The sequence below is a fragment of the Gallinula chloropus genome, assembly GCF_964237585.1.
Source record: "Gallinula chloropus genome assembly, chromosome: Z".
NCBI classification, from domain to species: domain Eukaryota; kingdom Metazoa; phylum Chordata; class Aves; order Gruiformes; family Rallidae; genus Gallinula; species Gallinula chloropus.
In genome coordinates this window covers 70018176-70140071 of record NC_140089.1, presented here as the reverse complement: position 1 = coordinate 70140071, position 121896 = coordinate 70018176, and the positions used below count along the sequence as shown (strand labels likewise).

At 41.6% G+C, this 121896-nt stretch overlaps 3 protein-coding genes across 3 annotated transcripts in view; 2 read left to right on the top strand and 1 right to left on the bottom strand.

The window, feature by feature from the left end:
- Positions 1-253: 253 nt before the first annotated feature.
- On the bottom strand, positions 254-49118 carry SLC38A9 (solute carrier family 38 member 9). The gene is made up of 16 exons (XM_084278965.1): positions 49099-49118; positions 42010-42062; positions 41415-41560; positions 33354-33486; positions 32871-32992; positions 32672-32735; positions 32469-32562; positions 31690-31860; positions 29016-29075; positions 26768-26965; positions 24960-25067; positions 20851-20957; positions 14969-15082; positions 13546-13694; positions 3539-3628; positions 254-1877 (listed from the first exon to the last, which is right to left on the bottom strand). The coding sequence occupies exons 3-16, from the start codon at positions 41516-41518 to the stop codon at positions 1712-1714; spliced, it is 1680 nt and encodes a 559-aa protein (XP_084135091.1). The 5' UTR covers positions 41519-41560; positions 42010-42062; positions 49099-49118; the 3' UTR covers positions 254-1711.
- A 345-nt stretch (positions 49119-49463) lies between these two features.
- Positions 49464-80007, top strand: DDX4 (DEAD-box helicase 4; the record flags this gene model as incomplete). Its single annotated transcript, XM_084278505.1, has 18 exons — positions 49464-49569; positions 52829-53065; positions 53245-53321; positions 56148-56208; positions 58361-58429; positions 60530-60604; positions 61446-61532; positions 62527-62610; positions 64940-65082; positions 66119-66271; positions 68050-68204; positions 70125-70254; positions 71297-71463; positions 73749-73894; positions 74628-74727; positions 76520-76790; positions 77497-77583; positions 79930-80007. 18 exons carry the CDS (start codon positions 49464-49466, stop codon positions 80005-80007), a joined length of 2226 nt encoding a protein of 741 aa, XP_084134631.1.
- Positions 80008-111541: 31534 nt separating this feature from the next.
- IL31RA (interleukin 31 receptor A) overlaps positions 111542-121896 on the top strand; it is a gene marked incomplete at both ends in the record, with an annotated part of 24044 nt that continues 13689 nt past the window's right edge. Inside the window, 8 exons of the mRNA XM_084278276.1 lie at positions 111542-111593; positions 113679-113975; positions 115489-115609; positions 117431-117597; positions 118990-119141; positions 120317-120482; positions 121056-121138; positions 121673-121889. Of these exons, the coding sequence (XP_084134402.1) occupies positions 111542-111593; positions 113679-113975; positions 115489-115609; positions 117431-117597; positions 118990-119141; positions 120317-120482; positions 121056-121138; positions 121673-121889 (1255 nt within the window). The remainder of the gene's footprint in view (positions 111594-113678; positions 113976-115488; positions 115610-117430; positions 117598-118989; positions 119142-120316; positions 120483-121055; positions 121139-121672; positions 121890-121896) is intronic.

Here is a 121896-nt window from a genome sequence, read left to right as displayed (position 1 = left end):
GTTGGCCAGTGCTAATGGTGTCAGCACTGCAAGATACATTGTGGGGCAGTGGAAAGGGTGCAGACAGACCCTAGAGAATAAGGGAACCAAGACATGGAAGACAGGAGTACACAAGGGGAAAATGACCAGGATGGGGCACATACTTCTAATATGGAACAGATGATGGATGTATTCTCCAATTCTGATTTAAAGGCACAAAAAGTTCCACAGGGAAAAAGTCTCAATATAATCTGAAGTCATAATTATATTCTACAGGTAACAGCCCAAACTTGTACGATCTTGTATTTCATACAAAGCACAGGTCATTTATTCATTTTGGTGTCCTTTACACAATTTCAAGAGCCTAAATCAAGCAATGGATTGCATCATTACTGAAAAAATTCCCACAATTTTACAGAGAAGCATGGTGGATTACCTACGTTATGTTTTTCATTGTCTTTCTGATGAAAATATGAACTCTTACTCTACAATGTAATTTTCTTTCCCAACTCAAGTCCTACTTCACAAATATTGCATTGCTACTGTATTTTTTTTCTCTTTTACTTTGGAATTTAGCATTGCTCGGAGTCTTCTTTCAATTATTATACATTTGTTGATTATTTTAATACACTGAAACCAGTACAAAGAGTTTTTACTCTTTTTCCAACAACACAGGATGACATTCCACTAGCATCTGGCAACTTAGTTTTCACATGTTTTGGTTTAAGACTCAGCCTTACAGACAGTAGGTGAAGGAAGGTTTCTGTGTGCCTACGCATGTACACTCAGTAAACAAGAAGTTAAAACTGAAAACCCCAAACCCACAACAAAACCCTTCCCAGATTCTTACAGCCTCTGTTAGGAATTATCTAAAACTTATTTAATTTAGTCCACAATTCTGAAAAGTGCTAGCTTTCCTGTGATGGAGATCATGTCCAACATGCATCCATAACACCACATGCAACTCCTGACAAGACAATTTCACAGCACACAATAGCCCAGTTAAAAGAGTTGAAGTGAGGTCACGCCTGGAATTCTAATTTTAATTGTTGTCTTCTCTTTTTTTTATCCTTCTGACTTTTTTCATTGTAACATCACAAATAACTTGTGTACATATTGGTTCTGAATAAAACACTGAGACATGAGTTTATTGTTTCTCTTAGTTGGAATTTCCTAGAGGAAAAATATTGCCAAAACAATTTAATAGCATATTCAAAATTAAGCGTGCATTTTGACCCAAATTACTATAAATTAACCTAAAAAGAAAGGGGGGGGGGGAAAGACAGTAATTTCTTCATTCTCCAAACAAAACAGGAAAATAGTTGCAACAAACAGGCATTCCGAAAGTCACAGAACAATACTGTGAAAACATGTTTACTAATAAAGGTAAGGACAGTTCCTGTGTAGGAAACAGGAGTCCTCCATCCAAGTCAAAAAGCTGTGTGTTTTGAGAAGTGTGCTGTAAAAAATGAAAATATATGAGCTTCAACAAAACCAGAACTACCTCACTCAAACATGAACCATTTCACTTCTCACAAACCTGTGGGTTTTTTAGAGGAGGGTTTCTTGCCAAGCACCTGAAAGATGTGTTTTGAATTTGTTTCAAAGGTGCAGCTTTTCTCCAGATCATCACACTGGGGACTGTTCCTTCTCATGTGTGACAGTGTTGCTCAAGGCTGTTGCCAAATGTCACAGTACCACTTGTGACAGCCACAGGGAGAAGGGGGAGTTTTCACAATAGGAATTGTGCAATCAGATTAGCCAGTCCAAGGAGGATTATAAAGATGTGAGTGATCAATGCTGGCCACGTCAGCTGCCCAGCACGATGCAGGGAGATCACGTAGATGAGAGACGGATACACAAATACAAAGGCCAGACCACATGTTGCTCCAGAGTATCTGAGGAAAGAGAAGGAGAAGACAAGGGAAAAGAAAAAAAAAGAATGCTTTCTGTTAACTCTAATTTCTTGTTGTCATTTCCCCCCCTCATACCAATGAACAGTCAGGGAACAATGACTAAACATCACTAAACATCAGTGTCTGTTCCTTCCAGTCCTTTACCTCCTGCAGCTAGTTAAGGGCACTCAGTTATCCAAGTCGCTCATCCCCCTATACCTTAAGTCTGACACGCCTCTGACGTTGCAGTGACATCCCCAGAAGCTTCTGGGGACTGACTCCCCTGCAACAGAGAAAGTCTGGACAGCACATCCTTTCTTCACTGCCAGAACTGCAAATCACATTGCGCCCCAGCCATGTGAGGGGAGATGTTACAGCTCGTAAGCACAGAAATGCTCCTGAAATGGCAACTTTTATTTTAACTTATTTAATGAGCTCCCAGCAAGGCATTCTCCAGACCTGAAAAGATCAACATGCCCTCCTGGTAACATGATCAACCACAGCAAGTGAAACATTCAACTACACTTTTTCTAACCACTCCCTGCTTACCAAAACCTTCTCACTATTTTCTCCTACTGTGAGTTTCCACCTACTAAGCTATACTGCAGCCAAATGTATGCTACTAACTAACAGCATACTTTATTTCAAATATTTGAACATTCCTTTTAGACAGAGGATACATCATAATGCAGAGTAACCATCTACATCATGAAAACAGCAAATACTTAAGTTACACTATTTATAGACAATTTATCAGGTGGAAATTCACTGTACAATATGTTTGGTTACTACATGCAATATATACACATCAACAGAGGTCAGGATCAGTTTGCAAATAGAGAAATGTATGGCAAGATATTTATCTGGAATTAATAACTAGACCATCTCTATTACTGAAATACAAAAATTTTCATTAAAAGGAGAGGTAGAAATAGAAGGAAATGGTAAAAACCTCAAAGATCAGCCACTGAGGGCAAGTAACTTATTTTGCTACTCTGGTCAGACCCAAGCCTGTCATTCTGGTTTTATAATTGCAGATTTCTATATTTTTAAACACCTCCCTCTCCTGGTTGCTGTAGAAAAGATGGAAACTAGGAATGAACAACAATGATTACAAATATGGTGGTGTAAACTGTAGAAAATAAAACCTCATTAGATTTTTTTTAATTACTTTCAGTTAGAGAGGACCTAGGTGTTTATTAACATGGTGAATTTAGGATATAATTTTGAAGTACAACTTTTATGTCACTTGTCCCTTTGAAGTCACTTGCTTTCTTGTACTTTCATTAAGGACCTTTAAAACGGCTTCAAACAGCCTTGACAAAAAAGCTTGAGAGAAGCCACTCAATAACCAAGGAACTTTTCTGCTGACACCACATTCTTTCATGTATATAGCTAGAAGGTCCTCAGATACAGCTCCAATGAATCTTGAGGAATCACCCCAATCACCTCATATACGGAGGCACAATTACAGACAGTAGCCTGTCAGAGCTTTGAAAGAGCTAATTGTTTATATTTCTAAATCATTATTTACAAGTTTAAAAGCTGTAAGCCTCACAAAATATAAAGACAGGATTACTTGCACTCAAACTGTTCCTTTTTAACATCAAGGGGTAGACATGCAACAACATCACAGGCAAGCTCACTGTGCGAGCAACACTCACCTTATGATACCTCCTATATTTGGATAAAATCTTGCCATTGCTACTCCAGCTCCTACAATTGCTATGTTCAGGGCAAGCACATGGAAAATGCTGCAGGAAAGTGAGGAAAGAGCGTTAAAATCTGTGCTGTATTTATTACAAAATGCCACCATTATTTTTCATTTACACTAGCATTTAACTGGTACTCGGATGGTGTTTCCATTTGCACAACTCACTCTATTCAAGCTAATTAATTTCACAGCAACGGTAACATCTACTGAATATTCAGAGTGCCAAACTCTAAATATCTAGTGTTTTGACTCAAAATATTCTTAAGGAGTAAGTATGTGTAATTTGGCAGTTGTTCTGAAAAACACCGTAAGTGGTACTCAGCACTCAAGTATTTCAGATGAGTATTCAAAGACCAAAGAAACAATACTGTGTAACTTAATTCCCACAAGAAAGAATTAGCTTGTTGGGAGAACGATCTGAATTGCTCACAGTGAACTAATGGAAACCAGAAGAAAGGAAAAGACTCATTGAGTGGAAAACTTTACATAGAATACTAGGGGGGAAATAACACCTTAGAACTTGAACTCTAATGCTTATTGATAGAGGGCTAACATTGAGAATGCCAATTAATACAGCCTGTGTATTACTTTGGCTGGAATTTTTTCTTGAACTTGTTTTTACAAATAATCTCCTGTTGCTTTCCTTTTTGCTTTGAGGATGAAAAAAAGGGGAGATTTTCTGTTCTGCAAAAGCAACTTTTAACGCATCTAACTCAGTTTAGTTCTGCACAGAGCTGACTCGGGAAAGTTTCACTTCAGAGAATATGACATGCTGGCACATTTTAACGCACAATAAAGTAAGGAAATACAACAAAAAATATGGTATTTTGGTCACATTCTCTGAAGGGAAAGTTGTCACACAGAGGAAGCATACATAAACTTAAAAGGTTTTGTTTATTCTTCTGAAGGGTATGATTTCTTAAAATAAAAAACCCCAACCAAACCTGTAAGCAAATGCCTATTCTTTCTAAACTGTAGAAAGTATCTGTATTATGGAGGATGTCACTAAATAACAAGCTTTATAAAAGACCACTTCCATAGCTGAAAGGTTGGCTGACAGTTTCCCGGTTAGGAAGAAAGATTAGATCCACAAAGTAGTCTCACTACAGTTTTGGGGAACAGGTAATTTAAGGACAAAGGAGTAATTTAAGATACAGATCATTTCTCATGTTCTTTCTTAAAAATCTGTTTCAAAAAGACAGAAACAATATGTTTAATTTTGTATATAACATTTTAATAGTGGTACAAGAGGTGTACTCAGACTGAAGACAGCAGTGGAAATATAAAGTTAATTGGATATAAACTTGGTAAAACCCAGAGAATAAAAATTAAAATCTAAGTAATTTATTAAGGATAGAAGGATCCAATGTTTACTGCTTGTCTAATATTAAGGAAAACCAGTGAACTAACTGTTCACAATAAAGTGTCTGCCATTAAAAATGACTTCCTCTCCCTACACACATGGCAGATTCTGAGTCTCACTCTCAGATAGCACAAACGAAAACAAAAGTTTCTGAACACAGAAAATGATTGGCATTTCTTCCATCTCCCCCTGCCCCAAGGTTATTTTTTAGCAAGAGGGATTAAATAAGTGCAGGCTCAGAAATTGAAAACAGTTTTGCAAATCTGGGTCAGTTCAGAGTATTTTAGCAGAACACCTGAAAAAGGTCTCATATATTTCATCCTGCCATGCTTTAGAACAGAAGTGATTTTGTAGTTCAAAGTTGTGCCTTTTAAAAAAATTAATTCTAGTTCCTTGTCACTTCAAAGTGGTGCATGAGTGTGTTTGGTGTGAAAAGAAATATTTTTCAGCTTCTTGGTCTGGGAAAAAATAATTGGTTTGGGGGTGGGAATGTGTTTTGGCTCAAGAGAAAACAATGGTCTCAAAATGCTAAAGCTTTCAAAACAATTCAGTACTTGCTGAGTAGAGCTTTGCAGTTTTAACTGTTACAATTAAGCAGGATCCTCAAGAACAATACCAAAATCAAAAAGTCTGAAAATAATTTGAATCCATCTGTTTGCACTTCCCCCTTGAACATCCTTATTTCTTCTAGGTTTCTGAAGCAGCCCAAGTTGTATCCATATTATCAGAAAACAGGTGTTTAACCTGCAAACCCTTTCTTTTACATAGGTAGATAGTTCATCTCAGCATAACAATGAGAAAAAGTGTCATTCTTACTGAAGAGAAAGGCATTACCATTTATAAAACAGCTGTCCTGGATAATGAAGAATCTGACATGTAGGGTACTAGCAGCTGTATTACTTGAGAAAGTATTTTTCATAAACCTCCAAGTTTCGTGCAGGTCTCCTCCAGAAAGGACAAGCATTTCTCACAGCCCATGATATTTTAACAAGTTCTAAACTCCTCAGTTTTATCTGAAACTGGCTTGGGGGACCAATTAAAGACCATCACACGTTGCAAAATGGCAGTCTGAAAGCCAGTATTTTTTTGGGGGGGAGGGCACAGCTGTAGCACCTCTACTTATTACAATTATAGGAAGAAAAGTATTTAGATGATAGAAGAGATCAGAAAAGAATTGGGTCCTTTTTACCACCACCCTGCTGGCACACAGCTGGTCTCTAAGCAGCACAATTTTCTTTCTCGTGGTCAATGGCAGCAGTTTTGGATGGCCCACTGTGCTGGTTTTGGCTGGGATAAAGTTATTTACTGACCCAAGGGATATTTCATACCATATGACGTCATGTTCAGCATGTGACGATGGGGACAGAAGGACAAAAGGGGGACATTCAGAGTCATTTGGCATTTGTCTTCCCAAGTCACCAATACATGTGACCGAGCGCTGCTTTCCTGGAGAAGGCTGAACACCTGCCTGCCCCTGGGAAGTGGGGAATGATTCCTTGTCCTGCTTTGGTTGTGCGTGTGGCTTTTGCTTTACCTATCGAACTGTCTTTACCTCAACCCAGGAGTTTTGTCACTCTCACTCTTTCAATTCTCGCCACCATCCCACTTTGGGGGAGTGAGTGAGCAGCTGGGTGGGGCTGAGCTGCTGGCTACAGCAAAACCATGACACCCATGCCAGGGCTGGATTGTCCATCTGGGCAGCCTGAAAAGGGTTGACTGCTCTGCGGCACAGGTTGGGTTGCCTCAAGGTGGCTGTAACTCACAGAAGAACTGTGTACAGTTCACCCCCAGCAGTCCAAGCATGGCACATGGAGCTCCATCCCTTCTGTCCTCAGTCTCAGTATTCTCAGTGGAAAAGACTCTAGCTCATTTCTATGAAGCAAGTCACATCTCACCTGCAAAAATGCCGCAAAAAGCAGGGGACGAGGGTGGAAATCAAACTTTTCCTTAAGTCTTGGGGGTTTTTCCCCATTGCAAGGTTAACCTTTCCGATTGACAATTGAGAAATAATCTGATATGCTAGAAAATCATCAGAGGGAGTGATCTATTAACTTCTCTCCTGTGAAACTGGTAGTTACAGTTACGCCACTGAACAACAGTGACTACAGCTATCTAATTAATCTCAGCATCCTCAAAGTAAGAATCATACTGAAAACTCTGAAACCAAACCCTAGGAAAGAGGACATTTAAAGAAAGAAATTGATCTTAAATCCGCTCAGGTCAGATGCAAGGAAATTATAAGTGGTGGACTCAGCATGGAGTCACAGGGTGAACTGCTGCAGTTTTGCACGGCTGGGTCCTGGTGGAGAAGTGGGGCAGGGTGACTCCTGCAAGAAGCAGCCACAAGCTCTCTGCAGGCCCCACAGAATAAACACCAGCTGTCTCAAAGCCGGACCAGCCACTGACCAAGGCCAAGCCCATCAGTGATGGTCACAGCGCCTCTGGGAATCACATTTAGGAGAAAAAAACCCCACAAAAGCAGCTGCATTTTGCCACCAGAGAAGGAAGTGAGAAGATAGAAGAAATTGTGCAGACACCAAGGCCATGGAAGAAGGAGAGGGTGGGATGAGGCACTCCAGGTGCCAGAGAGAGAGATTCCCCTGCAGCCCATGGAGACCATGGTGGAGCGGGTGTACCCCTGCAGCCCATGGAAATGACGGGGAGCAGAGACCGTCTACAGCCTGTGGGAAGACTGACCCAGGCTGCAGCAGGTTTGCTGGGGGGCGTGTGACTCTGTGGGGACCAGGCTGGAGGAATCTGGGCCTGAAGGTCAGTACCCCATGGAAGGGATCTGCGCTGAGGCAATTGGTGAGGGGATGACGCCCTGACAGAAAGGACTCATGTTGGAGAAGTTCGTGAAGGACTGTCTCCTGTGGGTGGGACCCCACGGTGCAGCAGGGGAAGGGTGTGAGGAATGAATGCCCCCCAGCCCACAGCTAAGAAGGAGAACAACTCGTGAGGAACTGACCAAACCCCCCATTCCCCCAGTCCCTGCCCCTCCCCATGCCACAATATGGGGGAAGAAGAAAGCCACATGACCACTCAAGTGAAGCCTGCTGAGAAGGGAGGAGTGGGGGGAGGTGCTTTAAATTCTGGTCACGCTTTTCATTACCCCACTCTGGTGTCACTGGGTGTGCAGTGCAGTGTAATGAATTAGAGAGTTTTCTTTCCTTTGTTCCCTGTTGAGTCTGTTCTGCCTGTGACACTGATTGCGGAATGATCTCTCCCTGTCCTTATCTCGACTCCTGAGCTTCTCAATATATATTTTCTCTCCTGTCCAGCTGAAAAGGGGAGTGACAGAGTGCCTTTGGTGGGCATCTGGCCTCCAGCCAGGGCCAAACCACCACATGAAGACACACAATAAGGAAGACAGGAAAGCAAGGAAAAAAGCAAACCAGGATCATTTAAGTAAGAGGTTTCGAAAGGTTACTGTATCTAAAAATGCATTTTCTTCCTGGAAATCTCACTCAAGTGACATTGGTCAAAAGACTATGAATCACAGCAGTTAAGAAGTGAGACAGAAGTTAGGTAAAGAGCAGTTAACTAACTATGCATGCAAACAGCAGTAATGTGTTTCATTGCATCAGAGGACACACATCTGTGGGAGAACTGGCAGGTCTGCTGGGCTACCATGGAGTAAAAGGAGGATAATCTTTACAGAAAGCCAAGTGGTTTCTGTCCGTCAGCTTATTTAACCTCTCAGAACAGAAAAGATGTTATAAAGTTTTAAAAACTGAGCAGATGACTGTACAAAGCATTTTATGTGCAGCATAAAATTAGTCAAGGGAATTATCTCTCACAAATGCCACTAGCAAAGAGCCAGTAACGATAATTAAAGAAATAGCTTTCTGTACATTTCAGAAGATCCAGAGTCATGTAAGAAACAGCAGATAGACCACATGCCTCTGGCCTTAAGTCATGCATTAAATGTGTTTGCACACTTGCAAACGTATCTCACTTTAGGAAAAAAAGCCATTTCCCAATACACAACATTTTGGCCTGTCTCTACAAAACCACTAAGAACGAACAGTTTCTTGGGTTTCCTCCCAGTACGTCACTTCTGTGTTGCAGTATGTACGCTAATACCATTCCACAAAATGAGAAAAGGCATTAAGATGCCTTGTCTTGTCTCTAAATCTTCTGTACCAAGCACAGAAAGGCTGACAGCTTTGTCATGACGCCTGTTAGAAGACTAGTGGGTCCAGCATTAAGATGGGCAGAGCCACAGGTGACTGATCCTGGCTCATGAGAGGAAGGCAAATCCCTCATCCTGGAAGCAGGAGGGCTTTTGCTTGTCTCCTGACTGGAGGAGGACGGACACAAGATGCTACTGTTTCCTATTTGTGGCAAGCAAGCTGCCACGGCTCAGCTGATTCATTATATGAAACCTGTGAGAAGAAAAAATTATGTATTATCTGCCTAAGCTATTAAGTTTGGAAAGAGTGAGCTGCTTCATCATGCAAAACTACAGTTCAGCAGAGTAAAGCATCCTGAGTAGAAAAAATAGCACTGCAAAGTATCTAAAAAGCATGGGACAGAAGTCATGGGGATTGGTCTTTAGATAAGAAAAGGTCATCAGAAACTGCATAAATGATTCTTCTTTGTAATCCAGCTATAATCCATGGTCTACCAGAAAAGGTCAGGATACAAAACATGCTGGTTTTGGTAGAAATCAGCTTGGATTAGACCAAACATCAAGACGAAGAACTACAAAAGAGCAAATTAATACCTTGATGCTTCATCATATCCAGTGACAGATAAATAGCAGGGGAAAGAAAATTGTAACTAAAGCAAAGAATAAAATTGACCTAACAAGTCAATGCTAGGAACTAAAAACTATCTGGCAGCCCTATAAGCATGTGTGGGATCACATTATTCTATCAACAGTCATCTTTAAGATGCATCCATCCAAAATGCCAAGTGCTCCAACTAATAACTTAATGGCTATCTGTTAAATCCACCCATTGCAGCAGCATGTATTCCACATCTGCAAACAACTATCTGTGTGAAGAGGCCTGTCATTTAAAATCAGAGAGCTTCCAGATCATATGAAACCTGCAGCACATCCACGTGGCTATACACAGGGCTTAATAATGAAGATAGTAAAATTTATCATGGGGACTTGGACCAGCATAGGAGGTGGTGTTTCTTTGGTGGCTTGGACTTGCTTTTTTTGCTAAAAAAGAAGTGACTGGGGTGCATTAAGAAGAGCAAGGCCAGCAGGATGGTGAGACCACATCTGGAATGCTGTTTCGGACTCCCCAGATCAAGAAAGACAGGGAACTACTGGACAGAGTCCAGCGGAGGGCTACAAAAATGATCACAGAATCACTAGGTTGGAAAAGACCTTTGAGATCATAGAGTCCAAAATGATGAGGGGACTGGAGCATCTTGTATGAGGAAAGGCTGAGAGATCTGGGTCTGTTTAGCCTGGAGAAGAAACAACTGAGGGGGGACCTCATTAACACTTATAAGTATCTAAAAGTTGGGTGTAAAGAAGCCAGGGCAGGCTCTCCTCAGTGTTACCCAGTGACAGGAGGGGCAACGAGCACAAACTGGAACACAGGAAGTTCTGTTGGAACAAGATGAAAAAATTCTTACCTATGAGGGTGACAGAGCACTGCCACAGGCTGGACAGAGAGGCTGTGGAGTCTCCTTCTCTGGAGAGATTCAAGACCTCCCTGGACACGATCCTTTGCAGCCTGCTCTAGGTGATCCTGCTCTGGCACAGGGGTTGGACTACATGATTTCCAGAGGTCCCTTCTAAACCCCACCATTCTGTGAATATGTGAACCCCCCTTACTGTTCTGCTTTTTTTCTCTTGCTTCACCCTTTTTGTTAGGTATTTACATGTAAATTTTCTCCAGTCATGTGACCAGGAATATTCCCCTCCACATATACACACTGTGCACGTATCACATATATGCACCTTATCTATCTTACACAAGTAAAAGCTAAAGCCCGAGTCTCTGCAGGTCATCCCTTTTACTGCCCATGAATTATTAGCCCTGAACATTAAACATTTCATTAAGAGAAGTGAAGTAGACACAACTACCAGCAGAGTGCCCATTTTCATGCACAAAAGGCGTGGAACATATTTCCAGGTAGGCTCAGAGTGTATCAACAAGTTCCCCGGAGAAACATTATCAGTTTATCTCAGTAAGAGCTACTTCTTTGTGGGCCAAATTTTTCCCAAAAAAGGCAGTTCTGGGAAAAATCCAGACTACTGAAATTCTACCTAGAAACATGATACAGGCACAGTGCTAAAAAAGGACCTTCATCAGCTTTAGCTACTGGTGAAAACCAATCAAAACACGTATTTTACAATCGGGTTCCTTACAATCTTCCCAGAGTCAGGTCCTGTGGTTGCTACCAGTCTTCAGTTAGTCCTCAAAAACTGAATGCTGACATTGTCAGTTGTAAATGCACAGAAGCCAGAACTTGGATGTCAGTTGAATGATTTTTGTGCTATGTTTGAGATACCAGGGATGCCAGAAGCAGACACAGCCAGCCAGCCAGCCAGGATATACTACCTTGTAAATCGGAGTAATTTAAGCCAATAGATTGAGAGCAGCCCCAAGGAGGAGGAGGACATGGGAATGTTGATTGATGTGAAGGTCAAGATGTCCACTGACAGCCCAGAAAGCTAACCAGGTCCTGGGCTGCATCAAAACCAGCATAACCAGAAGGTCCAGGGAGGTGATTCTGCCCCTCTGCTCTGCTCTGGTAAGGCCCCACCTGGAGTACTGTGTCCAGCTCTGGGGTCCCCAGTACAGGAAAGACATGGAGATGTCAGAGCGAGGTCAGAGGGCAGCCACAAAAATGAGGGGGCAGGAACACCTCTCCTGGGAAGACAGGCTGGGAGAGTTGGGTTTGTTCAGCCTGGAGAAGTTCCAGGGAGACTCTATAGCGGTCTTCCAGTACCTGAAGGGGTCTACAGGAAAGCTGCTGATGGACTGTTTGTCAGAAAGTGTAGTGACAGGAGAAGGGATAATGGGTGTAAACTGAAAGAGAATAGATTTAGATTAGACATTAGGAAGAATTTCTTCTCAGTGAGGCCAGTGAGGCCCTGCCACAGGCTGCTCAGAGAAGCTGTGGCTGCTCCCTCCCTGGCAGTGTTCAAGGCCAGGCTGGATGGGGCTTTGGGCAGCCTGGGCCAGTGGAGGGGATCTCTGCCCATGGCAGGGGGATTAGAACTGGGTGGTGTGTAATGTACCTTCCAACCCAAGCCAGTCTGTGAATCTGTGATTCTAAGGGACTTCTTAGAAACCATTTTTGAATTTAAGAAACTTGAAATATCTTTCTAGAAGGAGTCTTTTAAAAAAAAAAGTGAGTGAAGCTGCCCACAGTACATCCTGGAGACAAGAACTAATGAAGTATTTGCATCATCACATTCGTCATAACATGAAGGCTTAAAACAGCAAACTGGAATTAGCCTGAGAAGAGACTGGTATGAAACTGTAGGTTCTAGGGGAGGGCACAAGGGAAATGAAAACCATCCTGGTCAGGGAGTAACTGGAGGGAGAAGATAGGAACAGGCACATCCACATAATATAAAGGACATGGCTATTTCCCAGTGGCTGTGAAATCCAAGTTTAGCACTTAAATAAATGGCCTTGTTTCCAACAGTAACTTAGAGCAGTTCCTAAAAACTCCTCAACATTGAACTGCACACAATTTAGCATCACAAAAAGTAGGCATTTATTTCACTGACTAATTTTAGACATCCAATTTCTAGACTTTCTCATACCTATTTTAGTACCTAGAAGAAACCTGACACTTAGAACAACATTGTCCCAGACCGGTATGCCACTGCTGATGCCATGGAGGAAATAGACATTTCTTCCTGGGATATCATTTCCCCTTTCCTCCATCACCAGCAATTCACAATTTAAAATAAGAAACTTAGAAGATAAATGCTGACTTCAGCTGTGACAAATTCAGACAATCCTCCAAATATAAATGTCCTAGGTTTTATTTTAAAAAAACAACATACCTAAAACTGAAATTTGGATTAGCTCTTCCTGGAGTTCAGTGTGTGGTGTGTAAGTGCAGGGGTGTGGCTCGTCTCTGAAATTAGCATGTGAATAGCTATTTTTATAAGCATAGCAGCAGCCTCAATAACACAGCTAACAGCTCAGTTTAAAAACAGATAGATGATTACTAATTATGCATAATCAAAACACATATGGCACTCTGCAAGGTTAATATCTGGAGTGTGTGGCCTTCACAGCTTAAAGACTACTTGATAAAATGCTTCTGGACTGAATGACTTTTTTTTCCTATATAATTTTTCTTTTGCCACATAAATGTGTAACACAAAGAAACTGTGTTCCTCTGTTTATTGACAAAACAAAGAGCTAAACAAAAGAACAGCCCCATTCTGCTCTACCAAGCCGTAGTAGTCCTGATCTGCAGGCAAGAGTTTATTTTGCATGCCTATTCACCCCTGACTCTATAAACACTATGACATGAGCTTTTGAAATGTACCTAATGTAGCAAAGGAAATCCCAGAGAGCTCAGCCAAATTTCCGACAACTGAAGGCCAGTTAGGCAAAGTGTGCCAAGATCTTGACAAGGAGTAGACTTCCTACCTTGGATAAGGATTTTCAAAAAACTGCCTTAGCAGCTGAACTCGTGCCAGATAGCCCAACAGTGGGTATACAGTCATCATCTGGAACAGCAGGAAAATTCTTGCAACAAAAGACATGATGTCATCACTGGGAAAATTATCTAGAAAATTCTGAACACAGGAATAATGTTACACTTAGCAATGGTGACTTGATTACATACATCTGCTGATTTTTAATAGCTGTATACATGAAAGAAAGGGTTAATAGCCAAGCAACTACAATTGCTAATTGACACTATGACATGAAATACCCTCTCTCTCTTTTACAATTGCCTTGCCACCAAATACCAACTGATTTTTGAATATTAAAGGGCTGATGTCAGCTTTCAATTTACCATTGAAGATACATTTATCTTCCTATCTTCTGAACATCCTCAAATAATCAAGGCTGTGGAAGGGACACTTGATTTTTAAGGCAAATGGATTAATCTGCTCCTACTAGCTATTGTATCAAGATATTAAAATAAGTTATTTAATCAGCAAAACTGGTTCATACACTAAAAGTGGGAACATCTGAAAAAGTAGTGGGTATCATGGAAATATACAAATGGCTTTGTAAGTACTTAGGGTAACTACAGAAAATAAACAGGAAGAAAGCCACTTGTCATCTATTAGTTAACTGGATTTCACCCCATGAAAATGGTCAAAAATATCACATAGTTCAAAACCCATAAACAGCAATCATTTCTGACAGTCAGAGGAAGCCTTTAAATGCTGCTTTATTGCTAAATATTATGCAAGAGACATGGAACACCTGTCATAAAATGGATCACCAATTGATAACTCCTATCTTTGAAGTAATTTAGGGTGTGGGAACCAGCCTTGTCTTTAAGTAGATAAGAGTTTAATAGCCTCCATAGGGTGTTTTGCACGATGCTATTATCTGAAGACCTCTGCTGGCAAGGCTCACCACAATGTTAGGACTCCAAACACACCCACAGTGAGGAGCCCTATCTAAATGAGCTTGCATTTACGTGGTATTTCTTTCTCTGGAGTACCTGAAACCAGTCTCAATGAATGGGATCTGTCACTGCACACATATCTAAACATAAACATAGTATGTTTCAGATGTTTCAGGATTAAAGCAGCTAAAGAAATTAAAGCCTCAATTGTTCACTTGCTCATTTCTTCATCACTGTCAGACCTTTTATTACCTATCTGGATTTTACAGAACTACTGGCAACCAGAGGTAAATATGAATGAAGTAACACCAGCATTACTCATCTGCTCGTGGTAGTGCCCATGAGGTGTCAGCCAACTGACTAGAGGTCAAGGACAGATGTGTCTGCCAGGGTGAGTCATAAAGCAAGAAGCAACAGTTCTTTTTTTAATACATATTTATTAAATGATTAAGGATGAATATATACTGCAGTAAAATATCTCACCTGTTCAATACATTCTTTGGATAGTGGTGGAGAAGGAAAAGATGCAAAAATTATCACTCCAACATACAGGTATGTTAATCCCACCAGGAAGTATGCAATGGAGAGGTCTCTCACCTGAGCAGAAATAAAATCTTATTTTGGTCAGCACTAACATATTGAAACAGGCAAAATAAAAACCTCATGAAAAGATTTCTACTGCATTTATATTTATTTATTACTGGTTTATATTTATTACCTTTACTTTTACATTTTTACTTTTACTTTCTATTATTGAATGGGGACTTAAAATCTGGTCCTGAATCACATCAGAAAGCTGCAAGAAGATAGCCCAAACGTGGAGCTGGACAGGTACTATGTGTCTATCCACATACAGAAAAGCCACCAAGGAGCAGATATGCCAACAGGTGTAGCATGTTACTGCTGGGTGCGCTGACATACAGTAGTTACTAAAATCAACAAGAAACCCCCTCTACTTTCTTACACTCACCAGTTCCTAACAAGAGCCTTAGGACACAGCCTTCCCAACTGCAGATATTTAAGTAGCTGCTCTGAAACCTAGGAGGATGATGCGCACACACACACTGGTTCCAAACCAGAAACCAATACATCAGGCTTCTGTATGAATGGTGTGACAATAGAAGATACAGCTAATACATCATTAAATAAAAAACCACAAATAAACCACAAACAAAACAGGCATAGAGGTACATATGTCCTTTAGCTTTAGCACTGTATTTTGTAATGACTCTCTTTCATTTAAAAATGCCTATCTACTTCATTACTGGATTTCTATAAACACCCCAGTAAGTGAACTAATAGATTTTAGAAGAGCATTCTTCATATGAAGAAACTATGTTGCATCTAACTAAACATGGATTTAAACCGTAACTTGTTAACTTCTGACAGTTATTACAATATTTATAAAGTTTCTAATATATAATGATTTTCAAATACACACATACAAAAAATGGAAGAACAATTTAAAATTGGAAAATAACCAGGAAATCTGTTCAGACACTTTATGAAATTGTGGAATCCATATCTATCTATCTATCTATCTATCTATCTATCTATCTACCTACTTACCTACCTATCTCAGAGTGAGCTAGTGACCATATAACAATGTACTTAGTGCATTATTCTTCTACATTAATTCCTTTTTTGAGAAGTAAATTGGGAGATCATTTATTTCTAGTTATTAACTAACTATACTCTGCATAAGCTAAGCTTCACACTACAAAACACTCGTTACCTTAGAGCAAACCATTTGTCCAGTTGTTGCTAACAATCAGCTACTTAAAGGATTACTAGTAATGCTTCTATACATTTTCCTGTGACTGAGAAACAAGCCTTACTTGATCAAGCAAAGCACCAAATGCTAGGACTATACGGCTTCCAGACCAGGATCATAACCATGGCCTCCAGCCAGCTCACTGAAAATGGGCAAAGCTTGTTCACATCTGTGCATGGGAATGTTTCCTTAAGTGTATCTTCATACTGTCTTGGTGATAGAAGAAGTATATCCTATATCTTTCTGAGGTCTTCTGAGGGCAAGGTGGTCCCTGAGAAAAGTAAGAAAATTTTAGAAGGCAGATAGTATTTAGTGAGGGATCTAGAATCTCCTCCTCATTTTGCCAGTGCTTTTGTGGCAGAAGATTGATGCCTTTTCCCCATCAGCCTGCAAAAGGCTAATGGCATTTCTAATCAGCCAACAATACACTGTTAATTACTCCCCAGGCCCTCAGTCCTGCCCCCCCCAAACTGCATACTTCCAGCTGCAACCTCTTCCTCCCACTGACCAGGAAGACACTTCTCTAGTCTTCACTCTCCTTGCACTGGTCATTGAGCAAGGGAACCTCCATCAGAGGTCGAGGTACAGCATTTTCTTTAAATTACTCCGAGAACTTCTCTTCTGTGACATGAGAAGCTGCAGAGGTTTTTATGTAACACCTACATCTTCAAAAGCACAAGTACCCATCCTAAAAGGAGATTTTAGGAATACTAAGTCTGATCATCCAGATTTCTTATAGATACTTATGAGTATCTTCCGCTAACCACAGGAACCAGAGACTAATCAGGTGGTTTTACAGAGAGACACAGACTTATTTCTTGAAGACTGGCCTTAGACTTCAAACTGCACCCAAGACATCTTTAAGGTAAATCCTCTGACACAACCTGCTTTCACTTGTTATAATTTGGTATTTTAGGTGTATTCCTAATGCATAAAGACAACATAGTAACTTGCAGTTGTTACTTCAACTCAACATACATATAAGCTCTAGAGCCAACTGTAAAACTAAAAACCTAAAAATGAGTATTTGCAGTTGCAAGCAGTTGGAAACAAATGCTTACTGCTTCACTTGGGCTACACTTGATTAAGGATAGATGGCTGGTGTGCTATTAACTCTGATTATACTAACCAGATCACATTCCTACAGTTCTTAAGGTTGTATGCTTTAATCTGTACTGAAACTAAGTGCCAACGTAATTTTTATACTGTGCTTTGACAGCATGCAACACGACAGACCCTTGTCTTCTGATGCTGTCACCATACAAAGAACACTCTATAAGCAGCAAGGAGGACAACCTGAAAACCTAACTTATTACTTCTCTTACTTCCATCAACTCCCTTGCAAACATCTGCTTCTGCATATGAGATGGCTATCTTTGTTCAGGAGTGTCTGTAACATCTTCTGATTACTGTTCATTATTCTTCAGGAGACCTGGGTTCACTCCCTAAAGACCTTGACTATAAATACTGTTCAGACAGTGTAATTCCAGATAAAACCAACGGACACATGGAGAGAGATAAAAGGATTAATTTTAAGTAACACAGCAATCACATTTAGCTATTTTAAATTTCATACTAAGATATTTATATTCAGAATGGACATCACTGTGGTGGAAGCTACCTAAGCAAAATAACACAGATGTCCTCACACCTCAAATTTATAAACTGAGATTCAAATGTAGAAAAAAAAGGTTGAAAGGAGGAAGTAGTAGGGGGATCAGAGGTAACATGCAGATCACAGTCCATAGGGATGACAGCTTGCCACGTGCCAAGCCCATCAAGTACACCTGAAGAGGCAGATTTTGAGGTAGAACTTGGAGAACATACGGTAGTTGCAGTTACTGATGACCAGCTTTTCTGGTTAGATGCACAGAACAAAGTGTTAAATACGCAAGCAATAACATCTACCAGGTTGACAAATAAGATGCATTATGCTGTGCACAGTTTTGCCTGGAAAGAGAAGCCAATGGAAGCACAGCATGAACGGAATCTCCCTGATGTTTACAGGGAACAAACCACGTTACAATATTGCAGAAATCAAGAATCATCCACAGCTCCATGCCTTTTTCAATTACCACCTGGAGAAGAAACAGGTCCCACAAACAACTGCCAGGAGACAGCACTAGCATGTTCACACCTGTAGATCACACTCGAGGCTTGTGCAGCATTTGTACCTTTGCTCAGGGATCCCATCACAGATGTGAAGCAAGAAAAAAAAGCATGAACCTTCCTTTTGTGGCTGTGTTAATTTTCTATGCAATCAATTTCCAAGCCAGTTGACTGTGCAGTGCACAAAAAACTTACACTGATAAATACAAGGGGGCAGCAGTGGAAGGTGGGAACGGGGTGCTCAGCTTTGAACTGCAGACTGAGAACCCTGCTCACAGGCATCTCCAGACTGTGCTGCTGATATTTGGCTTACTCCAAGGCACTGCTTTTCTCACACCCACACCCCTGTACAAGAATAGCAGCAGGAGGAATCCTCCCTTCATGTGTGTTTTAGCTTTGGGCAGTGATACACACCTGTGACCAGAATGGAAGCTGCTATTGTTTTGGATTTCTGATTCCAAAAAAGGAATGCTATTGTTTGTCTTTTTTTTTAAAACCTCCCTAAAGAACTGCTCTTATGACCTTTAATTCCAGCAAGTTTTGCTCAAAACTAAACCAGCACTTTTCTGGCTTGTAATGGAAATTACATGTTTCCCTGTTGATGGGTAAAACGGTGGAGGTCTCCTGTACTGATACAAGAAAGCATCTTGATGCAAATACTTAGGAAAAAATAAACTCTCACACAGTGACCCTTACACATATGTAAAGCAAACAGCTAGCCCAGTAGGTTAGCGAAATAATCACAAAACAGCTCCTCAAGAGCACCAGTGCTTCATTAACGTTTGGAAAACACTTTTGTGTCCTTTGCCAAGCCTAGGTGAAAGGGCCTTGCACAGCTACAAACAGGAAAGGAAATCTCTAGCCAAATAAACTAGAATAACTATGACCAGATTTGGTTTTCCATTACAAACCTTTCCTACCATACTTAAAGGTGCTCTTTCCTGGAATTCGAGCCTAGTCAAGGGCTTGTTAGGGCTGACTTGAAAATTCAACTTAAGTTCCAAGGGAGGACATTCAGAAAAGCTGATTGAAATGCAGGCAGCAGTTTCTTCCTCCTTAACACAGGAAAGACAAGCTGCAGAAGATTCCAGGTGCTTTGCAGCTTTGTAGCTGATTGATTGCTCCAATGTAAATGGAGGGGGAAAAGCCACAGGAAAAGTCTTGAAGATGACAGGGAGGCATTAGGCCACCTCTGCATACAGAGCTGATTACTGGCATGACCACACCTTTAGAATTTGAAAGCCACAGCAGAAGAGAAATCTTTTGATTTTTCCACACTGACAGATTTTCTTAAGAAAAGAAAGAAGAAACTTTCTTTCTTTTCTTTCCTTTCTACAGAGTTCCACTAATCCCCTCTTAGTTCTCCAGCTATTGTCAGAAATGCCCATAAACCCCAACAGGCTTTCCTGGGGAGAATTCCTGTCTCCTTTGCCCTAGCTGACCTTGGTTCATACAGGACAACAAAGTAACTTCGCAGATTACGAAATCGAAAGGTCATCTCCCTGCATTGGCACATAATCTGCACTTCACCTCTAAATGATCAAATCAGATCTACCTTATCTGATGTGTTGTACAGGAAACTGGCTCTAGGTGGCCTTGCTCAAGCAGGGGAGCTAGATGACAAGATGACATTCTGAGATCCCCTCCAAATTCAACCATTCTGGGATCCTTTACTGGTTTTTCATAGAACTAATATTTTTAAATCTTTGTATGTTATTGTAGTTATCTTTACAGCTAATATTTTAATGAAGCTGGACAAGAATCCAGGGAAGTAGGGAGGAAAAAAATAAATAAGCAAAATAATGACAGTAAAAATCTACTGTAGGACTCTGTATCGTGTGTGCCTCATTTTAGTTTTTTACAATGGGAAGATACTAAGAAAAAATGTGTTTGCAACTGGATGAGCAGTATGCATCTTTCTCAAGGGTAGAGGAGCAGCCCAAATGCTACAGATCACAAAAGTTCCCAACCCAGGCTTCAAGTTTGAGGTTTTTCTAAATAAGGTCAGGTTTCCCTAAGAACTTTGACTAGGCTTGTGACACAAAACTACTGAACCAACTCGAAGAAAAGTTACTATATAGACCCCAAGGTTATTGTTCAGACGTCTGCTAAAATCAGCCCCATGTCGAAAATTCACCAGCATTTTTCATTCCAAAATTGGTCAGTTTTTCTAGAGTCCTCCATCATTGTCAAGCTTTTTGCCTCTTGTGTGTAATTTGGCCATTTAATATAAGCCTGACCACAAATAAATCTGGAATGGTCCTCAAGGCTTTTATTTGAATAAACTTGTAATGCATCTGTTATACATTGGTAGCCAGTTACAACTATGTATAACTGGTTTCTTACCAGATCACAACAGCAAGTTACATTTTCTGAAGCTATTACAGTCCCTGGATTGATTTCAAGAGAAGCAGATGGGAAAAAAATCAGTGTCATGCAGCAATCTAGACACAATTCAGTACAATCTTCTGAAATTACTTACGTTTTTTTCCTGATTCCTGTTATTTTGAAGAAGTGTGATGACACAATTGTGGATGAAGAAGGCGAGCGTCAGGATCCCCGTAAGCTGAGGGAACAGAATTCTAAACTCTAAGGGAGGAAAAAAAGTGTTAGTAACTTACTTTTTTGAATCAAACAATGCCAAAATGCAGAGGACAAAGTGTGGTGGAGTTTACTGTCAGAAGCAAGAAGCTCCATGTTGAAATGGGATTATCTGTCTTACCTTTGACCACGACCAATGCAGATATTTTAATCAAGAAGCACAAAACGCCTGAAAATGGTTATCACACTCTCCAGCAAACTTTCTCAGAATACCCTACCCAGCACTGACTGTTAGATTAAGTAAGGAATTACACATACAAGCTTTTCTGCTTCTTAACAGCTTAGCCGGAAAGCATTTTTGAGGCAGGAATTGATTGCCATGAGGCTGTGAATCTACTGGTCCCTGAGCCTGGAGGCAGGGGAAAGGAATCATTTGCTCTGTGAACATTGCTATTAAGAAGTCACTTATGCTACCAGAGGAAAAATTACATCTGTAGAAGTTTAAGACCTGCTGCTTACAAACCAGGGTATAAAGAAAGGCAAAGCAACTTCCCATTTTACCATTCACCTTTGCAACAACTATAAAAAATTTATTTATGTTTTGTCTCCATGGGAATAGAATTGCTCTCCTTCTTTTAATACTGGAAGGATTATGTTCCCAAGATTATGTTTCTGGAAGCGCTGCAACTGGTCTAGGAATTCACCAACACGTAACATCATTAAAGCACCATCTTTGTTTGCATTTTATATATAAGGATATAGGTATTCTTTGGAGTGTTAGCAGCAATCAGAGATCCCTGAGCTAGCTCAGCTTCTGGAAAGCATCCAGCAGTACAGCAAAACACTCATCAGATCAAACCACAGAGAGCGCCATGCAAACATGTTTACACCAGATTTCTCTGAAATGCAATGAAGTCAGCAAGGTAAACACACCCCAGGCAATTAATGAAAGGCTCATCCAGGTTGGGAGAATATATCTTCCCTAGGGCTGGATTCACTCTGTCTTCAACACATAACCAGCATGATGCATTACTGATAGAATTAAGAGTGCAAGCAACTTTGGGGCTTGTTTTCCTTCCACTTCTTTAATCTCAACAATAAAAATCACACTGCCAGATTCCGATTCTCTTTCAGCACTGCTTTTCTCCCATCATGAAAATAATCAGTAGTAGCTGGATGTATATGCATTAGTTACCTGCTTTGTCTGTCTCCTAGCAGTACCACTTGCATTGCCAAAATACACTACTGGATGCTCCACTTCTTAGTGATCTGTGGCATGCATCTTGTACTGTAGCTCATTTTACACAACTAGGACTGCTTAATAGGAGGAACCCAGGACAGTCCTGAAGGTCAAGTTACTGAAAACCTCAGGCTGGTTTCCAGTACACATGGGTCTGTAAGTGAACCACAGTCTGTGTGAATTTTCTTCTGCACCCTCAGAAGAGTCTGAAGATCTGAGGCTGTGTGAGCATTTAAGACTGTCTGCTGGGTCAGTTCAACTTAAAACCACGTTTCCATGCTCACAATGGAGCAAGACCAGACACTGCGGTGTATCTACTCACTGAGCAGCACGCTTGAGTATCATTTCTACTTACAGAAAGCATTGAGAATAATGCCATAAAAATAAATCAGGTCATATCCTAGTTTCAGCTGGGACAGTTAATTTTCTTCTTAGTAGCTGTACAGTGCTGTGCTTTGGATTTGGTATGAAAACGATGTTGGTGACGCACTGATGTTGGTTGCTGCCAAGCAATGTTTACAATTAAGTCAAGGAGTTTTCAGCTTCCCAGGCCCTACCATCGAGGAGGCACAAGCCTTCCTCAGGGGCTGCAGAAAAAGCTGGGAGGGGGCACAGCCAGGACTGGCAACCCAAACTGGCCAATGGGATATTCTATACCATATGATGTCATGCTCAGTTTATAAGCTGGGGTGAGGTGGTCAAGGAGCTCTGAGCTGTGCGTCACTTGTGCATCACTTGTTTTGTATTTTTATATTATTTATTATTATTACTGTCATTTTATGTCCTATTAACTGTTTTTACCTCAACCCACAAGTTTTACTTTTTTTCTGATTCTGTTCCCCCATCCCACTGGGTGGGGGGAGGGGAGCAAGCAAACCCCTGCCTGGTTGTTTTGGCTGCCTGTGCAGTTAAATCACAACAGGTCACGAATGCAGATGCTAATCTTCTACTGCTTTGAAATCCAAATCTTCACATTGCAAACAAAAGTATTATGTTAGTAAAAAAATTCTGCCTAGAAGTAAAAAAGAAAAAGAAGCCGACAGAGGAAACCCAACAGCAGATAGCACTGTTTCAGAAATACCTGCATCCATCTCTAAGTCTGCTGCAGTTGACAGGAGGTTTCTTAGGGAATTATGATGATAATCCAAATCATCCTCAAAGCATCTGCTTCGGTTCTGCACAGTCTGATACTCAGCAGAAAACTGCCTGGCTTTGCAGAATCAGCCAGAAAGGACAATACTTTTTTCTGCCTCTTAGTGACATGGTGAGGCGGAAGAAAATTTTGTACGTAGCCTTTCACTTGCTTCTTGTCATCATTTAGATCTTTAAATGGGGCTCAGAATGCCTAGCTGAGATCAGGGAAGAATGGACTTCAGCATTTATGGAAGAAAGAACACATTTGATAATAGCTAGGGGCTGGTGGGCAGAGAAGGGGAATACTGGGTTTTCAGAAGACCTCTTTGACAAACGTACATGGGAAACACTCGCTGTTTATTACCCTTATTACTGTGCTAGATCAATTTCATTTCAACTACATAGCTGAATCAACCCAAAGGGAGTGGTAGAAGATGACAAAACATAAGCAGCTACAAAGTTAACTGCAACTGTGATGGGAATACATTTAAATGAGTACTTTACTCAACAATCTGGAGTTTACTCATGGAGTTCTTACTCCTGTTGCCACAGTGTATTACCACAATTCCATAAATGAATCAGATTCTTTTAGAAATTGTAACAACTCTAGTGTTTTGTTTTTTTAAATTCTATCTTGCTACAGTAATTGAAAACCCACCCTAATGTTCTATGTTGTCCTTGTTTTCTTCTCAAATTCCACATTAGTGGACTTAACAACAGTTTGCAACCCATGTGTAGAACTGCTAGTACAGTGTTTACTGTGACTGGGAAACTAAAAATGCACAAACCTATGAAAGAAACACTAATAAGGTACATATTGCTGAATTTTGCCTTAGGTAAATGAGTAACTTTAAAAGAAGATCACAATACTGTTGTTTCTGAGAACAGAAAGAGTGATAAAATTCAATAGCTTACCGGTCATACACTTTTGCCTGTTGTAGAGGATGGGGAAAAAACAGCTGAGACTTAACTCTGTATGTCTCATTCCAAGACTCCTAAAACAAGAAACTGATCTCTCTAGACTACCTGTTCATGTAATACTACTGTTTATGAGTGTGACAACTCACACAAAGAAAGAACAGTCACCAAAATAACATTCAAGAGATAAACATATTGGAGAGCTAAATGGACATTTAAAAGAGAATAGCTACTATTATGGACCAAAACCCAAGCAGATCGAGTAGTACAGGAAGATCATACTTGTAAATTCTGCTGAATGAGCAATTTCATTTAAGCAAGACACCATGTTGAGAGTTTACAGCACCTTTACCAGTCAGTCTGTCTACAATTTGCCATTTGTAACTGCTACTGAAATGGGCATGTTCTGAAAGCTAGAACTTCTGTTAGCTAAAACTTAGTATAATACAGGTGAAACAGTACCATGGCAAAGTGCCTGTCACATGATATGTATTGGCAATACCTCTGACAGGTGCACCTTTTCTTCACAGCATTTCTACCCTCTCCTAATTAGGGAACATCACTGGGAAAAAGATTCTTTGTTACTTTGTCACAAGGGATCCTTCCTGAGCCTATGCATGCAACATCAGACAGCCTTTCCTCACTTTACTTGTCACAGAGGTGTTTACAAGGTAAATGAGAAAGTAATTTATGATTGCTTTTAAAAAGCCTTAAACCCATCATATATATGCTTCATTACCACACATCAAGTATCTTACCTGGTACAAAAAATTCGTTCTCTGTAAACCAGTTGTATTCTAAGTGGATTCCCAGATGAGCAGCTTTTACAGTAACTAGTAAAACTAAGTAGACAACTGAAATCGTACCTAGAAAAGACAAGAGCCAAACAAACACCATGAAGCAGTAGACAGCGTTTGTGCTGTGTTTTATTCTTGCTCTGTTCAACTAGTTAGAAGTAGCCCAAACACTTAGCATCAGCAGTATTCATTCTTAGAAACACAGGATACGTCTAAGTTTTCTGTTTATTTATCTCACAGGTCAGAGAAAAGGAATAATGCACCTACACCCCATGCAAGCTTTCCACATACTTAATGCTCTACAGATGCTGCACTAGTGACAGTGAAAAAAATACCCTGCAACTCTGGAGCTCCCCAGTTAGGGAGGTCTCAAGGCAGTAACAGATTGGTTCGAACTCCAGTTGTCAGGATTCTACTCTACCATGAGACAAAGTTGGCCACAGTACCACAGCTATTACAATGTCCATTCAGCCACTGATTTTTTGAACCAATGACTCAACGAGACGTGCACGTTTACTGCAGTTGTGAACTTTGCACTGGGAGCTAGAAGCTGATAATGACATTTGATCGCAACTGATTTAAACTGTGTCTTGATCATAACCTTGATCATAGTACTGGATTTTCATTCCATCTCACTGGTTCAGAGGCATCCCAGAGCAATACTCTGCACAGCTAGAGGACTGCAGATAAGATCACGAATGGGTATAAATGCCTTACTGTTCCTGCAGGTGGAATGGAGAGCATATGGTCTTACCTCCTGCCATTTCAAAGAGATAAGCACAGAGTAATAACTACCTAAGGAAATTGTGCAACAGTAATTAAAGCTACTGCGATGCAACCTCCCAGCCAGTAACACTGCTAGTCACCAGAAAGCAGACTAGAAGTTTAGACTAAGAACAGTGTTTTTATAGTTCAGAATACAGATTCAGATAAAACATCATCTCATTCTAGCAGTATGTCCAAGGTTAAAAAATAAATTGAAGCAATTATCATTTGATTACATAGAGCACAATCAAGGATCTAAGATGAAAGGTTCTGTACTTGAGGATCAGCTTAACAGCTAAAATATTCTGCAGTTTCCTAATGATTTGATTGTTTGTACATGTAAAGATAAGTAAAAGTGCTCTAAAAAGATTCATTTCAGCATCTCAATATCTGTCTTCCATTCTTTTTGTCCTCTAAACTTGAAGTTTTAAAAAAGTTATGGAGAAAAGGAAGCTGAGAGGAGACCTTATTGCTCTCTGCAACTACCTGAAAAGAGGTTGTAGCCAGGTGGGTGTCCCTCTCTTCTCACAAGTAACAAGTGACAGGACAAGAGGAAATGGCCTCAATTGTACAGGGGAGGTTTAGATGGGATATTAGGAAAAATTTCATAGTAAGGGTTATCAAGCATTGGAACAGGCTGCCCGGGAAGGTGGTGGGTGGAGTCACCATCCCTGGAGGTATTTAAAAGACATGTACATGTGATGCTTAGGGATATGGTTTAATGGTGGACTTGGCAGTGCTAGGTTAACAGTTAGATTGGATGATCTTAAAGGTCTTTTCCCATCATAGAATCATAAAATGGCATGGGTTTGAAGGGGCCCCAAGGATCATAGAGTTCCAACCCCCTGCCACAGGCAGGGCCACCAACCTCCAGGCCTGGATCTACACAAGGTTGCCCAGAGAATCTAAATACTTCTATGATTTTACTCACTGGAGTAGCTTTCACTCTTTTCTATATGTTTTAGTCACAGTGAATCAATGCTTTAATAGTATTTGGTACCCACCTAGGACATTAAACTTTGCAAAGAAGGATGGAGACTTCAGATTTAGCAGGGGTAGAAGAACAGCAACCAGGTAAAATGGCACTGTTTGTGATTTATCCCACCACTTCTCGAAGAGTTCAAAACTTGTATTGTTGTCAGAAGAGAACATCACACTGCTGTTCTGTGGCGGGTGACCACTAGCAGCACTTGGACAAATCACTGAAAATAAAAAAAAAGAATAATAAGCCCAAATGAAAAGGGATTTACTTCACAGCCCATATTCCATAATTTCTGAAGTGTTCTACGTATGGGGAACAGGACCACTAAAAAGCAACGTTTGACAAGTCACCTCCTAACTTTGTTCAATTTGCTACAGTTCTTTCATTTGAGCACAACACAAATGCTGTTTTGTCTGGAGCTGTGGCACAGCATCAGCCTTCCAGGGCACACACTTACAACTCATAGCACCGCACCTCTGCATCTGGCTGTGTGTTTTGCACTGTACTCTGTCCCTGAAGTGATGCTAGCACATCTGGATACAGAAGAGCCTGTGTGACTCTATGCTGCTCTGGGAACACACAAACTAAGGATGACAGGAAAGCTATTTTAACAGTTGACAGGTCTCAAACTTATGCACTGAATCACCCTGTCATCTTGGTGCCATGCCAGGTGCAAGTGTATCACTGGTAGACAACATAACAGAAGCAATTTAAGCCTAATGCTACCTTAAGGGAATGTCACACTCCTGTTAAATGGTGGCTGATCAATAGCAGCACCTCAGCAAGTGACTGGAACAAAACCAGCCAAAGAGATGCCTTGATAAAAATGCATTTATTTGATTTTTGTCAATATCAGCATTTCTTTCTAACACATGCCTACAAAGTTATGCATATGCTGAAATACAAACCTGTGTTGTTGTTCTTATAACATCTTATTTTAAAATTTGCATCCCACAATACTTGCTAGCCTCCCACCCACACTGGCTGCATGCCTGTTCTGTTGCAGAGGCAAAGGTGTAAAAAGTGTTCTGGCAAATGCCCTCTTGGGAGACCATTATGATCCTTTGAGTTTTTTCATTTGCTTTCTTGCCATTGCTTAGAAGAGGATTGTTTCACAGACACTGAAAAATACTTTCATTCTTACTGATCTCCTCAGTAGCCCTGAATGCCCTGCCAAGAGTCATTTAAGCATCTGGCAGCCCTTTATTTTGTGAAGCAGCTGCTTTAAATCTTCCAGTTGCTGGAGGATACTATGAAATATTGCTGTCTACAAGTTATACCCACTGCTGCACAAGAATGGGACAGAACAGCAGAAGGAGGAGAAATCACAAGAGAAAGAGCACTGCAACAGCTACTGGCGCCTTGCTGGTAAGGACTGTAGGGGAAACAGGATTCAACACCAGTTCAAATGCAAAAGCTTTTCAGAATTATTTCTCAACTCCTTTGCCTGACTCCAAACAGCTGCTCTCCAGAAACATGGCTGCAGCCAGTATGACACACAGCTGTCCAGCCAGTACTGAAAAGTTTCCCCATTCCCATAAGCACCCAGGATTGAGAAAATTTTCTGCTTCCTAACAAAGAACTACACATTTGGTTGCTGTAAATAGGCAGGGAGATCAGAGGCTGACAATGCTTAGCTCTTGCCTTCATTCTACATTATTCTGCCTACTTAAGAACTCCCAACAGACCTATCTTCATACTTGCAGTTTCTTGCATTGGCGATGCCAGCGTCTCCACGGAGCGCAAGCGAATGTCCATGCAGCCTGGTACTTGTTTGTGTTTGTGGAGAGCATCGTTAAAGCTGCTCTTACAGCACTTGTTAAAATACAAGTGTGGCGGTAAAGGTGGTGAGGAGCGAAGGTGCCCCAGCCAAGACTTTAAAGAGTAAGCACATCTGACGGTGTGAAAGTTAAAATTCCTTAAGGCAGTCCCTCATTGTGTAACTACTCTTAAGAGGTCCAACATTCATAGTTTTAAGGAGGATCTATCTGGCTATACACAAGCTTGTAATTTGCTTTTTAATCTTCTTCAGAAGAAAATCCTTATACCTAATCCCACTTTTTTTTCCTCATTTATTAAGCTTTCCAGGTGCATGGTAATTTGTGGAAGTACATATCTCACTCACAAAATTACAGGTCTTTTAAAAAGCAGGTAGGTAGAACTTAAGATACACACTTTGTAACTGGGACGTTGTATAGGTAGGGAAACATGATAAGTTGATTTGAATCCTCCCCGAAACCAGGAAACACAATACGAGAAGTTCTTCTTACCTTTGTTACTTCCATTCGTGCCAGGAACAATATCTGTCACATTAATGCCATGAACAAAGTCTGAAAATAAGAAAATCTTACTATCAATGTCCCAAACCTGCTATTAGGCATTTATCTGGTAACTGGATAAAAATTGCAAGAAAGTCTTTTTTAAAATCACAGCAGAGGCATGGCACAGCAGCTTGCACTCCCACGCACAACCCTATGTGAGTATTTTAAAACTTTCTTCTAGAAGTGTTTTGAAGTAGCCCGTGTCCCCCTCTCCGCAACCACACTAATTCCTTCTCAGCAACCCCATCCATTCAGAGTTGCCAAGCCTACCCTCCCAGCTGCTCATTCCCTGTATCCCCAGCACACCTACACTTGTACCATCTCTTCTGTGTGAAACGTTGTACAGTATGTGAGGAGACACATCTTAAAACCAGTTAGGACAGGAAAAAAGTGCATGCAACCATTTCCTTCGGACCAGATACTACACAGAAAAATCTTCCCCTACTCATTTTTCAGAAGCAGCTCTGTGGGATGCTTTTTACATGTTGCATTTTAAAGAAGGGAATTTCTGGATACAGATTTAAGTCTCACTGTCTACAGTCATCTCCAGTAGTATTTTCTTCCCTGCATGCTACTGTACTACTTCACTGCTTTGCCACACCAGATATTTTGGAGTTCTTGCAACTGCATCAGTGTATGAGCATCTTGGATAGCAGTTTCCTTATATTTATGTATAAATACAGAGAGAAAATGCCCATCAGCTTGGAAATGTAATTAAGTGTGTCTCCGGTAAAAATCTGCTTCTGATGTGTGTGGGAGTATTATGCACATAGAAAATAAACTGTGGCAGAAGGCCTCAGATTTTTTAAATGCAATTAACAGCAGATTGTTTCTCATAAAGACAGCAAAAAGTCTTGTGGGAAGAAAAGTATTTTTTTGTTTCTTCATTTTGATTTATGACACCCTGAATCACAACCGAGTTCCTCATACTTACCGGTATCATTCACTACACAAAACAATTAAAAGATTTAATTAAAACCATCCATCACCTCCTCACTTCACCGCTGTTCTGTGGTGCTACTTAAAAAATAGCATCTACTGTGAAGCCCTTAAAAGAATTGACAACTCTTACAGAATTAGAGCACTTTAAAATTAGCTATAGACAGATAGCCAGCTTGTGTTCCCTTTGTATTTTAAAAGTGGTTTAGGACTAATAATTGCATTTGTGAATGTATTTTTCTGTTTCATAAAAAAAGAACCAGATGAAAAGCATGAGACACCATGTGGGGGGTGGAGTGAAGAGAGATATCTCACTTGGCTAACAGTTCTTACATTCTTTGTGTACCACTGATTTTAGACCAACCCCCCTTCGGGAATCAATTTGTTCCCACCTAAACTGTGCATGAAGTTGTTTGGTTTTTCTTAAATTATCTGAATGTATACAGGAGCTTGCTTAGAATAACTCAGAAATCCATAGCTGGATGATGCCATTGTGTCAAACTTACATCCTATAACCCATTTTATAACTTATAATTTAGTAGCCACAATGAAAGTTGGGACAGTAATCCCATGATTAAAGTTATCACAGAGCAAATAACTAAACCAAACAAATGTGAGTTAGATAGCATAAAATGCTAATCTCAGGGAAAAGCAGGATTTTTTTTTTCCACAAAAAAGGAACGGTTTTGAACACTCTGAAATTTCCTTATTAGAATTGGAGTAATTTTGTTTAGAATAATTTAGGATTAAAGGGCTAACCTTATTAAAAAAACATGAAATTTAAAATTAAATTTAAAATTAAATGGCCTTAACAACACAGGAATTAGGTCAGCTGTAAAATACACCAGCCATTAACCAATAAAGAAAAGTATGTCTGTCCTTCAGGGACGGTGGGAACTCTAAGTAAATATTGTTTAAGAGGTGTAAGTGCCCATGCTGTTGTTTGCCTCAGAGATTTGTTAATTATCTTCAAAACAGAAACTCTTAAATCTTAGTTGTGCTATTCAGAGCTCTGAGTCAGATTTTAGAAAGCTCTCAATTCCACCATTTGTTCTCACAACTCTACATACCTAATTGATTGTATCCACAAAACCTTATGTGTCTGTGCACGTACAAGGGTGTAAATAGCCCATATGTTTTCTTTCATAGCCTAAGAATCATCCTTTCACTCACTGTGTTACAGTTCATCATTCCTTCAGGGATGCTTGCAGAACTTTCTAGATGGCAGCACTCTAAGGAGGCTTGCTGAAAACTAGAATGAACCTAGATTATTTCTTTATTATTACCTTGGATCATCTCAACAGCCTAGCCTCTGATACAGCTATTCAAATAGTTACACCCATGCAAACAAGGGGGGAGTGAAAATACCAAGTGAAAACAAGCAGCCAGGTTTGGGTTGTTTAGTCTACACTAAGAAGCCTCATAACTGACACGCAAATCAGATAACTGGCACTTTGCCTTTCATTAAAATCACACTTTCAGAGACTGAAAACTGGCCTTGAAAAAACACGCATGAATGTGCCCGTAACTCCGCATAGTTACTTAATTCTCACTTGATTTTTGACACAAAGTAACAGAAAAATCAAGATTAAGTGAAATGGACAATCTTTTTTTTCCACTATAAAGCAAAGCCTTGTTCCTTCTAACAGATAGCTGTAAAAGTTAAGCATAAATGTATACTTACTGTATATAAACTTTCCTGTGTTAAACAGAAAGTTGGACATAAGCACCCAGTAAACAACCATGGCTCCAACAAGTGACACCATAGAAAATAAGAGGCTTGACCATTGACCAAAGGATCCAAAGTAATACTTGCAAACATCTGGGAATTCCCAGTTTGAGGTATCTATTAAAGCTGAAGAAGATACAAAAACCAGAAACTTATCTAAACAAAACATTACATACATTAGAGCTGGTAGAACTCTTCATAACAGGATGCATGTTTGTTTAAGAATATTCTGACACAATATTAAAGTGCTTCCATGGGCTGAGAAGATTGCTGTCAACTTGGAAGTACAGCACTCATTAAGCATTAGACTGAAGGAGACTGAGGTAGATTATATTGTGACCATGCTACTAGCCTTTAGTGATTGCAAAGTAGGCCAGACCTCAACAATGCCTTGAAATGAGTTGTCACAAACTGGAGGTCTTAACTGCCTTTATTTGAGGAAGTGACAGGTTAGTTTACGCACAAAAACACCAACCACAAGAGCTGCAAGATTAGTTTCAGTGAAAGTACAAGGTAGAACCATTGTCATTGACAGAATTGTCTGTAAATTGCTCTCAACACAGAACATATGCAAATACTAGAGTTACACTGATGTGTAACATACGTGGATGCAGCTACAGCTGACATGCAGGTCAGGTCTAATGTCGTCAAGATACAGACAAACTAAGAATCTGATAGATCTCTGTATTTCACTCAATGGAAATATTTGCATTACGAAGCTTTGTATTTCTTACGTATCATTTTCCGTGATTTCACAACTCTGTAGCAGCAATAAAGAGTCAAAATGCCCATCAGTATGATGAGAATGATTCCAGAGGTAAAGCCTGCCTGTTAAGAAGGAGAAATACAACTTAAGTTTATCAATAACACTACAGAAAAGTGAAGAGCAAGTGACGTTTCCAAAACCATTTCACACGCATACATTTTTCAGTTTTACCTGTTTTATTCCCCATGGGATACTTAATATGGATGTACCCATCATTGTATTCCATATCATAAATCTGTGAAGAAAGGAAAAAAAGCAGTGAATGATTTAAGAAGCACTCTTCCTTCATATTGTCCTCTCTGCTACAAAAGTTATGTGTAATAGAACAATCAGCAATAACACATATTCTGTGGGAAGGTGCTTAACATACATTGTCACTACACTGGAGTTTTTACCATAGCCATCTGTGCAACTGTCAACTTTAAAAGCAGTTCCTAATGGACTGTACACGTAGATTTCATCAGGATCTGGAAGTACATGATCAGGAGCAACCTAACAAACAGATAAAAACCAAGACTTATTAGCAACACCAAAATTAAATACTGGCCCAAATAAAACCCAAACCAAATCACAAAATCTTTCCAAGAAAAGTTAATTAAAAAAAAAAAAAAGAAAAAGTGAGACTAATTTTTTACCCATGAAAAAAACAGTTGCTACAATATTTAGCTAGAAAGTGAAGGCACTGAACAAGAAATCAAATTATGGTAACACATAACTTTGTTAGGGCACTCAGCTACTGTAGATACTTACTTCAAAGCAAGCTGCTGAGTTTATTTGTGCTTCTTTTATAAACCTAGGCTATGGAAGACCCAACAAGACCCCTCAAGTTAATCTGGCTCTGTCTTTGCCTTACCAGTGCCCTGTCTGTAGGAGACGTGAGCCTGCTGTAGTAATGAATCCGCTTATTCATTGCTGAAGCTTCGTCAGTGACTCTGTGCATGTCATCATTCACGTTGACTATATTTGTAGGCTCCACATGAAATGGTCTGAGGAGGGGGGAAAAAAGGGAACACCTTTAAACCCTAGAACACAAGAGCTAACATAAAACTCAGAGAACAGCTTAGCATCACTCTGGATGAGTCTCTCATTCACTGACAGAAAGCGAATGCAAAAATACCACTGCCATGAGGGAAGCTGCAATCCATGAAAGAACCATGTATCATCCCCTATTAAAACATCCTCCTGTCCAGATTCTGCAGGGCAACCTAACATCAACATTCAGACCTAATATCCATTCTATTAGTTCTCAACGAGTCACATCAGAAATGCATGTTAATAAGCTTGGCCAAGCTTATTAGTGCTTATAACCAGTGTTGCTAGAATTACTGATGAGGTAGAAACATAAAAGTATGACAATGCAGAAGCAGAAAGACAACAAAGAAGAGAGGAATAAGCAGAAGAGAGGAATAAGGAGTGGTAATGAGGACCACTTATGGAAAGGTTAGGAACTGCTAATCTAGTCAAAGTCACTGTATGAAATGGTGCTTAATGGAGAAGGAACCAAGCCCAAGTAAGTCCATGTGCTCATACTGTTTTTAAGGGGACGCACCTGGGAATGGAATTTGTCACAGAGTATGAACAACAGATCTTTGTTTGCAGTTCAGAAGTACTTCACAACTTCCCTTCCGATTTAATTAGGGTAAGTGCTGAGAACAGGCCTGTCAACAAGTGAAGTCCTGCATCTCTCAGAGATGTCCACAATACAGGCAGTCTCCCATCCCTCTTCCTCAGCTGAGTTAGACTGCAGACACAGTGACAGTCACTAAAGGAAAAGGTAACCACAGCGCACCCCCCTTGTTTTCTCTGCACACATGTAGGTACAGAGCTACAACAGTGAAAGCTGCTCCTGAAGATGCAACACAACATAAATCTAGCTCCAGGCAAGAAGTGCTAGCAGAGATATGAAACCTAATCAATATATTGCAGAGATTTATTTTTTTTTTAAATCAAGTTACAATTTACTTAGATATAGGCATACTGTACTTGGCCTAAATCACTCCTGGCACTGACAGGCTAATTTCTCAAACAAGACAGAGTACACTGATGACCTGAAAGCCTTGATACCATGTTCTGGAGTTTCTTCCCTTTCACCAGAGCCTTTAATTCCTAAAGCAATCTCAACAGTCTTCTGATCCTACAGGTTGACATTTAAATTACATGAACCACTCCAAAAACAGAACCCACAAAAGTATGTATCACAAGTTTGAGGCTACCAAGAACAGAAATCAGGTCAGCTATAAATCCCTGTCAGTTTTTCTCCACTATGAGCAAAGCCTATTTGAAATTACTGGTTTTCAATACTCATTTCTGACTCAGACTACAAAGGAGCTTGGTCAACCCCTCCTGCCCCAGCTCTCAATACTGTGACAGAGGTCCTATTCTCTTTACAAGTGAATCATTAAGCATTTGCACCATGGAACCACCTTTTATCTGGAAGGGAAAGAAAGGAATACAACTCTGAAGTTGGTTGCTGTATCTTTGGAAGAGATGAAAGGAGGTCCTTACTCCTGTGCGCTTAAGGGGACAATGAACCTAAGACTCTTATGGGATTATTAAAAACTAACTTACAAAGCAGAAAATGAAGAAAAATAACTTCCTTCTCCACTAATTGATTCTTTCCCTCATCTTACACTATTAATTCTTACATCTTCATCATGGAAAAAATGGCTTAAGAGTTGCTAGCCATTTCCCACTTACTGAAAGTGAACACACTTTCAATTTTTAAAACATTTTCAACTGACTCTTTTTTCCGTATCTATGTCATAAAGGGGGAACCACGTGTTTTGTTTGTGAACTTCTGTGGTGTTCTTATAAACGATTAAGAGAGATACTGCAATTAAATAGGAATAAAATTTAAGCAATAGCTTTACTACTCAAGTTGAAGGCACACAGAGTTAACTAATTCCATAGCTACTTAACATGCAAAAACACCCATTGGACTGTCAGCTGTAAAGGACTTCACTTGTTTTAGCTCAAAAATTTATTGGGCTGATGCAATCATTGGACACTGCTAAATAACATTTCAGTAGAAGACCTATAAAATAAAGACTGGAGTTATGCAAACCAGAAATGTAATATGTTTAAATGCCTCCCCAACTCCAGTCAGCTCTCTGCTGTTTTCTTGGTGGATCCCTGACTCATACTATATTCAGAACATGAAAACTATGTGTTTTGCCAATTATACACAAGCTGCATAGTGTGAAGAGCTTAATGAGGACTATCTCCTTCCCTATCTCCAGATAGTAATATTAGTACATACCTGTAATCCTCCATGGCTACTGTGGAAAATCTGAGACAAAGTCTACATTTTGTTTCAAAGTGAGCAGATTTCTAACAAAGATTTCCTTCAAAATGGTGTTTAATAACTGCTGGCACAGATGTCAAAGAAAATTCTTCCAGACTGGAAGACAGTGAGAGATTCATTTTTTTAAGCAATTGAAATTAAAGCCATAGATGATTTTAAAATTAAAATAACAGGAAACATAACACACTGTTTTACAGGGAAAACAGTGCTGTTAGTCACTGACCAAACAAATATGAAGAAAAATTTTCACATGTAGTGAAAATACATCTGTCTGAAGATAATAAATTATTTAGAGAAATATAGATGATTTTCTTCTGTACTATGAACACAGTCTGGATTGAACAAACTATTTATGGTCCAACACAAAACAGAACCTAATTTATTGGTGAGAAAAAAAAATTAAACACCAAGTTCTATATATCTGCTCCTGCTGCTTCCTGCCTGGAAGAGTGCACGTGTGTAATGTTGACAGTACTTGGGTTGCTTCCCATCTTGATCTCTTCTGGTGTGCATCTTATGAGAATGATCTGAAGCAGCAATTCATTTTCCTTTTTTCTCAGTGCACCCCTCCACCTCAAATCTTATTGAACAAGTGACTGTTAAAATTGACTGTCCACCCATCATTTTTATGGTTGTTAGAGATCTTTTTGAAAACATCTGTCTGACTTGGAAGCTATGGGGGCAGTCTGCGATGCAGCTTTCCTCCCTGATCTCCACTAGAAGGTAGCACTCTATCTAGGATCAAGGTCATTTCCCAGCCCCCAGTTACACCTCCATTAAAGTGTAGTTGTAGGGCACAGTCAGACTGCAGTCTAAGAAGTGCTCAGAGACTCAAAATTATATCCCTAAAGACTGAGATTTTCAAGCCCAAAGCAGGGAGGATATAATCTAGGGTGTATTTTGGGAAACCCTCTTTTGGGACCTTAAGTCTAGCAGGCAAGCACTCCGTACATGCAAGCATCAGTAGCTACAACAGATACAAAACGTTCTGATTTATACAATGAATCACATTATGTGTTTCAGGTGGCAAAATTATTATGAAAATGCTGTGGGACAATGTGATCTGGGGGAAGCAGAAAGGTTACATGACTGGAGAGTGTGGCAGAACAGTGAAGACAATTTCCATGAATTGAGATATACTAGTGTCCAATTAATATATCATATCCACACTAAAAAACCACAATTACAATTTATGTTTCAATAGCTAGCCTGAAAAACAATACTGTATTTACCAAGGCAAACACACCAGTACAACACAGCTGTCTTCCACAGCACAATGAGTTCGGACAAGACGTGGGATCTCATGCAGGAGGCCCACACCTCCCATACACTACACCCCACACACGTACTTCAGAAGCCATTCCCAGAAAACCTGCTGCTACACTCATCTGCTAGTTACTTCTCATTCATACAAAGGGAGAGTTAATTAGAATTTTAGTGCTGCTCCAGGAAAAGAGGAAAAAAAGAGGCCTTCTTTCCAAACTTCCTCACATTATGAACTTCAGTAGAAATTTTTGCAAGCAGAGAAAACAAAAAGACGCTCATGATTAAAGCTCTTTCCAAACTCTGTGGAAGGAAAAGTTCAAGGGTTGGATTTGAAGGATTAGGGAGGTCAGCACAACAGGAAAATTTGTTTTGCAAACTACATACAATCACAGAATCGCAGAACATTAGGAGTTGGAAGGGACCTCAAAATATCTAGTCCAAGCCCCCTGCCAAAGCAGGATCACCTAGACTAAATCCCATAGGAACACATCAGGCGGATTCTGAATGTCTCCAGAGAAGGAGACTCCACAACCTCTGGGCAGCCTGTGCCAGTGCTCCATCACCCTCACAGTGAAGAAGTTTCTCCTTACATTCACATGGAACTTCCTCTGCTCCAGCTTGCACCCACTGCCCCTTGCCCTGTCACTGGCCATCACTGAGAAGAGCCTGGCTCCATCCTCCTGACTCTCACCCTTTACACATTTATAAACATTAATAAGGTCACCCTTTGGTCTCCTCTGAAGCTAAAGAGGCCCAGCTCCCTCAGCCTCTCCTCATAGGGAAGGTGCTCCACTCCATCATCTTGGTGGCCCTGCATTGGACTCTTTCAAGGAGTCCTATGTCCTTCTTGAGAGGCCCAGAACTGGTCACAATATTCCAGGTGGGGTCTCACCAGGGCAGAGTACAGGGGGAGAAGGACCTCTCTTGACCTACTAACCACACCCATTCTAACACACCCCATCAATCATGCAACTGCTAGCATCCATGGGTGTCACATCTTTTTTCTTCAATATTTTCAGTAATCTTGCAGAACAAGAAGCACTGTGACAAATACCTATCATAGAATCACAGACTGGTTTGGGCTGGAAGGGACCTCAAAGCCCATCTAGTTCCAGCCCCACTGCCATGGGCAGGGACACCCTCCACCAGCCCAGGCTGCCCAGAGCCTCGTCCAGCCTGGTCTTGAACACTGCCAGGGAGGGGGCAGCCACAGCTTCTCTGGGCAGCCTGCGACAGGGACTCAGTCTCAGAGTAAAGAATTTCCTTGTATCTAATCCAAATCTACTCTCCTTCAGTTTAAGGACAGTACCTCCCTCCATCCTATCACTACATTCCCTGATAAAGAATCTCTCTCCATCTTACCTGTAGACTGAATGTACAAAGTTTTAAACTCAGTAACAGTGTATTTCAAGTACCTCTCTTGAAGTATTTTCAAACAGAAAACAACTGGTTCTGAACATGTGATCAAAAGTTGTGTTCTGAATACTGAGCTGCTGCAATATAAAACGGTTTTTTGTGTCAGTGTCTTTTGGCTTTATGTGATTGCATTAATGACTTCACAGTAAAAGTGTAATGAATGCAGAAAGAGTAGTTTAGCACAGGTTAGCACCCACAATTGTCTACCTTTCTGAAAGTTAAAAGAACTTTGAAAATAAAAGGGAACCAACCACTTCTGCATGAAAAAGGCTTCTCTAACTGCCCTCTACAGACACTGTTTAATTTATAATTGCTTAATTTCACCTACTGACCTCCCCTACGCTGTGTGAGAACACTTCGTAACCTCAAAAAGACTAAAAAGAAAAAGAAAGCTCGATCCCCCTTTAGCAGGGGGCGTCGTTGTGTTTTTTCTTATGCAAAAAACCAGCACAAAACACCATTTGTGTCTCTGAAGGTCCAAGTATTCCTGAAGACAAATACAGTATCGGTTGACGATAAATGGATTTAAAGAGCAGATGAAAGGGACAAAAAAGAAAACTCCCTCTCTTGCATACAGTAACCATCAATAAGCCACAGCAGCAATGACATTGTAGTTTTCAAAGGGACCCACAAAATGGGCAAAACACACATAACAGAGTGTGCGCAATTCATGTCACTGTGAAGAACACTAACATCCTCTTTTAAAGGCTTAATATTTCCCCCAAATTAGCAAAACAATACTAGCAAAAATAATTTACAACTCTGAAAAACAATTAGCTTGTTCTTACATAAACACTGAAAAACATGCCTTTCAAAAACCTCAAATCCTCCAAGCTGTTAAGAAAACCACATAGCTATGTAAATGCCATCAGATCTCAAACACACCAAACAAAAGAATTAAACAGCACTAAACTAAGACAGTGATTATAAGCAAACCACAAAACACCTCAGGACCTACCTCAATCAAAGCAAAATGACCACATCCCATCAGGTTTCTGAACAACGAATTGGAAAAGAAGGGAGCCAACTAAGCAGAGCAGATCAGGTACTGCACTGTTTGATGCTTTTATGCTAGATAAACCCATCTCCCCTGAGCTGCTACCCCCTAACGCTCTCTGGAAGAAGCCCTTCAAACCCTTCTTCCTGTAAAGGCCGCGGCGGCCTCTTCTAATATGCAGAGAGGGACTTCAACCTTGTTTGGCCTTACTATGATTTCCAGGCCTTCCTGATATCCCAGGGGGCATTCCCCTCATCTCTGTGCCTCCGAATGCTTGGAAGGCAAACGGCTAGGTTGTAGAAAATGGGAGAATGAACTGAAAGGACGAGCAATAAGGATGAACTGGACAGATCTGCAGTGCTGGAGGTTGTGGAGGTGTGAACACAACACTAGTACACGCTTCTGCTTCTGGAGTAGGAACTGACGCCACATGCTATGACCTTTTATGAAGCTGAGTCTCCAGACAGCTTCATGAGGAAAAACACAGTGACAGAACAATACATAACCTCACCTTTGAATAGTGTATCTTGGCATTTCAATATGCTACAAAGGCGTAAACTTCTCCTGCTGCTACTGCATCACCACACCACCTGAAACCCATTGCTCCTCAAACACAACACGTACTTCCCCCAACACAGAGAGCTCCAAAAAGCCATATAAATTAGCAGTTGCCTTATGCCAGGAGGGCCTCAGATACTTCTCAGAGAGAAGATAAGCAAGAACTCATTTTGCACGTTTACTTTTCCCACCTGAAAGTACCCCACAGTTTCTTAATCTCTATACATACAATTGCATATGCTCCTACATCTGCACTTTCTTTGTTCTCCTGGGCCCACTCAGACCCTTATCCTTCTTCCTTTGCTCACATAGAAAAAAAAAAGATTGTTTAGCCCCCAGCTGACATGTAAGCAGGTTCTCAGGGCTTTCCAAAACTGCAGGCTGTTACAGCAGCAAAACACTATCTCCAAGAACTCGTTTTTGGCTGAAGTTTTTGCTTTCCTTAGCAAGAGGATTTTGCACACAACAGTGCCATCTTCAGTTACTTTAGGAAAACTGCTCTACTGAAATACGACGCTATGTGCAAAAATTTAAAAATCCCCCAAAACCAAACAAACCCAAAAGCAGGACCCAAGAAGAGGTAAGAGTAGGTTAATCCTTCATGTGAAAAGCGGAGCTGGTGCCTCCAGCTAGCGTAAGAAGGTTAGTTTCCACTCTGATCTCAGTTGTGGTTCCAGAACCAGCTCATGTAAGTCTTAACAGCAAAGGAAGTCTCTCTCCCCAACCTCCTTTGGGGAACAGCTGTTAACACTCAAGACATGCAAAATAACCACTTAGCTAGATATGTATTATTTTTGCAGGCTTTCCACAAAGGCTGGGCTGTTAAGATTTTCATATTTGCTCAATCTGAAAAACACTACTTTGTTTCTTAAAGGCAGTAAAGGTTGCTCAATTCCTTAAATAACAGCAAAAAACGTATTTTTGCAGCATCATCCTACAGAATTGCATCAGGAGCCACTTAGACATACTGACAGCCACTTATCTGCACCATCTGGCAAGCTTTCTTGCATATCCTCAACATTTCAGTTTCTTGTCTTAAATACAAACCATCATGCTTCAGTATACACAGAGGATACTCAGTGTTTGAAGAGCACTTTAAATGCTGCATGCCCAGTTCTTACTGAGTCACTCTCTCGGAAGTGATGTCAATAGAAAAGTCTTACCCGCATAAACAAAACACAGTATGAACATCTGTTCATATGGTGCTTAGAAATAATATCATATAGAATCAAAGCAGGAACTGTTTGTACTCAGATCCTGCTTTCCAAACCTTAGTCTCCTAAATCTAAGCCTTTGTGGTCTCTGCTGCTAAAAGCAAAAACTAAACAACACATTGCTAGATAATCACTCTGTAGGTTCAGCCTTCCTCATACCTTTTGCACTTAAAATCATCTGGATGGAACTGTATATTCATGATTCCATAACTGCTTTCATCGCCTCCCACAGGAACCAAGAGAGGCTTGGTATCCTCTTCCATATTTGATGGATGTTCCTTCTAGATTCTCTCAGTTATTCTGACCTTAAAAAAACAAACAAACAAACAAAAAAGAGACAACTGCAGTCAAGTAAAACTGCTCTTATGGTATGAATTTAACACTGGCAAAGTCCCACAGCTTCAGAAGCTCCTGGGGTGAAAACCACCAGAAAATCGCTTCAGCTTGCCACTTGATAATTCTCATTCCACAGAGCAAACTTCATGGGCCAAGCACAGCAGGGATAGTATTTTTTTTTTACAACACACTATCCATTTAAGTAAAGTTGTCACTGTACAACTGTGCTCTGAATCTCTTTTAGCATCACAACAGGAAACGTAAAGGAATTATGATTGATGCTGTTGCTTATGTTGGGGCTGAAACAGGTTTATAAAAATGAGGCTTGGAATCTGAATTTCCTTTGAGCTACCACAGCAAGAATCAAGTCCACCATATGCAAATTAACAGTAAGTACATAATTAACAGTAAGTCTTACCTTCCTGCTTTCAAGGCACAGGACTCCCTTTTCTTACTGCTCCACCATAAGACCTGTGTGATTTTTAAGAGAGATGTATTTCCAGTTTGTAACAGTACAGCTGAGAGCGATCTATCAGTTATTAGAGACTACTGTTTCACTAAATGACTTCAAACTTTGCAGCAGGCACGTACACAGTTTTCCAGTGTGTTTCCCAGAATAAAGATCAGATTATTGCAGTCTGCCATATCCAGGCTTTTTGAATTAACAACAATGAATCGTTTCATAATGCATTAATAATAGGATATTATATCCACTGCTGGCCAAACAATGGGGAGCAGATCACTTTTAAGCTAATGGAATTCTACTTAAGACTGAATTACAGTTCTCAGACGGGACTTGCTGCAGTCTCAGGTGCAGCTGAACAAACACCTAATGGCTTTAACAGCTCTCATCCCTGCTACATCCTGAAGAATTCCTCAGCCAGAACAACTCCTTCAAAGAAAAACAGTAAAGAAAAACAGTAAAGTATTTGCTCGTTCAGGGATTGTTTCCCAATGCTTTGTAATGCTAGACAGGAAAGACAGATGAGAACCAGAGCTGGCACAGGTTAAGGAAGGATAGCAGCAGATGTTTGTCACCCAAAGTGGTGATGGAGGAAGACAGAAAGAATAAGGTGTCATCCTTCTGCATCCTCGTGGAAACACATTGGAAAAGCCCAATCCCAGAAGATACATCAACTGAAGTTAAGCACTGACACGGCCTTATTCCATCATAGCTGCATATACACAGTAATCCCCTTGCATTAGTACATCCTGCTCATGGTGAAGGATGAGCTTTGCAAAACGACAAAGAATCCAAAGGAGAGGATGAAAAAGGAAGGGAAGTTAGTTTTTAACCACATTGACTCTCTGGGGTTCAAAAAACTGCTGAAGGAGAAGGAAAACACTGAAGGAGTGAGTGTGGGAGGATGACTGCAGAGTAACTAAAATTGGTTCAATCTGATGACAAAGTGTCTTTTCGAGGACAAGGACCTGCTTGCCCCCACCCATTTACTGAGCACAGGTAATAGCTCTCTGATAGGAAGGCATCCACTGGAGGATCATCACCTGCCTTGATAGCTCACGGGCATTTGTGTGATTCCATAGTAAACTGGAGTGGGAAGACACTAATCCAGATGAAAATTAACCATCCTTTGCCTTGCATCAACTCTAAGTATGCACTGGGTTTGGATAATACCGCACAGGTTTGCATGCTTGTGCATGGGGATAAAGCCATTTCATCTGGCAGTGCTGGCAGTTTCCTCCTAGCTTCAGCATCAACGACAAGATTTGCATGAAGTTACCAAGTTTAAAGGCATGATTTTATCTTCTACATTTTAGCTTTTTGAGAGGACACAATAATTGATCAGTGATAATACTCCAGGCAACCTTGAGTCTTATTTGGACTCCTTGATAGCATCCTCTTTGTGTTGCACTTCTTTTTTTGCTGTCACTCTCTAAAGCTTTTCCTCTTTCCAAAATGGGACTTCTCTTACCAACCTTAACTCAACATTTCCTCTCTCCCCTTCTAAAGAACATCGTTCACATTCTTTACCTTAAAGTCCTTCCTTCTGTTTTTCTGGCCTCAACAGAACATCTTAAAATTCCCACATCCTTCTCAGTTCCTCTGGTGATGCTCACCTTTTGAATTCCTGCTCATTTCCTCTCTATTTTCTGCTTCTCCTACACACTGTCAGAACTGCTTTCCAAATCTGCCCCTTTTAAGCACTGCTTAGAAAAGGATTTCTTAGTTCACAGCAATATTTTCATTTTCTTTCATCTGGCACTCCATTCCTTTCCAAACCCCATTTGTAGCTCCCCTTCTGTTCATTTCTTGCATATTGATTTCCCTTATTTTTCTATAGGTCTAGGTCACCTCATTCCTCTCTACTGATCCCACAGTACATTTTATTCCTTTCATGACCTGCACCCTCCCATCATTAAATTCACCCCAGTGCACATCAACTTCTGAAACAAAACCACAGGCCCCAGAGATTCCACGCACTACCTACATCTACTCCATCATTCCCATTACATTTTTTGCATCCCTCTAACCACACGTGAAGACAGTGATCTTCATGGACTTCTATTTTGTTTTTTCCTTTAATTGTCACTTCCAGACTCTATAGCCTCTTTCCAATACCTTATCAGTGATCTCAAGTAGAATACTGTGGTATTATCTTCTTTTATTATTATCTTTTTAACATCCTGCATGCTTCTGAACAGAAACACATAGGTGTCAAAAACAGATCCCTCGTTTGTTCTGCATGTTGAAACACTCTCAGAGTTTAAATTACACTTTAGATTTACCCTTAAAAATGCAGATAAAATTTAAACTTCTTAACATTTGGACTGAAATTCAAAATAAATTCAAAGCCCAAATACTCATTAATGGTTTTAGCCAGAATTTTCCGTAAGACTGCAGGACTGAGAACCCTTCCTTCCTCAGGCCCTGGTTTATAGTGCAGACCAAACAGACATTAAAGGCTTATTTAAGATACTGCTTCGAATGCATTTATTCCTTCAAACCTGTTGCAAATAGTATATTTATGCTTTACATTCAATTTGGCAAATGCAGACAACATTGATCACCAGTTTGATTTTCTCTGCATTATGGCTATAAATAAAGAACATTTTATAGTAATCCATAAAGAAAAAATAATCCTTCCAAAACACAGCATACACTGCTTGGATTGAAAGCATGATTTGGGGCTTGTAAGAGCTGTTGCTTACTGACTGTTTAGGGCCCACTTAAAAGCTAGACTGGCAAAAATGGGACAGAGAGTTTATTTTTAAGTGTTTATCATTGAGGATAGGCGAGGCTTATGACTGACAAATTGATTATTTTACAAATAGATGCAGCTATCATACATGTAAAGGCTGCAGATAGAGCTGGTACAACTTAAATTGTAAGCAAAGAGCAAAATTGATAAGAATTAATCTCATTAATCCCCATTTTGTCTAATTTCTACCCCTTTTGTCTGGACTGCATTCTCAACAAACATTTTATACATGGGGATGGAGCCAGATGTGCTATCTGAACTTATTGCCTGACACTTTCCATTACAATAACCTCTTCTCAACTGCTTTCTTATCTAGTGTCCTACTCTAAGGTTGGGTGGTTTTGGTGGGTTGTTTGTTTGTTTGGGGTTTTTTTAAATACTGGAAATCTGCCCTATGTTTATTCCAAAAGTGATATGACCTGTGATATGGCATGCACTATTCTCTATATGGGCTTAAAAGCCTATAATCAGGACTGAGATGTCAAACTGAAAGAATTCATGTAAAAAATCAAAGTTGTGTGACAAACTTCATTCTGTTTGTATATTTTATGATACCTTGTGGTTACAGTTTTCATAAGCCTGCTGTTGCATTCAGAGAATTGCTGTGGATCTCTGGGAATTAACATGGCTGCTTGGAAATTGAGGAGGCTATTTTAAGAGTATCTGGGTTTTTAAGAGTTTCTTGTCAAACTGGATTTTCCTGCAAGTGGGAAAGAGGCTCCTGCTAGCTGTAACACACCTGGAGTTGGCACTACAAATCTGTGTACTCTGCCTTCAGCACTACTGCGAGTTAAGTGTGGCACTCTTTCCTGATGTTCATTCTCACAGTTGTTCCTCTCCCATTTGTGGTGGCACAGTTATTTGTCTTCTTCCTTGTCTCTGTGGAATGAACAGGGCTAAGAAAACAAATCTAAACAGGAAGGTACCTGTTTTGGGTCTGGCTTGGGGTTGTCAGGGTTGTAGTTCTGCAGAACCAGCAGTTTCACTGTCTAGTTGGAGAGACAGTTAGAGTTTGTAGAAGAAAGGTGGCAATACTGCTGAAGCATAACAAAAACCACAGCCTGAGGGACCACCTACCTCTGACAGTATGTTTCCTACTTTTTCCTTCTGCTTAGGATCTACTGTATGTAGTTACAAAAGAGTACTGTGCACCACTGAATGATGTTAAATATTTTGAAAACAACCAAGTAACTCTCAAACTGGCCGTTCAAAATTAGTGGACTTTTTCTTATGCTTTTTTCCGTTAGAATTAGGATAATGCCATTACTTGCCTCAGCTCACAGACACATTATGAAATTTATTTTTACAGAAAACTTAGCTGTGATGCAGGCTATGTACTGTAAAAAACATCCTAGAGGAACAGTTATGGTTTGTTGAGCAGCAAATAAAGCTGTGCACAAACACTAGGTTCACTTTGCAAGAGGCTTTGCTACCCCCATGAAAGTCAGTGTTAAGTGCTGTTGAAAATGCTTCCTTAAACTTTCATGGCTGTATCTAGCATGGTTATTGAGATAAAAAGGTAGAACTTCCACAAGTTAGGATAAAGGAAACACATACTTGACATAACTTTTTAGTACCAAAATCCCCACAAATGTTGACACTATCTTCTAAGAAATGCAATCAGCCTTGAAGCACTCTCAGATGTCCTTTCACTTATGAAATCCTGGCTTAACCTAGAAGGAAAACTTGAAACACTCTTCCCGATACAAAAACCCTGTCCTAACTGTGTTAGCACGTGAAAGGAAGTTTGGAACTCTTTTCTGGGCGAGGGCATAAAACAGCAATTACTTTTTCCAGTCACGTGCTATCAACAGAGTCCTAACCATGTTCACCTACATGTTCAAACACATTCTGAACACCAAGGTGTCTTTCAATGCTGAAAAGTCTGCATCGACTTTGACCCCCTTTTCGGGATATAAGTTCACGTGTGGTGACACTGTCTTAGTATGACCTCTTGCCATACTTGTAATTCCGAAGCACTACATCAGAAGGGTAGCAAGAAGGAATGAGTGGATGAGAATTTAATAATCCAGGTTTTCTGTTGCTGGTGAAGCAATACCTAGAGGTATGCAAGATACTTTCCCCAGTCCTGCTCTGAGCTGCACGTGACTTTCAGACTGTAATCTAAGCAGAGCTAGCCTTTCCTCAGTTGGCTTGCCCCTACGAGTTTCTGCTTTTGCTGCCTTCAGGTTCTCTTTCTCTCCTGGTTGCAAAATCTGAAACGTTTCAAAGAATGAAAACAAGGAACCAGCAGATTTAAACACGACTCTAGCCCAGTGGCTGTCCTGTGATCTGGTTTTCTTTGTACTGGCTGACAAAAACACATTACTGTTTTCTTGCACTGTGTATCAAACAATAGTGGTTTTAGCTCAGCTATAGATGTGTGTGTCAAAGCTTGAAGATAAGACCCCCATCTGGACAGACCATTCAGAGTTACAGCCAGGCCATGTACGAGGTTCATCCCACAGCAGGGTACCAAAACTGTGTTCAGTTAGTCACCCTAGTCATCCCACAAGCACAGATTATGCTGAGCTGCTTTGCAGGTCTGCTGCTTATCAGAGAACCTTCCACTGAGGGCAGGGGGAAGAAGGTAGAGGAGGGCACCACAACAGCCTCTAAGGCTGCGACACTACAGCTACCAGCGCTGTTGGCTGTGGTGCTGGAAAAACAGCAGCTGTAGCTCTGAGAGCTGTTTATGCTCCATTTGACCACAAGCTGGCTGCTGCATGGATCTTAGCAGTGGAGCTGTAACAACTTCCCTCTGAAGGAGACCCAGTGGATCAGCCATCAGGGGGGTGAAGCCAAAGCCAGAACTCTTAAATTAGGAAGTTATATAATTTAAAATAAATGATCACAAAACGTAATCACCTAGAACATGTTACTTTCCAACCTGTGTAATTATAAGTCCAGGCTTGAATTATTTTGATAGGCATTTTGCTGCCAAAAGTTGTTCTTGTGCTTATGTGTAGCAGTAGTTGGGGGTATTTTTTGAGATGAGATGATGGCCGTTCTTAAAAAGATAGTTCCCATTCAGTTAGATTACATAAACAAAATCATGGCAATTTAAACTGAACACATTTTATTTAATTTCCTATTTAAAGTCACTATTCTAAAACCCTTTTTCATACTCATGGTTAAAATGCAAGAATCCCCTAGTGAAAGCATTTTGTTCAAATAAGGAAAATTATTTTTGTAAGTGTTACCTGGTGCGACCTCGTCTTCTCTTAAATTCTGAGCAGATGAATGGATCTGCATGATTCACGGCATGAACCTCAAGTAAACTGCAGACTGTGCAACTACAAATTGTGAGAAGTAAGCAGGGTCAGCACTGAAAGAACTTCAAAGCAGGACAGAAAGCTTCCTTGGTTCCTTTACTGGGGCAGTGAGACCTCAATCAGAAGGGCCTTAAAAATGCTATACTGGTCATGAGAGTAGTAGCCTAACTTCAGAGCTCCTTAAAACCAGGCCAGCGTGCCACTGGGTAGCCTGTCCATATTCTCCAAAAACTGCACTGGTTAAAGATGATTAGAAGTGAATAAGCAATGTGAGTTAGTAACTTTTCTTAGAAAGTAAGACTCTTAATTTACAAACTGTTGGGCTTCTATGTACCTCAAACTGAAGCGATGAGTATGCGGTCACTGCCAGATGATAAATCGAAGTAAAATTAAGAAGAAATGAAACATTAATTTGTCTTCAACACGTAAATTATCTTGTACTTATGTATAGGATTTTTTTTTATGTGGAGACTGTAAACAAATATTTAAAAGAACGTAAAGTTATCACCTTAAGGATTAAGATAATTTTTACTATTTTTCCTTTTTTTTTTAAAAAGCTAAAAACGGGTCGGCAGACCCGCTAAAACCTATGTAAGCTTTCCCTTGACTTACGGACCGACCGAGCAGCTTCCGTGCCGCTTCTGCCCATCAGACACGGGCGGCCCTGACGTTCTGCTCGTCTCTCCCACGCAACACGCCTCACTCGAGCCACACACGGTGCCGCCCGTCAGGTTCCGCCGCCCGAGCCCCCCCCTGCCCGGCAGCCCAGCGTCCTCGGCAGCATGAAGGGCACGGCGGCACGGAGCGGCCCGCCCCGAAGGGAGGCTGGCGGCTCCCCTCAGTGGGCCAAGGCGGGGAGGCAACGGTTGCCGCCTCACGGTGTTCGTGAAGCGCCCCCCCCCCACCGCCCCGAGGGTCCCGCGGCGTGCCCCGCCGAGCCGCCCTTCCCGCCCCGGCCGGGTCCGAGGGCGCTACCGGCTGGCGCCACACAGACAGACGCGACTCCGCTACCTGCGGCTACGGCACCGCCTCACTCCGCTCAGGCACCCCCGCTCTCCCGCGACGACAACAGGAAGCACCCCGACCCGGGGCCTGGGCGGCTGCAGAAGGCTCTCGGCGGCCCCGGTGGCGGGCGTGGCGGGCCGCGTAGTTCCCGAGGGCGGCTCTGCTGAGGAAACGGCCCGTGCGCTGCCGAGCGCAGGACTACGCTTCCCGAGGAGCCGTGCGCGGCGCTAGGCCGGCGGGGGCGGGGCGCCTCCCACCGTCCCGTGGTGCGGGGGGAAGGGGTCCCCGACGGGGCTGGGACGGGTGGGCGAGCGCGGGGGTGCAGATGTAGCCCCGAGGAACCTGCCGAGTGGGCTAGGGCAGCCGCTGCCATGGCTGTGCCTGTGGGCGCTCTTGCCTCCCTCCCCTGTTTCTTCGTAAATAAAGCGCTTGGGCAGGCAAGCGCGGCGCGCCTCAGGCGCAGGGCGCCACTCGCGGGTACGTGTGCGGCAGCGAAGCAGCTCTGTGCCCGAGGGAGGGCCGGGGCACGGCGTTGAGGCGTGGAGGAGCGTTTAACAAATACCCTCGGCAGAAGAGGTTTGCGTTTGCTGGTTATAGTTGATGAGATGCCAGTCAACAACGCTCACTTGTGCGCTCCTGTGGTTCTGCAGTCAGCACAGTGACAAAGTGCCGATGTAATCCCTGCCAGAACAAGCCTGGCCTGAGCGTGACTGGCACAGCGGGCTCTGTGGAGAAGGATGAGCCTCCTGACCTGCTCAGGGAGGAGGCGTGAGACGCTGAGCAAAGAACAGCTAAGCAGACCCGGCAACGGGGACAATCTGCCCAGCCAATACAGTTTAGAAATTCACTATTTCTAATCGTGGGGTGAGTGGTTTGGTTCTAGCTAAATAAAGTTGGGAACCTGTCCTTTTCATGGTTGAAACCTTGGGTAAAATTCCAGGGATATTTATAGCTCATGCTTGGAAAAACGGCTGAACTTCAAGCAAGGAAGACTAGAGAGATAGCTTTGCCATGTGAGAGCAACATTAGAAAATGAGCTGGAGCAGGCGTAGCCCAAAACACATTGTGTGATGAGCAATGGGGCTGTTCTTGCTAGAAAACTGCTGCATAATTGAATTTCAGGCTGTGGGAGGAAATGAGGCAGCAGAGACCAACACCACCCGTCATCCTGAAATTCTGCTGCACGTCAGCTCAGTCAGACCAAAACTCTTGCTTCTGCATCGGCCAGCAATGCACTATCATCGTCTGCCTCTGAGCCACTCTTAGAATCCAAGCGCTTGTTGGACATTTTTAAGGTTTTGGTCAGTGAGTCAGGAAGCCTGTCCACCTGCTGTCCACAATGCTAACATGACATGCTGGTGGGATGAGGTCAAGTTAAACTAGAACCCACAGGAGTAGAGATGTGTGAAGGACTGTTTTCTCTCAGCATGCAACCATCTAGTCTTACTCTTGCAAGCCTGTCTTCTGTATCCTATGCTGTGAAAGACACTTAACTATGATAGCAGATAGATGACCTCTATTTCACTGCATTCCTGGTCACTGACTGTTAGGCTTAGGAAAAATGCTTCATTTTAAGAACTGCAAGTGAGCCAAAGGGAAATGTAGAGATTCCTCCTGCTCCCTCACAAAAACTGCAGCCAACAGCTGACTTCACAAAAGGGTATGGTCCTGCAGTACTTGTGTTGTGGCTTTGTGTTCTCATGACATAGTACTTTCTGGGCAAAGAGTGTCCCTTCCCACATGCCTGGACAGTGTCTAAAGAAAAGGGACATAAATCAATTTAGGACCACCTGGCAAATCTTTATGACAAAGAAGGTATTAAATCCGGCTCATGCTTTGTTGAACCTTCCCTTGATTTAGCCTTAAAGGCATATGATGCTCTGTACTTGCAGATATAAAATAACTGTGCCATGCACAAGTTCACAAAATGGAGGCATTATGTAATGTTATAGTGGATGAATTAATAACTTTTGCCATCATTGCAAAGAGACAGATGGTCACATGGCTAACAAACTTAATCGATTTTGCATATTGTTAGAGATTACTCAGGACCTCTTCCTGACAAATACTGATAATACATCAGGATAGCATTTAAGATATAGAATAATAGAATGATTTCCATTGGAAAAGACCTTCAAGGTTGTTGAGTCCAACTGTCTATCCAGCCCTACTAGGTCTAACATTAGATCATGTCACCAAGTACAACATCTACTCTTCTTTTTAACATCTCCAGGGATGTGACTCAACCACCTTCCTGAGCAACCTGTTAAAATATCTAACAACCCTTTCAGTTAAAGGAAATTTTCCTAATATCCCATCTAAACGTCCCCTGCTAAACTTCCTAGCTACCAGGCAGAAGAGAGAACCATCACTTCACTACAACTACCTTTTAGGCAGTTGTAGAGAGTGATGAGGTCTTCCCTGTGTGTCCTTTTCTCTAGACTAAACAATCCCAGGTCCCACAGCTGGTCCTTGTAAGATTTGTCTTCTAAACCCTTCACCAACTTTGTAGCCCTTCTCTGGACACACTCAAGCATCTAAATGTCCTTCTGGTAATCAGGACCCAAAAGTGAACACAGTACTCCAGATGTGGCTTCACCAGCACTGAGGACAGGGGAAGGATCCCTTCCCTACTCCTGCTGGCTGCATTGTTCCTGATGCAGGCCAGGATGCCATTGGCCTTCTTGGCCACCTGGGCACAGTGCTGTCTCATATTCAGCCAGCTGTTGATTAATATGCCTAGGTGTCTCTCCTCCAGACAGTTCTCCAGCCACTCCTATGCAAGTCAGTAGCTTTGAATAGGGTTGTTGTGACTCAAGTGCAGGACACAGCATTTGACCTTGTTGAATCTCATGCCATTGGCCTTGGCCATCGATCCAGCCTGTCCAGGTCCCTCTGTAGGGCCTTCCTACCCCAAGCAGATCAACACTCCTGCATTATCTGCAAATTTACTGAGGGTGCACTTGATCCCCTTAGTAAAGATAGAAAAGAGAACCACCACCTCTCCTTGCTTGCCTACCCTTCCTGAAGAGTCCATACCCATCCATAGTGGCACTCCAGTCACAATAGTCATCCCACCATGTTTCCATGATGGTGACTAAATCGGTTTTCCTGCTGCACAATGGCTACGTAGACATTAGTATATGGCTTTGGTCTCTGAGGGGCTGCTATGGGCGTCTCTGATGGTCTCTAGTTGTCTTCCGAGGCGTGAACTTTTCTCCCTGCCATGGTAAGGACTTGGTTGGTTTTGTTTACAGTGAAGGACTGCCCTAGATGGCCAAGAACAGGGTGATTAGCTGACTATTCAACTCTACACTTCAACATAATCCCCCAAGCGATTTCTTTTCTCTGCCAAGTCTGACAGAACAAAAACCTGTGGGAAGGGGATGTTGTTCCTAAATCAGCTGGGTTTTAAACGCAATGAACCTTTTCTTCTTCTTCTTTTTTTCGAATTGCAGCAAAGGGGTACATTCTGTTCACTGTTATGCTAATAAATGACAGTTGTTTGCAGTGAAGCAGCTCGCCAGCTCTGCCCAACAGCGGGCTTCGCTTCCATGAGGCCTTTGTAAAATAAACCACACTTTAAAAGCCATACGTGAGGCCATTAAGAAATATTTAGAGGCCCAGACAGCCGAGTAGTACAGAGGCGCCCAAATGTCGTGAATTCCGCGTTTTGCTGAGCTCCCGTGGGCTCCCGGGTACGCTCCAGCGGCCCCGACACCCCCATTCTCCCCAGTGAGCCCCACCAGCGGGCAGCGAGCGCCCGGCCGCTCCGTCCTCACACGCCCCCGCGCACCCGCCCCCACCCGTAACAGACCCAACTGCTGCAGCTACCGGCTCCGGCACACGCGCTCTGCCGGCAGGCCGCTCTCCTATTGGCTGCTGGGCGAGGCACGTGACGAGCCGGCAGCCGCACGTGGCGGTGGCCTAGCTAGAGGCCGGGGCGAAGGGCGCCATTTCCTTTCGGTGAGAGGTACGGGGCGGAGGTAGGAGCTGGGGGGTGTCTCATCCCCCGATTTGGCTTGGGTTGGGGGTGGCCCCCCCTCCACCGACGGGATGGGGGTGGCGATGGGGACAGCAGATGCTGGCAGAGGTGGGACTCGGCGGGGCAGGCAGGGTGTCGCTGCTGTAATGTGTTTGTTTTCCTGCAAGGGCACAGCATGCACCAAGAAGACTGGAATACAGAGTTAGGAGATGAGGCGTCGCTGAATCCTCCACCCCTTAAGCAGGTATGGGATGGCAACTTTTGGGCTGTAGCGTGTCTTTGGCAGCGGGGTGACACTATGATTCTTGGCATCCCTTCCAACCCAGACCATTCTATGATTTTATGCTTGCTTTTGGTCCCCTTCCAGCCACTTAGCCTAGGTGGCGAGAGGGCTGTGCTCCACTGATCCTGTGATTCCTGAAGCACCTGCAGAAACTAGTCCTTAACTTGTGTGTTAAAAGTGGAATGTTTTCTTAAATTAACGGCAGTTTTTACCCTTCAAACTGTTGAGCTGCCTTGCCTCCCTGAAAGCTCCTGAGGTATGGTCAGCATAGGCAGTTAGCATTTCTATCTGCGTAGTGCTGCCTCCTTGCATTGGGTTGTGAGAGGATGCAGAGTTTTTGGAAAAGTGTGTGGCTTCCAAGTGGCATGTTCTAGTAACTAATTCTGTATGATAAATAAGACTAGGAATGGGGTACCTGAGTGAATAGGCTAGTGGACCAGCAGAGTCCACTGGGAACTTTTGCTACTGGGGGAAGTAGCAAAAACTTATGCAGCGTAGAAACTTAAAAATTGTTGTCAGGAATGTTCACGTAAAGTTTGGTAGCTACAGAAAGGGGTTGTTCCTGTTGCCTGCCCTTTTTCCTTTCTAATATGGTCCTGTTTTCTTATGTGTGTCAGATGCAGTACTTCTGAAGTGTTGAGATAAACTGAGAACAGATTACTGGGTTTTGGGTGTTGTTTTGCTTCAATTCCTTGCACAAATCATACTAGTTTAACGGTGCCATTTTACTACCTTGAACAGTGAAATGGTAGGGGTGGAACTACATTGTTGGCAGCTAGCAGAACCCTGCACTTTGATAGCTCTTGGCTGTGGATTAGATGTGAACTGTAACTTCTAGCAACTGATGACCTTTTAGCTGCTCGGTTCCCATTCTTCAGTTGGCAGTCGCTGAACTACTCCTTTTACCACCGGGACAAACAGAACAGGAGTGGCTCTCAGCTTATCTCCATTATTCAGTTAATACTGCACTTCATTTTTTTTTTTGGTCAAACTCTGTGGTCTTAAATGCATAGCTACTGTAGGAATAGTGAGGACTGCCCCTGTTTAAGGGTTGTAGGCAGGACTTTGAATAAATTTACAATATATTTTTGCAAGTTTTTTAGGTTGTTGTAGGAGACTGTTAGAGAGGGCAGGTCTCCTGCCCAACAGCAGCTTGCTTGCTGTTTTCCTGTTCAGGTACCAGTGCTTATAATTTTGTGAGTTCTTTTAATTTTCTAAAGTGAAGATTTTTCTAGTGATGGAGAGATAGTCTTGGCCTTGGTCAGCGTCTGGTTTGTCCTTGAGGCAGCTTGTATTGGCTTTGTTTGGCCTAAGAGAAGCTTCTAGAACTTCTTGCAGAAGCCATCCCTGCAGCCCCCCACCTAGCCATACAACCCCCCTGTTTTTTCCTTGGCTTCTGCATGTGGCCTTTCCTTTATTAAAGTGCCTTCTCTTGACCCATGACATTTTTTTCAGCATGTTTTCTCCCTGCTTCCCCCACCCCCCTTCCATCCTGTTGAGGAGGGAAGTGAGAGCACCTTGGTGAGGACCTGATGTCCTGTTAATACCAACTCACCACACCACCGTAAAGAAAATAAGTGGAACCTTCTCTTTTCTTGATAGCAGTTGTTAGGTGGAATCATATGCGTGGAAAACTGCAGTCTTAGAAAATGGGTAGCAGACTTTGCAACCAGACTTAAATGCATGTGTAGCTTTATATGTCTAAGTGGGTCTCATCACATTGGTTGTCTTCTAAAAGAAGTTAATGAGGTCACTGTTCTGTAGGATTCAGTCCTTTTGTATTTTGCAAAGTGTGTTCAATACCCAGCTTTTTAGGGAAGAAGAACAGTTGTGGATTCTGGCTTGGATTACATAGTAAGTAGCCTTGTTTCCAGATCTGGATAGTTCCCAGTCTCCCTTCTAAGGTCTCAAGATATAGTACATTTAAGTTGTTGTGTGCAGCTTAATGGTCTCAAGAGTTTGTCAGCAGATGAGAAAAATTCTTAAAATACAGTTCTCGAGTTCTTAGCAGCACTATGGTGATGTTATGTACCTGCTGTCAGGCCTAGTTCTGAACTAAGTCTTCCATGGAATTTTTTTCAATTTTGCTATTTTTTTCATAGCAGCAAAATGCTTTGGTGTGAAATGAAGGATAAGATACAGGAGTGTAATGAGAGCTAAAGAATAGTATTTTGGTACTTTGGATGCTGTTGAGTGAATACTGGTATCTAACGAGTTTTTGATTGTTGGCTTTGGTCTTAATGGGCACTTAAATTCAGCCTTGATGATCAAGGAGGAAGGGGAGCTGCAAATGCTGTATCCCAGTGGATATATAAGGCTAAAAGTAAGCTTGCCAAAAGAAGAAAGTACAGCATACACTTTCATAATAATGATGTTATCACTTAGGGTTTAATTTTCTGTAGTTTTTGCTAGCCATGTTGACAAGTGTGAAGGCTTTAGTTCTTCAAGACACTATAATAATGTTTTGAAGAACAAATAGTTCCTGAATTTAGGGCTTAAAGTTTTTGTTGGTAAGGTGACAAAGATTATAAATCAGTTACAGAAGGAAAAAGAAACTTAATTAACTTCACGTGTCAGCTATGTATTAAAGTGGTTTTGGTGACATATAGATACAAACAGTATGCCGCTTGGTGTATCAAAGTGTAATAAACTGGAGTGAACAGAAGAGTCTGAGAGACTGCATTTCAGAAGGTATGTAAGGCATCTTTGCAAGTCTTATAAAGTGCAGTTGTATGTATGAACTTGGCCTCGGGTTAATGTGATGTTACACCATTTTTCTTTTTGTAGACTGGATTCTCTGAAAGACTCAATGGCCCCTCATTTGGCTTCAGTCCACGTGCAGGCTTTGGTATGTGAAAGACTACTTGATTTTACAGACCTTTAGGGGAATTGATCCTTTGAACAGGTTAAGAGAGTAAAGAAAAGTACAGTATTATCGTGGTGGATATATTCATGTGTTCTCCCATGGAGCAAGCAGAATCAGTTAAATGCATAGCATGAGTAGGCTTTCCTTTTGACCCTCAACCCATCTTTATTTACTGGAGATACATGTTGAATACAGCAGATAAAAATACAGTGAGAGTCAATAGGTATTACCTCACAAGCATTTCTAAAACAGGCTGTGTTAAACGTTACCTGTATTGGAAATAAATGTTAAATGCAACCTTGAGTAGTTCCAGTGAGTCCTGTCTGAAAGTTGTGTTGAAAATAAGAAAACAGATGCAGTTGCTGATTGGAAACTTGGGGATTTAATTATGGATTTTTTTGGTAAAAACCCAAACAAGAGAAAACACAAGACAAAAATAACTGATGTTTGTTACCAAATTTCTGTAAAGTAGTCTTGATTTAATGAAGGTGATGCCTTTATAAATTTGAAGTTTTTGGTATAAAGGTAGAAGATACTTAGATCTAAAAGTTAGAAGATAGAAGTTTTAAATATATCAAGTCAAGGTTGCTGCTGGAGGTCATTTGCAGTAGGGTTTACTTTGTGTGACTACAGTAGTTAGATGAGGAAACAGGTTTCACTTAGTCTGTGGGTAAGGTAATCAGGATGTTCTCACTGTAGTCTGAACTTAAGGATGGTCTTTAAGACTGCATGAAGATGTTTTAACTTCAGTGAAATTCAATTTGAGGTAAAAATTTTTCAGGTCATATAATTTAGTTCATCCAACTGTGGAAGAACACCTGAACTTTATTTTAACAATGTATTTAGCACATATTGCACTGATACCATAGAATATTGAAGGTTGGAAGGGACCTTGACAGATCATTTGGTCCAACTTTTTGTGGTAAAGTAAGCCTAGATGAGATTACCAAGCACCCTCTCCATTAGCATCTTGAAAATCTCCAGTGAGATCACCATCTCACTGAGATCATGTCAAGTCTGTTGAGGTGAAACCTTTCACAGTGTGACTTTACCTGTTACCTTTTGTAATCTTCATGTGGCTCTTTGTGAAGAGAGAGCCCCTGTCCTCTCTGTAGCTACCTTTCAAGTATTGGAATACTGTAATGAGGTCCTCCCTGAGCCTTCTCTTCTCCAAGGAGGAGAGACTCAACTCCCTCAGTGGTGGCTTGACCCTGACCTAGTTTGGGTCAGCTGTCCTGGCTGTGTCCCCTCCCAGCTTCTAATGAAAATTAAGTCCCAAATTAACAGTTGAACAACAACACTCTTGTTTGATACGGAAAACAAAACTGACTGTTGTCTGTGCTCACTTCTGTTATGATGTAGGATCTTGGAGCCTTCATGTCTCCAGACACAGCAGTTTCAGCTCTCATCCATTCTGTGTGCCAGATGCACCAGTTTTTTCGTTACCTTTGTGGTCCTTAGGTGGACTCACTCCAGTTTGTCATGGTTTGTTTTTACTGAACAGCCTAGTACTGAATGAATGCAGCACTGTAGATACTGCATCATCGGGGGAAGGACAAGGTGTGCCCACCTGCTACCAACATTCTTCCTTACGTAGCGCAGAAGGCTTTTGGCCTTTACTTCAAGGGTGTGCTGCTGTTGCCTTATGTTCAATCTGTGCTCTCCTGCAGCCTTCGGGTTTTTCTTTGCGAGGATACTTTCCAGGTGGATGGATACTGGCCCTAGTGGGTATTGTTGGGTGGAGTTATTGCCTCCCCAGATGCAGGATTTTGCATTTCTCTTTGAGATTCTTGCTTGTCTTTGTTTCTAGGTTCCTGGGTGAAACACAGTTCTATGTTCTGTCATGATTTTGTATGTGTGCAAACTTGTTAAGGGTGTATTGTGCCCCATTTTCCGGGTCATGAATGGAGGATAAACTGTGTTGGTCCCAGTATCTATCGCTGGGGTACTCTGCTATTAATTGGCCTCCAGCTCAAGTTTGTGCTGCTAATCACAATCCTTGGAGCTCTGTGGTTCAGCCGAACTTCAGCCCTCCTCACTGTCCAGTTATGTAGTCTGTACTTCATTGGCTTGTATATGAGGATGTTATGGGAGACAGTGTCAAAAGTCTTAATTTCTTCTTTCCTGTTTCCAGGTGATGTTCAAGGACCGGACACAAATCAGCATGTGCAGAATCATTTTGGAGGGTATTCTACGAGCAGAGGTAGTATTCACAGATTTGTAGGGGTTGGAAGGGACGTATGGAGATCATCTTGTCCAATCCCTCTGCTAGAGCAGGATTATCTAAAGCAGGTTGCACAGGATTGCATCCAGGAAGGTCTTTAATATCTCTAGAGGAAGAGACTCGTCACCTCTCTGGGCAGCCTGTGCCAGTGCTTGGTCACTGTCACTGTAGAGAAGATTTTTCTCATATGGGGGTAGAATGTTCATTGTTCTAACTTGTGCTTGCTGCCCCTCGTTCTGTCATTGGGCACCACTGAGATGTCTGCCCCCTTCCTCTAGACACCCTCCCTTCAGGTGGTGTTTATAACTGTTGATGAGATCCCCACTCAGTCTTCTCCAGGCTAAACAGACCCAGCTCTCTCAGCCTCTCCTTATATGGATAGTGTTCAAGTCCTCTAACCATCCTGGTAGATACATACAATCCGTTATGTGCTTTGACATGGCTGGCCCTGTGTGGAGCCAGGACTTGGACTCAAGGATCCTTATGGGTCCCTTCCAACTTGGGATATTCTATGATTCTGTGCTTAAAATCTGTAGTTTTGGGGGTGATTAAGCTTTCCTTTTGGACAAAACATTCAGAATGGGGGACCTTGCAACTGGTGTCAGAGGTGATTCTGGAAACAGATTCTATTGTGTTGGCAGCTGTACTGTTGCTGAATGGTTGCTATTCCTTAGGGAAAACCATAATTACACCATCCTAAGCTTTGTAATTTCAATGAATTTTCTGTGTCTTATTGTGGTGGTTTAATCCTGGCTGGAGGCCAGATGCCCACCACTCTAGAGAGATAGCTGCTCCATCACTGTCCTTTTCAGCTGGGTGGGAGAGAAAATACATATTGAGAGGCTTGGGAGTCGAGAGGGACAGGGAGAGATTATTCCACAATCAGCGTCATGGGAAAAAACAGACTTAACACAGAATAAAAAACCACCTAATTTATTACACACACACAATGAAAACAGAGTTGGATAATGAGAAGTAAAACCAAACCCCCACCCCTCCCTTCTTTGCAGATTCAACTTTATTCATGATTTGTCTCCTTTCCTCCCTCTTCCAGGTGTGGCACTGGAGGAGACAGGGATGGGGGTTTTGGTCAGTTCCTCACAAGTTGTTTTCCTTCTTAGCCAGGGCGGGGGGCGGCATTCATCACACTCTTCTGCTCCAGCGTGGGGTCCCACCCATGGGAGACAGTCATCCACAAACTCCTCCGGTGTGAGTCCTTTCCCACAGGTCTTTAGCTGCCCCTGTGTGGCTCCATTCCGTGTGGTGCCACCCTTCAGGCACAGACTGCTCCAGCCTGGTCCTCCACGGAGTCACAAGCGCCCCAGCAAACCTCGTCTGGTGTGGGGCCTGCCTCTGGGTGGGCTGCAGGTCCTGCCAGGAGCTTGCTCCAGCACATGTTGCAGCATCTACTACGTTTCCTGCTCCAGTGTGGTGTCTACACAGGCTACAGGTGGGGTCTCTGCTCCCTGTCATCTTCCATGGGCTGCAGGGGACACCCACTCTACCATGGTCTTCTCCGTGGGCTGCTGGGGCATCTCCAGTACCTGTACCACACACCCCCCCCTACCTCCCTGCCCCGCTTCTTCACTGACCTTCTGAGCTTCTTGGATCTTCCCACTCCCTTCTCTGGTGGCAGAAAGTGTCTGCTTGCATTTTTTTTCTCTCTTAAATATGTTATCACAGAGGTGCTGTGACTGTCACTTGGCTTTGGTCAGTGGTGTGTCTGGCCTTGAGCCTTTGCTGGTGTTTGCTCTGTCAGGCCTAGGCAAAGCTTCTAGCTGCTTCTTGCAGAAGCCACCCCTATAGCACCTCCCATCTCCACCAGAATGTTGCCACGCAAAACCCACAAGACTTAGAAGGACACCTTTGTCAAGTGGTGGTTTTTTTGTTGAGTGGGAGGTAGGCTACACACGGGAGGTTGATTTTTCTCCTGAATGATTGTGTAATTTTACTGTTGAATTAAAAAAACCTGGACTGAAAGAGCAATGCCAGCCCACCCACCCTTCTACAACCAAAAGCTTATACTGAAGTCAAAGGTAGCTATGAAAGTTATTGGGTTTTGGTTTTTTTTAATTATAGATACTGACGAGGTTTTGGACAGACAACATCGAACTGTGAGTAGGTTCGGTAGCAGAAGCAATTTTGCAGGCAGAGGTAAGTTTCTGGAGCGGCTGTAAGTGTGGTGATTAGTTGTATTGGATACAATCAATTTTCCCTATTCATGTACTCATTTTTGTTACATATAAATAGGTGTGCACCAAGCATTAGTGGAGAAATTGCTACAGATGCTGTGATAGGAGAGCTGCTAGGTCTCATTTAGAAAAAGGTGATACCACAGGTGTCCAGTTGAAGAGCAAAGATCAAGGAGTAGAGGAGAATGCAAGTTGAGTGCTTGCATCTTATGGAAGGCCTAAAACTGCCTAATCTAAACTGAGAAATAACCTTGTTTATGCATGTGGCTGTTTACTTCCTCTCCCTCCCCATCAGGATGGTGAATTGGGAAAGGGGTTAGAAATACAAATTCTCTAAATAGTAGGCATTGCCTGTCCCAAGCAACTGAAGAAGCAATTATGAGTAAAAAAAGATGGAAATTGATAGATCTGAAGGGCAGTTTTTTAAATCTTTTCTCCATAGGGTGCAGCAATTGTAATACTGCCTCACTCTCTACTGTACTGGCTATAAAAACAGAAGGTACAAATGCTGTCAGCTGTCTTATGAGTAAGGCAAGGGACTGAACTGATCTGCATCATAACCAGAGGAGGTAGATGGTAGCTTTTATAGCATATATGTATACAGTGTGAAATACTTCAAGACTGAAAGGTTCATTTACTTCTTGCAGGAAACAGTGCAACAGGAGAGCAGTAGACTCCTCTTGTCATACTTTTTAGTAAAATTGTATTGTAAAATAAGGACTGTGAAGAATAATTGCCAGATAAAATGCATTTGATCTGCACATTGAAAATTTGGCAAACTTGTGTGCTCTGTTGTCCTGCAGGTTTTCGAGAAAGGAAAGTTGCAGAAGATTCTAGTACCCAAAGTGGAGGTTTTAAAGGATTTCTTGGTGGCTTTGGAAAAAATGAGAGTAGGTTGTGGTTTTACTGACTGTTTTGGCTGGGAATGTGTATTTGATCATTGTTTCTGGATCTGCTTGCTTTTGGAGAAACACAAGTATGAAGGTTATCCTGATTTTAGCAGGGACAGAGTATATTTTCTTTGTGGCAGCTGTTTTAGTGCTGTGTTTGAGATTTAGGATAAGAATCATGTTGACAAAAGATCAGTGTTTTAGTTGTTGCCAAGAAGTCAGGCACTTCATAGCTTCTCATACTGCCCTGTAATGAGAAGGTGTGAGGCACCCATAGAGCTGGGAGGGGCCACAACCAGGGCAGCTGACCCAAGCTGACCAAAGGGGGGTATTCATAGCACAAAACATGTTCTGTTTATAACTTGGGGTAAGCTGAGGGACAGCCTGGGGCCTGGTACAGCTGCTGGGGGTCTTGCACAGCATTGACTTTTGGGGTCATTGCTTAATACCTTCCTGACAATGGCAAGTGGTGAATGAATTCCTTGCTTTGCTTGCGTGTGTGCGCTCAGAGGCTGGGCAGCTTGGGGGTCTTGTGTAGTGGCTAGAGGTTTCATGTAGTAACAACTCTGGGTGGAGAGAAACTATGCTGTTCATCACTTGTTTTGTGTGTGTATTACTAATATGTATTCCTTTTAATGTGTCCTATTCAGCTGTCATTATTTCAGTGCACAAGTTCTCACTCTTCCAGTTCTCTCCCCTGTTGTACTGGAGGGGAGTGAATGAGTGTCTCTGTAGTGCCTAATGGCTGGTTGGGGCTAAACCATGACAAGGTAAAATCTCTCAGGTAGCTTCTGTTCTTCAGCGGTGTTGTAGAACATGTATAGCACCTTTGAGAAATAATATCACAGGGAATAATACAACATTAGGTCAGAGTTACAGAGAATCTGTTGAGGCTGTTGCACTGAAGAGGTTTTGAAGTAAATATTAGCTTTAAGTAGAATATTTCATCATGCTAATTTTAGCCACTGCATCCACTACACTGTTTTACTTTCAGGTAATAAAGATGTGCGAACAGGCAAGCCTAATTCTGGCTTTTCTCCTGGCTGTAAAGGAAAAGAAGCATTTGGAGGTCGAGGAGGTGAGACTTGAGAGTGGTAAACCTTTCAGATTTCCTCATTGCTGATTTGGGGCTGTGCAGTCCCTTCTTAGATTTGCTAAATACTGTCATTGTGATTGTTCTCCTTGTCTGAATTAAGACCCTGTCATGAATGACAGTTTGTATGCCCCACAAAGACAGCTTGTAACTTGGGTAAATTTTAGTAATTGGGGTTTCAAAGCTGTTGTCTTCTGTAATTGTTACCTTGGTCCTACTACTGTTGGGATGGTTGAAGAACACTAAAGCAGAGATGCTAACCCCAAAATACAAGGCAAGCTGTTAAAAGCTTGCTCGGTTTTGAAACAGTTGCTCCAGACTTTTTCTACACTCGTGAATAAAGGGAAGTGTTGCTTTAGGATATTGTAGGCTGGCAAATAAGGTTTGTAGCTCTGAGAAGCCAGATCTTCCTGATGACTTTAATGTTGCTGTGTACGAAGGAATTTTTTCCTTCATGGCCCTGTCTTCCTTTACCATTGATGTTACTGTAACTTGTAACCTGTGTGTTGGGTAATCGATCACTCACAAAAGTCCCAAAATTAAAATTTAAAATACCATTGAACTACTGTAATGGGTAGTAGGCTTGACCTATTACAGAAGGTCTGCTGCTTTCAGGGAGCCTCAGTTAGGGACTTAACAAAAATACTTCCAACCTTGGTCAGGCCCATGGATTATTATCCACTTTTAATTTTCCAAGTAGGTAATGATGAAATCCATAAAAGAAAATTGAGCACTATTGAAAAGGATTTGAGGACCCTAGGACACATGATGCAAGGCTCTGGAGCACAGGTGTTTTTTTTTCTCCCATCATTCCTACTACAGGGAATGGGGAGGGGAGGGATGGAATGAGATAAGCCAGGAAATTAATACCTGGCTCCAAACATGGTGTTAGAAGAAGAACTTTGGGCTCTTTAAAAATGGGCTGGCTCAAGCATCAGCAGCCTTGCTTTCTAGGGATGGGGAGCACTTATCCCCAAGGAGTCTGGGAGCTGGATTATGGTCATAACAGGGTCGAGTGACTGTAAGAATCAGGGCAGCATGAAATCAGGGAGATACAGTGATGGGAGTCTGGTATAGACAACCTGGTCAGGATGAGGAAGCTAATGAGTTGTTTTTTAGACAACTGAGAGAAGTCTTGAGATTGCTAGCTCTTGTTCTTACTGGGGACTTCTCCTGGAAGTACAGTACAGCAGAGGAAGCAGTCTAGCAGGTTCCTGGAGTATTTGGAAAACAATTTCCTGACTCAACTAGTGAGTGAACTGACTAGGGAAGGTGCCTGCTGGACTTGTTTGTAAACAGAGAAGGCCTTGGGGATGTGAAGGTTGGAGGATGCCTGGGGCATAGTGATCATGAGCTGATATTCTTAGTACTGGGAGAAGTAAGGAATGGGGACAACAGAACAATCACCTTGGATTTCTGTAGGACTGACTTTGGACTGTTAGAAAGCAGCTTGATAAGATTCCATGGGAGGTAGCCCTTGAGGGCAAAGGAGCCCCAAGAGGGTTGGTTGCTCCTCAAGAAGGAAATCCTGGTGGCACAAGAACAGGCTGTTTCTTTCTAAGGATAAAACTTACCTACTTGAGACACAAGTTAGAGAACTGAATCAGCAATACTATAGGCATCTAAGTGATTATATGTAGTCATTAAAGCAAACCATGAAGGAATAGCAGAATCTCAGTTTTAGATGATACAGCATCTGGGATGTTATTTCTGGAAAAGAGGCTTGGTGTGTTTTACTTGAGTGTAAGTCAGCAAATAGAATGTCATGATCTGTATGTGCAGGAGGAGCTAAGGTTGAAATGTGTGATGAATTATGACACTTCTTGATGTGTTGCAGGTGTCAGTAGGGATGATCTTTTAGGTTGCTTACTTATCACAGTGTTTTTTGCAAATGAATTTAGCCTTATTTTGCTTTTTGCTTAGTCTTGAAATGCAAAAATGCAATTCATGAACTCTTCACATGAAAGTCAGTGTCTTGCTTCCTGATTTTTCTTCATTTGGAGTCCCTGTGAAATGGCTTCTGTTGCCTAACATTTTACTGAGAATCAAATAATTAATTTTACATCTCTTGAGTTTATTAGCTTGGAAAATAGCTTAAGGAATACAGGACTATAAATGTACTGCCATAAATAGATATTTTTTATTCTTGTGTATTGATAACTGCATTGCTGTTGAGTGGGATAATTTATAATATAAAGAGTTTTTGTGGTAGAATTGTCATGGTGGTAAAGCAAAGCCCAATTTCAATAGCTCCATAATTAAAACAGTTGAGATTTCTTTTTACTGGTCTTGAACTGAGTGTTGTCTTCTTAAGGTCCAAAGGTGAGTTACGTGCCCCCGCCTCCACCTGAGGATGAGCAAGCCATCTTTGCACGTTACCAGACAGGAATCAATTTTGACAAGTATGATGAAAACACCGTCGAAGTGTTAGGACTTGACCCTCCAGAACCATTACTGGTTAGTGAACTCAGTTTTATGTGAACATGATTCTGCAAGAATGTATTCTGATACTGACCTATCATATATCATTAAATATCATTAAAATATTACTGAAGCTTTTCAGTCTTGCGGGGGAACTGTCTTGGAAGAAGCTATGCAGCCCATTTGAAAGATAAAAAGTTGAATTCGGAATGATACTGACAAACTACAGAAATGGCCTCAAGAAAGTAATAGTGGGTGGACAGGAATTACAGTCTTTAAATTGGAGAAAAATATCCATTTAGACCTTGAAAAGAGGTCTTTGACAGCAGTTTCTGGAAAGGCTGCTAGGGGCATCTTCTTGAAGCCTGTTACTGGGGTATCTTTAAAGAGTGTAAAGTAACATGTATTGGAATAGTTTTCATTTGAACAGATATGTCTTTGAAGTAATTTCCAGCCCTGTTTTCTGTGGCTGCTCTTAATTTTGCCTCTATTCCATACCAGGTAGCTAGAATTTAAAAAAAAAAAGCTCTTTCTGAGAGAACAATGAGGAAAAAGGACAGAGGGTGTAGTAGCACCTGTGTTGAAGTGAAGATGCAGGGGTTTTTTAGTTTGGTTTTTTTTTCCCAATCTACTGAAAGGTTTTCTCACCAAATTAAATTGATTTTGTTACCTGTGATGCTTTTAGGTCCTGGATGTGGATTTTGCTTTAGCTTCCTTTACTAGCTTTAGCACAGGAGAGGTGTGTATCTCCTACATGAAGGCATGCTCCTTCATAGCATGCCCTGATGTGAGTTTACCTGCTTGACTGCTTCTGAGCAGTTTTCTCTCAAAACTAGTAAGACCACCTGAGGGTTTTCACTTTCCTCTAAACTTCCTGAATGGTATGAGCAGGTTGAAGAAACTTTCAGGGCTTCTACCTGTAGGAGCCTTCACCTGTAGGAATCTAGATTAAACCCCCTTCAAAGTTGGGTTTTTTTGCTCTGTGGGTGTCTGTATCCTATGGTAAGCATCTCTGTTGTTAAATTTTTAATGTTCATGGCTATGTACTGTTACTTTGTTTTTTCTTCCACAGACTTTTGAAGAAGCTAACCTCTCCCAGACTTTAAACATTAATATTACTAAAGCTGGATACACTAAACTTACTCCAGTGCAGAAGTACAGCATTCCTATTATACTGGCAGGACGGGATTTAATGGCATGTGCCCAGACAGGATCAGGGAAAACTGTAAGTATTTGGTATTGTATTCCTACTACTGGAAGTGTGTGACCTTGAACTTTGAGGTAGATACCACAGTCATCCAAATTAACATTAAACTATATGTCTCACATTTTCTTGTCTAAAGATTTGATATGCACTGCAGTGGCAGGGGTAGTATTAAGCACAGATATGAATGATAGATGGTTTGTTGCATTGTTGAGCTGTTTTTTCTTTCATTTCTGTGAACTAGTGTCTTGATACAGCTGGCCAGTCTTCAGGGTTGCAGATAGGGGTTCCAGAAGTATTGGCAGTCATAGGAACTGTTGATGAGAAAACAAAAACCTCAGCAGCTGAAAGTTGGGGTTTCTTTGGGTGTTGTGTGGGGTTTTGTGTTGGTGATTCTACCCCTCTACTCTGCTCTTACGAGATGCCCTCTGGAGTGCTGTGTTGCGCTGTGGAGCCTCCAGTGTAAGAGAAGCTGTTGTAATCTTGAGGGAGAAGGAGTGATAAGATGGTTTGGTAGTGTAAAATGCCTCCAAGCAGCAAGTCGTGGACTTAAGCTCTTTCATGTATTCCTGTGAAAGTTAAACTGGAGCCAAAGAGTCCTTAATCAGCTGTATCTTGGGCTGCATCAAAACCATTGTGACCATCAGGTCAAGGGAGGTGATTCTCCCACTCTGCTGTGCTCTCATGAGACTCCACTTGGAGTGCTGTGTACAGCTCTTGGGTCCCCAGTATACAAGACACAGGGAACTCTTGGAGCCAGTCCAGAGGAGGCCACAAAAATGATCAGGGGGCTGGAGCACCTCTCCTGTGAAGACAGGCTGAGAGAGTTGGGTTTCTTCAGCTTGGAGAAGGGAAGGCTCTGGGGAAGCCTTGTAGCAGCCTCCCAGTACCTGATGGTGCCTACAGGAAGTCTGGAGAGGGACTGTTTTATCAGGGAGTGTAGTGGTAGGACAAGGGGCTTTAAAGTGAAAGAAGAAAGATGAGACTTTAGGAAAAAAATTCTTCCCTATGAGGGTGGGGAGGCCCTGGCACAGGCTGCCCAGAGAAGCTGTGGCTGCCCCCTTCCTGGCAGTGTTCAAGGCCAGGCTGGATGGGGCTTTGGGCAACCTGCGATAGTGAGAGGTGTTCCTGCCTGTGGCAGGGGCTTGGGACCAGGTGATCTTTGAGGTCCCTTCCAACTCAAGCCAATCTGTGATTGTATGATTTGGAATTTAAGTAAGCTTTTTGCTGTTCACTGTGGAATTTTAGCTTTGTTGTTTTGTAGCTTCTTAGTTAATTCTTTTGAAAAAAAAACTCTTGTGTTTGGAGAGGGAGAAGTGTCCTAAGCCTAAAAATAATGCTCTGAATGCTTTTGGGACTGCTGAATAGATAGGGGTTTTGGGGGGACTAGTCTTAAAAGGGTTCTGGTACAGCAGTGTTCCAAACTGGTAAGTTGTAGTAGTTTGGAGAACAGTACTATATGATTACTGTACAAATCTAGTGATGATAATGTAAAACATGTAAGTAAATGTTAATGGATTTTTGATCCCTTTATCAATGTATGTGAGCATGATGTGTCAAAACTGCCTGAAGAACTGTTCCTGCATTATTAGACTCTTAAGGTGCAGGGGAATATTACCATGCTTTTTAAACAAAAAGAAGTAAGCTAGAAATACTTACAGTGCATTAATATTAATCCTTTTGTTGTCTGATTTCCTGGAGTTAGTAGTGTGCTGTACTATTCCGTGTTAAGATTGATATGTAGCTTCCAGTGTGATTGAAAATTTTAAGGATAAAAAAAGATGCTTTTTTTTTTTTAGGCAGCCTTTCTTGTACCAATTGTGGCCCGCATGATGAGAGATGGTGTAACTGCCAGTGCCTTTAAAGAGCAGCAAGAACCAGAATGTATTATTGTTGCCCCAACTAGAGAATTGATAAATCAGATCTTCTTAGAAGCAAGAAAATTTGTATATGGGTATGATACTACACTGGTGCCTGCTATTGATTATTGCTTTGACCGAATCAGTAGTGCTTAATTTCTTTCATGAATACTTTGAAAACAATTTCTGTACTAATCAAATGACTACAAATAGTTGAATTTAGATGGTAATACTGGCTAGCATGTTTCTAAGTATATGGCTAGGAATTTAAATTCTTAATCTTACTGATACTGGTGGAAGTGGAGGGAAGAGGCTTACTTCAGCTTGAAGAGGAGATTACTACTAAACTTTGTGTCATACGATCTTCACTGATGAGAAAAGAGAAATTTCTTAAATGATGTAACTTAAATTTTTATGTAATTTATACATAAGTCACAAATAACTGTATGAATTAGGGAGTTTTAGTTAAAGTGATGGTTTCTAGTGACTTTGTGCTTCCAAGTGTTGTCTTGGACAGAAATTTCACAGCTCAGGCAAGCTCTTTCAACTCCACCACTTGAAAATAAAACAGGAGGTCTAAATGTATCACTGAGCCCTTAGATGTTGCATTACAGTACATTTGTACTAGTTTGCCAGTGATATTTCTGTTTCTAAGTGATAGGTTTCACCAGTGCATAGGAAGAGAATTAAATCTGTATGTTATGGCTTGTTACTCTTATGTGGAGTGAAGAGCATTGCCAGTGAAAATCTGGTTGACTGAGCTAGACTTGCCTTTGTTGAAGCAGACTTGCGCTAAGAGGGAATCTGTGCTCTTGGGAGGTACCGTACATCGTATTGGCATCTCTGTTTACTAAGCATGTAGCCAAGAATAGCTTCTTAATGCCTAAAACTGTTCTAATTATGTGGCTAGTTCTATTCACTATACTATTTTAATTAGATGCAGGATATTTAACAATAAAATAGCTTTTGAAGTTAGAAAGCTTGTTACAGCTGCCTTGCAGCAAAGCATGATAACCTACATTTGGAGGGTAGTTAAGAATGTCAGGGTGTGAATCTGTTGTCTTTAAAGAATTCCATTCATACTGCTGAGTTCAGATTAATGATATTCTCAGCTTGTTGGTTTAGTTCACAAATAGGAATATGAAACACTTGTATTTATTGATAGTAGATTCATGTTGAAGAGTAGATAAACGTAGAGTCCTGCTTGTTTCTATTCTTGACTAAAGCTTCCTGAAAAGTTCCAGTTAAACGTGAATTTTTACAAGGTTTGTCTGATTCACCATTGCTGTGCATGAAGCTGAATTAGTACCTTTAGAGTATAGACAGCTTGAGTATGAAAATACTTAGGGTGTGCATGTAAAAACCTTAGCGGAAGGTTATAAAGATAAGCTTCCAAACTTGATTTTAAGCTGCATTAAGGTAATTTTTGTGGAGGTAGTTTTGTACAGCAGAAGGTCTGATACAGGTCTGCTTGTTAGCTCTAACCAAGAACTAGTAGGAAGAGGGCTCAGTAGTTAAGTGTTCAGATGGGCTCACAATCTATTGCAGCACACTGTGAGGCCAATGTAATTAGTTCCTTTATAATGATCTGCCTCTGATTGTTTTTTTTTTTTTAAGTTTTTCTTTCATGGTGTAGAAAGATCAGTTCTGAAGTTCTAAGGGAACATACTACTTGGTTCTGCTTTTTCAAAGCGTGCCATATATCAGGTATAAGTGTAACACTATTTGGCTCTTTCTGCCAATAACTTGAGTTGATGGGAGAAGGAAGAATGCAGGTGAAATAACGTTCTTAAGTTAGCTGTCTATGCAGTCTGCATTATTATTTAGTATGAACTGGAATTCTGAGGTTACGGTGAGGGAGTTTCTGGTCTTGAGTCTTATGATTATAAGCAGTACTGTATAATGGCAGAATTGAACTACGCTAAGCTGTTTTATGGTATATCTGAGTATTTCTTTACATGTCTTCGTGAAAGTACACTGCCTATTCACACAGTCTTTTTTTTTCTATATGGTAGAACTTGTATAAGGCCTGTTGGGATCTATGGAGGTACACAAATGGGTCATTCAATTCGTCAGATACAGCAAGGCTGTAATATACTATGTGCCACTCCAGGAAGGCTTCTAGACATCATTGGAAGAGAGAAGGTAAGGTCTTAAAATTTCGTCTGAATTCCCTAAACTCCTGTAGCTTTTTACATGCTGGTTTTCATGCTTCAGATTCAATAGAAGCAAGGATAGAGCAATGAAAACCGGTCAGTATGCTGCCTTTATAAAGGCACTTACTTTAAACATCAAGTGAGCTGCGCTTTTTTTTTTAATACCTAAATAATGTAAGTTTTTTTTAAAGAGTACTGTGATTCCAAATCTCTTCAGTCCCTTTCAGGGCCCATTGCAGAATTAGACCAGTCTAAATCAAGCTGACTGCAGTGTTATTCCGATTTTGTAGTTTAAAGAGATGGAAGACACATGCTCTCTTGGTTGTCATGGAGAATTCCATAGCAGATTTTTGATGTCCTGTTTATTTTGCTGTAATAGCTTTTATCAGTCTTAAACTTCGGTAATACTAATTCTTTTATATGTGCTAATACTGATTTTTATTTTTTAATATGAAAAAGTCCAGGTCTAATACTACATTTGAATTTACCATTATAAATTCAAAATGAAATTGCTACGTATTGTAATGGTGGCTCAGTGGTGTTGCACTGGACAAACAAAATTTGGAAAAACACCTCTTGTTAATAGAGTGGAGATCGGTTTTCTGTGGTTCTCAATCTTCTAGTCAAAATGACAGTCTTTGTCAGCAATAGTGAAGTTGTCCTTAAAACTGCTTTTTGACATAAATTTTATGAGAACAGAGTTTTTTAAGAATGTGAGTGTTAAATGAGAACCTTTCTAAAACTCAGAGTATGCTGAGTAATAGTCTGTAGGCTCCATCTCGGTTTACATTGCTGAACCAAGTTCTGAAGCATGGCAGTGTATGCATGCTATTAGAATGAGTGCAGCTTAAAAAGATAAGAAGAGGTTAAGATGCAAAGAAAAATGTAATGCATCTAGGTTTTTATTTGTGTATAATTAACTTCTACTCAAAAGAAAGAAATACAAGGTGGATTTTGATAATTAGGACGTTCTGTAAGTATTACACTGGCAGTGAACTAATACAGTTTCTCTTTCACTGAAATACTTCCAGATTGGTTTGAACAATGTGAAATGTTTGGTGCTAGATGAAGCAGACCGCATGCTTGATATGGGTTTTGGGTCAGATATGAAGAAACTGATTTCTTTTCCAAGCATGCCACCAAAAGACCAACGTCAGACACTAATGTTCAGTGCCACATTTCCTGAAGAAGTTCAGAGGTAAGTGAAAATGGGGATTTAGATACAGGTACACACACACAGATACCTGAAGATGTGTTTGTATAGAGCTAAATTTCTACAGACTTATAAGTGCTCCGTAGTTTAAAAGTTCATAATTTTCTAGCAGACAGTGAAAAGCTATGATGTTAACATTCCTTGCATAACCTTTTTTAGGTAACAGAACTCCTAGTAACTTGTATATAGATTAGGGGCCTAATTTACGTGGGAACTCTTAACTTGTGAAATTGGTCTGAAGGCTTTAAAATTCCAAGAGTCCTCATGTTGCCCTTTTTAGTTTCTTGTTCCTCACTCTTGTGCAAGCTCAAAACCAGTGATCTTGCTGTTTTGCAAGCAGCTCTGATAGTGCTGTCTTTGGCACCAGTACATAACATAACCAGGCATCCCAGTTACTGCTTACGTCACCAACCTTTCTGATACACAATTCTTACTAGCACATAAAATTTCTGTTTGTTTTCAGTAGTTTTAAAGTCATTTTCAAGGATGTATCTTAAAGCTCTACTTCTCATTACTCCTGAAGTTCCACTTTCCAGACTCTGAAATAAGAGTCTTCAACAAATGGTAATGGGGTTGCTGAACCTGAGAGTAACAGAACAAAGCACCCCATTCCCAGTAGGTGGATGGAAACTGTTCAGTATTTCCACTTCTGAAGGGAGACAGGTATCTTGAGTACTGGTAAATCACAGGAGTTTATGTTTCCATTTGAGCAATTGATGTAATTGCCTTTCTGATTCTGGAATCAGGAAACCTCAAGTTTTCCTATACTTTGCTATCAAAGTAACTTTAGACAGTAAATAAATAACTTTGGTAGTAGAGGACAAGGTGCTTTCTTTGGCCCCGTTGGGTTCAGACTCTCCTACACTTTTGTGAGTGTAATCAAATTTAATTTTAGTATACTGTGTGGTTTTGTACCTGAATTTGGGTGTCTGCTGTTACATAAACATTTGGCCTGATCACCAGTGCTCTTCCTGGGTACATGTGAGAATATTATGCATTTCCTACCTGACTGAACTTCAGCTGAACATTTGGGGCATTTTATCTCCTATTAGAAGGCCTTCTCTTCTGTTCCTTCCTGGTTTGGTTTTTTGGGGTGTTTTTTACTATTCTGTTTTCAAAAAGTTTAAAATTTACTTCTAGTTCAGAACCACATTTCTCTTTGAAATCTTAAAACAGTGAGACATTAAGACCAAATGTATTTAAGTCACTAGTAACTTGTTCATTTGCCATGAAAACCAGCTTTTTAATGGCAGTTACACCAGTAAATCAGGTAGTACATTCAAGTCCTTAGGGCAGTCTTTTAACATTTGTAGAGACTTTCCTCTTTTTTTTTGGAATTTGATCTTAATCTTGAGATTGTCTGGTTTTAGTTAACTTGTTCACCATCTGAATATTACTGCAGTGGAAGCTGCTTTGTGTCACAAAGTGCAGTTATGTATTGGTGAGTTAATACAGCTCAGTAAAACCCATTCTACTGGGTGTTCCAAGGAATTTTCTGTTTTGGCAAGTTTGATCTCTCAGATTACCCATGTAAGGCATAACTGAAGAAAGAACACTGTCTTTACAAATCTTGACCTTTGCTTATGACAGGTAATAATTAAATGCCATGTAATGGCATTTGTGTTTTGAAGTTGTGCTGTTGTTCAACAATCAGAAAGGATAGTGGTGTCTCTTGGAGGCCTGTTCTGAATTCTGTCCTGTGTGGGATTCTTCTTGGCACAGAATCATAGAATGGTCTTGGTTGGACGGGACCCTTTAGATCAAGTCCAGCCAGCACTAAACCATGTCGCTCAGCAACACACCTAACCATCTTATAAATGGAGACTCCGGCACTTTCCTGGGCAGCCCATTCCAATGCCTAACAACCCTCTCTGTGAAGATTTTCCTAATATCCAATCTAAACCTTCCTGGTGTAACTTGACACCGAAAAGGTCAGCCCAGCTAGTGATGAAATAGTGGTCTGACAACAGTTCTGTGAGTGTTTGTAATCCATTTTTTATTACAAGCATGTATATGTAACCCTTGAGATGGCCAGAACATGCAATGTTTCTATTACAAAAAGCTGCAAGGTTGTAATCATTCTGTGTGTTGTCTTCCTGATCAAGTATTTTTTTGTACAGCTGTTTAAAATAATACAGACTTTTTGACAAAACGCACATGTAAATACTGTGAGGAATGATGTACCTATTTGTTGTGGTGGTGCTTACACACAGGTAGAGTCACTTGCTCCTAAAGTGCAAATAAGTAAGTTAGTTTTGTTTATTTTGAAGGCTAGCTCATGAATTTCTGAAACATCAGTATTTATTCGTTGTGGTTGGAAATGAGGGTGGAGCTTGCAGGGATGTTCAGCAGACAATTCTTCAGGTTCGTCAATATTCCAAGAGGGATAAACTGCTGGAAATTCTACAAAACATAGGTAACTTTCCTTATTGGTAATTGTTTCCCAGGGAATACCTGCTACTTGTTTTTAAACTGGTGCTTTTGCTATTGACCAGGTTATGATTCCATTCTGTTTTGTGTGTGTACATGCTTTACAAGACTGCAGATGGGAGCTTGAGGCAGAGCTTGAAGTTCTGTGTTTTTAAGGCATGTCTCTGCTAGGGGTATTTGTCAAGATCTCATCTCTTAAGTACTAGCAAGCAAGCCTACCAGACATTCATGTTTTTGATATGGTCAGTTACAATATACTAGCATCTGGGAGTGTTATTTCCAGATTGCAGGTGTCTTAAATTGACGTGATCACTTGGGCCTACATTTTGTTAATAGCTGGGATTCTTCCAGTTTTTGTCTGAAAGGAATTTGGAGTTAAAAAATGGTCTGTGTGCCTTGCTGTTGAGCATTGAGAATGGTGTGCTACTTTTAGCCACATGCTGTAGAAAGATAGTGTATACTTGTCAGAGAGAAAAACATTAATTTTGTCCTTTTTTGGAGGAGAAAAATACAGTGCATTTGTTTTAACGTAGCTTTCTGTGTTGATGTAGGAATTGATGGATTGAATTCAGGTAGATAACACAAAGTACAATCATACTTTAAAGACTTCGTTATAGACCCATTATATTATTTGTCTATATAAGCAACTGCAGCTCTATGGATAGTGCAAATGCATCAGGTTTCAAACTGTAGTGGATCTAAACTCTTGATTAACATAGGTCCTGAACGAACCATGGTATTTGTGGACAAAAAGAGAAAAGCAGACTACATTGCAAGTTTTCTTTGTCAAGAAAAAATACCAGCCACTACCATCCATGGGTAAGTATTTTTCAAGTGAAAGGTAATATTATTAAGCAGAAGTCACTTAGTAGTGTATCTTACTGAGCTTTTATTGAGATTTCATGTTTGACCATATCTCTTTTATTTAGCTTGCCTTGTTTCAGATAGCCTTGTAATCCTCAGGAGCTCCAGCTGATTGAGACTGTAGTGTTTCTGAAGGCCAGTTCTCACACCATTAGCTGAGTATACATCTCTGTGGCTACACTTCAAATGCTGTATATGAACAGATGAAGCTAAACCTACTGCTAAAATAAATCAGTAGAGTCAGCAGTTGTTTATATGTAGTATACGTCATTACTTGTATGGTCAACACCAGACCTTTGATGTTAATGATGAGATAATAAAATGCTCGTGAATTCAGGTAGCAGTTGTGGACCTTCCACTCTGTCTTAACGGCTTCCTCAAAGTCTGAGGACTTTGAAGAAGCTGAGTCATGTACCATATAGATTTATAATGCTGTCATTTCTACTGCCTTGATGTGTTCATGGGCACAGCTTTTGCATGGTGAATTGGTTTGTAGTCTATTAATTAGTGTGGTGTATTTGAATGTTTACTGGAAACAAGGCGAAATAGTTGCTAATTCCAGGTCTAACCCCATCTAAAAAGATGGTATTTCTCATATTAAGCAGGAATGTAGTTCTGTAGTGTGTCTTTGTATACCAAAATAATAGCACAACAAAGTGAATTCTGAGATTTCCCAGTGATCTGTAGCACATGGATGTAAACTGGCAGTATTTTTCATCTTTTAATAGGAGGAACTAGAATTCTTGTCTATAAAAGGGTGTTTTGGACAGTGTTCTGACAGACATCAGAATATCTAGGTTGTAGATGGGCTAAAACGATCTGAGCATGCAGATAGAAGATGCTAGTGGTATCCTGTGCCCTATCGGTTTTTAGGGTGTGTGAAAGGCTGTTCTGAGAAGATCAGGCCTTCTGGTTTTGGCTAACCTTGAATTGCTACTCCACAACTGACTTGTGTGCTAGGAGGTTCTGAACGCATTTCTGTAAGTTAAGGTATACTTACAAAGAGACAAACAGGTTCTGTGGAAGCTGCTGTACTGTCATGAATGTTACTGATACTTGTGTTTTAAGTTCAAGTTAGTTGTTCTCTGGAGCAGTGGTCATACCAGACTTCACTAAAAGTCCTATGTTAGATTCAGAAGACCACTAGATTTTAGCTTTCTAATTTGTTCCTTAATTTGGACAGCCATGAACATGAGTTAAACTCTGATCTACTCTTCTACTTAAGTACTGGCTAATCTGTCAAATTTCTTCTAAAATGCAAATCTACTTTTGCCATGATGGTAAGCAAAAGGCAAGTTCTTTACTGTTGGCTGGCTACACTTTCTGGTCTTATCTGAAAAATGGCCTATGGAGAGGAGTGTAGGTAGACTTCATCTTTGCTATTCTGGATCCCTGCAGTAAAGAAGGGCTTCTAACTATGACATTAAGAAACAATGAGTTATACAAGTGGATCTTATTAAGGATTTAATGAGTTTAATACATGACTGTCCCTGGTTCTTGAAAAAGAAATTCTCTAGAGCCTTACGTTAAAATAATTGCTGCATCTTACTTGTAATCTGTTAAAAATTCATAACCTAAGCTTTGGTAGTGTTTGTTCTTTGTGTTCTGTGTTGGTTTGGTGATTTTGGGAGGGTTTGTATGTGGGTTTTTTTCCCCCTGAGAGCTGCTTCTGGCCATGTTTTAACTTGTATCACATAATACTGAAGATTTTTTGATATACCCATTTAAACCATTGTTTTCTTTGTAGCGATAGAGAACAGAGAGAGAGAGAAATAGCTCTTCAGGATTTTCGTTCTGGGAAGTGTCCAGTTCTTGTGGCAACTTCAGTGGCAGCAAGAGGTCTGGATATTGAAAATGTTCAACATGTTATTAATTTTGATCTTCCTTCCAACATTGAAGAGTATATACACCGAATTGGACGAACTGGTCGTTGTGGGAATACAGGCAAAGCAGTTTGCTTCTTTGATAACAATACAGATGGTCATCTTGCACAATCTCTAATTAAAGTGCTCTCAGGTGTAAGTTTCAAATCTTAGTGTTTAAATTTTTCTGTTCTTTAGGATGTCATTTTACAGTACTGATGTGCTGGCTTTGGTTGGGATAGAATTAATGTTTCATAGCAGCTAGTACAGGGCTGTGTTTTCAGTTTATGCAGGTGTTTTTGTTGGTGCTGAACATTGCCCATACAGAGCCAAGGCCTTTTCTGCTCCTCAACCCCCACCAGCAATGAGACTGGGGGTGCATAAAAAGTTGGGAGGAAACACAGCTGGGACAGCTGACCCCAACTGACCAGAGGGATATGCCATACTATATGACATCATGCTTTGTACATTATGGGGCTGTAGGAGGGAAAAGGATGTTTGGAGTGACAATATTTGTCTAGTCAAGTAACTGTTACGTGTGATGGAGCCCTGCTTTCCTGGAGATGGCTGAACACCTACCTGCCTGTGGGAAGTGGTGATGTATTCCTGTGTTGCTTTGCCTGTGTGCGCAGCCCTTGGTTTACCTACTGAACTTTGTTTATCTCAACCTGTGAGTTTTCTCACTTCTACTCTTCTGATTGTCTCCCCATTCCACCAGGGCTGGGGGATGGTGAGCAAGTGGCTGCATGGGCCTGTTGGTGGTAAACCACAACAACTGTTATTTTTTCATATAGCTATGGAACTCTTAATATTAATTGATAAAGCAGTCAAAATTCCAAAATTATTTTTTCTAATTATGTAGGCACAGCAGGAAGTTCCTGTTTGGTTGGAGGAAATTGCTTTTGGCTTTCAAGGAGAAAGAGACCTTACATCAGTTAATACCCAAAGGGTAAGTCTGGAAATGAACTGTAAGTCCTGACTTTTAGAAAGTTCTCTCAGTACAAAAGTGTGTTTAGCAATATGCATCCAGAGTAATGCGCTGATGCTGTGTTGACTCGAACCGTGTCCCATGTTCTAGTTGTGCATCTTCAGAGTGCTCAGTGTATCTGGAACTAATTTTGCACCACAGGGTTGACTTGAAGTCTTACTAGTTGGCATTGGTCGATTAGTGTCAAGAATTACTTTGTGAAAGAAAAGTACATTATGCAAAGGATGTAGTTCCAGAAGTTTCTCTGCTGCACATGTAAGGGAGGAGAACATCAAGACTAGTCTCTGTGTGTTATAAAGTGGTCAGTCAAGTACTTGTTTGGTGTGGTTCAGCCCCAGGCAGTGGCTGAGCACCACTGGCGCCCCTCCCACAAGGTGACAAACAGACAAAGTCCCACAGGTTGGGATAAGGATGGTCACTGACATAGCACCTCAAGGAGAACAACAGAGCCCATGATAGAACACACACACACACACACACAGTGATAATACAGAGCTCTTTACTGACAGTCTGATGCCCAACCACACTCATACTGTCCCCCAGAACCACGTGGACCTCCCCTTCCCTGACTAGCCCCTTTTATGGGGGCCTGATGTCACATGGTGTGGAAAACAGCCTGGGCCAGCTCCGCTCACCTGGGCCAGCTGCTAGGGGAAGTTAACTCTGTCCTGGCTGGAACCAGGACATCATTTGACTCAACTCAGCTAATTATAGCCAATCTGATAGATGTCAAAATCCTCTTGGATGAGGAGCCTTCTTGTCTCTTAGTGCTGCTCATACCAGATGTTAAATACAGCATAAGTAAATAAAACAGTATGGTGGCATAGATCTCAAATGACTGCACTAGTTTAGGATTTAAATTCTGTGCATGTTCCTACTTGGAATTACTTGTTTTCCAATTAAAGTTTGTATGTCTTGCTTTTATCTACTTGGAATTTAACGCCTTCATCAAAAACCTATCTCTGATCTCTTGCTTCTGTAAGACCTTTATCTCAGTTGCATTCCAAATGTTAATACTCTCTTAGAGACAACGAGAGAAGTAATTATTCTCACTGCTTACAGAGTATCTGAAGCTCAATTTCAAGCTAAGATCTTCCTTTGGTGGTTTGATCCTGGCTGGAGCCCAGATGCCCCCAAAAGCTGCTCGATCACTCCCCTCATCAGCTGGACAGGGGAGAAAATATGTAATGAAAGGCTCACAGGTCAAGATAAGGACAGGGCCGGCAGGGGGGGTGGAGATCATTCAGCAATTAAAGTCATGGGCAAAAGAGACTCAATGAGGAATAATTAATTTGTTACCTAATCAAAACAAGAGTGGTATAATGAGAAATAAAACATACCTTAAAACATGTCCACCCATCCCTTCCTTCTTACAGGGATGAACTTTGTTCCTGATTTGTCTCCCTCCACCTCCTAAGTGGCACAGGAGGACAGGGATTGGGGTTGGGATCAGTTTGTCATGTGTTGTCTCTGCTGCTCCTTCCTCCTCAAGGGGAGGTCTCCATGCTCTCTGCCCTTGTTCCAGTGTAGGATCCCTATTGTGGGGAGAGACCTACATGAACTTGTCCAGGGGAACACCCGTTCCACCATGGTCTTCTCCACAGGCTGCAGGGCATCTTTCTCTCCAGTTCCTGTAGCACCTTGCACCCCTTCTTGGTGTCTTGAAAGTTTCTTACACCTTCTCACTCCCTTCTCTGGTGGAAAAGTAGCTGCTTGTGGGCTTTTTTTCCTCCTAAATGGGATTCCCAGAGGTGCTGTGACCATTGCTAATGGGCTTAGCCTTGGTCAGTGGTGGGTCTGGCCTTGAGTTGGCTGGTGAGGCCTAGGGGGAAAAGCTTCTAGCTGCTTGAAGAAGCCACCCCTGAACCACCCTCCCTTCCAGAACCCCTCCATGCAAAACCACAACAATGACTAGCATTCATCCTTTTCCCAAAGGCAAGGTATTTTCTTAGGGAAATTAATGCAGATAGTCATTCTTACATAAGAAATGGAGAGGTAAATTCTTTCCCGAGGTTTTGTGAACTGATTTGTGTTGGGTATCAGAGCTGGTTGGTATTTAAACTTTGTAGAGGATTATTCCCACACATGATAAAATCTGAGATTGCTTAGAATCCATTAATTTCAGAGTGGGGTCTAAAAAACTTTATGTATACAAGCCTAATGATGAAAGAGCTTCCGTTTTATTTTTAAAAGATTGTATATATTGAGACATGCATACTGAAAGTGAAAATCGAATTTTAGTGGCTTTTACTGATAAATCATTGAAAGTGTTACTGATTCTAAACTAGTATGTGTTCTGTTTCCTAGAACAATGGAGGAATGGGCAATATGAAGCAGGGAGGAATGAAGATGTCTTCTACAAGTGCATTTGAGTCATGGGATTAAAACTTCAACGACAAACTAAATTTTATTCTGTTGTGCTTTAAGTAAATGGTTGCACTTAATGTTCTTTACAGTTGAGCTTTTGAAACACTTTGTTTAAACAAATATCAAACACTGAAGCTTGCAGCATGTGTATGTACTCTCTGATGAACACAGCCATGATTGTCACTTAATGTGGGAAGTCAAAACAGTTTTTTAGAAAACACTTCAGGTATTAAGCATTAAAACTTTAGGTGTTTGATATTTGGTAGCTAGTATGCTTCTGTAAGGTGATGGGGGGGGGTGTTAGTGGAGAAACAGTTTCCTTGAGCAGCTTCTTTCTTACCAAAATTCTGCATGGGAAGATAGCCTTGTGAGGACCTGGTCTGGGGAAGAGCTTTATGTAAAGGGCTTATGTAAACTTAATGTTTGCTCTTGTTTTCTAACAGGTCAGTTACAAAATTTGAATATTGTGATCAGGTGACAAACTAAAGGGCATGGTAAACATCTTGTCAAGAGTTGCTTAATAAAGGCTTGAGGGGTGCACATTGATGGCTGCTGTTACAACAGATATAAAAAAGTCATTGCTGTTCACACACTGGTGTTATTTTGATCTGTATGGTAAATACATGTCTCCATCTGAAACTGAAGCTCAGTGGCTACACCCACAATTTAGCAGAAGTGTATCTTGTTAGAGAGCTGTCTCTAGAGAAGGATGGAGCCCTGTGTTGGTTCTGGTATGTTTGTGCCTTTGACAGACAGAAGTATTCTTGCCTCTTATGGAAAAGTTCACTTTAGAACAAGCTTGGTGTCTCGTGTCCATAAGAGTTTCCCAGACCTGTAGAGGGTATGCATCTGTTAGCAGTTGGAAGAGATTTCTTTAAAGATGCTTAAAACTCTGGTGGGTTGTGGTTTTTAAATTTTTTTTTAATTTATTTTAAAATTTATTTCCCAGTGCAGTGTGCTACAGAGGTAGCATTATGTTCCAAAAGAAAATGTCTTGTACAGCTGAACAAACTTCTCTCATACTTTCTGGTATTTAGCACACAAAGCTGAGCACTCTCTTTTGTACAGTTGTGGTGGTTCAGCCCTAGACAGTGGCTGAGCACCACACACTGCTTGCTCACTCCCATTGGGTTGGGATAAGGACAGTTTACTAATGAAAATCACTGTGAATGTAGAACAATAATGGCCAGTTACACTCACACCCAGTGGTAACACAGAGTACCTTACTGACCTGATGATTAGAGAGTGCTGCCCACCGGCAGGGACCAACTGACCGAACAACACAGCCACACTCAGACTGTTCTGGAGGCAACAAGCACATCCTCTTCCCCAACCACCTGCTTTTATAGGGAAGTGGTGTCGGGTAATGTGGAAAACAGCTAACTCGGCTCACCTGAGCTGGCTGCTTGGGGAGGGTAACTCTGGCCTGTCCAGAACCAGGACATTACCCACCCCTTTTTCCATACCCACCTACATCATGCACAGACAATTTCAGTATTGGGGAAGTTCATAACATCGTTTATTATGTAGAACATCTGCCATGGCCTGATTTTGTTCTACACCAACAATTTAGCAGCTATCCTCACCTAGAATTAAATCTCCTTGGGGTACACACTGGACTTCCCCATCTTTTTGCATCACCCACCAAGTGCACCCAGGTCCCCAAAAGCAATCCCACAAATGAGTTTGCCTTTGCCTGAAGAACAACCCAGACTGTCTTCCCCAATAGGATTTTCATGTGTACTACAGGGACTTTAGCCCCCTCCACGCTCGGTGGGATTTTGAATTGGGCAGGGCCAGCTCAATTGGTAGATCCCCTGGAATTAACTAGCCGTGTGGCTTTGGCTAAATGCATATCCCACTCTTTTAGGGTTCCACCACCCTTAGCTTTAAGTGTAGTTTTTAGCAGTCCATCCTAGCTCTCAATTTTCTTGGAGACTGGTGCATGGTAGGGTATATGATTCATCCATAGAATCAGAAGGTTGGAAAGGACCTCCAAGATCATCAAGTCCAACCGTTCCCATCCTAAGCTAAACCGTATCTTTAAGTACCTCATCTACCCTTTTTTTAAAACACATCCAGGGAAGGTGACTCAACCACCTCCCTGGGCAACCTGTTCCAGGCCCTGACAACTCTTTCAGTAAAAAAATTTTTTCTAATACGTAATCTGAACCTGCCCTGGCACAGCTTCATGCCATTTCCCCTTGTTCTATCTCCTGTCACCTGGCTGAAGAGACCATTGCCCACCTCTCTACAACCTCCCTTCAGGTAGTTGTAGGTGGTGATAATGTCTCCCCTCAGCCTCCTCCAGGCTAAACATCCCCAGCTGAAGAATTCGGTTCTGAATAGGAATCAGAGAGTCTGTTGGTGCAGTAGCCTTCTGTGCACCATCATGGTACCTGCTGCAATCTTTAGCAGCCCCACAACAGAAGGGTCTTGTGAGAGTGTGGGCAGAAGAGGGAGTTGTTCAGTTTCTTCTGTCTCTAAAGCAGCTATCCCAAAAGCCCACTGGTACCCTTTTGGGTCTTTGAGGTACCCTCTCCAGAGGAAGTCTGTCCACGATGTGACTGGCCCAGCAGATCTGTGCAATGGGGTGCTTTTCCCAGTCATTCCCAGTTAGACTCCAGCTTCCAGTAGAGTCAACTGCTGGGATCCGCCTGTAACTCTGGAAATACAGATATGTTCAGACCCTTCACAGTTTGATGGTATTAAAGTACACTGGGCACCAGTGTCTACTAATGCTTGGTACTCTTGTGGATCTGATGTGCCAGGCCATCGGATCCACACAGTCCCAACAGATCCAATTATCCCTTTCCTCCACCTGTCTGGAGGCAGAGCCCCTCTCATCTTGCTCATTGTATTTGCTGTTTACTTGTTGCAAGGAGGACTTGGAGGTCCCTTCATGAGGGTCACAAGTACAATGACAATTGCACAGTCTGGTGGGCTGTCTGCTGGGAACTGGCTTAGCATTTCTTTTTTTTTTTAAACTCTTTTCTTCCTTGCAGCTCATTCACCCTAGCTTGGAGGGCTGAGGTGGGTTTCCCCATCCCACCTCCTCATGTCTTTGTCATGGTCACACAGGTAGAACCACATGATGACTTGTGGGGTGTACTTTTTATTAGCTCTTTCTGGAACAGAGGAACACCTGCTTCTGATGGCTGGAATCTTGGTCTACACAGGTGGGCAGTAGGACATACCCTCTTTGAGTTGCCAGACCTCTCGGGACAACTTCTCCACAGCAGAGACGAGAGAGGAAGAGAAGCTTTCTTCAAATAGACCGAGCTGGCCAGCCACCTCGTCCACTGCGCATCTTCCTTTCCACAGTCTGTTATGGCCAGTTGGCATATGATGCTGGTGCACTCTACACAAACCCGCATGGATTGGGAACACAGGACTTCATCAGGATCATAGTGGACAATCTCTCACACAGCTCGCTCCCCCAAATACTGGATACCCCGCTCCATGGTTGTCCACTTGCCTGGCTGACACACAACATCTTCAATAAACGGGTACCTTTCCCTTACAATCTTCCCATTTAAAACATGGAACTAATACTGAGATGCTCTGCTTACAGTACTGCAAGATTGACGTCCAAGTTTGTGAGAATCAAACTGATGGGCAGTACTACAGAATCTATTTTTGTTAAAAAGCAGGCTGTTGTTAATACCTTTTCAAAAGCATCTGCTGAAATACCTATTTACAGAAATATAATCTTTGTAGACTGCACTGCTACATAATGTATAAAAAAATTGTCTTAATTGTGTACTTGTAAGCCAGCTAAAGACGTAGTATACCTAAATTGCAACTCATAAGCAGTGAAAGTATTTAAGCTTGTACTCGGTAATTCAGAGTACAGTGCCTTAGGCAGCATGACTCCTTTTTCTGACAAGTCTCTTGAAGGACTTCTGCATCCATTCTGGATTTCAGGTAAGAAATTACGAGTGCTTTTGATTTATGACCATGACAAATGCAAGTGAACTGTTAATTTTTGGAGGAAGTGTACAGTAGATTAAGCCATCCATTCATGTAAAAAGGAAAACAAAGGAAATACAGTTATGGGCCACTTGCAACCTAGAATAATAAGCCTGTTAAGGGAACCTGGCCCAGCCTTATTTAAAGACCACTTAGATCACTGAGATTTTTTGTTTTGCCTCCCTTTTGATGCCTTTTGAGTTGTAGGGGGTGGGGATCATCTGAAGGAGTTCTTTAACTGCCACTTTTCTTAGCCACTTGCACTGAAATTTAGTTAAGAAAAAAATGGTGCTGTTCTACTGTAGAGCTACTGTTATTGTAGTACTGTGCCACATTTTGAGCTGTAAGTGCTCAAATTGCTCAACATCTTCCTTTAGAAGAACTGCATGAAAAAACTAAACGTCATGGAATGTTTAGATGAGTTGAAGGCACAATCTGTCATTCCTGATTAAAAGCCAGAAGATGTGGTGGGTGGAAGTTAAAGCTAGAGCGATTGTGATGTCAGGTTTGTATTTTGATTTGTGGCTTGGAAAGTAATGACTAGAACAGATTTTTAGTACCGATACCTTAAATACAAGACCTCAGATTACTCCTGTCACAAAGTGTATATAAGATGTTTAACAGAATGTATAGCCTTGCCTTAAATATTTTGAGAAAATAATACTCATCTTTTTGTAATTTGGGATCGTTGGAAAAAGTATTAATAATTTTTTTCTGAATAATTTTTTACCTGGTTAATTAAGGTAAAACTGAAAAGTGTGTGCACACTTACAATATCTTTTCAATGCACACGTTTGTTGTCTTACTGTTTCATTATCTTGTAAAGATAATTTTACATCATCTCTCCCCAGGCAGGACTTTCTTGGACAATTTCCTCATGTTTGCAGGTAAAAAGAGGTTGCGCAGAACTTTCACTGAACTTTCACTTGGAACTTGCCTGCCTTTATCTCTTTGTTTTGGAAGGTAGTGACATTATGCTCCCAACCACATCATTTCTTTTTCTTCCACTTCAGCTGTGTGTAACTGTACTGTAGTTACCAAGCTACCAAAAAAATACTAACACATGTAAGACAAAAGTAATACAATAACCAGTTTTCTTTACCAGTATCACAACTGGCAGTGTGTTCAATTGTTGCGGTGGTTTCACCCTGGCTGGAGGCCAGTTGCCCACCAAAGCCTCTCTATCACTCCCATTTTCAGCTGGGTAGCATTCCTCACGGCCTTCCCCTGCTGCACTGTGGGGTCCCACCCACGGGAGACAGTCCTTCACAAACTTCTCCAACATGAGTCCTTTCCCATGGGGCTTCAGCTCTTCATCGGCTGCCCCAGCATGGGTCATGGCAATGGGGTGCAGTCATAAATCATAGAACATGTCTCAGTCTCTAAGGCCCAGACTGGTCCAGTCTGGTTCCCCATGGAGTCACAAGCCCTGCTCCTGCTCCCACTCCCCCAAGCCTGCTCCAGCATGGACCTCTCAATGGGTTGCAGGTCCTGCCAGGAGTTTGCTCTAACATGGTCACAGTGTCTTCCTTATGTCTTCACCTGCTCCAGTGTGGGGCCTCTCCACAGGCTGCAGATGGGGTCCCTGCTCCCTGACCTCTTCCACGGCCCGCAGGGAGAGACCCGCTCCACCATGGTCTTCTCCACAGGCTGCAGAGGAATCCTCCTCTTCAGTACCTGGATTGCATCCTCTCCCTCTTTTTCACACGCTTTGGTGCCTGCACAGTTTATTATACCTTCTCACTCCCTCCTCTGCTGGCAAAAAGTGGCTGCCTGTGGGTTTTTTTTCCTCCTAAATGTGATTCCCAGGGGTGCTGTGACCATCGCTGATGGGCTCGGCCTTGGTCAGGCCTTGAGCTGGCAGGTATTCGCTCTGTGGGGCCTGCAGAGAGCTTCTGGCTGCTGCTTGCAGAAGCCACCCCCTCTACACCAGAACCTTGCTGTGCAAAACAATGACAATAGTGTGTGTATAAATCTGTAAACCTTGGTAAATTTGGAATATTTGGCACAACTTTTGTAAACAGTAGTGCTTAAAGCTTTTTTACAACAGTCCATAAATAATTAAAAAATAGTACTTTTCAACACATAACATATTACACGGGGCAAGGCAGACATTTTCATATTTACGTTACATTCTAAAACTTGAATGTTTTTCCTGTAAGATAAGAACTTCCCCTTTTGGAAGGGAACAAAACTGGCCATTTTTTTCCTTTTAAATGAAAAGGTGGCAGGAGTTGCCGTAATCAACTCCTTTAATATTAATTTTTTTCCTGCAACATCATAAAAATAAAAAACCCCAAAAGTCACAAGAAAACTTTATCTAGAATGGTAATAAGATAACTTTAAAAAGAGAAGTCAGATTTAAAACTTTTTATGAGAGAGAAATTGAAGAATAAATCTGATATCAGATAATTTTGTTTGATCAGAGGTATAGAATGACTATTAAAAAGGGAATGAGGGAGAATTAGAATTAAGGAAAATTGAAAACTTCAAGAGAACTCATTGCAGAAGCTACAGTTTCTCCTTGATTATTCAGTTTTTGTTTAAGACTCTTACAAATGACTCTTTAAATGCATGTTTAATCTGCAGGAAAATATTTTAATCTTAGCTGTGAGAGAGAGTAAGATTGAATTACTGAACTGTCAAACAAGGGAAGCTGGGGTGGGGAATGAACTTTCCTGTCAGCTGACTTTGTTACTTTTATTCCTGCACTCAGATAATTTTATATTTACATGGACAATGTGTTGAAAGCCCTACTGGGAAATGCTGTCATAAAACCTGCACTCAGGAGTCCTGTTGTACTCCAGGTGGCAGTCACGACGAATGTTCTTAATAAGTTTTCACTAAACTGATTGAAACCGGAAAACAGCTTGCTTGTAATTTGTTTTACATGGTTCTGCTGTCTACAGTTGTGCTATTCTCAGGGGTTGAATGTTTATATTTACCTCCATGTTTATATTTTAAAAATACTGTATTGGCACCTAGTTCAAGATTAAGATAGTGGTTCTTGACAAACTAGTGTTGTAAAATGCCATCAAGCCTTTTTCCCTTCAGCAATACTTTGAATGCTTTGATAAACAGACAAGCTATGCCTCAGTATCTAGCACAAATACCAGTTCTATAGATGTGTTGGTTTGGGGGTGGTTTGTTGTTGTTTTTGAAGTTCTCTAAAGCATTGGGAACTGTTAGTTGGAAGTGGACAAGCTGGATATGCTGTGAACCAGTCTGTTAGTTCCTAGAATGGAAATGTGCTGGGGTATGTCTGCTCTGATTCTGTAAACGCAATAGGGATGGTGTGCCTGGTTTCTTGTTGCTGGTAGTCTGTGGTCATGGTGCGATTATGCAGATTTCTGAATGTGGCAGAATTAATCTAGCACTTGATTTTTTCATTGCTTGTTTCTGGGAAGCCTGAAATGATTCTTAGGATCGTTTGATGGATTAGCATATGTATAAAAAAGAAATAGCAACGGTACAAGACAGATAACCCTACACACCATGATCGTCCTATTGCATTGCTACAACAGGAACATGAGTTGTTTTTAACCTTGTTTATTTTCTGGGACTTGTACCAAATAATGAAAATGGATGGGTTTGGATTCTGTCCCTTGGATTTCCACCTCAGCTATGTTTGAGTCCTGTACTGATAAAAAAAAGTCTTTATTTTTCTTTTCATTTACCTGGACTGTACTGTGATACAGCACTGGATTAGGTGTGAGTCTTATTGGTGTACAGCTGTGATCACAGATATCTTGTTGGTGTTTCATGAATGTTCTGTCACTATGCTGTAATTAAACTACAGTCCCCCAAGTACTCTGTGATCTGGATACAGGGTTACAGGCCGTGTCCGTCAGCCATGGTATTTTGAAAGTAATTAGGTAACATTTAATTTTGCATAATGCTCATGACTCAAAATACTCTGAGGCACTTAAATTCTTACAGATAGAAGTTATTGGTGTAGTTGCACTGAGGATGACTAAGAAATGGCACTAATACTGACCAAATACTACTCACGAGTAAAAATGGAAGGGAAATTAAAATAATGTTGTAAGTTTCAGGTTTACAGCTGCAGTTGGGCAAGATGGCCTCCAGAATTCCCTTCAAACCTCAACCATTCTGTCATTCTGATTCTGTGAGAACAGACCACAAGACAAAACCCAAGGACAGGGCTACCATCCAGAGTGACCTGGGCAGGCTGGAGAAGCAGGTCCTGTACAGTTCAGCTTGGACAATTACTGAGCTCCACTAGCCTTTAAAATGGTAACTTGGAAAGCCTGAGTACCTTTCTTCCTGGGATCGTAATAGACTGGTGAAACCTGACGCGGAACACCATTGAAACAACATCATACTGAACCCACAGTCATGACAGTTTTCCAATATGAACAATGCTGTAACATTGAAGACTGCAGGCAGTCTGTAACACAACGCTGGGCAGTACTGGGGACAGTTCTGCTGCAAGTGCTCCAGTGGGTTTCCAAAGCACATCAGTTTATATACAAAAATATCATACATATTCATCAGGTTTCCTGGAAAGGGTGGTCCCATGCTGATGAGTTCTCAGAATTCATTTACATTGTCTGAACATGCCCAGTAAAATTAGGGTTAGGGTCTTTTCACCCTCTGGTGGTCGTCCATGGTCTTCCTTTGTCTATATATTGTCATGGCTGTTCTTCAGCTGCGGGAATGTGACAGCAGGTTGTCTGAGTGGAGGATACCACCTGGGGTGTTTGTCTTTAGCAGTGTTCCCCCTTATCTTTCTTTATTCATGGGCGAGGTTCACTCCTGTGTGCCCTATCTCTTGCATATCTCTCTATTGTTTGGGGTCGCCCACTGAAGCCAAAAGGAAACCCTCTGGCTTGCTCTTCAGTAAGCTGAGTAGTGGTTTGATTGACCAATGAATAGGACTCTGCATACATTTAGGCGAGCCATACATTCCCCAGTTTCCAGGTGAAACCTGCCCTGAGAGGTAGATTTTTATCATGCAGCAATACTTACTACAATAACACAATTTACAACAACAGGTTACTAATCCATTCAAAAAATGCTAGAAATATTTCTCAACCAAGTATTTTCATCTTCTGGAGGTTTTCCAGAAGAGGTGTTGACACATTAGGAATTGCATTAAAGCTTTTATGTATTATAGTATGGTCTTAGTCAGGGATTTAACCCTTTCACCATCTCTGAAAGTGTTCCAGACCAGACAGGGTAAGGCCCTGAGCTACACACTCGCTCCAGTCTCCTCGCTGATGCTTTGAGCAAGGGGTTGGACTGAGGTCCTCCTATGATCCCTACTGTTTCAGGTAGCAGTAGGAGTGAAAAAGGCTGGGGAGTCTCTTCTGAATTGAAGGTGTAATTGTAGTCAGTCTTCAAGATGAACTGAAATAGTAGTGCAACCAGCAAATCGTTTCTAGGGTGGTCAGAGAAGCAGAGCAGACAGCAGTAGTCCAAAGAGGCGTAGAAAACAATTTTTTCCTAAGGTAAGGTGGGATCTGATTTTTGTGGGACATACATAAAGCAGCATTGACAGCAAATGTTCTGCTTTTGGTGCTAATGGGGTGCCAGTTTGAGTACAGATGAAGTCCAAATTCTTGTCAATAAATGTAAATAAGTAGCTTGCAGCCTTTCATCTGCAGCTACTCATGGGTTAAGGGCAGTTCTAAGGGATCTGCAGACAGTAGCTGAGAAAAGCAGGCATTCTGACTGTACGTTTACATTTGCTGATGGACTGCATCTGCACTCAAAAGTTATGGGTGTTGAAATTGCAGGATTGTAAACAAGTTCAAACCAACAGAAAGATATTGTAGTATGTTCTCAAAACTGTTTAATACCAGATGTTTTTAAGCCCTTCATGGTGTTTTGGCAAATAGAAAAGCAAACTGAAGACTTTATAAATAGCCTGTTCTGAAAATGTCTCTTTGATTGTTGGTGGTATTTTTTGGAAGTTGCATTCTCCTGCAAGTTAGCTTTAAAAATACCAGAGAATGGACCCGTGTCTCATTGGTCTCAGGGCGGGGAATGCAAAGCAAGCTCGCTGGACATTTTGTGTCTGGTGTTTTTATACGAAATCTTCATTCCTTTTCAATTTAAGACAAACAGTAAACCTTTAATGCTAGATCATAGAAACTTGGGTTTTTTCCTGTTAGCCAGTTCAGTAATTAGAGCATGCTGTTTAGCAGTTCAGGGGAATTCCCTGGTCTCACAAGAGTCGGATATTGTGACATGCATCACAACTTCATCATCAGTGACACCATGGGTCTTGGTCAGATGTGGGTGTCTGTACATGGTCCTGTACATGAGGAATTGTTGAAGATGAATGTACTGTTTAATAGTTGCAGATTTCACTTTCTGTGACTATTACTGTGTTTAGTTTCAGTCTTTGGCAATGACATTTTTTATAAACCCTGTTTGAGATTTTTATGGTGTGATTGTTTCCATCTCTTAACTACAGTTCTCAGTAAGCAACAGTAAAAGAAATCATATGCGTATGGAATGTGAACCAAGGATGTAGGATTCTTACATTTAAGTGCATTCTCTTCCAATTTATCTGATCTTTGTATTTCTTCTAATTAACTAAAGCAAAATGTTGGAATCAAGTGGGACTGTAGTTTTAGGCCTTAGTTCTGTAGTGCTTGAAATGTAACTATGAAATGCTTTTCAATTTATGCTGTCTCTGGTACCACTGAGTGCCATTAGTTCGACTTTATTTTTATTAAGCAGAAGTGAGAATATGAGGAGGAAGGATACTTAGAGGAACTATTTTGTGTTCAAGATTGGGGAGTCAGTTCTTTCTTCAGAGTTGACTGGACAAATTATTTGGGAGCCAAACATTACTGAAAATGGCTGTCTTCCTCTATGCCTCTAAGGTAGTTGTACAGATCTGACTTGCTGTCAGTCTGATTTTCATATATGAAAGAATATTCTTTCATATGAAGAATATTATTTCCTTTGGGACTCACTGTAAATGCGGCTTTTGCTTGTTGGTATTGTCTGAGAAAATTACGGATAGTGGCTGTAGTTATCTGCTTTTAGTGTAACTAGCTTGTCATTATTACTGCAGTGTCATATTATCAAGCAGGATTTCCTTGCACTGTTGTCTTCCCCTCTATTTTAACAGAGTTAGCTAAAATAGGTTTCAATATCTAACCCTTACTAAATAGCTCTGCCCTTCAAAGAATGCTATATTTTGCTCTTCCTCCACTACTCAAAGTGAAATGTGGATATAGTCACAGGAGATGGGATAGTTGCTTATAAAGATATGCACACACCTCACAAATATTCCCTAAAAACAAAATAAATAATTGAGGTTTGAACTGAAATAAGTTGACTCGATTTTGGCCTTTTGATGCACTTCCCTTTTACCACTAGTAGTAGGAGGTGAAAATAGGTTGTTGGCTTACCAATTATTCTTTATCTTAATAACCTCCCAAAACTCTGTCAACATTTCCTCTTTGCTCCTCACCTCTGCTACAAAATGCTGGTTTTCCTCCCTTTAAGACCTTACCATGTATCAGTTGAAACTGTGAAACTACCCCTGCAGTTCTACCCCATGGTCTTCTCGGTTTCAATATGTCAGTCATATATAAGCTATATTAAAAGAAAGATGTGTTTTTCCTTAGGAGATTTTGAATTTTGAGGTCATATGCAGCATACTCAAATGTACTAAGTAAAAGGTTTCCTTCTGCCCCAGGATGAACAAACTCCTGAGCATGCACTGTCAGCTCTTTTTGTAACAGTTGCTTTGCTCAGACTTTTGTGTTTTGGTAGCAGGGAAGCTGGAGGGGTGATTCCTGTGAGAAGCTTCCAGAAGCTTTCCCTGTGTCTGACAGAGCCAGTACCAGCTGTCTCCAAGATGCCCCTGCTGCTGGCCAAGGCCAAGCCCGTCAGCAACAGTGGTAGTGCCTCTGTGATGACATATTTAAGAAGGAAAAAAAGGAGTGAGCTTTATGCAGCCAGAGAGAGGAGTGAGAAACTGCTTTGAGTCAGTTTTGAACTCTCCATGTTCTTATATCGACTGGTGAGCCTTCTCTTGTATTTTCTCTCTCCAGTTCAGCTGAGGAAGGGAGTGATAGAGCTGCTTTGGTGGGCATCTGGCCTCCAGCTAGAGTCAACCTGCCACGTCTAGAGATCACTTCTATAACTGAACACACTTGCTTTTCACAGAATCACATGATCACTGGGTTAGAAAAGACCAGTAAGATCGAGTTGAACCGTTCCTGCCCTATGCTAAACCGTATCTCTACTTTATTCCCATCTTCTGTCTGGACTAGTGTGTATGTAACCCACCCTGACAAATACTTTTGGGAGTATTTCTTGTACAGGAAGACTGCAAGTATGATACATTGTTTTGGGTTTGCCTGGCAAGGGTTTGGTAGTGAGGGGGCCTGCAGGGGTGGCTTCTGTGAGAAGCTGACAGAAGCTTCTCCTAGGCCTGATGGACCCAATGTCTGCTGGCTCCAAGATGGACCTGCCTGCCACAGACCAAGGCCAAGCCAATCAGTGATGGTGGTAAACCTCTGGGATAACAAATTTAATAGGGGGAAAAAAAAACCCCTAGCAGCAGCTTTTGCAACAAAAGAGATGAGTGAGAAGATGAGAGAAACTGCAGACACCAAGGTTGGTGGAGGATGGGGAGGACATGCTCTAGGTGCTGGAGCAGAGATTCCCCTGCAGCCCATTGAGAAGACCACAGTGAGGCAGGCTGTTCCTCTGCAGACCATTGAAAAAGACATGGAGCAGGGATCCCACCTGCAGTCCGTGGAGAACTCTACGCTGGAGCAGGTGGAGACACCTGAAGGAGGCTGTGACCCCATGAGAAGCCCACACTGAAGCAAGCTCCTGGCAGGACCTGTAGCCCCATGGAGAGTGAGGCCCACACCAGAGCAAGTTTTCTGGGGGGACTTGTGACCCTGTGGGGGACCCATGCTGCAGCAGTCTATTCCTAAATGTCTGCACCCCACGGAAAAGACCCACCCCAATCAGCAAAGAACTGTTGACTGTGGAAAAGACATCAGAGGAGTTCATGGAGGATTGTCTTCCTGTCAGTGAACCCCCACTGGAGCAGAAGAAGAGTGTGAGAATCCCTCCTCCTGAGGAGGAAGGAGTGGGAGAGAGACAACATGTGATGAACTGACCACAACCCCCATTTCCCATCACCCCTGTGCTACTAGGGGCGGGGGGGGGGGGTTGAGGGGGGGTGGGGGGGTGGAGGGGGCGGGGGGTGGGGGGAGGAGGGAGAAAAATTGGGAGTGAAGTTGAGCCTGAGAAGAACAGAGGTGTGGGGAAAATATTTTTGTTTTTTTTTTTCTCATAGCTCTACTCAGTTTTGCTTGGGTAATAAATTAGATTTTTTTGTTGTTGTTGAGTCTGTTTTGCCCATGATTTTAATTGCTGAATAATCTCTCCCAGTCCTTATCTTGACCCTTAAACCTTTCATTATATATTTTCTCCTCTGTTCATCTGAGGAGGGGAGTGAGAGAGCAGCTTTGGTGGGCATTTGGCCTCTGGCCAGTGTCAAACCATCATACAACTTGGGAACAGAAAGCACTATTTATTGAAAGGTGTAGAATACTAGTAGCATGTTAGTCATAGCTAAATGTTAATATGCCCTTCAGAAGACATCACGAAGTCATGATGCAGACAGCAGCAGGAAAAATGCCAGGTCTCACCAAATAAGGACTTCTTGTCCTGATTCCTTGGGAGGCACAATTATGGGTATGCAGATAGAGAAGAACTCCAAGCATTCTCTTTAATTCTTTCAGAGTTTCAGAGACTTGGGAATCAGTAATTTGTATCAGAGACATTTCCTAAACTTTGTCCTATTCCAGAAATGTGACTTAGCAAGTCCCTGTACAGTCTCAAATTCAGCTTGGTCATGCTTGCTTCTGTAACTCTCTAAGCTCAGGAATGTCTGTTTAGTTGTATAAAGAGCAGTTGTATTTCCATATATGATCTTCTTTTGCCACTGAGATTTACCTCAGATTTACAGGCTGAGAGATTCTTTGGTGGCTTACCACTTAATGTTTTCTGCTCTGGAAAGTTTCACAAACCACTTAACAATGGTGGTGTGTGTCAGAAGATGGTTCATAGCTGCTGCAGTGGCTGGTCCCAAGCTGTTACCTGGACACAGACTGCAACGCCGCTGGTGTTTCTAGGTAGAACCTTCAGGAACTAAAATGTCACTGCCAGCAAGTGGAGTTCCTAATGCTCTCAATCAGTTGTTAGTGGCAAGGGGTGCTGAAATCAACACGTGCTGGGGCTACCAAGTGAAATGGCAATATCTGGTTGCTGCTGTGACTGAAATGCCAGAGGTCTTTCTGGGCTGCTGCTTCACTGTACCAGCCTCATCCTGTTGATTTGAGAGGCAGCAGAAAGTGGAATGTATATGAATGTGGTGTGTTTGCCCTGGCTAGCAGCCATACTCCTGCCCTGCAGCTCCAGCTCAGCATGTGAGACCGTGAAGGAACAGGAACAAGAAAGCTCATCAAGACCAAGACAGATTGCTTATCAATTAGCACTGTAGGCAAATGGACTTGAGGAAAATTATTTTTCTACAACAGGTTACACTCCTTCCTGTTGCAGTTTTGCATAGCAATGTGCTGGTAGAGAAGGGGGGGCTGCAGAGAAGGCTGCTGCACAAAGCAGCTAGAAGTTCTCTGCAGGCCCCAGAGCGTAAACATTGGCTGATTCAAGCCCAGAGTTGCTGCTGACCAAGGCTGAGCCAATTGGCGATGGTCTCAGCACCTCTGGGAATCGCATTTAGGAGAAAAAAGTAGGCAGGTAGCTGCATTTTGCCACCAGAGAAGGGAATGGGAAGATGTAATAAGCCGCGCAGACATCAAGGCCAGGGAAGAAGGAGCTAGGGTGGAAGAATGAGGCACCCCAGGTGCTGGAGAGAGAGATTTCCCTGCAGCCCATGGAGAAGCCCATGGAGGTCTTGTGAGGAATTGACCGGAGCCCCACTCCCCTTTCCCGGCCCCTCCCCATGCCGTGTTGGGGAGGGAAGAAGGCATGAAGTTAAGTCTGCGAAGGAGGGAGGGGTGGGGATGGTGCTTTTCAGACCTGGCCACACATCTCATTACCCGACTCTGGTTTCACTGGGTGTGTAGCTGTAGTGTCATGAATTAGTTTTCTTTCCTTTATTCTGTGTTGAGTCTGTTTTGCCCATGACACTAATTGCAAAGTGATCCCTCCCTGTCCTTACCTTGACTCCTAAGCCTCTCAATACATATTTTCACCACTTTTTGGCTGAAAAAGAGAGTGATAGAGCAGCTTTGGTGGGCATTTTGCCTCTAGCCAGGGCCAAACCACAGCAGTTCTCTTCAGAGCGGCAATGAGGGGTGTTGGGAGGACTGGGGAGGAAGGGGGTGTTGTGGTCAGCATGTAGGGGGTTTGCTCTGCTCCTTTCGTCTACTTTTGCTGTGGCCCAGGCCCTCCAGGCTGCAGAGGTGATCTGCTCTGGTGTGGGTCCTCTGTAGGCTGCTGGAAACACCTGCTCCACCACAGCATTGTTCCATCTCTGGCCCTGGTGTTCCCTCTGCTGCTTCTTGCTCTTTCTTCTTGCATCCTCTGCCTGTCTGGTGCTTTTGCTCTTTCTTAAACACGTGTTCTCTGAGGGACCAGCTCTGCTGAGGGGCTCAGCTGTGCCCTGTGGTGGGCTGGCTGGAACTGGCTGTGTGCCTTTCCTCACCTCTGCACCTCCAATACCTGCACCTTGCCCCTACAGAGGTCACCCAGCCAGGGATGGTGTATAGTGGGGCAGGAGCCACATAATTTTTAAGGTAAGCAAGCTGAGAGGTAATGGGCCCTCTGTCTCCTGAGGGTCAGCTCTGCAGGGAGGTTTTCTTAGCAGAGAATGAAGAGTCAGAAAATCTGGTAATTTAACAACATTTGCCCTTAAAGAGTGTATTTTGGCTCTGAGAAGTTTTGTATATATCATTTGTGTGATGTTGCGCTTCCTGCCCTTTAATTTGGAGAAGTGTGGTGGTGTTGGGTGTATCACCTTTGAAAGGTGCCAGCTGCAGAAAACACATGAATGTGCAAGGCAACCATGATGTGTGTGGGAAGAGAAGAATTTCTGTACTGTTGGACGTTCTCAGTGATACAACTTTTTTCTTTTTCTGGGATCTTAGTTTCTCACAAGTTTACATTTTAACAAGCTGTCAGGGCAGGCGGTTGTTACTATAAACTGCTGTGGCCATCCCAGTGTAACGGCTCTCGGTCAGGAGTAACATGTTGTGGTTGTGGTCATCACTGGCAGTCGCTGCTGGCTGTGGTTTTGGGAGGGAAAATTGGAAGAAATAGCATCTTGTAGTCCTGCTAGTGGAGCTATGTGTGATTTTTAGCAATTCCCTTAGTCCGCTTGTACAGAAGGTACAAATTCTATCTCCCTGCCTTTGTAAATCTGGCAAAAGTTTTGGGAAGCTTGAATTACCAAAGGATGAAAACTTCTAGAAAATATCTGCAGTACATCTCCAAAGGCTGTGCTCTGGAGATGAAGTATTGCTTCTTTGACAGCGTTTTAACAGATTGCAATTACAGCTGATGTGTTGGTGTTGCAATACTGCAAAGGAAGATGTGACGGGAAGGAAGTATTGCATAGTTCTCTGTTCTGAAATGGATAACGACTTTGTGGCCACATTAGGAAAACACCTGATTCTTTTAAGGAATAAATCTTGTCAAGAACAGAGATTAGGAAAATTCAGAAATAATTATACTTTGCCATTAAAACCTCTCTGTGTATCTTAAATGTGGGTAGTAGCTCTCTGCACAGCAATTAGCACATCTCTTCTTGTGTCTGTTAGGTTTGGACAGTTCGTAGGTCTGCCTCTAAACCTACATCAAATTCAAGCGATGGAGTTGCTGCACGTTATTGTTCCTTATTCAGTGATCAGGTAGGCATAAGCTTGGCCAATGTATTGCACTGAACCTAAGGCCATAGCAGTCATGAATTGGTAATTTAAGAGTGTGGCTTTGAGGGGGGTGCTGTTATGCAATTTTTCTGTTAACCTAAAATGAAATTTGAGGAGGACATAACTAATTTTCCACTCTTTAAATGCAGCTGTGCATGGAGGTTGATGCTAGTAGATATCTGATGATTAGTTTGTTACTGAAGAGAGAGCTGCATGTACCCAGAAACTGACAAAAGAATATGACTATTTTCCCTGGATTTTCCCCACACACGAACTAGATTGGTAGGGAAGAGATGGACACTCGTGGCTTTTATCTGTGTGTGGTTCTGCAATGGTTGAAGTCAACGGAAGTCAGTACCCAGCTCCTCCTCGTTACATTTAGGGCAATGAGTTGGTTCAGATCATGGGCCTAGGAAAGAAATGGACGTAACAAATGATGTAGGGCTGAGTTAGTTAGTTTCTGAGCTGGCCTTGTGAGCATGAGTACTGTCATAAGAGACAAGCCAGGAATGTTGATGAGGTAAAGGAGGAACTTGGGCAGTGCCAGCTTTTATGGGCTTGCCTTGTGGTGGAATTGTACCTTTATGAACTGATAACAGTGCTTCTTCATATGCAGAAGAAAGTTTTATCCTGCTGCTGATGGGGGTTCTGGAAGTGTTCTTAAAAGACAGCTTCCACTATATGGTATAGCTGCATGTGTTTGGTGACCAGATCAGAACGTGGCTCAGCTTGCAGTAAGCCATGATGCTCATTTCCTATGGCATTAACTTGTCAGATCAGGTGTCGTAGCGATTGTAATATTTCTGTGGAGGAAGATATAGGTTCTGAAGCCTGTTGGGATTTCCAAATGTGAATACTATTGATTTTATTTGCTGTTGTGTATATCAGAGAAGCCTTTTCTCAAAGATGCGCTGCTGTCCTTTCACTAGTTAGAAATACAACAATTTAATTTTAACAATAGAAATAATTATAATAATTAAATACAAATTAAATATGCCTTTATGTTAATGCTTTTTTTTAGCTATAAAATCTGTCACAAAAAATGTGGCACAGCTATCTTTGAACTTCTGTAAAAATATATTCAAGTCTCAATCAGGTGGGTTTTTTGCAGGCTATGTTAATATATTAGAATTAAAGTTGACTTGTGGATGTATACAAAAAAGACTCAGTAGAAGAGTCTTTGGTTTAGAAACCAAAGATGCAATGTTTTTTTCTGGTTCTTTTCACAATTACAGTACAATTACAAGGAAATTCAAAAGAAAATAAAGTTATGGCTTTGATATTTGAATTAGTCAATACTTTGCATCATGTAGGGAGAGTGGTTTTCAAGACAATGACTCATCAAAATCTGATGCCTTTGTAGCAGAGTAGGAAAAGAAAGAATTATTGTTATAAGGATTGGGGGGCCGATGGGCAGGGCAGGAATAGATGGAAAGGGCAGAGTTAAGAGGAGAGTTAGGGTGGATCTTGCTTTGGTTAGGCACCTGTGAGGCAAATTCAGGCAGGCCTTCTCAACATATGTCACTGCCATATGTGTCTTGACTTCCTCCTTGCCCACAGCAGCGAGCAGTGGCTTTTCAGGATGCTGGTGAAATGCCTAACGTGGACAATGGACAGTTTGCTTCTCCTGGTCATTACAGTTTTGCCCATTTATGTAGATCTCCCTGATTCACTCCCTTCTGCCTTCATTTCACTGATGATTGGGGTGGCAGGGATGTTTAGCCTAGACCTGCTTTCAGTGCATAACTTTCAAATTATTTAAAATTATTGGAAATTGCTGAACAAGTGAGATGTAACAAGAAGTTTCTTACTTTTTCCTTCCTGCCTTCACTGAGAATCTGACCAAGTTGTCCCTGAAATTTTGAAATGTTTTTGGTTCTTGTGCAACTCTGGCACTTGGGTATCTTTGATTTTCCAAGTGTTGAATCCCAGTTGGATGGACTAAAAGAAGGTGTACATGTAGCTCAAAATATGTCAGAGTTTTTAAGTGCTTCTGGAAAGTTCCAAATACTTGAGGGTCAGAAAATGTTACCATATAACATTTTAGTAGTTTTGTGTGTGTCCACTTTTCTTAATATATCACTGGGTCATCAGCCATTGGATGATTAAATTGCAGGGTTACATGTCGTTGGTGGCCAGTCACTAGTGGGGTTCCTCAGGGCTTCATTTTAGCCCCAGTTCTTTTTAACAGTTTCATAACAGGACCAGAGGGTGTCTTCAGTAAATTTGCAGATGACACCAAATTGGGAGGAGCTGCTGACCCTGTTAAGGATGGAGAAGCCTTACAGGGAGACCTGGACAGCTCAGAGAGCTGGGCAATCACCAACAGCATGAAGTTTAACAAGGGCAAGTGCTGGATTCAGCATCTGGGAAGGGGCAACCCGGACTACACATACAGACTGGGGGATGAGATGCAGGAGGCCAGTCATGCTGAGAAGGATTTGGGGGTCTTTATCAACAGCAGGTTAACGGTGAGCCAGCAGTGTGCCCAGGCAGCCAGGAGGGCCAACCATGTCCTGGGGCGCATCAAGCACGGCACGGGCAGCTGGTCCAGGGAGGGGATTGTCCCGCTCTGCACCGCGCTGGTGCGGCCTCACCTTGAGTCCTGTGTGTGCAGCTTTGGGTGCCACAGTACAAGAGGGGCACGGAGCTACTGGAGAGCAAGAGGTGCACAAAGCTATTGGAGAGTGTTCAGAGGGGTGCAACAAGGATGGGTGTCCTGGTTTCAGCTAGGATGGAGTTAATTTCTTTTCTAATAGCAGATCGAATGCCTCACTTGGGAGCTAGGATGAGAGCAATGCTGACAGCACCCTGGTGTTTCTAGTTGTTGCCAAACAATCAAGAACTTTTCAGTTGTTCGTATTTCCCTACTAAAGAGAAGGGAGGGGACACAGCCAGGACAGGTGAACCGAACTGGCCAAAGAGGGTATCCCATGCCAATTACGTCCTGCTCAGCATAAAGAGGGGCTGGTTGGAGGAGGAGGAGCAGATGGCTCCAGGACGTGCGATTTTGGGAACGATATGGTTTTTTCGGGGTGGCTCTGGGCTGCACTGCCTGAGTTGTTTGGTTCAGTGAGAAACTGCATTGTGTATCACCAGTTTGATATATTTTGCTAAAAAGTCCTGTTATCATTGTTATATCCATCTTTCTGCTATTCTAGTAAACTATCCTTATCCCAGCCTGTGAGGTTTTGGTTCCTTGGTTTTGGGGTTTTTTCCCTTTCCCTTCCCTCTTCCTCCCTCCCCAAACTTCCCCCCCACTCCCTTTTAAAGAACGAGCAACTGTGTGGCGCTCAGCTCTCAGCTGGGGCAAACCCAGACCAATGGTGAAGGGTCTGGAGGGGAAGTCTTACAAGGAAAGGCTGAAGTCCCCTGGTTTGTGCAGCCTGGAGCAGAGAAGGCTGAGGAGAGACCTCATGACTATGGCTTCCTGACAAAGGGGAGCTAAGGAGCAGGCACCAACCTCCTCTCAGCATGAAGCTGAGACAAGGGAGGTTTAGGTTGGATGTTAGGAAAAGACTTTTTACTGAGAGGGTGGTTGGGCACTGGCACAGGCTGCCCAGGGAAGTGGCCACAGCACCCAGCTTGGCCGAGCTCAAGAAACATCTGGACGATGCGCTCAGTGCCACACTCTGACTTGTCTGGCCCTGTGTGGAGCCGGGAGTTGGACTCGATGATGGGTCCCTTCCAAGTCAGGATGTTCAGTGGTTCTAAAACCAACTTATCACTTCTTGAAGTAAAGTTCTGTAAATTTGTTTTCCATCAAGACTGCATGATTAAATGTGGCAAGGTCAGTTTGCAGACTGGCCTGTGAAAATGCACCTCATTGTTCCACTTAACTACAAGATTCTCTGTTCTGTGCCAAAGTGTTAATATATACAGACACACTGTAATTACACAGTGATCATTAATTTTACAGTGTATGGTCTTACATAATAAAGAAGATAAATGTTTTTCAAAAGTGTGCTACTGAAAGGTAGCTTCCTTCCACCCTTGGAACAGGAAAGCTTGGCCTTTTAGAGCATTTGTGCAAACTGGATAAAAGCATCTGTTAAATGTTGATATGAAAACACATTTTTGTTGTAATTTCTTTTCTACTATAAAGGCTTCCTGTCTTCTGTAGCAAATCACTTTAGAAAATCATGTCACCTTTTCTGTAAGATGTTGTACTTTTAAATCACTACACTAAATCACTAAATGGTGGTTGCTGGAACAGTTACTGCCACTGCTTCCAGTAAGCGCTCTCTGCATCCTGGAATTTTTTAAGTGCCACAGCCCTGTTCACACCAAAACATGTAAGACTATGGGAGGTTTAATTTAAGCATGTAAGTAACTAGTTCTGAGTCAGTCAGATGGATTACTCGAGGTTTTCAGAAGTGAAGCACCTGCCTAACTATTTTGTTAAGTCTGGTTTAACTTTTAATCGCTTCCAAAGATTGAGCAGCCATCTTTCAGTAAGTCAATAATGTATTAAGCTGTCAGCACAGGCAACGATTAGACCAAGTCCAGAATACAGGTCTAAAGAAATTTTTTAAAAATAATGGTCTCGTTGTACTCATTAAAGAAAAAGTGAGTATGCCAAGGAGAATTTAGATTGCAGTTAGGGTCTGTTTCTGTTGAATCCCATTTCTGTTTTATGTGTTACCTGGTAGTAAAAGAAAAGGAACTTTTGAGGCATGATAATATATTATGATACTTCTAAACAGCAGAGGCAATTTAGAAGCACCAAAGCGGTTCACAGTGCAGGCTTATACTGAGGCCATGGATGATGGGGAAATGGCAAGATCATTCAAAACATAAAAAAAATCAACAGGCTACCTGATTTACTCTGATTAGCTAATAAGGGTGAAAGCTAATGAGTGCTCTGGAAGTTGGGTGGGGTGGGGTGGTGGTGCTGAACTGATGTGTCCAAGTCGCTGCTGTGAAGGAAAAAAGCATGTGAAAACAGGAGCCTGACAAGTCACAGCAGCAGGAACGAGTCAATGAAGTGGGCATCAGCTCACCAACAGCTAAGCCTGAGCTACAGGACTTGTGCCAGCCTGCTCATTTACTTGTTTACTGACTGGGATGGGTAGGGAGATGTTGGGAGATTCGGATGGGTAATTATGTAGGGGGAAAAAAAGAAAAAAGGCCAAACAAACAACACTTAAATTGTGAATGCTGCCTTGTGAATGCAAGTAATTGTGATGCATGTGCTGCTTTGTGGCTTCTTGTTAACATCTGAAACAGGACACTGGGCATTTCCGATTCAGCATGCAGGCTGGTCCTCCTTTGTGCTCGTGCATGTAGGATGTTGCATGGGAGGGCCAGGACTTGGGGAGCAGAAAGGAGGTGAATATTTTGCGAGGAGAAAGATTGTGGAAGTGCTGAGAGATCCTTGAGATGAGAGAGATACACGGAGGCAAGTGCTGGGAAGCCCGGGCACATGGGCTGGTGATTGTGAGAGGCTGTGGAGCAGGGGCCCAGCAGTTTTCCCAGACCGGTGTCCATCTCCATGATGGGAAGGGCTGGTGTGCTTGAGAGAGTGAGATAACGGATCAAGGGGACAGCTCATATTTCACTGTTTTTAAAATAAACCTCTGTATCCCCATCTACACCTTGTCTTGCCCCTGACACTAGTGTGGGATAAATACCTTCATTGTCTGTCATGGCTCTGCTCCTGAAATGGGGCCGGGACCTCTGGATGACACTGGTTAAGATACTAAAACATAGTATGAGATCTCGGACAGTGTCTGCTCAGAGATGACTTTGAAGAGGCGCGTCACCGGGCACTTTAGATTGCCATTTGCTAAACTCACAGTATCTCTCTTAATTGCAATATTCCTTCTACTCTCATTCCTTTTATTCCACATTATGCTGCTGATGGCGGCAGTCTTCTTCCAAGCCGTTAATGGGAACGCATTTGTGAGCTCTGAAACGGAGAAGCTTCCCTCGCGGTGCCGGCGCCCCACATAACGCGCGAGGGACGCGGGTGCTGGGCGGTGGCTGTGGCGCAGCCGGCTCGTTCCACGGCCCGTGCCTCTGCCCTTCAGAGACACCGTGGGACTGGCTCGCCCGCGGCAAAACGCGGCCGCGCACGTCGTTATGTAGCCGGCTACTCCACACCCTGCCAGAGCGCCGTTAGCCTGTGTCCCGAACACCCACCGCCCCGGGCGCCGCAGGCTGCCCTTCCGCTGCGGACGGCGAGGTGGGCTGAGCACCCGCGTCCCCTCGCCCAGCTCTCGCCCCCCTCCGCCCCGCGCCCCCCTGCCCTGCTGGCCTCTGGCTTCGGGCCGGGGGCCGTGCGGGCGGCAGGCGGCCCCGGGAGGCAGCGGCAAGGGCTCCGGCGGGGTGGAGCGGGTTGGATGCTGCGGTCCCACGCGGGTCCCCGAGGCGGTGGCTGAGCGGGGCGGAGGGAGCTGTCACCACCCCGCCCCTCCGGCCCTTTTCGGGGAGTTCCCGGCGCCGGCAGCCGGGGAGGGCAGGGCAGGGTATCACATCGCATCGCATCGCATCGCATCGCATCGCATCTGATCCGCCTGGGCAGCCCCCGCGGCTGCGCTTCCCGCGGCGGGGGCTCAGCGCCGGTGCGAGGGCAGCTCGGGTCTGGTGAAGCGAGGTCTGGTGAAGCGAGGTCTGGCGCCGGGGGCGGTGGTTTCTGCCTTCCAGAATTACAGGAAAGAGCGTGTCTTGCGCGGAGCCGAGTAACTTCCTATTTTGTTCCATCCCTTGGCAGTCGCGCGGTGGCGGAGGTCCCGGTTACCGAAACACCCCTCCGGCACCGGCGGTAAGTGAAACGTTGTTGGTTGTTGTGGGTTTTTTTCGTTTGTTCTGTTTTGTTTTTAGTAGGGGTCCCGCTGCTTTTTCTCAATAGGGAGCGTGGGAAAGTTTGAAATTGTTCCCTGGAAGTGCCGCTCCACTGGATCTTTTACCGGTGGTGATGCGTGCTTGCGTTCACATCTCTCCAGATGTTAGAGAGTGACAGACTGGTTTGGGCTGGAAGGGACCTCAAAGCCTATCTAGTCCCAACTCCCTGCCGTGGGCAGGGACATCCTCCACTAGCCCAGGTTGCCCAAAACCCCATCCAGCCTGGACTTGTTCGTCCCAGACTTGGGGCAGTGCATGCGTCTGTGGCTGTCTGGGCTAAGCAACTCCTTTCAGTTTCTTTCTTTCGTGTCTGTGAGATGGCAAGAATTTAAACTTTTAATTTAGCTGATTGTGTTTGTTTCCTTTTTTTTTTTTTGGGGGGGGTGGGGAGGGGGGAGGGGGGAATCCATGATACAGATGCTTGGCGGTGGCTTGCTTTGTGCGATACAACATATGCAGTCACCAGAGGCAGTAAAAGCTCTTTCCTAACTGCTGGCTGCTCAAATTGCCTGCATTCACTTAAATTTATCCAAAGCAGCATGTCAGATTTAAATACACTGGCCCCATGCTTCTGATGCTTGCACAGTTTCTGCCTCCTGGGAAAGAATGCTTTTGGATTCTGCGGGTATACGTCTGTCCTAAGTATCACCTACATGCATGCATGCCTAAATTGGAGAAGCTGCACGGAGTTTCTCAGCTATAAAGGACTGTGTGACCATGGTCTTTTGAAGATGATTTGTCTAAAATGTTGAAATCCAACTTCTAGCCTCTGTGAGTTAAGGCACTCGGCAAGGGAATGTTTTCGTGCTTGAAGACAGGTTCGTGCATGGGGCAAAAGAACAATAGTTCAGATTCTTTCTGTTGGAGGCAAATCAGTAACAAAACAGGTTTCAAACGGGATAAAAATGGGATGGGGGAAGCTTTAGGTTTGTATCACAGAGGTTTCGGTATTGAAGGTTCAGCACTTTTATTTTTTCTATAATAATCATGTAAGTCTGGTAATGTTTTGCTTTATTTGGTGCTTGTAGGGAACATTTCAATTTAAAAAATGCCATACTGTGAGACCATGAAACATAACTGTTTCTGGTAGGTCCCATGAAGCTTGGTTTCACACTACTGTGTGTGTTTCAGCTACCAGTTTTGACTAAGGTATAAAAAACGTGTTAGTAAAGTTAACCATATAGGTAGTAAACAAAAGAAAACCATGATATGTGATCTGAATTATCAGAGTGACATGGGAATTGTCTTATGCAGGTCAACACCCAGATAAATATATTTGGGATCAAAAAGTAAAGAGGATGCTCAACAGAATTAAAACTTTTGACAAGTAGTAACGTAAAGACTGTTTTAGATGACCATTTTCTCTGTTGGGGGTAAAAAAGGGCTAGCATTCAGCTCAGATGTGCAGAAGTAGGAACAGTGTGTCAAGTGTCTGGTAGTGATCTTATGTTCCTACAAAAAGGTGCATGAGGTGTTTAGTATCCAGCAGTGAAAGGTGGTGAGGGGCAGAGGAAGGTGAGCTGTGCAGAGACTTCCCTGTTATGTCACGTGTTCACTGCATTAATGCAATGGAGACTGTAGCTCACTTCTGCAGAACTAACTCTGACTCTTCAGATGTTTTGTTTGCCCTTCAGGAAGGGTGTGAAATATGAAATGCTGGAGAACATTCACAAGAGAACCTAAAAAAAAAAATAGCGAAAGGAAATGGGAAACAGACTATTAAAGAATTCTTAATGTTTGCTCTTTACATTTATATAAATTTAAGATTAACATGGAGAAGGATATTTGATAGTGCGAGTGTAAGAAAGCTCAATCACTGAGAAAAAGACAAGATGAAATGGTGTGTAGGCATTGTTGAGATTGCAAATTAACTCCTAAAATCAAGGGATACAACAGTAGCAGAAGCACAAAACCATTAGCAAGTGAGTCTGAGGTTATAATGTTTTCTAGAATATACGATTAATAAGTCTCTCCTTCAGAATGGTGTATTATGTGCATGGCTGAGCTGCGGGCCCACAGTCACCTTTTCTGAGTGATGAAGAGGTCTGAAAAGTCAACTTCTGTGCTTCAGTTCTCTTTCCTTCCCCTGTTTGTGGAAGCACAGGATTACCTGTGGTGTTCTCTGCATCCTTGTAACGCTGGCAGAGCCGCAGTAGCACAGGGATGGATGATTCCCTGAGCAGTTCCAGGGAGTTTTTATTTGCTTTCTTGTGAAACACGTTAGTAACATTTTTTAAGTGGATGTGTGTTTCACTCTGGAACATCTGGAATTGATCTTAGCTTAAGAGGCAAGACTGAACTACTGCTCTGAAGTAGTTGCTGATGACACCAAGCTGAGTGGCGAGGTTGATGTGCCAGAGGGATGGGATGCCACCCGGAGGGACTTGAACAGGCTGGAGAAGTGGGCCCAGGTGAACCTCCTGAGGTGCAACAAAGCCCAGTGCAGGGTCCTGCACCGGGGTTGGGACAATCCCCATTACCCATACAGGTTAGGAGCCGATGTGCTGGAAAGCAGCCTTGAGGAAAGGAGCTGGGGAGTACTCATGGATGAGAAGCTGGACATGAGCCACCAATGTGCATCTGCAGCCCAGATGGCCAACCACATCCTGGGCTGCATCAAAATCAGTGTGGCCAGCAGATGGAGAGTGGTGATTCTGTCCCTCTGCTCTGCTCTGGTGAGACCTCACCTGGAGTACTGTGTCCAGCTCTGGGGCCCTCACCACAAGAACAACATGGGCCTGGTGGAACGTGCTCAGAGGAGGCCACAAAAATGATGAAAGGGCTGGAGCACCTCTCCTGTGAAAACACGTTGAGAGAGTTGGTCTTGTTCAGCCTGGAGAAGAGAAGGCTCCGTGGGAACCTTATAGCGGCCTGCCAGTACCTGAAAGGTGCCTGTAAGAAAGCTGGGGAAGGACTGTTCATGAGGGCATGTAGCAACAGGACAAGGGGTAATGGTTTTAAACTTGAAAAGAGGAGGTTTATGTTGGGTATTAGGAAAAAATTCTTCACTATGAGGGTGGTGGATCACTGGAGCAGGTTGCCCAGAGAGGTAGTGGAGACCCCATCCCTGGAGATATTCAAGGTCAGGCCTGATGGGGCTCTGAGCGATCTGATCTAGTGAAGATGTCCCTGCTTACTGCAGGGGAGTTGGACTGGATGATTAGATTTAAAGGTCCCTTCCAACCTTACACATTCTGTAGTTCTAAGTAGTACAGAAAATATTTCCGATTTTTTGACATGTGTCTATTCTGCACAAACTTCAGGTTAAAACCACCCAAATCTGGCAACTCTAAGGAGACATGGCTTTTGCCATCCTCTCTTGATGAGACTTACGCCTTTCTTTAAAGCTCAGTGTGTGGATCCACCTGCCCTGCCCACCTGATTTTCTCACTCATGCAGAGGCATCTTTTTCTCCATCTTCGAGTCACTGCACGAAGGCAACCATCCTAAGGTCTTACTGACTGAAAACGTCTGACACAAAATCACTTCTCAAAGTAGACTCTTGTAGCCAAAATAGACTGTGTATTCCCTCAGACACTGGGCCTAGGAAGACAGCTTCAAGTCCAGATGGGTATGTGAAGCCTGTTTAAGCCCTGGATTGGCTGTTTTTAGAACAAGGAATGACAGCGTGGCTGTGAGGGCTGCAGTTACGCTGGTAGTGTCACCAGCATTCACTTCCAGTGATATTGATGGCCCAACCTTTCTGTCAGTGACCATTATCAAATTAGATAAAGTCATGTGGTTAATAAGAAAAAGTGGACCAATATGAAAAAATAAAGAAATTGAATCTTGTTTTGTTTTTGTAGCCACGAGCTTTTTTCCCTAAAGAATTTTATAATAATATAGTAATTAATTTGTTTTGCAGCTTTTTATGTATCTTAAGATATATTTAGAGGTTAGTTTATTATGCTTGTTCAGAGAATAATGAACTATATTCTATTTACTAGATACAGACTAATTATTTTTTCTGTATTATGATGAAGCTGCATTTAGGTAAAAATGCAATGTACAGTGTTTTATATTAAAATGCATTAATGTTCAGTATGCTGTTAAATATTGCTGTATAACAAAAGAGAGGGCTTATTGAAACACGTTTTACATCTGTAACTCTAGGCTATGCCAAACAACAACTGTTATCAGCAGTTGCTGACTGAACTGACCTTTCCTGGTTGCTGTGTCCTTCAGGATTTTAGAACAAAACTATCTTATCCTTTTGTGACTTTGTTGTTGTTATTGTTGTTTAGAAAATGCAAGAGGAAAACAGCTTTCCTGATTTTTCAGTTTCCAGTTGATTCGCAGCTTTTAAATTAATAAGTTGTAGAACTTGATGAATTTTTTCTATTTAGAACAAGCTGCAGTTAAAAGTTGGCACAGTGTGTCAGGGATTCTGCTCTGTGCTGCTCCTTCAGATGTGTCTGTAAGCTTAGTGATTTCTATTTTTCTCATGAGATACATATTGTTTGAAGTAATTTATTTCAGTAGAATATGATAGCATTGTTATAAGGCTATCATAATTTGAAATTTAGATAGGTTTATTTTCCAGAAGGAATCACACCTAAGTCTTTTTTTAAATTAAGTTCTATTTAAACGTTAGAATTTTAAATCTTATTCACCCTGTTCTGAGGTTCAGCTGACTATCTGTAACTCAGTTAAGGACTGTGGGTTTATGTATTTATTGATTTCTCCTTACATGCCACTCTCTTCTCTGACTCATGCAGATAAACCTCTGTTTTCCTCTTCTGATGCTCACTGGTTCTCACCTTTGATGGACTCCTGGCTAATCCTGGAAGCTGATGATTTTACACCCTCTTATCTGAAGTGTCCTCTTTCCCTGTAGGATTTGTGTAAAAGCCTAGGTTTTGAATCTTGGAGGTCTGAAAAGTGATGGTCATGGCATTTCCAGTTACATCTGTGCATAACATCCCAGGCAGGTGGCTCAGAGGCACTGAGCACAGGCTCACTTGGGCTCCTGGCATTTGGCATTGGCTGATCTCGTGTAGGACAAGGTCTGTCTCTCCAAGAGGTTGAGGTAGAAGACAGCAATGGCTGTTTGATGCCTTTCCTCTTTCAAAGTTGTTAGAAGAGTGTCAGCAGGAGAGGATGTCATGTCATGTTCCAGCTGGAGCAGAGGAAGTTCCATGTGAATGTAAGCAGAAAGATTTTCACTGTGAGGGTGATGGAGCACTGGCACAGGCTGCCCAGAGAGGTTGTGGAGTCTCCTTCTCTGGAGACATGCAAAACCTGTCTGGATGTGTTCCTGTGGGATTTAGTCTAGGTGATCCTGCTCTAGCAGGGGGGTTGGACTAGATGACATTTTGAGGTCCCTTCCGACTCCTAACGTTCTGTGATTCCGTGAAAGATGTTAGGAATCCTTAAGGTGACAGAGCTTATGCTTTATATAGGCTAAAGGCATACTGCCTTTAGATACACCATGCCTTATAGATGTACCATGTCCTTTAGTCATGGTGTCACAGCTCCTCTGTGTGCAGAAGTATGTACTTGTGTAGTTAGAAACAATTGTTGTATTGGATCTGAATGGAAAAAGCTTTCCTAAATAGAGTATGGGGAAAAGTTACTTGCTCGCTCCCAGAGGAGAAACAGACAGACCCTCCATGGGGTGGGATAAGGACAGTTTGCTGACAACATCACTGTGAAAGGGGAACAATAACAGCCCATGGCAAATTACACTCATACCCGGTGATAACACAGAGCACCTTACCAACCCAATGATACTGCATTACTTGAGGACCCATGTGATGACCAACCTGATACCCCAGCTGAACTTGGAGGGTCCTGGAGGCACCCAGGAGTGCCCCTCCCCAACCAGCCCCTTTCATGGGGAAGTGATGCCAGGTGGTGTGGAAAACAGCCCTGGCTGACTCAGCTCACCTGGACTGGCTGCTTGGGGAGGGTAACTCTGGCCTGGCCAGAACCAGGACATATGTCAACTTTGTGTTCTGTGGTTGATGCAGACAAGTGGAAAGCCTGCCTTTTGAACTACTGGTCTTCTTTCACGGAAGTCTTTACAATACAGAATGCACTGTGGGTCTTTATTACACATTGCTAACAGTTAAGTCTACAGAACAGAAAGAACAGTGCTTTATTATTTTTGTGTGTCAAGCTCTTTTCAGTAAATAATTACATGTGTGCTGATCTGCATATGACACACAGAATTTGGTATTCTCATAAATGGGCATATCCTCCAAGATTAAAGTCATATTCATAGAGATGTTGCAAACCGATTTTATTTAACTTAAAAAATTACTTACTTTAAAATGTTTCTTTTTTTTTAAATTCTTATGCCAGCAAGGCTTCTGCAATTCATTACTGAATTGTCTTTGACTTACAAATCCCCCTTTGTCAGACAGTTTTGATTATGCATATCATCTTGTAGTGTTCTTGGTTACTCTGCTTCATTTTGATGATGTTAGAATCACAGAATGCTTTTGGTTGGAAGGGAACTCAAAGCCCATCCAGTTCCAATCCCCTGCTGTGGGCAGGGACACCCTCCACTCCATCAGGTTGCCCAAAGCCCCATCCAGCCTGGCCTTGAACACTGTCAGGGAGGGGGCAGCCACAGCTTCTCTGGGCAGCCTGTGCCAGGGCCTCACCACCCTCACAGGTAAGAATTTCTTCCTAACATGTAATCTAAACCTATTTCAGCTTGAGGACATTTCCCCTTGTCCTATCAATACACTCCCCTGGTGAACAGTCCCTCTCCCAGTTTCCATGGCATACCTCTTTCAATATCGGTATGCCACAAATAGATTTCCCCAGAGCCTTCTCTTCTCCAAGCTGAACAAGCCCAGCTCTCTCAGCCTGTCTTCACAGGAGAGGAGCTCCAGCCCTCACACATCATCTTTGTGGCCCTGTTGAAAGTCATCTCTGAAGCCTATTGGTTTTGTGCAACTAGCAGGCTCCTGGCCAGTGAAGTACTGACTACATCGATGTTTACCACATCTGTATAGCAGTCCCTGGGGTGTGTTCCTATGAAGTTGGCAAAACTATTTTGAGTTACTGTGATGATATTTCTCTTTTTTTTGAACAGAATTTACTTTTCCTGTATCCATGGCTTTGGGACTAATTTTTTTTACTTGGGCATTTTTCTTAAACTTTAAAGAAATGTAAGAATAAACACACACTTTGGTGCTTACAAAATATATTCCTAGCTTTAAGAGAGTGGAACTTCCAGTATTTCATCCACAGCAATGTTGCTGCAGGTTACATCAATTCTGAAATTTACCAATCACCATAGAAATATTTTAAAATTTGCATCTATTTTAAATTCTGCACCTAGTAGTGCAGAGTGCTTGAAACTATTTCTTAAGGTTTTTTTTTGGTTTTACTGCCACCAGTGGCATTGCTTGTCCTTACTGCTTTGAGAGCAAAAGACACACCAGGCAACTGAAGCACAAATTGATTGTCTTTGTAATTGCTTTGTTTCTTATTGGTACATGTCTTGCTACAGCTGTTTTTTAAGACTCCTCCCTCATTTCTCTTTTTATCCTATGTGTTTTCTTCATTTTGTCTCTGGTTTGCACTGTCATAGCCTCAAAGGTTGTACAACTGCTTCCTGAGGCTGACTGAAAATGACTTTTTAGATGAGTTCTGGAAGAAACTGAGCACAAAGCTTTTTTTTTTTTTTTTCTGTGTGAATTAAACTAGGTAATCCTGTTTTGGCAGAGGGGTTGGACTAGATGATCTTTCAAGGTCCCTTCCAACTCCTAATGTTCTGTGATTCTGTGAAATGTTTACAGAGTATTACAGGGGATCTTTACTCAAAGTATATTTTTATTTCATGACAGCATTTCCTGCCCATAGTTACTGAAATGTTCAACTGTTTGATTTGGATGTTCGTCCTGTTCTGCAGCTCCATAGCAGGTATGTGTCTTGATTATTAACACCTACCTTGCTGTAAGAAAGTTTTCTAAAAGGTTACCTTCTCCGAATCATATTGTGAAGAGTTTTGAAAATGAAAAAAATTATTTAAAAAAATATTAGTGATTGACTAAGCAGTGTACAGTATAGCAAGAAGAATCAGTTTATGGCATCCTTAATGTTCTCTTGTGGAATGTTAATTGTGGCCATGATAGCCTGGGTTTGTTTTCTTTTGTATTTAAAGTATTTTTTTTAAAGTAGGGAGTCTGCTTCTGGCAGTTATGTCATAGTTCAATTCTTTTTCGGTTACATAGTCTGGTAACTTTGGAGATCTACTGATGGAATAAATTATGGAACACCTGAACACTTAAAATGCAGTCATGGTTTGTTGCTTTTAGACTGGTTTATGTCAAATATTACCTATTCAGAGATTCATGCAATGACTACTAATGTTCTCATTCCTCATTTTAAAAGTCACCTAACTATGTTTGGCTGTTGATTTTATTTTTAACTTTTTTTCCCCCTGTGTGGTAGCTCCACATTTATTTTAAGCTGGCAGAGGTAACTGCTGAATTTGGAAAATTTGGAAGAGCAGGTAGTTCTGCATTCTCCCATCTGCTGGAGTGGCTAGTTCTGAAGTCGTGTGGAATCTGGTCTGGATGGAGAACAAGATGGTTTTTGCCAAGCTTTTATTTTTCATCTGTGTCAGATTCCTTTTGGTTCAGGTAGTTGCCTACAACTGATAAACAGTAAAATGTGTGCAGCAGAGTGTGAAATAGCCATTAGTATGACTTGAAAACATAAAGCACTTAATTTTGCCCAGTACTTGGCATTGGTGAGGCTGCAGCTTGAGTACTGTGTGCAGTTCTGGGCTCCTCACCATAAGAAGGACATTGAGGTCCTCGAGTGAGTGCAGAGAAGGGCAACCAGGCTGGTGAAGGGGCTGGAGGGCAAATCCTATGAGGAGCAGCTGATGGAGCTGGGGATGTTTAGCCTGGAGAAGAGGAGGCTGAGGGGAGGGAGACCTTGTCACTGCCTAAAACTATCTGAAAGGAGGTTGTAGAGTGGTGGGCGATTGTCTCTTCAGCCAGGTGACAGGTGATAGGATAAGGGGAAATGGCACAAAGCTGCACCAGGGCAGGTTCAGATTGGATATTAGAAAAAAAAAATTACTGAAAGATTTGTCAGGGCCTGGAACAGGCTGCCCAGGGAGGGGGTTGAGTCACCTTCCCTGGATGTGTTGAAAAAAGGGTAGATCAGGTACTTAGGGATATGGTTTAGCATAGGATGGGAACATAGAAAGCAATTCATATTCATTACACCCAAAAAAAGGAGAGAATGGCCAGAAAACAGGGAAGAAAATGTAATGTTTGATTCCCTGTCATCCCTACATTCTAGCAAAGAAATTATGTCGATAAAATGTGGGGGTTCTTTGGTTTTATTTAACAACTTTATTTATGAGATTGGCTTCGAGATACAGGTAGGGGCAAAAAACTAAACAGCTAGCTCCCTGCATGACTCTAATGGTGATTCCTGCACTATTTCATAGTTTTGTTGATTAATTAATATCCTTTTACATGCATTTTGTACACAATTCCTGCACTGTATCTAGAAATATAAATTCTGCGATCATAAAAGTACCAACGAGATATTGAAATATATTGCAGCTTAGTTGCAAATGTTAAACTTAACAGTTTGCTGTATTTTCTGATATAGTAATTAGTAATGGTAACCTCTTAATGGTATGTACACCTTTTACATATAGGAATGCTTTTTAAAAACAGATTTAAAAGACAAGAGTCTCTTTTCTTCATCGTCAGCTATTGAAAGACATTTGAGTTGAAATTTCTGGATTGTTTCTGGGAAGGTGTAGAAACATCATTCTGATATAACACTTCTGTTAATACAGTAATTAACATGTACTGAGTTTCTAACCAACAATATCTGATCTGAGTGACTAAGCATTTTATTCCTACTCCATATGAAGAAAATGTAATTGAATGTTCTGTAGACAATCAAATGTTACCTTTTCCCCACCTGTATTTTAAAAGGATTTGGGTTATGTGATACCTTTGATTTTGTTTTTAGATGAAAATGCTATCAGAGATGCTGACATCTTTCCTTCATCTCCTGAAATTGAAAGAGGATCCACCCTGAAACTGTTTTGTGTTCTTGGAAAACACTACACACCTCACAGAAATGCAAGCCACATCATCTGGAAATTGAATCATGAAGTGATTTCTCAGGAAAACTATAACATTGTGAATGAGACTGTATCTAGTGTAACCATTCACAATTTCACTTACAGCAAAGCTCATGTGAAATGTTTCACTAGGTACTTGGGCAAGGAGCAACTTCTGGTTCACACTGAAGTTAAATCTGGTTGTAAGTAGAAACGTGGAAAAATTAGTTACAACAGTTCTAGTAAAAAAAAAAAAAATCCTTTTCAACTGTTTTTTTTCCCTTTTCCCTGAAATAACACATGAAATTGGAGGCATTCCTTACTGACCATGACTTTTGGCTAGCTGAAGTGAGTGGGGGTTTCCTGTTGAGTTCACAGGGTACTAGCTCTGTCCTATTAGATATGTCTTCTGCCTAGCCCAGCCAGCTTTAGCTTTCTCCAGGGGATAATTCTTCTCTAATCCTCTGTTCCAAAGACATTTTAATTACAGTTGTTTATGAGGAAGGTTATGGGATAAAAAAAAGGAAAAGGTTCTTCACTACGAGTGTGGTGGATCACTGGAACTGGTTGTCCAGGGACATAGTGGAGGCCCCATCCCTGGAAATATTCAAGGTCAGGCTTGATGGGGCTCTGAGCGACCTAATCTAGTGAAGATGTCCCTGCTTACTGCAGGGAAGGCTTGGATAGATGACCTCTAAATGTCCCCTCCAACCTAACACGTGCTATGATTCTGTGATAAACATATGTACAAATTCTCTTACTTTATTGAACAGATTAAGTTCAGATTATACCAGCTGGGGTTGGTATACCATTCTAGTAAAGGAATGAGAAATGCAGCAAAACATATATGTGGGATAAAAAGCAGCAGCAGGTGCTTTGCCTGTATGCTCAGTTTATCGTGTGATAAGCTTGGCAGTAAAAGAAAGATGTTTTCAGTGTTATGTTGGGTGGGGTGGAGAACCACTATTTTGGAGACAGGGCTTTCTCAAACAGTTTGTTTCACTGGATGAAGTTCTCTTCCTTTTAGCTTCAAAGTCTTCTATCAAGTGAAAGAGGCTGGCTTCAACAATGAAGACATTGAGGGTGCTACACTTTTATAGATGACTTCAAACTGTAGAGATCGCAGAGGACTGTTTACTTTGTCTTATCTTTTTTATAAGATAAAGAGAATGCAGAATTAGTGATCCCTTCAAGGTCATATAACTGTGTTTCCTGGGAAGTTGTCTTCTGCTCTCTGAGGTTGTGCAGGCTCCTTGGATTTGGGGTTTTTGAAGAGTGTGTGGTTAAGACATTCTGGGAGGGAACCAAAAAGATTTTTATCTTTCATAGAATGCTTCTCCCTGAATGTTTGTGCTCTTTGTTTGTTTTCCTCTTACTCTCAGGACTGGCCTTGAGCTACAGATGTGTTGCAGGGGATACACTTAGAGGTTCAGAATGGTGTATGTACTGGTTTGGTATAGTTAATGAGCTACTGCAAAAATACCTTCAGGCCCACGTGGTTTAGTATTTCTGAGAAGCAGTTGGAGAAAATCTCCCTGTGTTTTCAGGGGAAGAAAAGATGGTTTTGGGTTTGTGAGGAGTTTTGAGGGCTGTAAGAAATTACAAAATGAAGGCCTATGCAAGACAGTGAAGTTTGCTATTATCTGCTTTTGACCAACAAATTCATTTGTATGTTACTTTTTACTGGATTTTTAAAAAATTAACCTTTTCATTTAGTTCCACCAGACACACCAGGAAATATTTCCTGCTTTTATTACTTTGAAACTGAACTTACCTGCACTTGGACTTCAGGAAGAGAAACGAATCTTAAAACAATCTATACTCTTTACCGAATAGTGTAAGTAAAGGCTGCTTTGGGAACTGGGTTGCTGCTGGGTGAGACCACTAGCTCCTTTCATTTCATATCCTGACTTCTTTACAAGAAAACCTGGTAACATGGACTTTACAGTGTCCTGGTTTCTGCACAGTCATGGCATTTCCTCAGTACTTTTTAATTTTGGTTGGTAATAGTTGAAAAAAAGTTACAATTTTTTTAGTATGCAGTATAAAGGAAATGTTCACTCTTAAAACAATATTCAGTAGACAGATGTTTATATAGAATTGATATTCACTTGTTTCCTTGAAGTTACAGTACTGATTAGATCAAAAGCTGAATGAGCCCAGGTACAAATGGAGAATGGAGGCACTTTGTGGAAGTGCTATTCAGAATCTTCCCATGCTCCTAACTATCCTTGTTTTGGATCGGTAAAAAAGTTTACTTCCACCTCTACTTTAAACAATTCCCAGTTAAAACTATTACATCCCCGCCACAACCATGACATCAGAAGGGTTTTAACCTAGGGACCTTTGGAATCATGAGGTTTCAGTGAAAGAATCAAGAGTTTGTTGCACTTTTTGGATTGCTAGCATCTGTCGATTTGTATTTACAAATACAGACAACGTAGTCTCATGCTTTTTAGTGTTTATGACCCCACTACAGAAGCATAACTACTTGATTATTTCAGTTTCCTTTAAATTTTAAATATTGTTTATGAGCTTACTTTTTCATAAGTTACTGTGAAAATGGTGAAACCAGTGTTGTTCCAAGGCAGATCTCAAATACAGTTTTGAAGGTTATAGCACAGACTTTGTCCAAAATATGCTTATCAATCTGTTTTTCATAATAGTGCTGCTTGTAGTGCTCTTTTTCTGCCCAGTCAAGACTCTCAATAATACTTTCATTAAGAATTTTCAAAGATCTCCGAAATTGTTCTTGATAACTGGAAGGAGTTCAGACTCCAAAGGAGATGTTATCTTACTCCTAAGTTGTGCTAGCATAATTTACTGAAATGGTAGGACAGGAAAAAAAAGATTTTTACCTTTATTTTAGGCTCGGCACTTGAGGCTTCTACCTTCCTTAGGTAGAACTTTCTTACTCTTTCCTACTGTTCCTACATTTTTATAATCTAGATGAGTTTGTGAAACCATAAACTAAGACAGGTATTGAAAGCAAGTTTCAATATTGTTACTTACTGTACCAGGACAAATTCTTCTTTAACCACACAGTGAATTGGATTGCAGAACTATTCCCAGTAGAATCTATCCATTAATTTTAATCCAGATAACTCCCAGACTGAGTTTACCATATCACTACAAAACCACTGACTGCTACAAGGCAGGAGACCATAATTTCAACTACCTTGTAATATCTTGGCACTGGCACAGTTTGGCTTTTCTATTTTTTCCATACTTAAAAGACAAATAAAAGCTTGTTCCACGTGTCCTCTATTACTAGCTATATCTATCTATACTGTTAGAGGAGCTCTTGTGTGGAGTTCCACGATTTCACTTCTCCCTTGAGAATTTGATCTAAAATAATTACAGGTGTGGATACACAATTGAGGCATTTTTACTGTTCATTACTGCTCTTGGAAAGCTGTCTTACTAATTCCAAAAAAAACTATGTGAGTCTGTGTAGGCTATTTATATGTGGCTGCAGGAGCAGTCCAATTAGGGAAGAGTATTTGTGCAAACTTATTATCTAAGTAGATCTTCACTGGTAAAAATGTCCTGCAACCTCTGAAAAATATGAACAATAACTGATTAGTAATTCAAGAATCTGTTTGTGTTATTCTAAAGAAATCTTCTCACTTCTATATCCTTTTTCTTTCTTTTTTAGAATGGCTCATCCAAATACAATGGACTCCTGCCAAAGCAAAACAGAATCATGTTCATTTTACTATCCAAATGCTTCATACATTAGCTCTTTTTGTTTTCAGGTGAAAGCTAAAAATGTTTTGGGTGAAGCCTCATCCAATTGTGTCCCTATACCTTTGGAAAAAATAGGTAATTAAAAAAAAAAAAGAAAGTTAAATAAATATAAATTAGTGTATGTTGAGCTGACTGCTCTCTCCTCAATTCTTTCTCCCCTCCCTATAGCACACAGGTTAGGGAATTCTGAAACAGTATAATCAAAGTGAGTTTGCATTGAAGAAAATAAGAGCATTTTTTTCACTACAACAGTTTTGAAACTATTATTTGGGTTTAATTTGGATTTAAAATGGTTTCAGTTTTGAAGTGCCACCTAGTTCTAACTGATAGATAAAACTGTGAAGTCTCTGAAATTAAATTTAGGGTTTAATACAATATTTCATTCTTCCCAATTGTTTTAAATCAAAATTTATATGCTTACAATTTTGTTGAAGTAAGTCTCTCATTATGTTTTACTTGGTGGCCTTTCTATGTAAAATACTTTGAACTGGTTGGTGGTACATCAGGAATTTCTTGGTCTCACCAAGAGGTAGTGAAAAATCCTTTTAGTTTTCTTACTTTGGAACCTTTTATTGGCAAAATTTATTTTAAAGCAAATAGCTGACATGGCTATTATAAATGACAAAGTTTTTAATTATTAACACGTAAAAGCCTTATGCTGAAACTTTTTGTCAAATTAAGTGGTACTTGGATGGTACTTTTGTATTTTTTTTTGTATTTTGGTCAGTGCAATATCTGGCTTTATTATTTAATCTGGTGAAATTATTATATTCACCAGGTTTTCCCTTAATTTACTCTGCTGTTCTAATTGCTGGTTAGGAATGTTAAAAAAACTGCTGCTGTGGTTTAGCTCCAGATAGGAACAACAATTAATATGTTTTCTACACCCACTTCCTCTGTGCAGTGCTGCATTTTCTTCTGTTCATTTTGGTGTGGTTAATCAACTTGGTGTGTGGTTTTGTTTCACCAGCTCTCCACCTATATGGTCCTTTACTCCCTGTGTTCAGACCTGTGGCTCCTCATTGCTTTCCACATCCTCTTTTCTCAGTTCTAAGACATCCTTTTCTGATCATCTCCTTCACACTTTGCTTCCCCTCAAATCCTTTTTTTCTGAATTCTTACCTCTTCTGTACTTGAGATTTGACTTTGGCATCCCAGCTCCACTTAGTTTCTTTTCCCCATTGTTGTTTCTGAGTAATATTCTTCAGTGCTGATAAAGATGAAAGAAATCTGCACATCTGTTTGACAGCAGGTTTTTCAGCATTAAATCAGTTGTGTGCAATCTCTCTTACAGATTGCTTCCCATATGTAGAGTTACATCTATGAAATAGACCATCATATGAATACTCTGAAAGGATGTACTTTATTGGGATAATAATTAAGTTTCTTGGCACACATATAGATGGAGCAATTCAGAACTTTTAAAGAAGCATTTTCCCTTGTTAATGTTTTGTTTCTCCATCCTAGAGAAATTTGAACCTCCTGAAATACTTTCAGTTAAAAAAATCACTGGTATAAAGCAGTTGCTTACAGTAACCTGGAAAATGCCTGAGAAGATTATCCCTTTACAACGTTTAACTTGCCAGGTTCAATACAAAAACTTGTATTCAAACTCTTCGGTAAGCTACATTAATTTTGTTACTAATGTTAACTTATTTGTGACTAATTTCTTTATGTTATAAAAGCCTAAATAGAAAAAAGCAACAAGTGGTTTGAAATAATGATTAAAACATTATTTTAGTGGGCATAATTAGGTATGTGTGGTCGTAGAGTCAGTGTTTTGTTTTCTAGGTTTAAATTTTCTCCTCTTTTGGTCCATGTCTGGGACATACTATACTTCTGCATATATATTTCTGTGGAAGGTTAAGGGATGACTTAGGCTAAGGGGTTACATGCACAGCAAAATATTTTAGGTTCTTGTCACATTCTGGTGATGAAAGCAGCATTTACTCCAACCACAATAGTTAAATCCAATTAAGAGGATTGGTGATACATTAATTTTCAAGTGACTTAAAGTATAAATTTTGAAAGATGGAAAATAAGGGAAGCTATTTTTCTGAGTATCTGAGTATCTTAATTAAACTGTTAGAGAAAAACAGAATTTAGTAATTTGCTTCTTTCAGATGGCCTATTCCAATGCTCCTCCATATGGAAGTGATTCTGTTTATAGTCTTGCTGTTCCCTCTTCTGAATTTAAGAATGGGCCATGTTCCTTGGCTCATTTTTTTATGTTCACTAAACTGAGATGTCTGCCTTGCTATTTTACACATTAAATGTGTAATTCTGGGAGAGAATTTCTCATACTCTTGTCTTCCTTCACCACTTAAATGCTCCATCTTGATTTTTTCTCTTGGTACCAGATTTTTCTGTGTTTTTATTAGTCTTTTCCTTTTAATCATATGCTAATAATCCTCACCCCCTCTGTTACATGGCAAAGCACTAGAAGACTGCTAGATCCCTCCTTCCTCAGGGATCACCAACCTTAGCAATTCCCAGTTGCTTCCCACCAGTGGAAACTGCAGCCATCTAGCAGCAGCTCTGCCAGCACGGTGGCTCTTGCATTGCATGTGAGCTATGCTCAAGTCACTAGTTTTGGCTCAAGCTTTTCAAACCCTGGAGTTTTACAGGAAGAATGAAGATGCTACACAGGAAAATGAAAGATGAAACAAGTAATTTGGAGTTTCAGGGGAGCGAAGCGGGAAAACTGCATCCTTTGTGGCTTTTTGAAAACTGAAGTCGTGTATCTACATGCCACTGTATAGAAAATAACTGTTGTTCATGTACCTCCTTTCAGAGTTTTGTCACCGTGCCGCTGAATTCGGCAGAGAAGACAGGATCGTGCAATCTCACAGGTCTGTGGGACTCCACAGAGTACTCGGTTGCCATTCGGTGTATCAGTGTTACGTCAATATTCTGGAGTGAATGGAGCAGAGGGAAAACAGCAAGCACAGAAGAGAGAGGTAGGCTAAGCGTTTAGCAAGTTATTTTTCATACTTTCCAGCATTTAATAGGATTTAATAATGGAAAACTCTGATTTCCAGCACATTATCAGTCTATTGAACACGTGTATTTTGTTGAAATACAGAAGAGGGAAAACCGAAAGACAAGAGCAAGGAGTGGAGGAGATGGAAAGGTGATACGACACAGGGCTCAGGAAGGGAGTGAGTGAATAGACAGTGAAAAGAGGAAAATTTAAGGGTGTAGGATGAGGCTGAACATTGCTAAGTAGGATAATAGCAGAAATGTAGTGTAGCAAGTGTGTCCAATAAAATTAATTGTAAGTAGAGAAATTAAATTGCCAGTTATAAAACAAGACTAGAAAAATCTCCTCTAGGACTTAACAAACAAAAGAAAACAGAAGGAAACGTATGGAAAGAGAGAAACTGAATTAAGGGAAAAAATCTTACACAAGGGGAAACTTTTTAATAAGTTGCTCTCAGACTGTATTTTGGAAGCTTTTAATTGTTTTTACTATATTACACAATCTTTTTAATATAACAACAAATTCAAGATATTTTTATGGCTTTAAGTAGCTCCTTCAGGAAAAGTGGATTTGTGGAGAGTAATTGAGTCTTCACATTCAGCTGGAAGTAGATCTGTACATCTCATGTGGAAGGTATGTACTCTTTTTGTGAACTAATAATCATATTAGTATCCTGCAGCTGATATTGTTGTGCTGAAACATCTTAATGTTGTAGGATGTGTAACTGCCAGGTGGTTTGCAGTCATCAATGGGGAAAAAACCCAACCACAGCAGGATTGAAAAGAGTTTTATTTGCTAAATGGTAGATAAATAGAGTTTTGTAAGCCGTGCAGAAATGTTTAATTGTGTTCACATCACTGGACATAGTTACTGAATGCCCTTACAACTGCTCTTAATAATACTGCTTATGAAACCTGTGTTTAAATTCACTTTAATCTTCTAGTAGAGTGACCAGAGGAATTTTGTGTTTTAAACCTCAGTATTTGACTTCTGAAATTATGACTGGTGACTATTTTGAAGATGTGATTGAAGAAAGTGCCTTGCTTTTTAAAAATATAATCAATTTGTAATTGGATCTGGACTCTTTAATACAGTAAATACTTTTGATTATTCAAAAACCCACTGAATCAATTAATACTGCTTTTAAATTTTTTTTTTTTTTTATAGCCATTAAACAGCTTTCCACCTTCTGGGAGAATTCTAGGCTACAAAATACAGTATTTTCCAGAAAATAATGCTGCTCTTAACATGACACTCACCTCTAATGATACGAAAATTATTTTACTTTTAAATGAAGAGGCATATATAATATCTATTGCTGCCTATAACTCTGCTGGAAAGTCTCCTAAAGTTATTTTGAGGATTCCATCCACGGATGAAAAATGTAAGAT

Coding starts and splice junctions, on each gene's coding strand:
- SLC38A9 (XM_084278965.1), bottom strand. CDS start 41,518: ATGGAAGAGGATACCAAGCCTCTCTTGGTTCCTGTGGGAGGCGATGAA. Junction 33,487..41,414: donor GATGATTTTAAGTGCAAAAG/GTATGAGGAAGG, acceptor CCCCCTCCTCAG/ACCATTTCATGTGGAGCCTA. Junction 32,563..32,671: donor TCCCATGGGGAATAAAACAG/GTAAAACTGAAA, acceptor CCTTCTTAACAG/GCAGGCTTTACCTCTGGAAT.